Genomic DNA, 139,542 nt, shown 5'->3' on the forward strand with positions numbered 1-139,542 from the left:
AAAGAATGTGGTTCCACTTCCCAAAAAAAAAAGAAGAGAAAATACACTTTCGACCATTGAAGTTTAGGCAGCTAACGATTTGACCCCAAAAATCTTATCCATGAAAGTTTTTAGCACCTGAACATGGACCCTTTGATTGAATCTGCCACTTTGTATATCATCTTTAGCATTGAAGCCGTTACTATCGAGAACACAATTGGGTCTGTTTGAATTGTATTTTTCTAAAAAAAATTTTACCACAGTATGTTTTATGATCTGATATAGGTGTGCTAATTTTTAATACGACCTGAAAATATGATATGAATCTAATACGAAATTAATGGATTTTGGTTGAGATTTTACGGGTTCAGATTAAAATCGGGTCGAACCCAAAAAGAAAATAGATCGAATGTATATCATATACGGGTTGACCCAATAACCCGTTTATGAATTAAAAAGAATTTAATAAATATAAAAATATTTTATCAACAAAACTAAGTTATTCTTTTTTTCCCAAAGGCATTCATCACTTAATCCTAAATGAATTTGTTTAACTTGTATGAAGTTAGAATTATTATGTTTGGACAAATAATGCATTACATTATCTTCTACTTTTATAGTGTTTTAATTTATTTTAGATCTGGTTTGGGATAAAACACTTCTACAATGTTTGAATTTATTTTAGATCTGGTTTGAAATTGTTTTATCGAGATTTTTATTACTTGATTATATTATTAGTCTTTTGCAAAATTGGTTCTATTAGAAATTACATTGATAAATTAGTAAATTGAAATTATGTTTTAGGTTATATCAGGTCAACTCGAAATTGACCCGCCAATTCAAAAATTTTAGGTTCAGGTCAGGTATCTTGACCCATTACGGAATGGGGGGTCATGTTCGAGTCAGCAGGTTTTTTGTTATACTCGGGTCTCAATCCGATCCCCAACCCATTTCTGACCCTATTGCCAGCCCTAATATGATATATACAAGATAAAAAAAAAAAAGGTGATTGCTAGACATGTTTATGAGAAATTTCAGTAATATTCTCCAAGTAATGCTCAAATATTATGCAGGTATTGTAGTTTTTTTGAAGTGTTGAATTTTTATTAAGATTTAAAATTAGATATTGGTCATTCAAAGTGGTGAAAAATGGAAAGTTAGGTGTCAACAGTTGTTAAGGATATTAGGATTTCAAGTATTACGACCATTATGGCTCAAGGGTGTCGGCTGCGAAGTAGCATTTGTGGAAATATTTACTTCACGTTTGATCGATGTGCCGTATAGTCGTGACATTGTACTAAAAGCAAGGATGCAATGCAGAGTATGGATACCAAAATTATCTCAAATAATATTTCGCTTGCATCACAAACACATTTCCCAACCTACCTTTTTATATTTCCAACTACTTTTTATCTCACATACATCACATCACAAAAAGTACTACAGTAATTATTCCAAATAATATTTCAAATAATACAGTATCCAAACAAACCTAAAAATCTCAGGCAAACGCCAAAATGGCAAGTGCATGCAATGTACACTAGATCCCACTTTACCAATTCAATCCTTCACTTTTAAACGCAATTGAAGACCTTTTTCTGTATTTATCTGAGTTGGATCAAAAATGAGAGAACAAGTAGTTTTCATTCACCTTCTTTTCTTGCTTTCCTTTTTCCTTTATAACATTCGGGATCCATATGGAGCCTAACGGGGAAAGGGGATGGACAAATTATCTCCAAATTTTCATCTTTATGAAAAGTTCTTTGACCATTGAACCTCTGTACCTCTGTTTATAACTAATAAACTACACAGACGACGAAATACCAATTCCACATGTAAACAGTAAAGTTCCTCAATATTCTGCTAAGAATCGAAGCGAAAAGCGGGCAGGACTAAAAGATGTAGTATGATCAACATCTCTCTGTCTTTTGCCGTATTTGCATTATTGTATGGGCAAGATGCCACTTTCTTTGATCCGCTCATGACCTATCACTGGGTAAAAAGCACCCACATGAATGCGTACAAACATATGATAATAGTTTTACTCCTTTTTCTTTTTTTCCTTCCTTTTTCACCTCTTTTGGAGCTCGAAAATGTTGTGAGATAATATGATTTGGACTAGTTTGGTTTGTACAAAAACTACGCAGAAACAAAGGACAATTCATCAACTGTGGAATGGAAGTACGCAGTTGTATTATGGCGATAACTACAACTCTAGTAAATTGTCAAAGTTTTGACTTTTACGGAAATGGCCTCATGTTTGATTCAATTGAAGAGGATTTTGAACTAAACAAAAAACGGGCTCATCGTAAAATTGCTATATATATATATACGAGTAAATTCTATATGCACTGACAGTGTATATATTATCATGAGTGTATATATTATCATGATTAGATGCACGATATATATATATAATTTAGAATTCAAATTCAAATTTAGATTATGTGTCATGAATCTAATGATAAAATTGTATACGTTATCAGTATATAAAAGATTATTCCTATATATATATATATCTTTGTACCGACCATTGTCACGTTGGTTGATTCCGAACTGAAAGATTCACAAAACAAAATCGCTATATATCTTTGTCCTAATCATCGTGACGTTGATTCTGAACCGAAAGATTCACAAAACACATCAATTCAAAGCAGTAAACACCCGGATGCTACCCTCCCAAAATATGTTATTGCCTTTGCCAAGTGTATGGAAGAACATTTCACTTCTTCTTCTTCTTTTTTTTTTTAAAAAAAATTTTTAAACTCAAACTTTAGAACAAGGAATCTAGATGTGCGATCACCAAGTTCTGTTCACCTTTATAGGACATCGCATGCAAACAAACAACCTTTGGACAAGATTCTGACTTTCTTTCTTTAATAATAATAGGTGGAACTGAACAAAGAAACAAACCCAATAATAATAGATTCTAGTAATCCTCTAGATCTCTCACACGTGTACACATGAGAATCATACGCTTATGCTTTTTCTAGCATCTGCATAGAAAATATCTAAGGGGGAAGAAGGTAGATTGGAAGCAAAGGAAGGGTAAAGTAGATGATCACTAAATTCCAGCCTTAGCAATCTCATCGATCTTTTTACATTGTGCGCCTTTCAACTTTGATTGATAGCAACCGACTAACTTTTCTATACCTTGAGTCAGAAAGGACAGAAAGCCGACTTTACCTTGCACTTGCCTAAAAATGGGAAAGCCTAGGGTAAAAATCACAAAACCATTTTGGATCACATTTGATTATAGAGTTAATTTCATGAACTTCTCCTGAAATTTATCTTAATATCACCTAGCACCGCTAAAGTTTTCGACATCTCTTATAGGCCGATCTCTTATAATTATGACAATTTGTGTACCCCTTATGTGTAAAAGCAATAGTATTAAAAAATGAAACGCATTGAAGGAGAGAGATTATATTATCTTTTTACTTTTATCCTTGTGCAATTTGATTTATGAATTTTGAAATTTAGAAAAAAAATAAATAAATAAGGTGGAACATTAAACTGAGAGAACACCTCTGCGTGCAAGGATAACTTCTAAAGCTACTTCAACATTTTAAAAAGGACTGAAACTTTGAGAGTTTTTTTTTTTTTTTTTGCAACAACAAGGAAACTAAGAGTATAGATATTGTAGCAAAGAGACACAACAAATGTTGTCCACAAAGAGGGAAATTAAAGCAAAAAATTCAAGAGATCATTTGTAGTATGGAGGAAATTAAGAGCAAAGATTTTTTGCAACAAAGGGAGAGAAAAATATTTTAGATGGCATTCTTGCTATTTAATTATGGATATTTTAGCTTGCAGGAAATTTTTTTTTTCTTTTTCCAGCCTTTTGCTACTTAGAAGATAGGAAAACGTTGGGGGCATGATTGTCATTTCAATGCTTCTAATTGGGACTTTTAGTCACATCATAACTAACAGGGGGAGATATTAAGATAAATCTCCCCGGGGGAGATATCTGAATTTAACCCTCGATTATAAGTGAACCTTCAGCTTTCCAAAAGGCGTAGTCAGTTTGCGAGATGGGTTTCATGCACGACCCTTTGGCATGCATCAAGAACTCCTAGCTTAGATCTAAAACAAAAGTGCCTTCTTCTTCCCAATGCCAAATTACCACTCAGTTTGGTTCCCGTTTTTCATCTTTAACAGTGGCAGCTCTTTCCTTTTAACCTTCTATTGTCTTTTTTTTTTTTTTTCCTTTTGGGGTATCGTCATCATTCCCAATCCAGACGCTTTTGTAGAAATTAATGATAGAATTACTTTTACGTGAGTTTGGACAAAAAGAATCATGCATTAGTTTAATGTTTAAAATTGAAATCCCAAGAATTCGAGATATTGGGTCTTAATCTCTTTGCTCATTTTACACTTTTTAAATCCTACCCTTCTCTGCTAAATAAAATGAAGAATCGTGGCTCTCTCGATTATCAAGCTTCAAGTTATCATTCATCACTAAGATTTTTTATCTTTTTCTCTTCGTTTTGTTCAATACCCTAAGAGATCATAATTAGTTCATAGTAGTACTTTTTTTTTTGTGTGTGTTCCTTTAATTTTTGGAATCAATCCTTGGAACAGAAGCAGACTGGCAATCGCGCCGCCCGTGCTATGCACGGAAAATTTTGCAGCAGAGCATTTGAATCTCAGGCAAGAAAAGAATTGAGATTGCTATAACTTAATTCTACAGATGCTGCAAAGAGAACGATTAACAAATGATGCTATAATAATGGGATTGCAAAGGAAACAGCCTGCAGCGACTGTTTGTTTTACTAGTAAGAGGGTAGCTCCAGCAGGTTGGATCTAAATAGGATTATCAGTGGTTCCGTTTCGGAATGTTTTTGTTTACTTGAGCAAATTGTAGGCCTTTCCTTCAACCATGTAAATCACTGAAAACACAATATAAACTTCACAATATTTTATATATGGACCCAGCACATTGTGCTAAAGGAAAAAGAGGTAAAGTACATGATCTGAAGCTTACATATAAAGTAAATCTTATGTATAGAATTCTGTTACGGTGGTGAATTTTGTTAATTTTAACGAATTCTGTTAGTTTATAATATAGTTCAAAACATGAGATGTCGTTTTATATGTTTTGAAATCACGTGGGACTTTTCTGTGTATTAGATATATTACAGAGGATTTTTTTGTTTCTTCCGAAAAATGCTGCTACTACGACCGTTTCTGTCCCTAATTCATCTAAAACAAAAGGATCCTTTGATTGTAAATAGTTTAAGCACACGTCGTTTTTAAAGCGTGGTCGTACTCATTTTATATTTGAAATACATAATGTAAAGAAGCCTTTTAGTTCATTTTTCTTTTCTCTTGGATGAGAAAGCTGCACCACATATGCGTAAAAATCGCACAAACATCCCTCCTTTCTCTCATAACGAGAAGTTACTCCGTAATTAAATGCCCTTGATTTCGCTTCCTTCACCCAATGAGAGTATAGTGCTGCCTGCTGCGATTGATTAGCGGCAAGATCAGTAGTCAATAATGGTAGCATGCTCGAGTTTTTCCCCTCTTCCCCGGAAGATGAATCCTTTAGCATAATTAATCATCTGGATGATTTAGAACGTGCAAAAAAGCACCATAATAAAATGAGCTTTTTGAGAGTTTTATTATAGAAATATATATTGTAGCAATGTAATGTATGTGAAATTAAAAAAAAATGTGATCGAAAAATGTATCAAGAGAATTTTTTTTTATTAAATTCTTTTAACAAGTGTCCCTGATCACTCAAAAGTACATTCAAATTATACCCAATAAATGGGTAGGGTCATTAGCTTGTGAGGCTCGAGGTTCGACTCTCAATCCCTCTCCTTTCCTCGTTCCCCTTCCAAAGGTTTGAAATCTCGCTTCGAGCTAAAAAAAAATTATGCGTAACTTACTATGTAGATACACACATTTACATTTAATACACCTCATGTATTTGGACATTTTTTCCAAATTAATTTCACTACTGTCAAAAAATTAACACCTGAGACCCGAGTAGACTCTCTTATCGTCCTGAAACACCTGTTAACCAAACCCTTGTTTATTAAGCAATTGATCGAATGGTTGTATTGCTTTTAGAAGCCTAATCATGGTACAAATGGTATAAGTTCTTAAAGATCACGTTCTAACATATTTCAGCGATGTACGTGCACTCTAAATTGATCTAGGAAGATGCAGCTGCATGGCCAAAAGGTAAAGCTAGATGAGTAGTCTATTTTATATTTTTTTTTTTGAGGTTTCAAGCAAAACCCGTTCTATAAGGTTTCTGAGTATTGCAATAATCAATTGAAGTTTGGATTGCTTCATATTTCCCCAATTTTATTTGCTTACATCATCTTTACAATTTTCAATACACCTTTTTATCTTCCCAATATCTTTTTATCTCATATACATCACATCACAAAAAGTGGTACAGTAAAAATATCCCAAATAACTTACAATCCAAACAGACCCTAGTTTGAAAAATTAGAGAAACCTCCCCAGACAATAAGCTTTGGTAATAGTTGATGATGTAAGCACAAAAAAATCAACGAATATCCTATATTGCCTCTATCTAATTTTTAAAATTTCACAGTAGTTATTTGCTAGAAAATTTGATCCATGTTTTAAAGACGCCGTCCAAACCAAACCGGAAAATCGAAAAGCTGGGAAATCCAGCGTACTAGGTACCTGACCCACATGGATATCCTATGGCCTAGGACGGGGGTATCCTATGGCCTAGGACGGTTACGATTCGATATTTTGTTGAATTGTTAGAACTAGGTTGGGTCACAATAATATCATTCCATGGGTCTTGGTACCCGACCCATGAACACCTCTTCTATTAGCTGATCAACTCTTTGTAAAATTGAGCAAAAACTCGATTCAGAGGAATTGAAAATTGAATATAATGTACTATATCATATTACAGTATAACTTTTTGATAAAAAGGTATTAACGAGAAAATGTTTCCTTTTTTATCTTTAAATTCAAATTTTTTATTTAGAATTTGTAAATTTTGTGAAAGCTATTATAGTATTTTCATATAACACCAAAGAAGATAAGTGTAATTTTTTTCAAACTTTAAGGAAGGCGAACGCAATTGTCAAAAACTTCAAATTTATCATAAATAACGTAATTATCCCTAATATCATTTTGAATCGGTAAAGAGAATTGTAACAAATTGTAATTTATCATAAATAACTCGTACAACTTGAGACAATTTTTAGTATTGCTCATAATCAAATAAATGTCAATATATCAATGAGTGTGTCTGGACAAGAGATTATTTATTCAAATATATTTATTTACATCATCATTACAATTTTTAATATATCTTTTTATCTTTTTAATTATTTTTTTATCTCACGTATATTACATCACAAAAAGTATTATCTCAAATAATTTACGATTCAAACACACTCAAATGGACAATTAATCTGGACGACCTTCCATCATTTGAGACGGCCGTCAACTGTTGCAGCCTTGACTTACACGACGAGTTATCACCACCATACAAAATCCGTGGATATGAGGTGCTGATATGCACATTGTCCTGGCCATAATAGCCCTAGGTGAGAGGTGCGACTCAAGTGGCAAAATTGTAGGCCCATATTTGATTTTATCAAAAGCTAGAGTATCCTCAATTCCCTCGAATAGGGATTTTGTGGGATGGCCATGAATTGGCCAAAAAAAAAAAAAAATTTAAGATTTAGATCACAACTTGTGCATTGATTTTAATATCGTGTGTGTGTGTAAGATTCACAAAATTTTGTTCTATAATTACTAGTAGTTAAAAATGAATTAAATCATGAACAAATAAAATTACATCTTGTAAAATTGAAACAAAACTTGTCCAAACAATTTGTCTGGCAACCATTTGGACCCTTGGTCCTTAACTTCTTCAGGTGCTGAGGAGCAGAGTGAACTGTTCCTTCGCCCATTACTGAAGAATATGGTGTGCTCGACAGAACAAGCTGCATACGCCTATTTTTGAAGGGTGCTTTTACTGATCAAAACCCTCTACAAAAAGAAAAGGGAAAAAATAGTGATCAAAGTTAATTTGAAATTACAATTTTTTTTTAATAAAGAAGTGATCACACCTAACCTGAGACATCGAAGGTAAATTTAAAGACTCTGACTCTCATCCAGCTGCAGTCGAGCTGTCGAGGGAACATAACGGCTGATCAATCTTTGTTATGGGAACATAACTGCTAATACTACGTACAACTTTAGACCGATCGATATCTCAATCCCAAGTGCAAATTGGTTGTGGCAATGGATAATGGTCCAAAAGGGGAGCATCACTCAGAGAAGTCCATATCGGTTAGAAGAAGATACTCTCAATAGCCAATGCACCTCAAGTTGGAGCTCCCATTGGCATGATCTGCAAATCGACCCTCAATTTGGATAGTTGTGTGCAGCTCAAGGCAGGACCATGTAATAATTAACCTTAAACTATAGAGAACGAAGACAAGTTAAAGCAAAGATTTTCTCTTGACAGTGGTCGAATGAAAAAGGTTCCCGTGTTTGTTTATGCTCCTGCCGTTGCGTTAATCAAGTTTAACAAATTGATCAGCGAGAAATATATATATACATATGATGTTGCTGCCTATTTTTTCTTCACAAAATATTTGAGGAAAAGAAACATATATAATCTGTAATTTGATGTTCTTTTATGATAGAGCCAGCGTTGCTAATGGTTCAAAAGAATGCTCAATAGGTAGAGGAGTTGAGAAACAATTACCAGTGCCCGAATTGAAGTACAAAGTTCCAAATGAAGTGTACATTATAAATGTATCGTTGTATATTTGTGTGTGTAAAGTCTACATCCCATACACTGCTGCATGCATCGCTGTGAAAGTAGCAAGAAAATTTGGTCCCGCTACTCCTATTTGGAGTTGAATTTTGAAAACCGGGTCGTCGATTGGAAGATCATTCTTCTGTTCTGTACCTTCGCTTTCAATGGAACAACCTGGACTGATAATCGACATTTTCTGCTTTATGGGCTCTTATTATTATTGTTATTTTTTTAATTTAAAGGGCTCTATACAAATGCAAGCTTGCAAGAATAATTGATGTGCTTCTTGAAAGAAGACTCAAAAGAAGTCATAAATAGAGAGTGACGAGATTCCTGCAGAAATTGGGCTTTTGTTTCAATTGTGTACAAAACATCCTCGTAGCTTATCTCAAAAGGCTATGTGAAGTTTTATATGATTAGAGTACCTAGTGATTAATTTCACAGTATTACATAGAATGAGTCCCTGACACAAAAGAGAATTCTCTTTTGTGATGAAAAACCAGATCAAGTTAATACTGCTATTACCATATATAACGTCAAGTACTCAGGTGTATAGTTCAATTGCATAGACTATGCTAATTGCTTGCTGGAGCCAAATGTCGTGACACATCAATTAAAGGGGTTAACTAAACTCGTCCTGTTAAGTAAATATAGCTCCATGGACGTTGCATAATTGGTAAAACCTTCAGGGTCATGATCAGATGCAGTTAGTACATATGGTTTAGCCCTCAAACTTTAAAAAAAAAAAAAAAAAAAAAATCACTGCCGACTTCGTTTTCCAGTTTGGGGCAAGGGAAGGAAGTAATTGTTATTAACGCATGTGTTTGGATTTTTCATTTAAAGCCTTCAAGATGATAGACTCTTTTTCGTGCTTGGTAAGCTTAAATATTGGTATTCTAATTTAACACAATTTCAAGCTATTAATGTTATAAATACAAACTAGTGGAAGGCATTATCGAAAACAAATTTGGGAATTTTAGCTAAACACTTGCTTGGAAATATAGATAAATTAAAGTGCAGTTTGTCAACATTGCGGTGGACAATTTAGTCAAATATCAACATTAAGTCGCTAACACAATAAATGAGTCACCATACAAAATAGAAATGTATAAAAACACAACAAATTTTGCTACTTGCCAAAAGTGGTGTCAACGGAAGGTTAAACACTCGATAGGAAACAGATAAATTAAGGGATACTTTTAAAAACCTCTCTTAAAGTTTCTAACAATTTCACTTGACTCTTCTCGAGTTTAAATATTATGTTTCATGGTATAGTAAAGTACCTATGATGCCCTTCACTTGATAGACAATTCATATCATAAGGCAATAGATTTACAACCTAAAGAACGTTCCAATTTTTCTACCTCATATCTATTTCTACTCCTCTATTTCCTAGTTATTATACTCTTATTTGTTATCTTTGATTTTATGGATATTAGTAAATTGAAATTGCAAAATCAATAGAGGGAACAGATCATGTGTTAAGTACATATGCTATAAATTTCCCAAAAGAGAAACATTAGGAGATTCTAGATTATCCATTCCTTTGTACCTCTATACTCTACTCATTTCAGGCGAGATAAAGAAGCAATACAAATGTAGATCATTTTCAACATAAGTTGACTCAATTAATATATAAGAACGAAACATATTTTTACAAAAATGAAATATTATTGAAACTTATATGTGACCCTCGCATGGATAGGCAATTTCCTACAAGTGACCTTTACTTCTGAAACATATGTCCTAACCGGTGATGTTCGGATCCGAAGCACCTACCTTTTTCCTACCCAAAAAATGTGGATCATGATCGTGCAAATTGGTGAAAAGACTTTTAGGTTTGTTGATTATGGTGAGAAAGTGTACGAAGAGGTAATAATGGCCATCCATGATAGTGATGCAGCGCGGTCTATCTGTACGGACATCTCATCGTCCACATAATATGAAAGAAAAGAAAAAGAAAAAGAAAAGCCACACCCACCACAGGCTAGGCACAGCTCCCCGGTCCTCATTATTTCTGTATAAACAAAAAAAAAAAAAAAAAGATAATTGTATTCTAGTTGTAACAGGAATATTTCTTCATTAAACTAAAACTCACGTTCATCCTTCAGAACCAAACTTAGGATATCCACAGAAAAAGAAAACAAAAGAAGACACACATTCTCCAGTCTCTCTGTCTCTCTCTCTCACACACACACAAATAGTCTACATTTAGGCCGCTCAGATTTTTTTCCTCTCCTCTTAGGTTTAGGCAAATGTGGAAAACTGAGGATAAAAGAAGGATTGGTTTTGCTATAAAAGGGAAAGTGGACTTTCCTTTCTTGACATGGGGCTTCTGTTGCCAATTCTTCCCTCCCTCTCTCTAATTGGTGGCTTCTTTTGATATTTTCGTTTCCATATAGGATATATTTTTTTCTTGTTTGGAAGCTGGTGTTGTGTGTGAGGAGTTGAGCTCAACAGTGGTGTTAAGCTAAGAGTACAACTGTTTCTTACTCAGCGCACGAAACAAAGAACATCTCCTGCAGCTCCTCACCCTCTCACTCCAGTACCCAATAAGGTAAACAGTACCGATCCCCCCATCCCCCTCAATATCCTTGCACACCCCATCTCCCACTCCCCAGCTTGCATGTTAATGAACATCAATTGGTGGGCTTTTCTGGGTTTTTTCGCTCAGATCTGTACTTGTATTCTTTTCTTTAGGGTTGCTTTTTGCTCACTTAATCCTCCTCCTGATTTCTTTGGAAAAAAATTGCACCTGCCGGCGACCACACCGAGCACTTTTTGCGCCTCTTTCTTGTGCCCGTTTCTATTTAATACTCTCTTTTCCCATTGCTGCATAAAATTATTTGCCAAACCCATCTGCTCGTGGTACCACACTACTATTGCAACATCTTTGATGTTCTTTTCCCTCTGGGTGTAATTATCAAGGCGATCGAAAAGAAAAAATGGCGAGAGAGAAGATCAAAATCAAGAAAATCGATAACATCACGGCGAGGCAGGTGACCTTCTCCAAGAGGAGACGAGGGCTTTTCAAGAAAGCTGAAGAGCTTGCTGTTTTGTGCGATGCTGATGTTGCCCTCATAATCTTCTCAGCCACTGGCAAGCTCTTCGAGTTCGCTAGCTCAAGGTAAATCTAACCCTACCCTATATATAATCATATGGTATACTAATAACTTTTTAATGCAAAGATGAGAGCTGGGGTGGCTTCATTATCATGTTCATATATATATATATACATACATATATATATATATATACACACACAAACAGAGAGTCAGTATTAGATGTGTCTCATTCTCCATCTCTCTACCCTCTTTCCTTCCGTCTCTCTTTCTAGATATAGGCAGGGTCTGAGAAGATGATGTCAGCAACATTTTGTTGGGAAGATCGGCTCTTCTTAATTCAGGTGACTAGACGAAAGGGAATCAAGACTGTGACCACTGACATGAGAAGTGTTTAGCTCAGCTCCAAATATATTTTGACCCAAAACCAAACAACAGAATAGTAATTTACAACAAAGGTTCTGGTCTCCTTCGTTACCCCTTACCCGTACTCCTTTTATCTTAAGTCTTAAATATTTACCGATAGTAGTAACATTTAAGAATTGCTAAAATTAGAAACCCTAGTAAAGATTCTTTTCAATCTTCAAAGTTTTCTTTACTTTACTTGAACCCCACAACTTCTTTTTTTTGGCTTCTTTTTACTCAGTTTCTTATCGACCCAGCTCTCGGTTTTCCGTTCAGTAAGTTATACTCCTCCTAACTTACTTGATCACAGTAAATAGGTCTCACTTGTTCAATGGATTTCACATTTTCTTTCCAAGAATGTCTCTCCGATTTTAAAGGGTACTAGACTATTTCATCACACTAGTAAATCGCTCTCACTTGGGTTTCGCAGTTTCTTTCCAAAATTTTCACCAGCTCCCACGTTCAGAAGTAGCTTAATTATTATTTGATCATAGCAGGAAACTCTTCTCCATCTTATATATCAATCTGAAACGGTACAATTCCATGGACCATTCTTTTTGATTGACTTGCTAGAAAGGAGCATTTGAGCTGCACAATTCCATTAGTCTCTTCACGAAATGGAGGCCGAATCTCAAAATGTTCAGTTTAATTTTCTCCAGGATGTTTACTTGCATCAGAAATTAAGCGGAGTAGATTTCATGTTTTCAAATTCTTGATTTTTAATTTCACTCATAGCATTAGCATTTGAGAGATGCTAAAGGGAAGAATATGGAGTAGTGAAACTTCTTTTTCATGCAATTAGAAGCTGCTAAGTTACGATCATAGAATAATGATTAATTTGAAAGTCTATCTTAACTGAGTTAACTGGTTCCTAATTAATGGTTCTAAAATAAAGAAACGAACCAGTCATTTAAGATCACCAACTGATTTAATTGGTTCGTAATTAATGGTCATAAAATAAAGAAACGAAGCAGTCATTTGAGATCACCGGTCAAATCAATCTTATCATTTTCTTCACCTATTAACCTGCCAAAACTTTATATTAATTGGACGATACCAAATAAATCTAAAAACCGATTATACACTTTTGTAAGTGTAAGCTATATACACTGCGCGATCTTTAGTTGCACGGTGTATATTATTCGTTGGGACAATAAAACAGTAAAAAATGAAAACCTTTTTGCAAAAGAAAAACTTCATATTAAGATACTTAAAATTCTGCCTGGTTATATACATGCCAACGGTTGTCTTACTTCTTTTGAAACATCTAATATACTGTGGCATGATCTTGTGTTTAGCTCACTCCGAAGGATGTCAGAACAAATCATTGTAGCTAGATTTCAGCAATGAAAGTGTTTTCCTGTCATGTTTCAGTGGCTGCATGTGAACTGTCTTTCTAACGGTGTAGCTATTAGAAATTAATGTTTGCTCACAAAATCAACTTTCATCCTCGTGTGCAGCCACTGATTAACTTAGCGTCATTTTGGTTCAACTTCCTATATAGTACCTTGTCTTGCAGCTTATTCAAAAGTTGCTTGAATTAAAAAAATTGCTTGCCATATCGCTAAAATATGTCTCAGTTGGTAGTTTCGTTGGATCATTGCATAACATGGCTCCACGCTAACAGACGACCACAAGAAAACACTAAAAATGGTCACTTGGACCAAATTCTGTCTAGTTTCTAGGAGCCTGTATCCAGTCCACTTTGGATTCTTTCTTACATGAGTTCCCTTTTTTGTGGTTTGTCTACTATCTAAATTCAAACGCATATTTTGCACATACCTAGATAAGGCATGCATATGTCTGTTTTGTGGGGTCTAACCAGTAGATTCGTGATAAAGAGGTAAGAGAAATTCCATTGTATTTCCCTAGTCTCTGATATGATATCAAAACTTCACTCAGGTGTGCCTCTTGTCAGTTTTTGTACTTGCTTCGGGTCATATGTGTAAGTTCTGGATACAGGAAGGAATTTCTGTAAGAGTAATAGTATTCGTAAAATGATTTCTAGTCTAGGTCTGATAATGGGCGAGTCATGGCTTCTAGGTTTGAGTATTACTTGACCGCATTTTTGTGTACTCTTCTGGCCTTTCCTTAAAAGAATTTCACATATGCTTGTGCACAAGGCTGGAAATCACCATTTGAATTTCTCTTCTCTCCTTTATGCTTTAATCAGTGGTAGGATTTATTTTTGGTTGGGCTGATAACTCAATGGTTGACTGCATAGTCCATGATATGATAGGTTTGCAATTAGACTTGAGATGGCAAAAAAATAAAAGACTCAAGCAAGCATTTTTACTAGCCAAAGATAAAAAGATTAAATTCACTTTGAAGAAATATAACTCAAGGTCACCTACTTTTAATTACTTATGTAATTGTATTGTAACCTATCAATGACAAGGTGAATTTTCTGTACTTGTAATTTTGTTTTTCTTTAAACAGATCTTTACATGTATTTCATTTTATATCATACTTCTGATAATGTTTATCTCTTGGTGTAATGAACATGTTTTGTGTTTCTTTCTGACAAAAAACTGAAAAAAAGAAAGAAAAAATTTACAATTGAAAATGATTGCATGTTGTAGAATGGATGAAAGAGATCTATAGTCAACTAAATGTTAGGAAGAGGAATGTGCCTATGGAACACTTGCATGATTGATGTCATAAACTACCGGTTCAAGTAATGATAACATAACTTTCCTTCTATTTGCACTGATTTTTTTTTAACCATAAATTTCTAAGCATAAATGCCTCAGCACATGTTGCATCCCCGAGGATTGCACTTTTTGGAATCCTTGAGCTTCTTGCTTAAATACTTACTCTATATTAGTCCTCCAGATTTTGAATGGACCTGTGAATTTGGGTGGAATGGTTTAGGTTGTAGCTTGTATTTGCTTAATACATATCCTATATATTAGACATGTCCAAGATGGTTTGAAACTTCGACTTTAACTTTGAAAAGGCGTTGGATCAATGGTGAATAGCTAACTACGCTATTCGAACGTAAATGTTTTGAGTTTGAATATCACTTTCCAATCTCAAAGAATCTCCTTCTACTCAAAATTGAGAAATATCGTAAAGGTGTCTCACACGTTCTCGCGAGGCAAATCGAGTCTTTGATTTACTTTAATGCTAACTGGCAAACTTTGCAAATAACTGATGGTTGTGCTGACTTTCTATTCATTTGTCATGCTTGTTATATGATAACTATGGCTTTGCGATATGTAGGGCACTGTATTTTTGTCCTGTCATCATGAATTATAAACTAACAGGTCAACTAAGTGACTGTTTGATAAAATTGAAATCTGAATTGTGAAAATTAAATATTGGCCCCTTTTGACAAGTGAGTTTTTTGAATATTTGTCTAAAACTTTACTATAATTTACTGTAAAAGTTTTTAAAAAATTTTGAAAGTGTGTAAATTTTTGAATATTTTAAAGTGTATAGTTTAAAATTTTTGAAATTACTGTAGTTAAACTTGGGAAAAAGTTGCCTGCCAAACAAGGCCATTAAAAGTGTTGAGTTGCTAAATTATTTAAGTTGTATCGTTTGATAATTAACTAAATTATAATACTGAATTCAAATATCACAAATATTTTGTTGACAATTTTTAAAAAAATTGCCCTTATTTGTATATTTGGAAAAAAAGAAAAATGTGCGTATGTGTGAGAGAGAAAAAATAATGAAGTAATTTTGAGGTGGTATTTAAGTATGTGCATTTGCATGTAAGAGGGTGTGTCTGCATGCTTGTGTATCTGTGTGTGTTGAATATAAAGGAAATAAATGTGTACCAAGTGCTAGAATACTATGAGTGTGTTTGTGTTACTTAAAATTTTATACCCAAATTAAGGTGTGCTTAATAAATTAAGTGGTAAGGTATTTCTGTTATCAAACATGCTGAATTCAAAAACTCTGAATGAATTAATTTTCAACATTAAGTGGAATTATCAAACAGACTAATAGAACTTAAAACTGAACAGATTATTGCATTTTTATATTCTAGGGAATCTATTTTAAATATTGTATAGTAGAAACTATAAAAATAGGATTTAGAAATTAGAGGTCCTAGGTTCAAATCCTATCGAATTGTCAATCTCTCCTGATTTTAAGTTAGTATATGTCCTACTAAATGTGAGGATTAGTTGTAATATCATGTATTGGCTCCAAAGTCGTGAGTTACATGTAATTTTATTAAAAACAAATGCTCTTTTCCTTTTCATCAATCAAATATAACTTGAGATAATAAGCATAGCAATTTGTTAATCACAGTTGTAATCTATAGCAGAAACTTGAGGTGTTTTCAAAAATAGAGGTAATGTTATCTTCAATCAAATTCTTTTGTAAATATCTAATGCCTATATTACTTTTGGTGTAATAAGTTGTGTACTAAAATAGGATTTTGGAAAATGAATTATAATATGTTAACTCAAAGTAAATTTACTTCACTTTCCTTCATATGTAAAAGTAAAGGAACTCTTATTAAAATAAAAATGTCAAATGCTCTCCATAACAAAAATTGTCTTTTAGCTGTTTGTATTTTCTACTTTTACTTGGGCTTTAAAATTTGTGGTGGATGAGTTTAGTATGGGAACATGGTATCATCTGACCATGAGTGGCTCTTTTCACGATCCTTACCTTTTAAATGCTTTACAGAGAAGGATTTTTATTTTTATTTCTCTTTTTTTGTGGTAATGTTTCTTCAAAGTAGCGTCGGTTGAAGTTCTCTGACATATTGTGATGAGAGAACATCACAAGTAACTCAAGTCTCCTGCATTTTTGTGCAGCATGAGTGATATCCTTGGAAAGTACAAGTTACATTCAAGTAACCTCGAGAAGATTGAGCAACCATCGCTTGAGCTTCAGGTATTACAACATGGCGTTGCATCTGTGTTATCTTTCTTCTAGAGATCCAGTCAACATCACGGGCTTTATCTTGTTAACGCTTTTCATGGTTTCCTCTATACTCTTGGCTGTACTGATCTCATTACCAACATTGCCCAACTGATGATTGGCAAAACTGTTGTTTCATCCTTGAATACATTGGGAATATGTCTCATTTGTTCTGACCTTGCATTTCATCTAAAGATTTCGAGAAGGATATTACCAAGTGCATTGGAAATTTTGAATAATAAGTGGTCCTGTTTTCGGTATGTAGAGGAATATTTTACGATTTCTCTTTGGTTGTAAAGTGACTAGGTGAACTTTGTTTCGTCTAGGGTGCTTGCGAAATGACAAGATGAAATTTGACTAAATATTTTTGAGTCGAAAATATCGACTCTCTTTAATACCTACTTTTAAGATTCTTTTTAACAAGCTTGTTGATTTTGATATGCTGTGAATGGGTGCTGCTTTCTTCAATCGATGCATTATTCGGTTTTACTTTGCCACACGATTACATTAAACAAAGTCTAATCTGATTTGGATGTTTCATTGCACTACGAGATTAGCTTATGCTCAATTGGGACAAATGAAAATGTACTAAACTTAAATTGTTGTAAAGCAAGATGAACCATTGGGGCTGTCGGTGAAATGTTGAAGATGACTGATGTGTATTGTCCCTAATGAAGTTTCTTCCTTTAGCCTCCTTCCCTTCTCTACGCTAGGATTTGTTAGTACTCAGCCTTATGCATGCATCTGCTGATTAGGGTCAAGCAAATTTATCATCATTCCATACTCCTCTTCTTTCTCTCCCTCCGTCTGTTTTTCTCATGGCTAGCTTTCTCCTCATATATGTCTGTTAAATGTATTTTGCTACTTTACGCCAAAACCAAAGTAAGCCATTCATCTTTTTCTAGTTGTTCCAAGAAGTGCAAGTGCAAGTTTCATCGAGTATTTCCCATTAATTGCTGTGTATGCATAGTGATCCTAATTTTTCTTGCTCATTTTAGCTAGAGAATAGTTGCCATGTTAGATTGAGCAAGGAAGTTGCTGACAGGACTCATCAGCTAAGGTACAAAATAGAAACAGAAAATAAATACTGTTTTCCATAATGGATTTTTAGTTTTATTTGAATCTTAGCAAGATGAAATCATTTGATCCTGTGGATCAGGCAAATGAAGGGTGAGGACCTTCAAGGGTTAAAGATAGAGGAGCTGCAGCAGTTAGAAAAAGTGCTGGAAGCAGGACTAACCCGTGTGCTTCAAACGAAGGTTCCCAGTTCACTTTCACTAGCTTTCATCTAAAATTTAGGAGGGTCGCAAATTTACTAACCTAACTTCTTCATGTTATCTTAATTCTAGGGTGAACGCATCATGAATGAGATCAATGCCCTTCAAAAGAAGGTTAGAGTTGCAGACACAAACTTTTTCCTATTAATGCATTTCAGTAATTCTTTCTTTTGACAACTCTGGTCAGTAGTAATAGGCCTCTATAGTCAACATTTATAAGCATCAGTTCCTATACTAAGCTTATAAGTCGCCTTTTATCTTCTGGCAGGGTGCAGAACTGTTTGAAGAAAATAAGCAACTGAAGCAAAAAGTACGATCTTCTACTTAAGTATAAATAAGTTTTCGCTGACAGGTTATATTAACATTGTAGCTGAAACTTTTGGCCACACAGATGGCAATGCTTTATGAAGGGAAGAGGCCAGTGATTCCTGACTTGGATAAAGATATGCTGATAGAAGAAGGCCAATCTTCAGAGTCCATTACCAATGTTTGCAGCTGCAACAGTGGCCCTCCTCCGGAGGATGACTGCTCAGATACATCACTCAAACTAGGGTAAGTGTCTTTGTACTGCCGGTGCTTCCATGCTTGTCAGTGGACTAATCTCTAACTTCCTCCATAAATACATCTACTGTTTTATAAACAATTGCAAGTTTAGCCCTGGTTATTGAGAATTGAACAATTCGCCAATCTGCCTCTTAAATGCGCTGGTGAGGTTAATTCTCTGTGCTTCAGAGAATTCTCTGTACTTCAGACAATTCTAAAGTTGGATAGCTTTGTACAGTGAGGATTAACTTCATCTTTGCTAGTGATGAATGTTTCTAGAGGAATGTTTAGCTAAAGTACTTCTTGAGACGTGCAATTTAACTGCAAATTTTCTAGCACTAGAATAAATGAAAGTAATAGTTGAATAAGTCTAGAAATTCGAAGTAGTTTCAAATTTATTGTCTTTTTGACTAGCTCAAGTATGTTGAGGTTTGTTAGGAAAAGATTCATGTAGAATTGTTTCTTGCACTCTTTCTCTCTGTCAAAAGAGAGCTGTTTAATGAGAAATCTGAGGTCTTTTTCAGCCTTCAATACCAAGTCTTGATATCCATTTTTATGCTCTATTTTCCAACAGTACTCTACAGACCAATACCTTCTGAGGTTCTTCGTGAGATCTTTCTCTGACTATAGTATATTCACCTATATACATTGGCATTATCCTGAGTACTTTCTCCACGTTCTTGTTATCGTTCTCTATTACTTGTAATACACTCTTTTTTTTTCCTTTCATTACCGTTCTCTTTTACTTGTAATACACCCTTCAATACCAAGTCTTGATATCCATTTTTATGCTCTATTTTCCAAAAGTACTCTACAGACCAATACCTTCTGAGGTTCTTCGTGAGATCTTTCTCTGACTATAGTGTATTCACCTATATACATTGGCATTATCCTGAGTACTTTCTCCACGTTCTTGTTACCGTTCTCTATTACTTGTAATACACTCTTTTTTTTTCCTTTCAGGCTACCCTTTAACTAGCCGACGGTGGACAGCTTATGGGGACCTACCTTTAAAAATTACTAGTAACATGGGATCAAGAAATGGAGCTCTCTCCATCTATATGTCTATATGTTATCCAAGATAGTGGTAAAAGTCTATGGTAGTATTACTCCTGTCATAAAATTAAGAGTCTGCTGTGTATGGCTGGCTCGATTGCCTCCAAAGTCCTAAGGTGCAGTAAAAAAGCTCGTGTTGCTTGCACCTGCTTCAACCAGAACTCAAGATTTGTACTCTCTTGTATGAACTTGCTTCCGGGCTTCAGCTGAAAAGTTAATCCTAATAATATGAAATACTACTGGTTGAACTATTTATCTAGAGATGGCATGAAACAACTACTATAGTGAAAGGTATATTTCCTAGCTTGCCCGGATTCCACCGAACAAGTAATTACGCTAGTCTTTTAAAGACTTGCCTTGTTTGGATTGCCGGTTTCCGTCAAAAAATTACGTCATTTTCCGTGATCACATTTCCCTATTACCTTTTTTCCTCACATACATCAAATCACTACAGTAATTTTTCCATGAAAAATCACGGAAAATGCAATCCAAACACAACCTTTGTTTGTCGATTACCAAGTACAAGCGAGGATGAAGAAATGAAACTCGAAATTATATGAGATGGTTTTGGGCACGAATATCTAGAAATAAGGATTTCTATTCGGTTCAAATTGATTGATATATTCTTTTCTACTTTTAGTATAATTTCAAAACTTTTAATTCATATAACAAAATTGGTGTAAAATTTACGATTATACAAAAACTCTACGAGTTTGTAGCAAAGGTAACAAGAATTATACGAATCAATGTAGGTTGGATATGACTTTAACTTGTAAGACACTTGGATCCTAAATATCCACCTCATTGGATATGACCAGAAGACGAATGAAATTCAAAGCGCTCAAAATGGTCAAAATTCCATAAGCCAAGAGAACTATAAATGCAAAAAATTATCTATTAATATACTTGTTCCATAAAGTATGAATTATGTGTTTTTGGACTGCCAATCATTGTTAGTATAATATAGAACGGGTATAATATAAACTATAATAGTACATATTTATATTATACAGATTTTTCTTCAAATGTATGATTAGAAGTTTGGCACAAAAACACGAGTTCAGCAAAAACTCAGACATGAATAGTACGAATATATTTGAAATTTATGAAGCTAAAATAATTTGTTTGGATAGAGCATTATTCCAAATAATTATTTGCAATAATTACTGTAACGCTTTTTGTGATGTGATGTATGTGAGATAAAAAGGTGGTTGAAAATATAAAAAGGTAAATTGAAAAATGTGTTTATAATACAAGCGAAAAAATTTTTTCGAAAAAATTTGCTATCTAAACATATAATTTTTAAATATTGAAAAAATTTGCTATCTAAACATATAATTTTTAAATATTATGGTACATATACCACTTTTTAACTCTTACTCTTGTATATTAGCCACTGAATTTATTAAGATTTTACCACCCCATCATGTGTGCATGTATAAATATGTAGAAAATAATGACATACATAGATGTCATTCTACATATAACATAACTGAGTAATAATGATATACACAAATTTAAAACTTTTCCAAATATTTGAAGTATAATACGCCAAAAGTTTATTACGTGTTTTGTGAGGTTATATGAAAAGTATAACTATTTCTAAGCCATACAAATTTTTTTTTCTGAATTATACGTACTAACGTATTGTATATCAACAATATCAGTACTCACTAGGACCATGAAGATGTCGAAATTTGCTGTGGAAATCAAGCGTCACAATAATCACTTTTGGGTCCACATGGAATTACTCCTTACTATAGGGGCTAAAGCAATACTAAGGAAACTTTTTGGGGGTTACAAATGGCAATGTCCCATGTTATGTCAGTCTTTACCATAAATAGGCAGAGCTTTTCCCACCCAACTACAAGACGACGCTACCATTCTGCTTTACTTTTGTATCAGTCTTTGGGGAGTGGGAATCCAGTGGGCCCGGTGTTACCTTTTCAGGAATCTCTTGATGCTAGGGATGACAACGAGATGGATTTGGAGTGGGAATCCCTCCCCGTCCCCCACCCCGTTGCCAAAAACTCCCCCCTCCTCCCGTTTTCATTCCCCCCACCCTCTGCCTTGCCTCGCTTTTCCTGCGAATGTCCACGGATGATAATTTGGTTTTTTTTTTTCTAACAGCTTGTATTCAATAGATCAAAACTAAATTCAAAGAATAAAATAAAATATGAAACTGAAAAAAGTGAAAAATTAAAAGTGAAACAAAAAAAGTGTTGAAATAAAACACCAAGAAAATTAAAAAACTTAATTGGATTGTATAGATAACATTTGAGAATACTTATAGAATACGTAATATACTTGTGCTAAATATCAATTAGGAATTTGGATTGAAATGAAATAAAGATTATATTTAGTTGTCAAATATTCTAAATTTATTCCTATTAGATTATATAATATAATATATTTATTTATATTAATAAATTGAAGCGGAGGACGGGGCGGGAGTTGATATTTAAAATGGGGAGAAAAAAATTTTCTCTCGTTCACGCCCCATTACTCCCCTGTAGGGGCATCTGCCCTTGTTAGTTGTTGCATCCCTAATGCTAACCTTATAAAAGTGATGGGTTGGGGTTTGGGCCATTGCCTTGCTAAAGGACGTCCAAATTCTCTTGGGCTGGGCCCTTGTTATAAGGCCTATAAAACATGGTCGACTCCACAACATTCGGAATCTTGAATTTTTTTGTTAACTTTGTCATGATTCAATCGAAACTCTAAACCTTAAAAATTAAAATGTAAAGTGGGAAGATCTGAGAGTTAAACTAATAATTTCATGGTCAACTAGCTAATACTATCACAATCAACTTTTTTTTTTCATTTTTTTTAGCAAGAGAGAAGCGGGAAGGGGACAGAGATTTGAATCTAGAATCTCCGATTCTTAGCCACTAGATCAAAATCTCATCGATAACGTCACAACCAGTCTTTTTTTTTTTTTTTTTACTACATAAAACAAACAGATGAGGGAATGATGTTTCAAAAGTCACCTGTCAGAAAATTTTGAGAATGCAATCTAGTTCAGGAATTTGATTGTGATTGGTATTGGTTGCAAAATAGGGGGCTTTTTTTTTTTTGAGGGATAAAAAAATTAGGGGGCAAAATTTGGGCCAGTAAGATGAGGATTGGAGCCCAAATCTATCTATAATTTATATAGATAGAGGCGGTCCTATAGTTGGGCTAAGCAAAACCGATTGACAGAGGAAATAGCTACCATCATCGTCTTAAGACAAGAGGGGTGTTGCCAAACGTGAGATTTGTCATCGAAGAAGAAGCCAGGATCGTGAAGGGATCCATTGAAATTAACTCGAAGATGAAGAACTCAAGTTAGAGGTTAACATAGAATAGAATTTAATACTAAGATGAACAACAGAAATCAGCAGCAATTGCAATCTCAGACTCGAAGATGGGCTTTGGGAGGAGCGTTTGTGCTGCTACTACCGAATTTGTTTCCCGGCCTCCTCACTCCGCTGGGCCGTGCTTATCCCTCCCTCTTCTCTGTAATGTCCCTGTCTTTTTCTTTCTTTTTGTGGTCATTTTTTATTGCATTTTGGCAGCTTTTTTTTTTTCCTTTGAATTTGAACTCCTGAAGAGTTAGTTGTACAATGGTTTTTTTTTTTCTTTTAGTTTCTGGGATTGTTGAAGTTTGGATTTTGTTTGGCGGGGGTTTTTCTTTTTCATAATTTGCTGATATAGTCGAGATAAGTGCATTTTTCTGTTGTTTGGACTAGTTGTAATTTTTCGTTTGGAGAGTTTTCTTGGGGATGCCAGGAAATTGAGAAGACTGTAGTTTGGTGGTTTATATTATGATGAACTGAGTTTATACAGCCCTGCTGTCTGGATAAATTTGATTGCTACCTTTTCCCTCTGAGCCTAATGCAGATTTTATTTTCGTTTAGCTATAAATCATACGATGATTGGCTATTTGACGTGCTTAAGAGGCTTGGAATGCTCAAACTTTTGTTGCAACTTTCTACTTGCAAATCAGAGCAACTACTCTTTGCCTTTTGATGTTTTATGTCACACAGAGGTATCTTTGCAATTTTAGGAATGGAATGCTCCGAGACCTATGCATTTGGAATTGATGAATGGGGCTTTACAACAACAAACAGTGAGTAGGTGCTAAGTTTATAGCTTTGGTCCAGAAATGATCTTTGGAACTTGGAATTAGTAGTTCTTTTGATCTGTTTTATCGTTCAACTTTCAGTCTGGTGAACAAGAATCAGAACTCTGGTCTCCCTTGCCCGACCAAGAATGGAAACGTTGTGCTGACTCACATGCTAAATCTTGTGAGTCCTTTCAGTTTGCTAATTGTACCTTGTTATCTTGTTGATGTTTCGCCAATTTGGCTCATTAACTTTCTTGGAGAAATGTGGCCCAGTTTCTTTGTCTTCTGATGGTCCAATACAAAACTGTATTTGCTTTTGTAGCTTTGCCCAAAGAGTCCCAGGGCTACATTCAAGTGTTTCTTGATGGAGGACTGAATCAGCAGCGAATGGGGGTAAGGTGGCTTCAGTTGTAGCTTCTGTTGTGTATGATATCTTGAGTTACCTGTGAATTGCTTAAAAGAATTCTAATAATGATATCAATATGTAATGTCTTTTAATACTTACTTAATTTCCCATTTGTCCCTTTTGAAGATTTGTGACGCCGTAGCTGTTGCTAAAATTTTAAATGCTACACTTGTGCTTCCACACTTTGAAGTGAATCCTGTTTGGCAAGATTCAAGGTACTGTATGCTCAAGATATTGCGTATTGGTTCCTAAACATAAACAGACACTTCTGACCTGAAATCCCATTTTCTGAAGTTCATTTACAGATATTTTTGATGCTGACCACTTTATTGATGCCCTGAAAAATGAAGTCTCTGTAGTTAAAGATCTGCCAAGTCAATATTCTTGGAGTACACGAGAGTATTATGCCACGGGCATAAGAGCAACTAGAATCAAAACAGCACCTATGCATGCACCGGCCACTTGGTATCTGGAAAATGTTTTGCCTGTAATGCAGAGGTTTGTGGAAATTAGAGCCCTGCATGCTTGGTGTTATTAGAGTGGTGGCCAAGACGTCACATTTAAGGCTGGTTAAATGCTTATGCTTATCTCTGTTGTGGAATATATGTCACTACCGTTTCTTTTTTTCTTTTAACAATTGCTGTACAATCCTATTACCATTTAATTCTAAACACTAGGTATCTGCTAAAAAGAATCATTGTTTACAAGATATTGATTGACTTAAAACCATTTCAAAGGAAAGAACCAGTATCCCAATTCTTAGCAAGGCTTCTTTTTAAGGCATCAGTTTACTTATGGAAATCCTGGATCATTAAACTCTGTTCACCTGATGTGGATGCCGAATTGAAGATAATAACTTAAAATTCTGTTCTCAGTTCTGATGACTTCTGGGCTTCTATTTCTTTGAATTGACTTCAATAAGGAAAACATGATGGTTGTTTGGGGATTTTCCAATAATTTAGATCAGGTGAATCGAAAGCTGTTGATGTTGCTGTTTTTGGTCCTTGTTATATGGTTCCAATGAAAATTAGTGCTTCCTCATCCACGTAATTTATGTCAATGTTATAGGAGCATAAATATTGTTTATAGACTGAATCAGAAAGATCCCAATCTTTCACTTCTAAGGTTTCACCTATGAGGCGTGTTCTTTCTATCATCATGTCATTGGATATTGTTCTAGAAAATATCTACGCCATCTGGAAGTAAATTCTGGCAATCATAGATGGATCTAGGGAGGGTGGGGCCCCACAGTTTCCTAGAAAAGAACAATTTCTTTCTCTTTAGAAATGGAAAATTTTCAAAATGTGTCCTGTAGAAGTTTAAGATTTTCCTGTCAACATATATTTTCTGCATCCAGCTATGCTGGTACTTGCTCTTCTTCACAACATGTCCATTGTAGAGTAGCCTTCCTTGATTAAATTTTCCTACAAAATTATTGGTTTGATTTGTCCCTTGATTGCTTGTTTAGTTACGGGATTGCAGCTATTGCCCCATTTTCTCACCGATTGGCCTTCGACAACCTGCCTTCAGAGATCCAGCAGCTTCGCTGTAAGGTTAATTTTGAGGCTTTGGTTTTTGTTCCCCATATCCGGATGTTAGCAGAGACCCTCATCAATCGCCTGCGGCATGCACCTAGTGGTGACAGGGCAGTAGGCGTCTCTAACTGGCAGGAAAGATTAGATGATAAGCGAAGAGCTGGAAAGTATGTTGTGTTACACCTGCGGTTTGACAAAGTATGAACCTTTCTGCTTTAAGCCTCTGATAAAGAAATGAGAGAATGCATTGCATGTATGCATATGGCGTTTTTTGGGGGGGGGGGGGGGGGGTTGTTGGGGGAGAGATGTATAGCTAAGATAAGCTCAGTCGTTGGTTTAGCATTGTTTGTGGCTTACCAACTATAAGTAAATATAGATTACATTGTCTTGTGTTGTAATAGTTCCACATATGAAATCTGCTACTGAGAAGTTTTTCCAGATAGTTCCATGGTGCAATTCTCCATATGATTACCTTCTCAGCAACTATTATCTAAAACACATTTCGTTGAAGTTTGAATGCCACATGGCTGGGCTGGATTTTAGAATTGAGGTAGCATTTGTGTCCCTATTGCTCATCATGTCGGTATCTGTTGTGGACAGGATATGGCTGCTCACTCGGCTTGTGACTTTGGTGGGGGTAAAGCTGAGAAATTGGCACTTGGAAAATACCGGCAGGTGCTTTGGCAGGGAAGGGTACTCAATTCTCAGTTCACTGATGAAGAACTACGAATTCAAGGGCGTTGCCCTCTGACTCCGGAAGAAATTGGGCTTCTGCTGGCTGCTCTGGGCTTCAATAACAGTACCAGACTGTATCTGGCATCCCACAAGGTTGATTGTGGAGATTGGAACTTAAGTCATTCTCCACTGTACTCCAAAATGTGAGGCTTCTTGTTTCGAGAAACAAGTTTCTGATGATTCTTTTTTCTTGTGTCATACAGGTTTATGGTGGTGAAGCTAGGATCTCAACTCTGAAAAAGCTGTTCCCTTATATGGAGGATAAAAAAAGCCTTTCTTCTGCCGAGGAACGGGCTAAGGTGGACGGAAAATCTTCTTTATTGGCTGCTGTGGACTATTATGTGGGCATGCAAAGTGACATTTTTGTTTCTGCTTCACCAGGAAACATGCATAATGCACTGGTAAGACTTGGTAAATTAGGTTAATTACTTGAATCTGTGTTCTGTTATCATGAATTGGATTGCTGATGCAACAAGAATGATGCTTGAGTTGGAATCTCTGGAATCCTCAGGTAGGACACCGAACTTACAACAACTTGAAGACCATTAGACCGAACATGGTGCTCTTGGGCAAGCTCTTCCTAAATAAAACCTTGGAATGGTCAGATTTCCAGCAAGCAGTTAAGAATGGGCACAAGAATAGACAAGGGCAACTCAGGTTAAGAAAAGAAAAGCAATCCATCTACACCTATCCTATTCCTGATTGCATGTGTCAAGCATAGTTGATTCTGATCCAAACACAAAACCTTGTTTGGCCCTCTTTCTTCATACTATAATCCAGGCCGGTAGTGGCTAAACATTGATAATGGTAAGTGGAACTCTTTCATCGCTGTCTATGACTTTTAAGAGAAAGCAGAAGACTACTTGGACTTCACCCTTACCGCGATGTGCTGTTTGCCTGCTGATTTAAGAAGTGTGAGTACTCTTCTTGGCTCTGAATTTTACCAGTGCTAATAAGCCAATTAGTCAAGTGCATATTCAGTTCTTCATCGGTAGTTGCTGTCGGTGATCTAATATTTTTGCCTTTCCCACCACGACAGTCTTGGCCTCCTCTGCGTGGAATGGGACTGCCATCCACATGAAAATTGAAGCTTTTCTTGGAGAATGTAGAAGTTTTGGTTATCATTTCTGTTTGCGTAATTTATGCTTAAGTAATCCAAATGAGGTGCATGTAAATCATTACTATGATTCTATGAAGTGCGTGTATGACTAGGTCTGAAATCAGAAGGTTTTATTGTGATCAATTCTATTAGTAGCATAATAAAATATGTGGTATGTACCATCGAATTTCCAGCTCCGTTGCTTGATTTGACACACTGACGTTAACTTGAAAGTTACAGCTCTCAAAACGACTTAATCTAGTCATTGACTCACTTGTGTCTGGATTGTAATTATTTGGTTAAAAATTATTTATTTACATCACAAACATATTTTTGCACCATGTTGCAATAAGTGAAAGTAATACATAATTATTTCAAATAATCTCTTATCAAAACAAATCGGAGTATTTTTAGAATTTAATATTTTATTAGGGTATTACCATTACTACCAATCTATCCTCCTCTCCTTTTCTATCATCCTTCCTCCTTTTCCCTTTTCTTCATCTTTCCCCGGCCCGGCCATCCCCTCTCCCTCCCTCTACCCCAAACCCCCTCCCCCCTCCCCCCTGGCCCTTTGGTCGCGACCTTTCTGGTCATGGGCAGACGGGAGGGTGGTTTGGGGAGGGGCGGGACGGGGAGGAGAAGGAGAGGAAGAGGGAGAGAGAGGAGGAAGGAAGAGGGAGAGAGAGGAGGCGGATGAGCGATGGAGGAAGGGGGTGGTGGCAAGTAAAAAAGAGATAGAGGTGGTAGATTATTTTTTATTTATTTATTTATATTTTTGATTAGTTGTATTTGATATTTGTATAGATTAGATGCTTTTACAATTATATTATTGCAACATTAGATTTGAAAATTTTATTTTTAAAAAAAGCTCAATCCTCATAGATCCACAATTTTAACTACTTTTCTTCACATCATAAAATGTGCAGCTAAAAGTATTGTTCCAAATAATCTCATATCCAAACATACTCAAATTTGTTATCCAATTTACTTGATTTTGTACGGCCGTATGGATTGGCTATCCTGATTAGAGGATTCCGCTTGCTGATGGAAAAAGTTATCTTATGCAATCAAGAGTAAAACCAACTTTTATCTCTTGGGGCTTTCAATACAAACGGTCTTGCAAATTCTGACCCACAATAGATTCCTTCTGATATAAGTTCAAAGAAAAAAAAAAAACTCTTTAACATACTCGCATAAACTTCTAAATTCAATGAATTTTGAATTTCTGAGTTCAATACATTCCCATTTACAGGTGTTATGAAATTCATAACAGTGCAAAACGCAGCTCCAAAAAACACGCTTTATGCATTCTGCACTTTGTTAAAAGATATGCCAGTACTAGACACTGATCACTTTTCTTTTTCCTGCAAATCACGCGGTCCTCCATTTGGAATTTCGCCAATTTCATCCTGCTTATCTTTGCCTACAGTAGCCAACCCATTTCCATTCCAGCAGGCAGCTACGTCCTTGACCTCTGATTGAGTTGGGGCTGGTATCATATCTTCCTCAATTGGAAGTCTCATTTTCGAGCCTTCTAAAGCAACGCCAAGAACAATATTATCTTCCAATGTAGTCTTTGAAGCTGACGCTGATGGTATATGCCTTTCAACATCTGGCATTGCTTGTGAAGCGCTAGAAGATACAGCTGTGCCATCACGGCCAAATTCTTGGACAGATGGACGCTGTATCTCAGGTACCTTTCCTCCAGTATTCAGACTTGTTGCAACAGCTGAAGCCTCTTCAGAAACAGCTCTATCAGCTACCTGCTTCACGGAATTTCTTTGGCCTGGATCAATGGAACCCATATGTGGCAAGGCATCAGAAGTTGAAGTTCTCTCAACTGTTGCCTTTTGATTGTTGTCAGATATCAGTTCTGTGGAGCCCTCATCATCGACTTTGTCATCATCAACAATTGATGTTGGTCCAACTTTAGCATCCACCTTAGTCTCAGATGTTGAGGTTGCTTCAACCTTCTCATCTTTTTCTTCATTAGGTTGTTCTGTACGACCTGTTGTCCTGATTTTATTGTCATTATTAACTTTATAAGAAGGATCAACCAGCAGGAAAGGACGATTAGATGCCGCTCTAGTACGACGGAAAATGGTCTCAGAAAATGGAATGGTTTCCACATCAGTTTCACCATATACTTTCTGCACTGTGCGTATGGGGGTGGCAAGCCGAGCTCGATGGTGACTGATCACTCTAAGGAGATCTTGCAAGATAGACTCCTATATTGAGGGAATTACACTGATTAAAAGGGGCTATATCTTCGAGCCATTGTACATGCTATAAAAATGTATTGAGACAATAAAGATAAATGACAAGATGAACTCTGAGTGCATTAATAGGTAAACAACAACTTGTTGATTGAAAAAAAAAATCTAGAAACTCGAGGAGAGGTACTCAAGACTTGAACCGGTACGTCACGGTTACCTACCGGTGAGCTAGGTCTTAGGGAATGCAGACCTCTCCTGAATGTTTAACACTAAAAGCATGAAACTAGTAAATGCAGCTCAGAACTACTCGCAGAAGCTGCAGCTTCCAGCAGACCTTAATGACGACAAGGGCAGCAACAAAGGCAACACAGAAGATAAATACAATCCATATTACTAAAAAAACCTAATTAAGCATCTGAAATCCCAGTTGCATGTACCATCTAGCTAATCTGATTTACTATTAAGTGTTGCTTACCTTTACACATAGGTACTCTTCAAACCGTGAGGTCTTCACAAAGCAAGAGACCATAATCTGTTATATGATACAGGCCAACAAAAAGTTATTACACTCTTAACAATAGCTACAAGCCATAAAGCTAGATGATAAAAACAATCTAAGGCAAAAAGAATGACAAATTTTTATATCTGGCAACCAAAGCAGAGGAAAGAGTCAGCAAGCAGCTTCATATTGGCCTATTCAGCTAATTTGGTGAATATAATCAGTATTTGTAGCTAATAACAACTGAAGATTAGATGCCCCAGTGTCCTTCTGCATAGATCAACGCATTTTTGTATTTGAATGTAACCTTTCAGCTATGTAAGCTCATTTCATACAAGAACAAACAAAAACTCTTCCACAAATCATCTCTTCTCATCAGATAAAGTAGTAGGACTACTTCACATAAAAACGAGCCAATGATAACAGTTATGAAATGAAAAACTCACCATGAGTGCCTGATTCTCTGTATCTATATAATCTAGAAATACTCGTCTATGCAACTTCTGCTGCTCTATTTGAGGATTTTTAGCCAAAACCTTGCGCATATCAGACACAATATTCTGTTTAAAACAAAAGGTATAAGTGGCGTGAAAATATAGGAACAATGCCAACATCATAGCATTTATAAGAAGGAATATCAAATCTTACATTGATCTTATTGACATCCAAATGACTTATGGCGAGGCTGGATTTAATTCGCCAATGAGTCTTCTGGCTAAGATTCCTAACTACATTCATTGTAAACTTGTGACTTGGAATGTGAACTGCTTCACGGTCATCACCTCTTATAACTGTTGGTGACCACCATCCGACATGCTGAACAACAAATTAAATACATTTTAGATTCTCCAGACAGTATTTCAACACTAAGTCACATGTTCATGCAGTATTTAATGATCCAGTTAACTCTGCAAGGAGTTTAAGATTTATATGCAGAACTTTGTCACCACAAATATCATAAAGATTTTAGGACAATGCAGACAAACCTCAACTGTACCAGAAACTTCATAGCCATCAATCTTTGTCTGAATCCAATCGTTGAGAACAAATGGCCGTGTTGCATGGATCATTACACTTGAAAGGAAATTTGTGAGAATCTGAAGAAAATGGAAGAGAACTATTTAGCCTTAGAAGGAAAGGGAAGCTAAGACAGATGCGGGGAAAGGTATTTACAGTAATTACTTGCACTAATTGCTACAAAAGATACAGGGAGGAAGGAGAACGATTTACCTCACGACCAGCAAGGGTTAATAATACTGTCCCAAGACCCCCAGCAGTTAGCCACTTCTGGGTTGAAAAACCAAGCAATTCCATGAATAATGAAACAGCAGCAACCCATACTGCAGTATATACAGCTTTTCCAGCAAACTCAAAGCCCATCTAAAGGTGCAAATCATCACGAAGTTAGATTATTTACAATACCATTGGCAAACTGACAGATCCATATGACCAAAACCAACCAAATAAACAAAATGCTAGACCTATTTTACAGTCTATCTAAACACATGGATGGAATTCTCAACGAATTAGGATGCATGTTATCCGTAAGAACCTCTAAACAGTATCACGAATACGTGACAGATGTAAACTAAACACCTACCTGTAGGTAGTGTTTGTAGTGCAAAACACGAAATCTTTAGTTAACTCAGAACCAAAAGGCAATACCATAGTAAGCAACAGAGAATGTGCATGCATGACAAGGCAGAAAGACTAGCATCTTAATTACCCATTAGTCATTAATGACTGGCAACATAATGGCCTCTTGCATCAATTAATGGGCCTTTTCTACAAGTGGTTTTAGGTTCACATTAATTTCTAGTATGCACAACATTTGAACGGTTGCACATGTAATGAGAGAATGTAAATCTGTTGCATAGATCTAAAAGTAATCAAAACGTACTGTTCTTGCATCACTAGATTCTTTTGTTTCGACAAAGAACTTCTGAGTCTGATGAATCAAGCTGTCCAAAAAAAAAAAAAAACCAAGATTTGATATCATACTCTAGAATCTATACTAACTCCAACAGAAAGGGCATGACAAGAGAAGCAACAGACTGCAGACAAGGTCCAATTACGGCAAGCACATTTACCCGCTCACATCCATGCGTACAAGTATGTTTGTATCTAAGGGGCACAAAGAAAGGGGAGGGAGGGAGGGAGGGTGGGGAAGAGAGAGAGAGAGTTGCACAGCAGCATAAAGTTGTACAAACAATTAAATGGAAAGCAGAGACTCGTCCTAAGAAGATTGTTGCCACAGCAAAACAACTTATATTTTCAAGGAGGGGCAAACAACATACAGTTACAAGATCATATCTTATGATATAAAGAGGGGGGAGGCTGAAGGGGAGAGAGAGAGAGAGAGCTATGCCTTTAACATCAGCAAAACAACCCACTCCAGTAGAAATAAAACAAATTAAACAACCAATAATGCGAACTTTGAGTTTTCTAAGAGAAATCAATCGTAGAATGACCCTATCCTTTTACTTTAACAGAAAAGAAAACAAAGATAGTAATAGATCAAGTTGTTTGTTGCCTAGCACTAGAGAGTTTTAAAGCAATAAGTTTACCTTGATAAACAGTAGGCAAAGGCAAAAATAGTAGACAGTGATCGTACAAAATACAAAAGCCGTCGCTTGACAGCCTGGCTAGCTACTGAAGTTAGAATCACAGGATCAAGTGCTCTGCAGAAGTTCCATCAAAAAGAAAAATAATCAGATCGTCTAAAGACAAAACAGGTTATAACAAACATTCCAATTTTGTCCCACTAGTACCTGCAAATGAGCATTGCTCCAGTCCAAAACAGCAAAGGTTGAAGATAGGAAGTCACAAGATTATGTATCCCGCTCTTTTTCCAACTACCATCATTCTTCTGCATGAAAAAATTCATGAGGGACATCAGCAAAGTATCAGCTTAAACACCTCATGAAAGAAAAGAAAAACATTGGGGTAATGATAAAGAATGTACACTTAGGAAAAGAATCCTCCCGAAACGCATGAGCGGCCCTAAGCCCCAAGCAGCCAAGGCAATTATACCAATGGCTGGAACCAACTGAAGCACAGGAGGACTTCCATGCAAAGTACCATGTGACCTGCTAAAAAATGTTATGAGTTTATCCAATGTGCTCGTCATCTCATGGTGCAAAAAAAAAACTGTATTTGCAATAAATAAAGACAAGCTTATGGTCCATCCTACCATTTCATGACAACCAACGAGGACAACAAGAGGGAAAGGGGACCCTTATAAGAATCCCACAGAAAGCCTTGAAAGCATTAAATAAAACATGTACCTGGAAATTATTTTTGCAGCTGCTTTCAGAACAGGAATCTCATTTCCTCCACCGGGTTTTAATAGGGATCGGCACATAAAACCATTAAATTTAGCATTATTAGGGCATAGGGGGCCATGTACATTTTTCAAAACGTAGAGACTCCAAGCATCCTGTCGCTACATGATTGACAAAATTAGTGTCCACACATAAGACAACTTCTCTAAAATAAATAAATAAATAAATATATCCCTCACAGATTAGAGAAGTGCTGGTCAAGGACTAGGTAAATTTTTAGAATCCACGAAATTTGACAAGTTCCTGTTAAATTTAACCAAATATATCGAATTTCGCTCATTTCATCATCCACTTGGAAAGTTTCAACTCCCAAACAAAACATGAATCCAAAAAGATAGCAAATAACAAGCTTAAGTAGATAATGGATATGCTAAAAACAAACTTCTTCTTTGGTATCAACAACATTGAGATATTTGGGTTGGTATGCTATTCACGAATTCCAATCAGTTGCTTAGCATGAAAGCATAAAATTCCAGCAGCATAAGAGGAGTAAATGGAAAGCATATGCGCGTTACATACCACTGAATGCGATGAAAGAGACGAGCTAAACGAGTGTAAGCGGGTCTTCTCCATCATGCCCTGGACACGAACAAATGAAAATTAGAATAACTTACTTGAGAAAAAGTTAGCAAAGAGACTGAAGGGTGCAGATCATGTACCGAATGTAGTAAACCTCCATGCACCTTAAACTGGCCATAGTGGCCACAGATTCGCATTTCACAGGGCGAAAGCAAGGAAGTTGCAGCTGCCATTGTCTCAACATATAAAAAGAAACGGCACAATACCGAGTGCACATCAACTGGAACTCCCCCTGGAACCTACCATTCTCATAAGAAATAGATACACAACCAAAAAATCATGTGAAGTCAAACAGGCAGGCAGACATAATTAAATAACATTTATCCCAGAATAATGATCAAGAAAAAAAATAAAGATTCCATTTTTAGCAACCCAAACAATTAATATGCACAACTCTACAATAGTAACATTTTCTTTTCTTTTTTTTTTAACTCTATAATAACAGTTCATCAAAGACAAAAACTAAATTCTCTAATTATAGAAAACACTTTCGCTGGACAACGATTTAGAGCAAATCCATTTTTGTTATAAAGTTACACATAAATTAACAAATAAAAGTATCCAAGTGCATAACATGAAGAATTCTCCCTCGTCCTTAAGCTTTGACAATCTCTCTCTCTCTCTCTCTCTCTTCTTTTTTTTGGGGGGGGGGGGGTGGTGGGGTTCCAAGGGAATAGAAAAAGGTTGCATTATTTACTTATTTAGCAGTATTTTCTTAGCTATCCTCTGCTACATTTAGCTGCCAAATCAAACAAAATAACAGAAAAGGTCATCAAAATAATCTCCATCCTTCGGTGCTTATTATATTCCCAGTTCCTCGTCCTCCAAATTTCAGCTCAACCTTAACTCTACAGCCACAATCCGAACAAAATTTATCACAATTAAAGAACCCCAAGATTCAAAATGCAGAGCATCTTAACTAATTAACCCTGCATATATCAACAAGGACGACGAAATTTTAAATAAAATAAAATAAAAAAAGAAAAAGGAAAAGGAAAACTAATGGCTTCTACCTTAGTTTACCGCAAAATGCAAACAGCAAGAAAAGCGGACCAAAATAAATAAATGAATAAAACTTTGTTCGGAACTGAGAAGGAAGGAAAGAGGAAAAACTTGCGCCGGCCGGCTGCTACTGTTCCGTGGTCAAATGGAACTACTACTATTATTACTTGGGCCTTTTGTAGGGGGGGGATTGTTCATTATTGTTATGGATAAATAGGGACTGCTGACGTGGCGGACTGAGAGCTATGTTTTGTTGCCGCGTACGGCTTTGTCAGTCTATTGCCTGTTGCTTTGCTTTTGCAACTAACCCACGTTTCCCACAAGTTGTTTTGCCTTTTTTTTTTTTTATTGGTACGAAATATAGTACTAGTAAATGCTACCAAAAAGCGTTTAAAAATGGATTCACAGAAATAAATTTTTTTTAAAAAAAAAAATGACCAATTCATACAAGTTCAAAATCTTTTCATTTTTCAACACTTGACTATATGCACTAAAATTATTTTAAATATATGTCACGTGTGTAAAATTTAGAGTTAAATTTCAAAATTAAAATGACATGATATGCATCCAAATTCGTATATTATCAATGTCGATAAAATCTATCTAACCAAAAAAAAAAAAAAAAGCAAAGAGTATCATTTTTCTAGATGTCGGGCGGTCAATTGCAAAAGGATACATATTTCTTGAGGTTGGGTGCCATAAAATAAAATTCCAAGTGGTGTAATTGGATGATCACATATTCCAATTCGATCTCAAATTCAAGCATGGATAATGCTATTTGAATTCAAGCGAGTAACGATACTTGAACTCGAACTCGACTCATGCAAGTAGTATACAAACTTAAACTCCCCTAAAATTAACTTGAAAATCCCGTCAAGTCTTGTCGAGTTCGAACCACCCAAATCCAAGCTTGAAATCGAGCTCAAAGCCTGATTTTTATATTCAATTTCCATTCCTAATTTTCCATTCAACTCAGCTCAAGACGTGCATCAATAGCAACAACTCAGAAATCAGCCCCATCACCTCCAACATATACGTATGTTTTCCTCAACATCAATATCAACTAAAGAAATAACCCAAAAAAAGAAAGAAAAGCTCACAGAATCACCCAAAGTACTGAAAAATCGAGTTCTGCAGTTAGGGCCCTCCGTTCGTGAGATTCTCACGGCTCTAGAATAACTTGAAGTTCCACTATACTTATTGTATACTTTTTTTTTTTTTTTATACTAGCTACAATAAATACTGATAAGTTACAATAAGTTACAATAAATACTTATTGTATACTAGCTATATTATATTTTTTGTTACACTACTCATTAGTCACAACTACTGATGCTGCCCTGAACGTTGAATCTGGCGCGATCCATGAGAATGAATCCCGACGTATTTTGTTAAGGCACGAATTTAGCAAGTTTCATTCCGGCTTTTATCATTTTGCTAGGACCCATGAATAAAGTCCGATCGAGGCACGCTTCGCCCGTGGTTTCGGGGCTTGAGTGATGATATTTTATTCTGGCAAATACGGATGACACGATTGGCCTGCAATTTTGTTTCTAACGACTAAAGTTCATTCTAGCAAAACCGCATCATGAATCCACTAACTTGGAAGGTGCAACTGGGCCGCTTCACCACTGTTGTAACCTCAAACTTCAAAATCTCGGTCCGCCTAATCAATTTGAGCACTTGATGGAACAAACCCACCCCTCCCACTCACCCCACCGTCGCTCACCCAGTCCAACAAAAATTAGGAGTAGCAATCGGATAAAAAACGAATCGGCAGATCGGATTGAGACTCGGATAAAACTAATAACCTGCTGATTCGAACACGATTCGCCAACTCTAAACGGGTCAGATATCTGACCCGAATCTAAAAAATTCGAGTTGGCGGGTCAATCCAAATGACTTGAAATATAATTTCAATTTCCTAATTTACTACCGTGGTTTCTAACAGAACCAATTTCGCATAAGGCTAATTACATAATCAATTAATAAAAATCTCGATAAAACAATCCAAAACCATATATGAAATAAATTAAAACATTGTAAAAATATTTTATCCCAAATTAGATCTAAAATAAATTAAAATACTATAAAAATAGAAAATAATGTAATATATCATTTGTCCAAACATAGTAATTTCAAATTCACACAAGTTAAACAAATTCATTTAGGATTAAGTGGTTAATGCCTTTGGGGAAAAAAAGAATAACTTAGTTTAGTTAAATAAAATATATTTATATTTTTTAAATTATTTTTAATTCATAAACGGATTATCAGGTCAACCCGTGGGTGACATAAATTCGACCTTTTTTTTTTCGGGTTCATCAAGTTCGATCCGATTTTGACCCGAACCCGCGAAATCTCAACCAAAATTCATTAATTTCGTGTTAAATTCGTCGTGTTGAAAAATTACCACCCCTGACAAAAACCAAGAAAGCCATTCCCCATAACAACTATTTTTTGAACTGAACATTTTAGTATAAAAACATAAGGGTGAAAAAAAAAAACTCCCTGTAGTAAACCTAATGTACAAAAAAGTCCCCCGTGGTTTTAAAACTTACAATATAACACCTCATGCTTTGAACTAAATTGTAAATGTGACGGAATCCGTTAAATTTAACGGAAATAGACGAAATGACCAAAATGCCATGATGTAATTAAGCAAAAGACAGCTCAAAAAATCATTTGTTTTATTCATTAGATAGAGAGTATTGAGGGTTAAGGGGTAGAATATGTATATTGGATACAAATTAGGTATAAATTTTTTTTTTTCCAATAAGTCATTTCCGTTAAATTTAACGGATTCCGTTACCTTTACAATTTAGTTCAAAGTATGAAGTGTCATGTTGTACGTTTTGAAATCATGAAGGACTTTTCTGTATATTAGATTTACCACAGGGAATTTTTTTTGTTTTTTACCCGAAAACATAATGAATTGTCTTTTCAAATACAGGCAAATCTGAGTAGTATTGGGAATATTTTATTTTTATTAATTTTTCTGGCAAAGAGGAGTGAAATTTAATAAATGAGAAGAGAGAAGAGAAATTGAAATTTAAGACCCCTAAATCCTCAGACCTCAGCCATAGGCCTCATCAAGTTAAGATTATTCTCTTAATAGTCAAAGAAATCGAATCAACAACTTTACATGTTTCTTAATCGACATTAAAACAAAAACTGCATTAGATTATTGTCACACTTGTATCTATACTATTTGAGGCCACATAAATATAATATAGTCATCTTTTCTTTTGTTTTTTTTTTGGGGCCAACACAGTATGTGAAATATCAAGATTCAAAAGAATCCATTCTTATGCATTCAAAAGAATCATTTTTTTTTTTTTGCTTTTTGTTATTAAATTCGGAAGTAAATACCACAGGAACATTACTCTCATCTCAGTCGACTTGAGAAGTAAATTTTATTATGATAATAAGATAATCTTTAAGAGTATCGGATAATTAACATACTGAGAAAAATCGTTGGTTGGGATGTGAGTTTAAATGATTTACTAGTAATTGTTTGGTTATGATGACATACTGATATAATGATAGTTGTGAGTTGTAACGTTTAAAAACTTCAAGAGCACCTGCAGTCACTTGCATCGCACGTGACCTTCGCCTCATTTGAATTTCGGACTCCAGCGCCTTTTCTTCAATTCACTTTTTTAAAGTTTGGAGTTCGCCCTTTCCTTTTGTTTTCTTCTCTGTCCACCGTCCCTCCCAATTCCCCGTTCAAAATCAATCCAACCCTCAACGGTCACCCCTCCCATCCTCCTCCGTCCCAACCCCTCATTCCCACCTCTTTCTCCCCTCGGGTACAGTTCAAACTATTCAACTACATTTTCCACTCGTCACTATACATTTTGGTTGATTTATAGAATAATGTGGTTAATGAGATCTCGAAGGTCAAGATTAAAATGATGGCCTTAGAGTTGGATTTTTGATTGTGTGTGCAGGCTCAATTGAATCTAGCTAGGGTTTCTGTTGCTTACTTCTTTTCTTCTTTCCTGTCGTAGTGATTCAAAATTTCAAATTGCATTGAGTGGAGATGGACAGTTCTGAAGTTAAAGACACATCTCAGTGTGTGAGGGTTGCAGTCAATGTTCGGCCGCTTGTCACTCATGAGCTTGTTGCTGGATGCACTGATTGCATCACCGTTGTCCCTGGAGAACCACAGGTACTTGGGATGAGTATTCTTTTGTTTAATACTTGGAAACTATATAATTATTACTTTTTTTTTTTTAAAAACACGTGCTCTTTTGATTGAGAATTTTTTTTAATTGTGTGTTTTTGGTCGCGAATTTTTAGTGGAGTATTGAGATTTAGGTGGAAATCGGGAGTTATTGAGGTGTTTGTATGTTCAAACAGGTTCAAATTGGATCACATGCCTTCACATTTGATTATGTGTTTGGGAGTGCTGGGTTATCATCTTCACGGATATTTGATGAGTGTGTGGCTCCATTAGTTGGTGCACTCTTCCACGGCTACAATGGTACTGTTCTTGCGTATGGACAGGTATGGAACCTGTTTCTGATATTACGTTATTTTCTGCAATTTAACGTTCTTTTGTTTGTGTTTCCTTACCTTGTTCAAAATTTGTTTCATGTGAAAGACTGGCTCTGGAAAAACATACACTATGGGAACTAACTATAATGGAGAAGACCATAAAGGAGGAGTTATTCCTAAAGTAATGGAAACCATATTTTCACGAGTAGAGGCTTTCAAAGCCTCTACAGAGTTTCTTATAAGAGTATCTTTTATTGAGGTATGGTAATTTGGTTTTTCGGTGTATTATTACTAAAGTCTCATAGTTCATGTATTGACCGCCTAATTTGGTATCATGTTATTTATTTTATGATTTGCAGATTTTTAAGGAAGAGGTATTTGATTTACTAGATCCAAACCCCCCTGCTATTGCAAAAGGTGATGGGGCATCTATAGCAAAACCTGGCCCAGCAAGAGCTCCCATTCAAATTAGAGAAACTGTCAATGGTGGGATCACACTTGCCGGTGTTACAGAGGCAGAGGTTAGGACAAAAGAAGAGATGGCATCATACCTCTTGCGTGGTTCAGTATCTCGTGCTACGGGGAGCACTAACATGAATAGTCAATCAAGGTGTGTACATTGTTTTAGTGTTATTGATAAAATCTACCTGTATGTCTGTAACTTCTTAGATTTTTGTGCATTGTCTATGATGTTGACTAACGTAGTTAATTTTATATGGAGGTGCTGATTTATGTCTTCAGTTACATGATGATTCTTGTGTGCTCTTTACTGTGTGAGTCATTCTTTTTTGTAAAGAGAGCAGATACCAAAATTACTCAGAATTATGGATCCTCTAAATCATGTTATCTTGTGCTACTCTCTCTCTCTCTATCACTTCTCTGCTTAAATTACTTTTTTCAATCTCCTTCAAAAAGCGTTAGGGCATAAGCCTGTATATAATGTGGATTAACTCTGCAAAACTAGCATTAGTTAAACATTTATGCTTGAGGGATAGAGATTTTGTAGTTTCAGGTTTTGCTTGAAAGCAAAAATTGCTTGTGAAGATGCCAATAATGAGCTGGTCAATCAACATCATCCCCTTCTTTTCTCTTCTGCCTCCCCTTTTTTCTGTTGTAATGTTTCTGTGTCAAGAATTTACTGATATTTCTCTGGATGTCCCTGGGTTTAGAATATATATGACAATTGGAGTTACTTAAACAAAGGTGTTAATGGTGTCTTCAAGTTACTACAGTCATATGGCGCTTACAGTAGCTCTAACTCTTAAAATGAAACTCAATGTATGCTAGTTGGGTGCTGCCTTTGATTGAAGGATACGTAGTGTAAGAGTTAGTTTCTAATGACAATTAGCTTGTTGCAGCTGAGAAATTAAATCAGATCATCACAATCTTCTGAACTAATGTAATAACTTCTCGTTTCTTCATTGTAGCCTGCAATTGTTTTAGGAGAAGTAATTTTCTATTGTTTTTTACCTGTTTAATTTCTTCTTTATCACAGTAAATGTATCGGTCTAGCTGACAGAGTTGTGTTAACAAGAAGTCTCATTAATCCTGGAGCATGTTTCCAATCTTAATACGAATTGTCAGTGCTCTCTTATTAGCACCCTAGTGAAATCTGTAGAGAGCACTCTAGATAGGTTGCATACCTTGAAGAAACCAGCAGATTTAGCTGTTTTCTTGGCCTTTCTGTTAACTTACTCTTTCAGTCATTACAATGAGAATTTTTTAATGTTAGTGTTATATGATTTTCAGTCGTTCGCATGCAATTTTCACAATATCAATGGAACAAAAAAGAACAAGCAGTTGCTCTAGTGGAGACATACATGATGAATTTAGTGACGAAATCTTGGGTGCTAAGCTTCACTTGGTGGACCTAGCAGGTTCTGAAAGAGCAAAGCGAACCGGAGCAGATGGGATGCGTTTGAAAGAAGGTGGAACTATCCTTGATAACTGAAATATATACTCTGGCTACTGGACCTGCTTGATGATGCTTTTTTTTCTTTATTGTTTTTGCTACTTCTCATTTATTTGGCATTCTTTTTAATTGAAAATATGGATTAGGCATTCATATCAACAAAGGGTTGCTGGCTCTTGGCAATGTGATTAGTGCTTTGGGTGATGACAAGAAACGGAAAGAAGGTGGTCATGTTCCTTATCGAGATAGCAAATTAACTCGGCTGTTGCAGGCAAGACATGTTTCTTTCTTTGCTTCCTTATTCATCCTTCCCAAGTTTCTAAACAACCATATATTATAATATGGTGTTCATATGTTAGTATTTCTTACATTTCCGTCTACTTTTCAACCTTAGTCATAATCTTTCTTACGAACAAAATTTTTTCTATTGCTTTATATGGCATTGTGTTAGGACCATGCAGTTAACAAGTAAAAGTACATATCAGAATGAACTCTACGACGTATTGAATGCAAACATAAAAATCAGCTTATTTCAAAGTAGTAATCTGTTCTTGAATCTTCATTCTCATTTTCCTTTTTCCTTTCCAATCAGAAGACATGATCTTTTCTGGTTTTTGTTCTCTGTAAGTTGTTTATATTGTTTGAACTTTTCTAGAGTGGTGGCTCCTATTGATGCTCAGTTCTATTGACAATTTTCTCTCATAAGGATTGCATTGCATGCCTCCATAAATACCATGTGTCCTAACTAATCCTGATTGTGCTTTCATTTTTTTAACATGATTCACTATATTTGTGGTTGTCCTGTCTGGCCAGCTTGATTTTCCTTGCGTGTCCTTGATGTTATATGTAATTTAAGCAAATCTACCATTGCTAACCTTGGGAATATTCTGTTTCAGGATTCTCTTGGAGGGAACAGCAAAACAGTAATGATTGGTAAACTTTTAATTTCGTTTGCCAAGATGCTTTATATCTGTCCTCAGGAACATGATATGCTGTTTTATTATATGATTTTGCTGGGCATTTCATCATTTCTTTAATTAATGTCACTTAACCTCTTCTATCCTTTTGCATTTATGTGGTAGCTTGCATCAGTCCAGCAGATACAAATGCAGAGGAGACACTAAACACTCTGAAGTATGCAAATCGTGCTCGTAATATTCAAAATAAAGCAATTGTAAGTTTAATATTGTTAAGAAAAATCATATTTTTTTTAATTCAATCAGTATACTCACCTACTTTTAATTTCTAGATCAACCGTGATCCACTGGCAACTCAGATGCAAAGAATGAAAAATCAAATTGAACAGTTGCAAGCTGAGCTTCTTTTCTTTCGTGGAGACTGCACTGTTCCTTTTGAGGAACTTCAGGTTTCATTTTTCCTCATAAGTGTCAGTCTGTCAGTTTCTTAGTTGCTGTGATTGGGAGGATGATTAAAATGATTATCATTGTGTTGGGTTGTGCATATAGATTTGAGGTGGTTACTTCTTGGAGCTAATACAAGAGGCTGTATTATCCTTTTAATTAATAACCTCTGTCCATAAGTGTGTCTCGGGTAGAAATTGACTTGTTCCTTCTGCCCTACAGATTCTTAAGCATAAAATTTCTTTGCTTGAAACAAGCAATGCACAACTACAGCAGGAGCTTCAAGAACGTCGAATTACTTGTGATCATTTGACACAACGAGCCCTAGATGCTCAGGTAGTTTTATTTGTGTAATTGCCAATGTTAAAATGATCTATTTACGGCATCCAAGTTAGATGCATTTTTGAAGCCGCTTACATCAAAATAATGTATTAGGTGGAGAGGGATAGGCTTGTCATGAAGATTGAATCAGCTCGAAGTCAAAAATCGTGGAATGAAATAGATTCTGATTCTAATCAGGTAGATAGGATTCCTGGTCAATTTGCCATGTAGTTTGGGAAACTTGGCTAATATAACTTTTCAAATTTCCTACAGGATTTTGATTTGTTAAAACGATATGTATCCAAGATACAAGAATTGGAAGGAGAATTATTGCGGCTACAAAGTGCTAACCATTTAAGGCGGAATGATTTTGTTGACTACGTTAGTTTGGATGATAGCGGGCTTCATTCAAAAGATAACTGTTTTGCAGAGTCCGAAACAAAAGCTGATAATTTAAGTGGTGAGCTACCATAAGCTGTTCCATGATAATTATGTACACTCTTGTTTCTGTGTTTGTTCGGGTGGCTGCTATGCGGTGGATGTTTCTTGTTGTGGCTTTCTAGTATTTTATGTAGCGCATTATCATTGACTCTGCTTGACAAGAGGATTATGTTGCAACAACTTGTACCTGAATGGTCGTGATTTATGTTTGGAATTTGACCAAGTTGATTTCAAGTTGCTGGTAGAATAATGTTCTTTCATATTTGTTAGGTGTGTTTGAGGATGAGCAGAAAGAGCAAGAACATTCTTCTCTTCAAGAAAAATTGGACATGGAGCTCAAAGAATTGGACAAAAGACTTGAACAGAAGGAGGTATGTGGTATCTCTTCAAGTAATTATATTGGTTGGCTTAAATCTAGAAGCAATTGTTACTTTGTAACTTCTGATTTCACCTTGACCTATTATATCTGTTTATAGGCTGAGATGAAGCGGTTTGCAAATCCTGATACCTCAACTCTTAAGCAACATTATGATAAAAAAATTCAGGAGTTAGAACTCGAAAAGAGAGTCCTGCAGGTATGTCTTTGAGTATGATGATTTTAGTTGATAATTTCTTTGTTTCTGAGCTAATTTTCTATTGCAGAAAGAGATCGAGGAACTTAGACATAATCTTGCAAACATATCATCTACTACTGATGATAGTGCTCAGAAGCTGAAGGAAGATTATCTTCAAAAGTTAAATGTCCTTGAAGCTCAGGTATTCCTTCAACTGTTTTTTCCCCCACCAAACTTTATGTCTGGATAATAATTTCGGCCTCTGCAGGTTGTCGAGTTGAAGAAGAAGCAAGATGCTCAAGCCCAGCTTTTGAGACAAAAGCAAAAGAGCGATGAGGCTGCAAAACGACTACAGGATGAGATACAGAGGATAAAAACACAGAAGGTACAGGGTCTTGGTATTTGATACTTGTTTAGATATAGAGAATCCCTTGCTTCTTCTAATGGCATTCTATTGTCTAAAAGGTTCAATTGCAACAAAAGATAAAGCAAGAATCTGAGCAATTCAGGTTATGGAAAGCATCACGTGAAAAAGAGGTCCTTCAGGTACTACAGTTTTTTCACTATTCCATTTGGCTTCTTCTTTTACTACAGATTTTTACCAGAAGATGGAACACCAAACTTAAATAGTGAAATTATGAGTATTAGGCTCTAGTGGTGCCCTGGTGCTATCTCATTGACTCGTGTTACTTTTGTATGGATAGCAAGTTGTTAAATGTGGTAATGTTGCTCATATTTTGCATAAGCTCTGAAATAATGGTAAATGGGAATCTTTGAGCCACAAGACAACATGTGCTTATTTGATTGAAAGATAAGAGTCTGCGAGGGACAAGAAGGCATTCAAGATCCAAGTAGTAGAATTGCAAGTACATAAACAAGTCATTTTAATGGTACTGAAGTAGACAGGCACTAACAAAAGTTTCCTTATACTGGCGAGATTTTTGTCCTATTTAACTAGACTCTAGATGGAATCTTACATTGGATGAACCTTAAAGGTAGCAAGTAGGTTCTATTAACGATTTATCGAGAACCTGTTTCCACTAAGGGAGTTCTCAGCTTTAGCTTGTTTCCTGGATGTGTAGTTTATGTCATGTTTTTAGATGTTGGCAGACAGAGTACAATGTGGAAGTAACTACACGTGATGTCAGCCTTTGTAAATAAACAATTGATTCAAAAATCAACAAACATGTATTAACATTTTTAGTTAGTGCGTTGCTTTCCTAAATTGGAATCATGCTCCATTTCCAGAATGTAAGCCAGTACTTCCTGCTATTGAGAGTTAAGACTTCGGTATTAGCCTGTAGCGAAATATATTTTTTGTCGGTCCCACCACCCCCAGCCCACCTCCCTTTTAGTTTTCTCTGTTAAGGCAATTAGTGCTTTGCAATGAAGGAAGCATTATAATTTCCTTATTCGTATACAATGTGCTCCTGTAGTATGAACTAATTTTCTAAGGAGGCAATTGTATATCTTTTGTATTTCCTTAACAGCTAAAGAAAGAGGGAAGAAGGAACGAATATGAGTTGCATAAGTTATTAGCGCTCAATCAAAGACAAAAGATGGTGAGTCATTCTTTTCTTTTTCCTCGAATTACGAAACTTATCTATTTGTGAAGAACCATTCTTTTCACTCTCAATTGCATGTTAGGTTTTGCAACGAAAGACAGAGGAAGCAGCTCTGGCCACTAAGAGGCTTAAAGAGTTGCTAGAATCTCGGAAAGCTTCACGTGAACTATCTGGTAGGGATATGCTCTATTACACAGTCCTTAGACTAGACATCAATTTACAGTTTATGGTCCACTAACATTTCCTCTATTACTCTTGCATTTTTGTCTAGGTGTTGGAAATAGCAGTGGCCCTGGAATCCAGGTATCTTAAACTAATGTTTACATGCACATGTTCTAGTGTTTGATTGATTAATCATTGTCCTAGTGTTGTATGAATATATGGAATATCTCTTTAAGGGGTTCCCCAGATTGCAGCAGATGTTGGTATTCTATTATGCATCCAACTAATAAGTTTTCTATTCAAAAGGCATTAATGCAGGCAATTGAACATGAACTTGAGGTCACTGTACGTGTACATGAAGTTCGGGCAGAATATGAGCGTCAAATCGAAGAGTGAGTTCTGTTACTTTACAATTACAATCTTTTTTGTTGATCCTTTAATACTTGCTCAAACTTTAGTATCCTATTATAATGTCGCCCTAAAGTTCTAGGCGTAACTGTTCATGTGGTACAATTTCTTATTTGATGGCCTCTGCAGTATAAATTTACTTTTACTTTTGGATTGATGGTTGGATATGAATTACAAAAGGGCGCAAAGTTAGTATCCTCTCAGAATCTTACTAAGATATGCTGTGGATGACACAAAAAAAATATGTAGCAGATCTGCAGCACATATAGGCGGCTGGTAGTGTTTTATTCTTTAGCAATTTGAGAAGATAACAACAGTGTCAAATTCTTTACTTGGTTGAACTATGCCACAGCATACTCTTTGTTGAGGTTTATATTGGGCCAGAGTTTTCCTGATTATGGTCACTGTTATCCATTGCTGACAATCACAAATAGAATATGTAAAAGGTTTCATTGTTCTGATTCAGCTGAAGTTTTTGCCCCAAGAGTATGGATTTAGGTATTCTTACCATTTGGGTGGTGTAGGGTTGCCAAATGAGAATATGGTGAAGTGGGCTATTCCACGGATTCCCTGATCTTAGTAGTACTTATGATGATGCTTCTGTAAACATGAGAATCATTACCTCACTTTTTGATGAATCTACTACTAAATGTTTGTAATTTGTCTTATCATCACTAATTTCATTATGTTAGTGATCCGTTTGACACTTACTAGAATTTACTTTAATACCTGACTTTCTGAGAATTTTCTCTGTAAATACAGGAGAACTAGAATGGCTAGGGAAGTTGCAGAATTAAAGGAAGAGGCACAGATTACGAAACAAGGAAACTTAAGGTTTGACTTTGGGGGCTTTTGTTATCTGGTTCTAATTATTTTGAGATTTTATAATATCATCATTCACCTGAGGGATCATATAAAATTAATACTTTGGCTGTAACGGTTGCAGACACACCATGTCTCCTGGTGCAAGAGATTCAAGAATTTTTGCGCTTGAAAACATGCTTGCCACCTCATCCAGCTCCCTTGTTTCCATGGCATCACACCTGTCAGAAGCAGAAGAGCGTGAACGAGCCTTTAGTGGTAGAGGACGATGGAAACAAGTTCGATCTCTTGCTGAAGCAAAAGATGTCATGAACTTTTTATTTAACTTAGCTTCCTCCTCCAGGTCTGCATTAAAAAATAGATCTCCTTACAGAGTATATGACCTTCTAAAGCTGTGTACTGAAAAGGGTACTTTGGCATTGTTTCTTGAAGATGCCAGCTGATGGATCGTGAAGTTTACTGTAGAGAGAAGGATGCTGAAATTAGAGACCTGAAGGAGAAGGTAGTCAAGTTGGTTAGGCAGATAGAACTACAAAAGGCTGATCTCCTTCGTCAAGAGAAATTTATGGTTAGTGATTCCTGAGTCTACAACTTTTGGCTTATTTTCTCATCTGAATATATTGTGAATTTTCTTGGATATGATGACTTTTGGGTTCAAGTTTTAAGAACTTATTTTCCTTTTGAGAGTTGGTGAATATTTGAGTGCTGCACCTAGTTAGGGGTATAAACAAGTCAATCTGAGGCCCTACAGCCAAGGTGTTCAGCTGGTTTGGTTGCTAACTTGCTTAAATGTCATCTTCAAGTTTGCTAGTTGCTTAAATTAGCTTAAGTAATATGAGCCCAATCAATGGATTACAATTAGCTTGGTTGTCTTCTATGATACTTTTGTGTGTTTTATAGACTCGTGAGCAAGCCTTGAGTTTGTTTCACAAGTCAATCAACTAGAAATGTGGGGTGTTTTCCTATTTGAATTCACAGCAGATGTGAAGCTCTTATTCATAATTGTCTGCTGTTTCCCTCTTGGTGTCTCGCCTTGTTTGTCTTGTAATTATTCCCATCCAGTTCTCTGTAGTTTCTAGCGGTGTTCTAGTTGATTGACCTCTCCAATTCAGGAAGGTTCACAATTAAAACTTCCCGCATAGGCTTCCTTGTCATATTGATTACTTAGTTATTAGCCAATGACTTAATCTTTTGTAGAAGTTGGCTGCCAAGAAACCCAAGGGAGAGGCAAAGAATGGTGAAGATGCATCAAAGGGTGGTGCTGAAGGGCACATATATGATTTGAGGCCCAAGGTAATTCTTTTTAAGCTGCAGATACATAGTTGCAGAGTCCATGAAAATAGATGACTCAATTTCTTTCTTAAAACTTTCAAATAAGAGTAATTACTTCTGGCCACCTTAATTAGTGACAAACAAGTGAAACCTTTGCCTTGTCTTTATCAGGGGATACGACAGTCTGTCATCTTAAATGGCGGCTGGAATAATTTGCAATCTTTGGAAGACATGGATACCTCAGATTCAGAATATTCAGACAATGGCCAAGGGGATGATGACCATGAGTTGGGACATACTGATTTGGATGACCCTGAGTGGTCCCTTACAAATGGAAGAAGAAGGCGTGCCAAGAAAAGGAACTCCAAGAATAGCAGCCATTCTGGCACAGCATCTCATCCCATATCTGCCAGTGATTCTGAAGGTTTGAATACAAAGACATCAGGTGGGGAAGATAGTACCGGGAGTCAGAAATATGAGTCTGCAATCTGCTGCTCCTGCAGTAAGAAGTCTTTGTGCAAGACAATGAAATGTGAATGTCGACTTGCTGACGGCATTTGTGGGACATCTTGTGGCTGTGATCCTGTAAAATGCAGTAATAGAGAATCAGCACTCACCGAAGAGGACCATGGCTTGCCACCATCAGAAATTGTTGGACTGACTAGAACTGCTTCAGAGACTGATGAAGCAGATGGAAGTCACGTCCTTGCTTCTCATGGTGCAATGTTACTCCAGTCCGCACTTTCTGAGAAACCTATGATCACAAATGATGAAGGTGGACCCAGAAGAAAGCCTTTATCTGACATTGGAAATACTCTGGTATGTCTGTTTTACAATCTTTCTTGTTGTCACTGATGTGTGTGTTTCTTTGATGATATCTGTTTCACACACAAGCGGGGAGTGTCTTAAGACTTCTTTAGGCTTTTCTCATTTAGCTATTCAATTACAGGCAAAATCAAATGCTCCAAAACCTAATCAAAGAAAGAAATGGCGGAAATCTACTATTCAACTTGTTCCAGCTCCACCACCTGCCGCTGAACCTGAAAATGTTGAAGGATCTGTAAAGCCTGAAATCAGCTCAAGTGAGAGTGATATTTCCTTGAAATTACCCAGATTTATGCGTTCTGCTTTCGTGCACAATAATCCTTTAAGAGAAAGGAATTCAGATGCACACAGTGATTCTACTGTTATGAAGGAGATTGGAGTTACAGCTTCTAGAAGTCCTCAAGAACAATCGAGAACAACAGATGAGAAAGAAAATAATTATAAGCCATAATTTCCTCTGCTGCAGTTGTTGGTTTGATTAATTTTGTACAAGCTGCTTTTTCTAACATTTTGAAGAGATTGGAGGTTCTTTTGGTGTTCTGTAGTAGGCGATTGGCTCTCGTGTAATTTAAGTAGTGGCTGACCTGTAGAACCGCAATTTGTTTCTCCATTGCTGGTTCCAAAATTGCTGATTGAATCTTCAAAGTGAATCTCAGAGCAAGCTCTTTATGACCCGTAAGGCGGTGCAGTTGTAAAAGCTCTTCTGTTCATCATGCATGTCCATTTTTCTTGCGCTTGTTGATGCTTGGAATTGACTCAATATGTAACGAGTTTATAGCCTGATTAACTACTGGCTGGCAAATGAATACATTCAACCTGGTTGGGCTATGGCGATTGATTGCAAAAGAGGTGAAACTAATTCTAGAGGCTTCTGTTTTCTTCCATATTGTGCGCTAAAATCACGTAAGTTTTTTTCTTTTGGATGGTTTTAGTTCTCGTTATCCTTACAGGTTACAACATGCCTCTGAGATTACAAATTACGTAACAGGAAAATTACCAATTACCTACCAACATAGTCCTCATATTGGCAGCAAAAGTTATAGTCCTATTATCGGCAGCAAAAGTTGAACACGACCTCCTTTTGACAAAAATGTTTCGTCCTTAAATGGAATTAGTGAAGGATAGGAGAATTGGAGGAAATGATCACCGAATGTTATTCCTGCAAAAAGTGCCAGGGAGTCTTCCAGAAAAGCATCTAGAGGTTAATATGACCTCTTCCTAAAATGGCTAATTGTTACTTCAATATATTTTTGTAAAAAGCAGCAAGGCATACAACATGGCGAGTCTAAATTAGGCAACAAAATGAATCACTAGATTTAGTACTCATCCATAAAAATTCCAGATCGGGAATGCTAAATTTGGAACCAGTAATGAAGTAGCATCCGTCATAGCTGGTTTTGACCTTGAGCTGCCTGCTCAGTTCTGGAAGTAATAATTTGGAGATGACTCGTTCTCATATTTTATAGGCATCACAGCTATGTTTCTCGATTTATATCAAGCTTGGCTGCCCAGTAGCCTAGCTGACTAGCAACACAATCCGAACCTGTTGAACCATATGAGCTGAATTTCTTGACGGCATTCTCCACTCCAAGAAACTCATAGACATCCTCGTCAAATGCAGGACTTATATTCTGAAGTTCCCCGATACTCAGGTCCTGAAGTTGACAGTTTCTTGACACACACATGGCAACTGCCCTTCCGACTATATCATGAGAAGTTCTGAAAGGAACGCCCTGCAGACAAATTCCAGATTGTCAAAGGAGAGGAATTTATATTATATAGTCTACCAACTATTAAACAAGAGAATAGATGATTTTCATGAAAACGCTGAGGCTGCTTGCAGAAGCATATGCCGACGCCACTTTAATCATTCTGATTGTTGTCAAAATTCAACTCATCCAAGGGAAAAAGCAAGAAAAGGTAATCATTCTTCAGAAGAGCCTCATTTTTAATACGAGTATAAGAATCCCAATGTCCAGAAAATTGATGCTTAACTAGTCGCATCGACTCTTCAGATGTAGATTCTATGAACCACATACTCAATCAGACATTTCTCAACTTTCCCGCCTCTTTGGTAAATGGTATTAGACATCACAGAAGATATCCCTAAGAGGATAACAGTTACTGAAAATCTTGTACAGTATTTACCTTTTTAACGAGGTAATCTGCTAGAGTGGTGGCATCAAGATGACCTGCTGGTAAAGCTTTTTGTATTTTCTGCTGATTAAAGGTAATATTCTGGGCAAACTCGGTTGATACCTCAAGCATTCCGATTATTGTTTTGACACTGTCAAATACAGGTTCTTTATCTTCCTGTTTGGGGTGACAATCAAATAAAATGCAAGATTATCAAATGATAGGTACATGTTGAAATCAAGGCAAGACAAAATAGGCATCAGCTCTTAAAGAAGTATGTTATGACAAGTAGTCTAATAATAGAAAGCAAGAAGCATGGTATCAAAGGGAGGTGATACAAGTAGACCATTAGCTTGTATAACTGTAGATGAACAAGTTTTACCTGCAAATCGCGATTGTATGCATGTGGGAGTCCTTTGCACAGTACAAGAAGTGAAACCAGATCTCCTATTACTCTAGCAGATTTTCCACGAACAAGTTCCATTGGATCTGGGTTTTTCTTTTGCGGCATTATACTACTTCCAGTAGAAACTGAGTCACTTGGGATGAGAAATCCAAATTCTTCTGATGCCCACAATACCCATTCTTCTCCAAGCCGAGATAGATGAGTGGCCATGATTGAATTTGCAGAAAGGAACTCCAAGACAAAGTCTCTATCAGAAACTGCATCAATGCTATTTCAAATAACCGTGTCACCAGTGGTACGAGTACAGGATATCAGGTCAAGGATTACACAGCAAGCATGAAAATCAACTAAACCTGAGAACAATATAGATTGTGCTCATGGTATAAAAATTAATCAAAATTAAAAGATCAAGAAACTTTTGTCAAATTTGGATTGAAAAGTAATCAATTTTTAAAAATGTTCCTGGAACTTTTTTTTTTTTTTTAAAAATCAGCAATATCAAAATGACTACAATTTAGCTACCCTTCAGTGAAGAAGTAAAACCAGTTCAATAGTTCTTCAGTATTTTAGCATGATAGTAGAAAGAGTTGTTTTTGCCAGTACCAAATCCAGTGGAGTAACAAGCTTTCCAAGAAAAAAAATTGTCCCTTTATATTCATTCAATTAGTTATTTTTTAAAGTCTGTGTCTATCACCAGGATCTTCAATGGATCTAAAAAACATCAATAATTTGTATACTGAATGATTACTTGATGAGAACCTCATAGTTCTATAGCAGCCAGAATCAAAAGCAGATTCAGCTAATACCTGTTTCTCAATGGAGCAGTGAATCCCAAAGCTTCAGAAGTCATAAACCTATCAATGGGAAGACCAGTACCAGCTAATGCACATGCACCCAGAGGGCAGAAATTCATCCTCACTTTACAGTCTAGTAAACGGCCAACATCACGTTCAAACTACAGTTCACCATTGAGTCTTCAGTAAGTTGAAGTACAGTTTGGTTAAACAGTAGAAGTTCTAAGAGATGAATATGAGAGTGTAGTCTCTTTAAGTCACTAATCAAATGAAGGTCATACAAAAAAAACCTAAGAACTGGAACAGCAAATTTAGAACAGCAAAAGCTGAGAAAAAAGGAATGAAGAGTGTGTATACAAAATAACAAGTGTTTTTGGAGGTGGGGGTTGTTAGGAAGGAGGGGAGACACAATAATACTGGCGCATATGTTTTAGAATCCTGATCATGGCATATAACTATTGACAACAGGCTGCCAATCACCTAAAGACAGTTAAATAAAAATTGAAAGATGTGCTATTTAAAGCATCTTAAATTGTAGTCAAAATATCATGACTTTCTAAGTCTAACAATTTCTGTTTTGGTATGATAAAGGAATAGCTAAACATTAAAGTGTTCTTCTTCCTATCAGCTATCATGTGTGCACAACAGTTGAATGGAAGAAGCCATCCTTTTAATAGGTTCAGGATTCTATGTAGATTTTTGTGAAATAATTAAGTCCAGATAATTTTGCAGTTAAATTACTTTTGGAATAAGATTGGTAATAAGTCAGAGAAACTGTCTGGTGGAGGCTTCAGAGGTCTTATAGGAGAAAAACTACTAGAGGCCTTCAGATGAAGCTCCATTTACTAGGGTTCCCAAGGACAAAAGGGGATCAGGATATCTGTTTAATGGAGTTCAAATTCTCATTCATTAATGAAAAGTTCCCAAACGAACGCATCACACAACTGAAAAACCATCAATGATCAATAACTGCAAGTTCATGAAATATATACCTGCTCGACATATGCTAAGAGAAGATGCTGCAAAAGAACAGGTTGAGCCCTTTGCAAATGGGTATATCCAGGAACTATCAATCCGTCATTCTTCATCGCAAGTTTCAGCAGTGAAACCTGCAATATTTGAAGTACAAATTTGACCAATCACGAAGTTGCTTAATTGCAAACTATAAGCTGCACACGAAATCAAAGAGAAAAAGATAACCAAGAAAGTCATGCAACCTGAAGGCGTCTAATGCATGCAACAATAATGTCTATATTGTCACGGCACCATAGGCGAAAGTCAGTTGAGACTTGGTCATTCCTGCTCCTGGCTGTATGGAGCTTCTTTGCAGGTTCACCAACAATATCAGTAAGTGCTGCTTCAATGTTCATGTGCACGTCCTCCCTATCGGTCCTCCACACAAATTCTCCTGCTTCAATTTGCCTCTCTACCTCATCAAGACCTCGTAAAATGCTATCCCTGTCTTTTTCGCTTATCAATCCCTAAATATCAACAATATCCGTCAAAGGACACATTTTTATTCAACATCTCTACAAAAATTGTAACTTAGTTCCCGCAACAACAAAAAAAAAATTGTAAAACTCAAAATCTCAACCTACTGGCAAAGTACTCCTATATATCGCATACCTTTTTTACTTCGCCATTTTTTCTTGTTAAACAAAAAAAGAAAATCATCTAAACATTCTGCAAACGAACACCCGATAGAAAGGGATAACAAACCACGGCATTCAAAAATAAATTAAAAATTTAGGAAAAAAAAAGAAAATTCAAAAGAGGACCTGGTGAGCTAGCATGGAGGCATGAGCGCGACTGCCCATAATGTCATGTTTGTAAAGAGCTTTATCAAATGAGATTGATTCAGTGAAGTTTTCCACTGCATCAGTCACACTCTCTTCGAACCTCCCACCCCATAATTTGATTTCCTTCTTCAATGGGCCGTCGGTGCTGGCGGAAGCGGCGGAGCTGCTCATGTTCTGGGCGGCGCAGGGGGTGGTTCTTCTGTTTAGTTTGGTAAAAGAGAGGTTTTGGGGTTTAAGAAAGATGGGATTTTTATGGAGGTTATGAGAGCGTTGAACTGGGGAAAAACTGGGAATGGAAGCCGAAGATGATGACGAAGAGGAAGAAGAAGGGGAGACCAACAGTGTCTCCATTGTGCGGCGGCCAGTGATTCGCTAGTGTCTGTGCGGGTTTATTGTGAGGGACAAATCTGGGTATTGCATTTAATTAATCAACCAAAAAAAAAAAGAAATTCATTTAATTTTATTTTATGGGAGAAAAGAAGATCTTCTAATTTTACAAAGAGAAAGAGGAAGAAAACAACTCGAGAATTGAATCGAAGTCATTACTGGTAATCATCAGCTCACATATCTGAGATGCATAAATACAATACATTATTGTGAGCGTTTGTAAAACTACTGCTCTTATCGAAATTAAAATCAAGCTAGCTAAGATGCAACTTTGCTTTGGTTCTTTGGGGAAGACATGAAGCCTTCCTTCCAATTATTTGATTAAGAAACTCAAAATACATTTCCAAGTCGTACTCAGTATGGAGGTCATGCAAAAATAAATTAAATCGAGTCGAATTTTGATCTAATCAAATTAAATCTTGATTTAGGTTTATTAATCTTGAATTCGAGTTTAAATTCGACGAACTGTCAATTTAAAATTTGAATTCGAAAAAATAAAAAATAATTATTTTATTTTTTAAAAAATAAATAATAAATTATTAAAAAAATATATATATAATTTTACTATTAAAATAATATATATATATTCGAATTCATAAACTAACGAACTTAATATTTTAAATTTAAGTTCAAATTTGAATTCGATTTGATCATTTTAAACTCGACTTGAACCGCTCGCGTTTGCAGCATTAGTCATATCACATATGACCCACCCAACCTTTTTTGCAGTATAAAAAATAAATCAAAAACTAGTTGCCAGCAGTGGCACATGCATACATGGAGAAAACCCCATGCATGTTTTCTTGTTCTTTTCAAGCCCTAGTTCTCATCCTGATGATGATGAAAATGAAATGAAACCCCACCCCCCCCTCCCAAACACAATATTTTTAGGAGCATTGAACAAGCATAACATGATATTATTGTGGTTATGTTTCGTCATAGTATTAAGAGGACACCGTAATCAAAATAATAAAAAAAAATAAGACAATTCATTAATCAAATAAGTACGTCCAATCTCCCTAAAGCACCAAAATGCCTGACAATTTATTTTTTGTTATTAAATTATAATCCTCATTTTTATTTTTATTCTTTTTTTAGTTCGAATAGATACCCTGATCAAGGGAAAGAATGAATTGAACGATTCAAAATATGAAATATACACGAGAGATCTCAAGTTCATACCCTTTCACTAATACTTTAAAAAAAAACTCTAATCAAGTTTCGAGACTTACAGGCTTTTAAAAAATCGTAATCAACGAAAAGAGTAACATATAGTTCATTAATCAAATAAGCACCTCCAATTTCGCTCAACTGCGATGGGAGTCAAAATCTTTGTTGATTAGGCACAGAAATTCCGTGCAATTTGGTATACTATTATTGTATGCTGTGTAAGCATAATGTATATGAATAAAATATACTATAACGCATATCACTATGGTTGAGATTCCAAGAGGCTTGATATACTATTATACTTGACACGTAGAATAACGGACGGCGTGAAACACAATCGTAATGGCTGTCCGGACGAAGCAGGTTACGGATCTGAACTAGGCTAGGCGTAAGTGTCTGACCATCATTAATACTATAATATTATTTTGAAAATTCTATCCATACTGAAAATTCGGCAAGTTTATAGTAGATTTATTCTCTACTACTGACTACTCTCCTATTGGCTATTAGTCTATTACTACTACTAATGGAGTATTGCGCGGGGAGCTTGCCTGAGGTAGCCTACTACTGATCAGCGTACAAGAAACCACCTCTGGGTTGGTTTGGGTTGGGTTGGAGGTTCTGCCTCTGTCTTCCTTTCTCCTCCTGTCACACGTTTTTATTTCTCTCTCCCCAAGACTACATATTTCTTCGCATCACATCCAAGACTGAAATTTTAAAATTAATCCTCCCCCCCCCCCCTCTCCCGAACCCACCTCAGAAAAACTATTCAGAAGATTTGGGTTTACTACAAGCTTTCATCCCTGTTTTATTTTTCAAGGTACATACTTTACAAGGAGCCCTTTATCTCCATGTACACGGAAGTCTGTATTTATTTATTTTTCTGTCTTTTTGCTTGTCTTGTACCTCTTGGTGCATTGAATCTTTCATCTACATTCGAATTCTGATTGAGAAGGAAAGTATGTGTGTTCTCTCTGACAACCCTCGTCGGGGTTTTGCCAAACCTTCAATTTGTATGGAGTATTTAAATTTCACTGGATTCGTATCTTTTTTTTGCTTGTTCAATTTTTCCTTTTTTGCTTGGTTTAATGCATTATTTATTGATAAAATATTGGATTTTTACCCATTTATAGCGAAATTGTGAGTTCAGGGTGCTTAAAAAAATTTAAGGGATGTGATTTTAAGTCGAGAAAGATTAATGTGCTCAATTCGGGAAAAGATACTTCATGGCCGCTTCGTATGGCTTTTTCATGGTTTTTAGTAAGTAGTTTTTGACGAGGACGTGTAAAAATTGAATTTGTCTTTCTTTTAGCAGTTTTCGAATCTTGTCTGCTACGCAATAAAGTTATTAATACCCTGAATTTTCTGGGTCAAATTTGGTTGTTTATCTCTTGACCCGTATATGGGAATGTTTTTAGCTGTCACGTTTTTACTTTTGTTGCTGTTGAATGTGTGATGACTTATCTGGATTGGTGGAGGATATTTTCGAAATAGAGGAAAAGTGTAAAAACAGTAATATGTACCTTCGTGGAAATTGGTGGCCCTGATTTAGGTTAAACTAAACGAATCAACTCTTATGATCTACGGTCTTCTTCACATTTTAATTGATCTTTAGCTGATGCATCTGTTTTACGTCGTTGCAATTTTGTCTTGGTTGTTTCTTCGAAGGTTGTTGGTGTCAATTCTTTAATGTAACTGTAATTTTTATTGCTACAGGGATAAACAATACTTTGAATATTCTGCCTCGCTGTCCGGATTCTTTGACAATAAAAGTACATTGTATCCACCTGGATTTTCTCTTCTCAATTGATCAGTCTGGACTTTAAGACCTGGTTGGTGTAGGAGGCTTCTTGGATTTGGGGTAGCCATGGCTATAGCATTTACAAATGTGTCATGGTGGTTGTGGAGTGGAAAGCAGCATGAACATGAGGACCCCAAAGTCCCCAATGGAACTTCTGTGAATCCTTCACCTGATCCCGGATTGTGGGAAGCGGATACTGTAAAGTTTCCTCTGGTTCACAGGGGAGGTTTGGGACCTTCTCCTAGACGAGTTAAGAGAAAATGGCATAGTCGGGAGGCGAGGAAGATTGACAAGGAGTATGATGTTGTTCTTGTCCCATCAGATGGTGGATGCCTTTCAGGGTCTGATTCCGATGATTCGGATTGGTCAATCGGATGGCTGGAGCCCCATGGCCCTGCCTTCCGAACCGATGATGATTCAGATGATAGTTTTGCTGTGCTGGTTCCTTGTTATGGACGTGGCCGGGGAGAACTGGAAGAGAATGTGAAGGACAAGATTTTGGACACCATTGGAAACATCCCTGATCTGTATGCTACAGGTAAGGAGCAGTTTCTGGTGAATCTGGTCCCTTGAAATTGTTATTGTGTAACAACACCATAAATTTCTTAGAGAAGTTTTTGCCTCATAGTTCAATTGAAAGTTGAACATTACATATCGTCCCTCTCTTGGACGCAGGATAACATACTAGTGTACAACTTGATTTTGGCCCTTTACTCACAAAAGTTGTGGTGGTGAATAATGTGATTGGCTCTAGAAAGTCATTAGTTATATGATCCAGGGGAATGAATGTGCTATTAAAGTTGCACTGTATGGAGTTAGTTGGATTGCCCATGATTTCAAGCGAGATGTATCAAGAGCTAAATGAAGTATTCCAGGGTGTTTTGTGGAAAGTTTATATGATTGAATACTCGCTGCGTAGAACTCCATGATAGCCTATGAACGCATAAAATGTGGTTGCATGGAAAGTTTTGAAAGGCAATTGCTATTATTATTGTCTTTAATCTTTGTCTGCCTAATTACGGTATAAAAACTTTTCATAGAAAAAAATCCAGGTGCATGAAATTATTTGCTTTCATACTCCTGTAGCTCTGAATGGTATGATGTAAATAGGAGTTGACTTGTTATTTTAGTACTCAGAAGAATTTTTTCTGTTACAAACAGTTTGCTGCATTATTTCGTAGTCTGTCAAATGGATAAGATCTTTTGCAATTATAATCTCTTTCTGCTCTTATTTCCTAGGCATCCTACACTACTTGCAATTTGTCTCCTTCCTTCACTACCCCGGTGATCTTTCAAGGACAATTGACAACATGAGAAACTTTTCACTTTTACTGGTGTTTAATGTAAAGTTGAGAGGACAGTAGCAACATTGAAACTTAGCCAAGCAGATTTACTTGTTTGTATCTCTTTTCATTTATTTTGTTTAGGGGTTTTAGGAGCTCAATTAGTATGATTAGATGCAAAGATGATCCTTTTTTTTTCCTCTGAATACTTCAAGTTAGTCGTTACAGATCTAAATAGATAACCACATTTCTTCAGTTGCACAAATAGTTAACTACCATATCAAGTACTCACATCAATTATTGCATTCTTGGAATTGCAAAATGTTTGATGACCATGTGAAGTGATGACATTGACAATGGTGTACAATGATATATGATTTCCTTTTGGCTTGCTTAAGTTGCAATGTTGTCACTTAAGGCTCCTTAAGTTTCAATTAGCATTTTAGGCCTCATTAATCTGGTCAACTCCTAACTATAAAGTATTTTGTAGCTCTAGAACAGTGTGGGATTTGGAAACCAAATGGTACCAATTCAAGACTGCTTTCTTCTGAAAAGAACGTCATTAATGTTGGTAGAAATGGCAATCTTATTGGTGTGAATAAATTATAAGCTTTTGCTTACTACTAGTCTAGAAGTGCAAATCTACTTACTTTACCAACAAAATTGAGTGTTGAAATTGGGATGAATGCTAGACTTGAATATAGTAACTTAGTCTGTACGAGTCATCTGAAAATGACATGTCAGAACTGGTGATGAAGGATTTATGTTGCAAAGCCCAATAGTAAGAATTCATGATGAAGGATTTATGTAGCAAAGCCCAATAGTATAAGGTTATTTTGTGCATTGATCTGAGCACAAAATGAATGAATTAAGTCATTCTTGTTATGAATGCTGTTCGTTGGTTTGATACAGGTCATGAAGGCACACATTACTGCATGATATGAGGGGAAACCACGTGTCTGTGATTTGCCTGTATTTCCGCAAAAGATCATTTGTTTTGTCAAAATGTTTTCCTCCCTAGAAGTACAGCCCTAATCTGTGCTTGACAAAGTTGAATAAATTTTCTGCATCATTTACCCCGAGATGGAATTATCCTAATTTTGAATTTTTTCTGTTGTTCTGATATGCAGAAAGCAAGAATTATATGGAGCAGTGGCTTTCTTCTCTACAGAACAATTGACATAAACATGCCCTCGTGTGAATCTCCTTATGTTATGCTGCACTTCTGTCCCAGTGGATTAACTTATAATGGGTATTAGCCTAAACATACTAGTACTGAGAAAAACTGGAAAATAGAGAAAAAAAATAGTAAAAAGCTGTAAATTATAGTACAATTAAGTTCGGTGATTTGGTACTTTATTCACATTGGTAGTAGGGGAGGAGGGTTGAACTTATTCTGACCTAGGACAAAAGGAAACGGAAAATAGGGGGATGATGATGTTTCCTTATTTGGGGGATGCTGGTTGCTGAGGAAAGCAAAAAAAGAAGGGGGACAAGGAAGGAAGAGAAACAGAAATTGACTCTTTCTGTCTAGGAGGTGATACGCTTGTGCACTTCCAGGTCCAGGAATTGGCAAGGAACTTTATATTTGTTTCTAAAACGCCTGAGATTATTTTTCAGACACAGACTTGTTTTGAAGGGGAGGGAAGAAATAAGAAAGCTTTGCTTGTGTCATTCTTTGATGTAAATAGTTTTATACATAAGTTTGGCAAGTCGGATGGCTGGACCAGTGATCTTTTGTACATTTGTATATATGTCAGGTTGCAGTTTGAATAAACAAATTCCTGTAAATAATTGTAGCGTTCTTGGTATCATTATTGCAAAAAGTAGCTATTTTTTCATTTGCTAATGTTGTTTTTTCTGCGAGATAGCACTGTAGTTTTGTACCTTGGTGATGGCTTTAAGCACTGCAACAAATCCCCTGTACCATTCTTCATTTTCGTGGTGAATTATTGATGCAGCTCTCCTGATAAAACTTCAGATTGGCTACGGTATGGTTCCTCATGATAGAGAATTTTGGGCTAAAGAAAACCTGTTGTGCAATAGTCTTGCAAGATTCAACAGATCCAGTTACAAGTTTACTCCTCTCTCACAGTGATCGACCCAGAAATAGAGCAGTTAATCCGATACAAACAGTGAAAAGCATTGGCTTCTTGTAGAACCATCAATCTGATACACATATAGAACGTGAGGGACTAATAGTCATTTTAAATAGCTAATGGATTTACCTGTGTCTGTCAAATTGGTCCTTTAGTTTCCGAATGCAGTTACTTTGGTGGCCTTTGATCCGACGGACCAATTATATCAAATCTGAGTACAACTTTACCCAGACTGAAAGTAGATGAGGGTCCAAAACATGGTTCAAAGTCTCAACTTAGATCAAGACGACTCGGCCAAGTCGTCATCGGAACAGATCTCTTCGGTACGATACCGGAACGAAATGGCTCTGAAATACTTGATTCGTTGAGAACTCGGTTGAGTCACCAAAAACTTGATCGAGAAGTCTCCGATACGAATAGTTTCGGTCGAGTTGGTCTGAGTCAATTCGTAAACTTATATTTTATAGATTTTCTTTTGCTAATATTTAAAATATTTTTGTTTAGCATATTTTTGAATATTATTCACAAATTTTAAAATATTAAATACTTCAAAATTTGCATCTCGTCAAGACCGTGATCGATATACCGAAACCAATGTAAAACAGTTCTGGCCGCGATCACGACTGCGATTTTGAACCACGGTCTGAAATAAAACTTAATACTATTAAAGATGAAGAAGCATCAAAGGTGTAATTTACTAAAGAAAGAAAAAGAAAAGGAAAAAAGTCAATGGCTGAAAAAGACATGCACGCCTCATATTCCATTCTAGGACATGCCAAATGTGACAACAAATTAGCTGATGGATTCCTACATTTGTGCTTTCCGCTTATTTTGACGAAGGATGCTCCCCTCCATTTCTGGCCAAGATCAAGCCATATCATTCCCCCAAAAGCCCAAGATTGTCTCATTACTAGTTTTTTCCCATTTTGTATTGATTATATTTCCTCCTAAACAGTGATGGGTCGATTTTCTCTTGCTATATTTTAGGTGAGACAGCAGAGTCAATGCATGTATCAGAGGGATTTCGAAGGGTGAAGAGTCATAGGGAGAAAGAAGAAGAATGTTGCATAGAGCAGCTAGGAATGCATATTCATGGTGGTGGGCTAGCCATGTTAGAACGAAGCAGTCAAAATGGCTGGACCAAAACCTACAAGGTGAACTTTTTCAACTTTCTTAATCGTGTGAACATGTTTTCTGTTCGTATTTCTATACATGTTAACCAGGCTTTTGCTTAGAAGTAAGGGTTTTCCTAAATTTGCATGAACGGCAGCATAGAGTCGTCGATTTGAGCACATGAAACAGTCTTTATTTTTGCCTATTAGCATGGTTCACAATGAGGAAAAACATCAAGGTTGTGTTAAACCCCTTCGGTTCAACTTGCCTATTAGCACTTGAAGGAATTCTGTCTGTAAGATCATTGTGAATTAGACAATGGGTGTCCTTTTCTTGATTAATTAAAACAATTATGAATAAAGATTCCGAATAGTGATTAACCATTGACACTGTGCTGTATGGTACCTTTTGAAACAGTCAAATTTTAGGATTAACAGGTGTATAAAGATGGTTTAGGTGTTGTAAACTAGCACCTACTGTCACAGGGTACATGGATTGCTGTAAAGTTATTCAATTAAACTATTTCGGAAAGGTCTCCAACCAATTCATTTACACTCACTAAATTTGCATAATAGCAGAAGGAATCAGCACATTTCGTAATCTAATGTGTACACCTGCTCAAAGATGGTTAATTTAACTTTTGCACAGTGCCTTTTTATGAATGATCAATTAAAGGTTGAACGGATTCTTTCTACTATTGAAGGGCCTTTAATTCTCAAACTACTTGTTTGCAGATATGGAAGAAAAAGTGGAGTACGTACTTAAAATCATTGAAGAGGAAGCTGACACGTTTAAACAGCGGGCTGAAATGTACTATAGGAAGAGACCAGAGCTCGTAAACTTTGTTGAAGATTCGGTCAGGAGATACAGAGCTTTGGCTGAGAGATATGATCATTTGTCAAGAGAGCTGCAGAATGCCAATAAAACCATTGCCTCTGTCTTCCCTGAAACTGTTGATTTACCGATGGATGACGATGATTTTGATGGACAAAACTTGCCTGTGGCAGCGATGCCTTTTGATAAATTCAACATCCTCTCCAACTCCAAGCATCCACCTCCTGCCCCTGAGATAAGTAAAGCAAAAAATAGCAGTGTTAGAAAGAGAAATGGCAAGATGCCAACTAGACTAATGTCAAGGAAGGGGTTCCTGAAGACTAATGCTGATGATTCAGCAGCTGCCGGTCCGATATCAGGATTGAACAAATCTGAGGCACTTCAAAAAATTGACAAGATTCAAAAGGAAATTTTGGCCCTTCAAACTGAAAAGGAGTTCGTGAAAAGCTCATACGAGTCTGGGCTAGAAAAATATTGGAACATTGAAAACCAGATAAGTGGAATGCAAACAGAGGTCAGCAACTTACAGGATGAGTTTGGGATTTGCAAGGTTATCGATGATAATGAAGCTCGAACCTTGATGACTGCCACAGCCCTGAAGTCATGCCAACAGGCCTTAACCCAATTACAAGAAAAACAAGAAAAATCAGCTGAAGAGGCCCGAGGGGAGAACCGAAAACTTCAAGAAACCCGAGAGAAATTCAAGAGGCTAAAAGAGAAATTTAACAGCAATCAGGCACGTCAGGAAGTGTACTTGGAAGAAGAAAGCAGAACGAGCCACAACGTTGGAGCGTATAAGCAAGATAAAGAAGTAGACAATGCTGAACAGAACATTATTCATGACGTTGAACCACTGCAGAAAAGAATAAAGGAAGAGTTGCAGCTAAACTTAGCAAGTCCTCTGACCATGTCAGAACTTGCAGAGAAAGTTGATGAACTCGTGGATCAGATTATAAATTTGGAAAGTGCTGTATTTTCTCAGACTGCTTATGTAAAGAGATTAACGTCAGAGACATATGAGCTCCAGACACACCTTAGAAGTTTGGAAGAGGAGAAAGACACTCTGATTGAAGGTTCAGACGGCATGAATCGGAAGATAAGAGATCTTGAAGAAGAATTGCAGAGAGTACAAAGACTCAACAAGTGCATTCAAGAAAAGAACAACCGCCTCCAAGATCATTGTGTTGAAGCAAGTTGTAATCTCGATGATCTTTCTGAAAAATTGCTGCATGTGAAGCTAGATGAGGAGACAGAGAAGTTAACTTTATTCAGCAAAGATACCCATGTTCCAGGTGTCAATCCAGGCAAAGATATTCTTCGTAATAAGAAACACGCACAGAATGTTGAAGAAATTTTTCATGTTGTGAACATTCAAGCAGAGAAGCAAGCCAGCAAACCGGAGCAAAATAGATGCAAAATCAAGGAGATAAACTGTCCTGTGCAATCCAGCTCAAGCAACCACCGTGACTGTATCCTGCCATATAGAGAAGTGAAATCCACTACAGATGCCAGTGCAGGATTAGAAGTTCAAGAAATTCCTTCCTGCAGCTCTGTGGTTCTGCAACGTAAGGTAGAGAGTGATGGTATCAAGGGTGACAGCAACTCCACAAGTGCTGAATCAAACGGTTGTCTGCTGTCCAATCAAAGCCAAAACCAATTTACTTCCCTATCTGGAGCTTCTCTTGATGTGAATTCAGAAGAGTGGTTTGGAGAAGCAAGAGATGGGATAGGTCCTGATTATGGCTCAACAATTATGAAGAACAGAGTGAAATTTAATCTTGTGGATACCAGCACTTCTGAAACGGCAAGAGACGAAAGCTTTTTCCAATTAAATCAACAAACTAACAGTGATGATTTTCCCACAGCACAAAAAGTAGCTAGTCCAGGTGCCAATTCACAGAAAAAGTGCAGTCAAGATGAATCTGTGAGTCCACCTGACTATCACATTAAGCCTCTAGAAAATGTGACAATGGAAGAAAAAGTGCTGAAAAAGGATGCTCTGGTGCACAGCAGGTCTTCCATATGTGGAAAGGGTATAATGTATTCAAACCAAGGTGATCACCTTTGTGATAAACCAATAAAAGGTCCAATGAAAGATGTTCATAGCGACAGTTCTGAAAGGAGGTCAGCAGAAGAGGGTTGTGGTACAGCTACTTATCAGTCTTTGTCTATTGAAGGGCACATGAAAGTAGAATCCAGCCCGGATGACTTTTTTCTCTCCAACAGGGATGATTGCATGGATGGTTACTCATTGAAAGATCGAGTGGGAGATCTTCTGGATGCCAATCTAGATAAGTCAGATAACAATAACAACATCCAATCAGCTGCCAAGAACCATCCCAGGTCATTTAAGATAGAAACAGGTGGTGATCTTTCGACACCGAGTGCTTCTGATAACAATAGGGACATGGAGGAGGATTATTGGAATACCGCAAAAGCCAGCAGAAATTCTGGAGAGTCCAGACTCAGTAGCCAGCTTAATGATCTTCCAATGAATAGTCAAGTGAAAAGCATTTCAGAAACCAGTCCATTAAAGGTGCTTGCTGCAAATGAAGATAACAGAGCTCCTGACATCTCACCCACCTCATCAGAATTGGCAACTGTAAAGGACCAAAAGATGTACAGCTTTCCGGATCAAGGTACATTTACCGTATCGAATAGAACCATTTTGGTTCTGTCTGTTTCTAGGCAATAACCTTCAACTATCTTGCAGGCAAGGATCAGGAAGCAAAGCAGCAACAGGTGTTCCAGCCACTTCAACATGATCTCAGCGGGAACCAAGATGAACTTGGTGTAGGGGATGACGATCAGCCTAATTGGAAAGAGCTGTTTTTGAGTGGGTTAGATGACAGAGAGAAGCTTCTATTGCAGGAGTATACATCCATTCTTAGGAATTACAAGGAAGCAAAAAAGAAGCTCAATGAAGTGGAGAAGAAAAAGCGAGCTAGCCTTTTTCAGTATTGCATACAGATAAAAGTCCTCAAGAGTGCTAATGCCTCAAAAGATGCAAAGATTGAATCATTGGAGAAGAAACTGAACTTGCTTGGGAAAAAAAAAGATGCAGCTGTTGATTCAATAGAAAGCAGAGCCTCAGCCAGCTACCATGTCTCAGCTGAACAGAATTTACTAACAGAGCAGAAGACTCTTGCAGATATGGTAGGTGCTCCAACTCCTCAGTCCATGGATACTAGAGTGGAATCGCCTCCACAAGAGCAGCCAAAGATCTCCTTTGTGGAAGAGAATGGAGCCATCAAGGTTATTAACCTAGATGAAACTCAAAATCTTTCGGTTGTCGAAGAAAGAATTCGCACAGACATTGATGAATTGCTGGAGGAAAATATAGGATTCTGGATGAAGTTTAGCACCTCGTTCCATCAAGTACAAAAATTCCAAACAACTGTCCGGGATCTGCAAGCTGAGCTAGCAGAAGTGAAGGCAAACAACAAGCACAGTGGAAGCACAAACCATCAATTACTTGTATCAGAAATTCGTCCAATTTACAGGCACCTGTCAGAAATACAAACTGAGCTAACTCTATGGTTGGACCAAAATGACATGTTGAAAGATGACTTGGATAACAGGTTAGCCTCGCTGTCTGGCATACAAGAAGAGATCTTGTCAAATGCAGGGTCAAGTGCAGAAGAAACTGAGCTGAGTGACTATCAAGCAGCCAAGTTCCAGGGCGAGGTTTTGAATATGAAACAGGAGAACAATAAGCTTGCTGGTGAACTGCACTTGGGTCTGGAACGTGTCAAAGTCATCCTGGTTGAGATTGAAAGGACACTTAGAGACCTGGATACTGAGTTTGGAGTTGCCGCAAGAAAGCAACAACCTAGGAACTCACCGATTCGATCCAAAATTCCGTTGAGGACTTTCTTGTTTGGTGTAAAGTTAAAGAAACAGAAGCCATCATTCTTTGCTTGCATTAGTCCGTCATTGCAGAAGCAGTATAGCGACTTAAAAGCTGTACAGATATAGAGTTGTTGCTTCACCTTCTTTTAGGATTTGATGGTGTACATTAGTATTATAGATTGTTAGCATTCTATGGTTATACCGGACAAACAAAATCACGGGAAGGCCACCTCAATCACCCGTTACTTGCTCGATAGAAAACATTTCTGAATAGCTAATATGATAGCATAATCCTTCTTGTTGAGATATTCTTCAGTTATAACTTCTTACGGGGAAATCCAACTCGCAAGACAAGAGTAGAAGAATATCACTAGCAGAACCATCTAATTGAAAAGTGAAAACGAAATTAATAGGGTACAACTGCAGAAGTCAAAAGAGGCATAGAGTAACTGAGTCAAGCCCAAGCTTGATCTGAGGAAAGGGGAGATCAAACATTTCCTCCAATATAAGAAATTGATGAAACGAAATATACCCTACTTATGTCAGAACGCCTTCAACTTATTTACAAATTAATCAAAGAGGGCTCCACTATTCACAGATGAAAAGATACCAGAAGTCATGAATTCACAAGCCTTTTCTATCTAACCTGACAGTAACTGCTTCCTGCAAAATTACATACAATTCAGAAAGGTGGGGAGAGAGGAATAATAACATCGGCCAACAGTCATTCCACAGGTAATTAATTCAGGCGAGCAAGCTATTTTTCACTTCGCCCCATTCTAAAAGCTTCTCATTGCTTTAAATTTGCTTGTCCATCATTTCCATCCAAATCCATGATTAAGCCCTCTTCTCTCTTTGCCATGTTATTCTCAAACATTTCCTTGACGGGTTTATCACTGATGCATTTAACTGGCATACCCATCACATCATCCTTCCTTACGCTGTCAAATGTGGTTGAGGCCTGGTTGTCAGTTGGACCAAGATGACCATTGCTAGCTGCCATACTAGAGCTTTGTGAATCAATCAGATCTCCTGCTTTTTTGTTAAGAGCATTGGCTGAAGCAGAGACCTCATCACCACTGGCATGCTCTTTCAATATTTCGCCCATAACAGATGCTTGACCTCCCTCAGCCTGATCACTACATAAATTCTCTGAAGCACCCTGATCCTCTTGGACTTGATTTGGTTTAGTATCAACAGAAACAGCAGTCAGATCTCCTTTCATTTGTTCATTGGACCCGTCACATTTGAAACCAGCTTGATTTTCTTTAAGAAGCTCTTTTTCAGAATTGCACATAAAGGTACCAAAATCCTCAACAATTTTTGACTCGAGCCTTGAAACAGGGCCAGGCACGGCAACACTTTTTACTTCAGACGGTGCACTTAATTCTTGAGCAGTGCCAGCTGAGTTGGGTTGATTTAGAGGTATTGCAGGTTTTGAAGATGTGCCTAGGACTTGCTGAGTACCACCATTTTGTGAGGAACTTACTGCAGCTGTTGAGTAAGTGGAAAGTGGTTTTGAAGCCAGGCCAGTGCGGATGAAGTGCACATTGCTGGGCAATGAATTTGCATTGCCTGCCATGGACGATTTGAGCACAGAACCTCCGGGCATGATATGGACAGCATTCTTAGATTGTGCAGCCTTGAGTAGTGTTGCAGCATCTGAAGGGGTAGCAATTCGGGCTCCAGCAGCTACTGCTGCCGCTTTAACCATTGAATCCGAACTAATAGTAGATTTTGTAGAAGGTTTCTTGGTTGTAACTCGAGATTTTGATGATCCAATTTGATGCCCTGCAGTTGACACGGAATCATGTTGCAATGGTGCGACAATGGATGGAGTTTCATTAGAATGAGGTGGTCCAAGTTTGCTGTGTGCAACATTTGCATTCGTCCCTGCCATCCAATTTCAACCAGAAACTAGTGAAAGCTTTGCAAAAGTTGATGAAGACATACTGGGTGTAACTGTGATGATGATCTGTTGAATTTAACTGATTAAAAAGTTCAAAAAAGAAAAGCATAATGCTATTCCTACCATCTTCCAAACCGTTGGGCACCTTTGCAACTGAAAATGTAAGATGCTCAACACATTTCTCATCCAATGGTTTGCTCTTTGTTTGTGTTAAAAGAGTTTTGCAAATATCAAACAAATATGTCAGCAGGCATTTCACCTCCTCTTACTCTATTATTCACATAATGAACCTTGACAACGGTCATCCCCAAACAGCCACTCAACTGACAAGTCAGGTGCAATGGAATATATGTCGTTTGAGTTAAGATACAGAAAAACGGAAGGAGATAGGCTTTAAAATATCAAAGAACCATTAATTGTATCTGTCTAATTTTTGGCAGGTTAAAGCAACTCTATAACCAAATCATAGAAAAGCCTTAGCATTTGCAGAATAGGTTGAAGAGCTCATTTGATCTAAAGGTGTCTTGTTTCCCAAATTATGGGAAGCAAGTATTAGCTAAAGGCTTTTGTGTAACTTCACGCACTGGTTTGAAATTGACCATTAAACATACCACTCACAGTTGACAAACCAATATCATCTTTGATTTACCCCCGTCTCCATCCCATCTACTTTACAGTCAAATCTATACTCATTATTCACCATGAATGTAAGCACAAAAAACATAAACTATCTTTGGATCAAGTTCAAGAAATTTTCTTTTGTCATAATTTTCCACACACGTGCACACACAGATATAACTACCTGATGAAATCGAAGGAGATGATTTCAAGGTATCCCCCATAGGCATATTAAGAGCCAGTGACACAGCACGACGGGCAGCCAGCTGAACCTCTGAAAGCTGTGAGCCTGTTCCTAGAGTCAAATTACCCTGTCGTTTCTTGATAATAGCCCACCTCTGCACATATTCATGACCAAGAAATTAGACTAACTGAATATGTAGACCAGTAACAATGCAGAGAACTAATAGTAAAAGTTGTTTACATGATCAGACACATTTTATTAATTTGCATTAGTTTGGACGATGTGACTAGGTCTTCTCTTCACCGAGCATTCACAAACTGTATTTATGTAATACGAGTGCAAGGTGTATATCCATCCGCACAGTTAAACTTCTAAATACCTATTCCGTTGCCGGGAATTGAACCCGGGAGACCTGGACAAAATCCAGGCATCCTAACCATACTAGATAACAACGAATTCCTTCACTAAAATATCTTAGTGAAACCATGTAATGAAGATGATGCAAGTCAACTGTTGATGCGTCTTGATCATCAAGTTTGCTATGACCTGCTCAGACAAAACTGTAGATTCCTTCATGGGGGCTGAAACGTATCCTACTAGCTTCAATTTATTATCCTGACTGAAATCATTTCCTAAAAAGTTGGCCCTAAACAAAGCAATGTTTGCATCAGAAATTTTGCAAAATCCTCTAACCTGTTTATTCATTTTCTTATACCTTACTTTCCACAGTTTTCATTCTCCACAGGAGTAAAACTCCAAAAGAATACAAAATGTCACCTTACTGAAGGCTTCCTACAAGTTATGTCTTGTATAATTACACTAACAGTCTATTAAAAGGTTTGCCATGCAAATTAAAAATATCTCATATTAAAGCCAAATCCCAACATTCCTGGAAGCCCTGACCAGCCATCATGTAGCAATATGGTAAAAGGAACACCTATCAGGAAACATGAAAAAGGAAAACAAAAAAGAAAAACGGACAAGAACAGATATACGGCAGCAAACAGACCTAGCTGTGTATCTTTATCACCAACCCTCAAAACAACTAACTAGTCTGATAGGGTTTTCCAGAAAATTATACTAGATCCGGTATCTCAAAAATTCTCACACACATGATAAATAAAACATCTGAAAAGTTTCACCAATTTGATTGTCTTCCTGATACAACTCGTGAAAATCCTATGTAAACCATGCTTCATCAGATTTCTGAAAATTCAAATGAATCTTTATACAGAAGGATATTCTTCTTTCGGAATTTTATTAAATAGAGCAGCCACTCTTACTGATTTTTGTCTGTGCATGTATTTAAGTTAATTCCCCAGTAACATCCAGAAATGTCAATTCTCTTAAATGCCCAAAGGAGTGCAGTTAACTGACTCTCTTCTGAACTAAAGGCAGACTTGTCCTTCTGCCTCTGAACGAGTTAAAGCTACTCATAATTTTTAAAGTCAAGCTTAACTATGTCATATAACCCAAACAAGAAAACTTTCATTTTGTTAGTAAGGATTTAAGAACATTTTTTGCATCATTGAAGATAAGCCTTCACCATGCTTACATCCAAGAAGATCTGGCTCATAAGATTAAAACAAATAAAAACATACTTGGACCATCAAGGAAACTTTGCAAATTAGATAAAGAACCTGAGATAGTTGTGAGGCTGTTCTATCACTCTTAAAGTCTCCTTTTAAGATATTTGCCCAATTTCCTTCACCAAACTTTCGCACAGCAGCCATAAGTTCCTGATCCTCAGCATCTGTCCATGCTTTTCTTTTCCTTCGAGGCAAATTTGCATTAGCTGCTCCATTAGAATCCAATGCTTCAGCACTTGCGACAGAAGGCAGTGACGGTTTCTGTACAGAAACTGGAACTGTTATGTTCGTCCCTTGCGCAAACACATTACAATGTGAATTCTCAGGAGCTTTGGATGGCTGGCCTTTCGGAATATTAATAGTTAAGGGAGCTTCAACTGTTAAGCCATTGGGATCGCTTGGTCCAGAAGCAATTAATACCTATGCAGGGCAAATTTTCACCAAAAGTCAATCAGAAATATACAGAATGACACATACGCATTTATGCACAGAGTGTACAATAGAAATGTAGTGAAACAAGTGAATATGTGCATTACAGCTTTGAGTGTATAATCAAAATGTAGTGAAACAAGTGAATACATGCGACACCTTTTCCGAAGCACTAGAAATCAATCATAGAGTGTATCTTAGCAGCAAAAACCCAAGAAAAAAAAAATCCATCTACATAAAAAATATATACATAGGCCATCAACCCAATTTCTCCATTGTATTAGCCAAATAAGAATCCAATCAGCGTAACCAACCAACCAAATCATTCCCTTTGCTATACAGTCTCAACAAAAAAATAGCTAAGCAGTTTAAGCAGCAGTAGGCCAGATCGATAAAACAAATTTGCAACTGTTTTCAAGCTTCAAAAATTTGTACCATCTTAAAAAGCCTAAAAGTGAAGTCCTTCAAGGTACAGTGTTGAAGCACCTTAAAATCATCCCATACAAGATATACGCCACACATTTAATTCTTTGAATCTTACCATTTTGGACATTTATGTCCCAATAATCGTTGTTCTACTAAGTTCCAAATGTAATTAAATCAAGTCAGCTAACAAGCAAAAAGTGAAAAGTAGCTTTTACATTGAAAGCTGCCAAAACTACCAACATAATGGCCACACATTGCGCAAATACTCCATCTAGCTAAATATTCGCCTGGAGTACCATTCAATGCAAGCATACCATTCAGCATAAAACTGTAAAAAAAAATGCAGGTAAAATATTAGACATCAACTTTACCTTCACACAAGCTGCAGCTTCTGCCATAGCTTCATTACTCACCGCGGGAAAAGCTTCCAAGTCACATTCTAAATCACTATCATCATCCTGCCAAGCAAGCATCATCAAATCTTACCACACCCTCACTACCAACACCCCAGTCCATGCACACAAACAGTAAGTACATCTCTCAGGCATACAAAAGAAAAGCACTGCAGGCCTAAAAACTTTTCACTTTTCCCTAAATCACCACAATACACACCTTTTAGAACACGTAACTACGTCTCTACAGATAAACACATACACAAGTGCGTAACTCAACAGAGGTCAAGCAACATCTTCGACTCTATTGACTGAAGTAATATACATATTCCTCGTCACTTTTTTTTTTTTTGTGGGGGGGGGGGGGGGGGGGGGGTGTTGCTAATTTCTTAAGCGCAAGACATCCAGGGCTACGAATTAATTGACCTCAATTAAATCCAAAGCAGCGGTCATTTACCAGAGGTTGAGCAGCAGCATCATCGAGTCTATCAAGCAAAGCGTCGCGATAAGCCAAATGCCGCCAAAGCATCTGGTACTCCCTCGGGTTAGAAATTCCTGTCGTCGACTTTTTCACCAAAACATTCCAATCAATTTTAGAATCCTGCACCTGCGCCACCTCCTGCAGCAGCGTCAGCACCGTCGTCGCCGTATACCTTCATTCACCAATTTCAAACAAGAACACCCGACCCGGGAAAAAAAACCTCAGTAAGGGAAAACCAAATAAAAAAGGGGGGGGAATGATTTTGGGGAAAAAGAATAATGTATAGAGACCTTTGTAAGAGAGTGGAAATGTCTTCTTCGGTGACGAAATTCTTTCTGGGCTTCTTTGATTTCTCCCCCATTTTGGTTATGGCAAAACCCCAGATAGAGAGAGAGTGTTGTGTGAGAGAGGGAAAGGGAGGGTTTAGCAGAGAAATTGTTGGGGGCCCGGGGAAGGGATGGGTTGTAAGGGAGACGAAGACTACTTTGGACGACGACGTTTCTGAGAGGACGGAGCTGAAGAGGAAAGTGAAAGACAGTTGAAGATCGTGGACGACACGCGCATCCGGAATTTACGACACGAGAACGTGGGGGAGAAGGGAGACTGGCTGCAGTCTAGAGGTGGCAAATCAACCCACTTAACTAAATTTACCCATATTCGCCCATGAATAGATGGGTATGGGTATCTTAAATTTTTGTATATGGGTATAAATGGGTTACCCAATAATACCCATTTATGAAATGGGTATTATTGGATAACCCATCAAACCCAATTAACCCATTTAAAATTCTCTTCCCCTAAATCTCTTCTTTTCCCCCACCCATTTTTTTTTCAAATTTTTCATTTTGTCATGATGTTAACTACTTTTGTTTCATTATTATTATTATTTGTTGGTTTTATTTTATTATTTTGTTTTCTCTTAGTTTGTTAACTTGCTCATTTTTCGGCATTACCAATTTATGATAAATTTGAGTCTCTTTTCTTATCTTTCTAAAATGAAATTTTAAATTTATATATGGAAAAAATGTTAGGGGTTAAAAATTTTTGGATTAAATTTTTATATTAACTTTTATAATACTTAGTTCAAATTTTTATATTCTTATTATTCGATTATTAAATAATATGCAAATTTGTGAAATAGAGTATAAATGAAAAAAAATTGGTAATTAGGCTTATTGAACGTTATAAGTAAATATTTAAAACTAATGATGGGTACAAAGAGCGGTAAAAATTGATAACTTAGTTTGCAAAAATGAATTTAAATGAATTTACAAAAAATTAAAATAAATGGGTTATAAATGGGTAATTGGGTTACCCAATTCATTTTTTGACTTACCCATTTATACCCATATAATTAAATGGGTATAAATGGGTTGACTCACTTATACCCATTACCCATTTTACCCAACCCAAACACGTCCAAGTCACCCATTTTGACACCTCTACACTGACGGCGTGCGCGTGAGCGGACAGAAGTTGGGTACTGCTACTCGTCTGCTACTGTACTCGTACCAGCAGTCTAGTAGTGGTAGTAGTGGAATATTAGTACTAGTAGGAGTGTTCGGGGCTCAAGAAATCAAGCTGGTTTCACCAATGCAAACATAGTGTAAACGAGTCGAATTGAATCGAGTATTTCATGTTTGAATTTTGTTCGTTAAGTAATTCAAACAAAGTTCGGGTTCATTCATCAATTTTCAAACTCTAAACCTATGTTCGTGTTTAATTCGTTAAGCAAAATTCATGTTCGAATTCGAGTTCATGTTCAACTCGTTTAACATAAACGAGCCGTTCGCGAACATACTCGAAATGCTCGAATCCAAATTATTTTAAGTTTTAAATATGCCATACAAATCATTAATCATTCTAAAAAACAATTAAAGTACTATAAGTGACTAAATTCTATTATTCATTAACTATATAACTAACATTAACATAAAAATAACAAATAAAACCCTCCAAATATAATAGTCTAGCCATAAAATTAACCCCAAAATTTGTCAAATGATAATTATATCCAAGTTCGCGAACATTCATTAAAACTTGCGAACATGTTCGTGTTCGCAAACGTTGTTCGCGAAATTATTAATCGAACAAAAAAATTCATTCTAACTTAGGTCATTTAAGATTTCGAACGAGTCTTTCACAAACACGAACGTATCGAAACGAATCGAGTTACCGAACAGTTCGATTCGTTTAACAGCTCTATGCAAACATAATCAAAATACTAATGTTGGATACATTCTACTACTACTTTTCAGCTTTTTGGTCTTCTATTAAAACAAATCTTACCTCTAAATACAAAAGTAGAATCAGAATGTCAAATTCCCACCCCCAAAAAAAAATATTTTTTTTTTCTGAATGAGCCTAAACAAGAGCAAGCCTTTTATATTCCACGATGTACATTCTCATTCCGAGCTGCCTGTAATGAAGAGCAAACAAAAGATTATGCATGCACATATCAACTTAGTTGAAGTTGAGCTGCAAACCAAAAGGACCATTTGCGCAATTACCAAACTTGGAGCGATACTCATCAGGAGACATGAACGCATCTCTTCAGACTTTGTTGGAATGCGACCTCTTACCTGCTATACCGTAGACTGTAGCGTGTTCATTATTGTAGCCATTAAAATTAACACCAAATCACCACAATTCAGTTTACTGTTTGCCCAAATCTTGTCCAGCTGTTTCAAGTATAAATTCACGTCCTTCATCTTCTTGGTTTCCTCCAGTCCAACCCGAAATCAAACATGCAAAAATGTGACTTTCTCCAGAACCAGAACCTCCAACCAAAAGTTTCCCATTTCTCGAACGTTACTTCAGTTCAAGAATTGGCATGATCATCAGGTGCTACCAGCAGCAAATCCGCTATTAACTTGTTTTACCACTTCTTGTCGGTCAAATAGGTTAACAAATTGGCAAGTTTATGGTTCGTACACACACACACACACACACACATATACACACGCACGCATAGTTGGCAATTTGCGCTGTATCCTCTCCTAGCCTAAACAAAGTGCAAATTATCAGCTTTATTCTTACTCTTCCTTTGTTTACATAACTAACATTACAAAACCATGCAAAGCAACCCTACTACAACCAACTTGGCCTCCACATGACTTGCTGCTACCTAGTATGATGTTTTTCCGTATCAATGTTGAATTTAACCAAGAGATTACACATATATTATGTATGTCCAATACAAACAGAAAACCCTGCAACCCAGCAGACAAAACTTTCATGTAGCCAGGAATGCACGGCTGCAGTTTAGAGTGTTGGTCCATCACTAGCTTCTGGCACCCAAACCAACCGAGAAAACTGCAAAGAACGAGCTTGTAATATGGAAGAAAAAAGAATTGCGTCCTGCCTATGAAGCAAACAATTGGTACACAAGTAAATATCATCACCAAACGTCCCTGAGATACCTCCCGTCCATTTGTAGTTTCTTCACCATGGCCTCCGCTTCTGTGGAATCGACCTTTTCCTAAAAAAACAGAAAGGCAGTTTACATGTATGCATTCTTAGAGAGATGTACCCAAGTTAAGTTTCCAATGCAAAAGTATATACAAATATTGCAAAGAAATAACTCTGATAGCATTGACATTTTACTTTATCATGTCACTACTAGGAAATTAAAAATCACATGCAACAGAACATCGAAACAGCTTCCTACAAAATAGTCTGTAATGTATATTATACTTAGTGTAGGCAGTATCACAGGGAAATGCCTCAGCCTAAACAACAACCTAATTTACGTTAGACTAGAGAAGCCCAACAATCAACCTTAATCAACAGCAGTTAAAAACTTTCTCATGGGAATTCCCCCCCCCCCTTTTTCTTTTGTGTGTGTTGCCCCACCCCGGGGGGGGGGGGAGAGAGAGAGAGAATTTCGTACCTGCTCCTGAACAATGGTATGCAAAGTGCGATGCACGTCTCTTGCCATCCCCTTTGCATCCCCACATACATAAAGATGCCCCTTCTGGGAGATCAAACTCCAATACTCGGCAGCCTGCCCAATCAAAAAGGTGGTGGTTAGTTAAGTGCAACTTCAACTCATAACCGTAGGCAAACCTGATAAGAATTAACAAACCTTCTCTATCATCTTATGTTGCACATAATCTTTCTGTGGCCCCTCGCGAGAAAATGCAACAATCAGCTTTGATATTACACCTTGGTCGACAAAATTATTTAGCTCATCCTCGTAAATGAAGTCCTGGAAGCAAAGTGTGTTTTAAGGAAGACCTTGAGCAATGGAATAATGTAATTTGTGAGACTGAGAGAATAAATAGAATAGTCATGATTACCATCCTGCGATTTCTGCAGCCAAAGAACAATAAAGCAGGACCAAGCTGAGCGCCCTCTTCTTTCAAGACCAATCTCTCCTGTAATGGACATCTGCACCATAAGATTTCTTTTCATGGGAACAGGAGAAATCCAAAAAAAGGAAGTCATCCTTACTTGTAAAAATCCTCTAAATGGAGCCAAGCCAGTGCCAGGTCCCACCATGATGATTGGAATTGAAGGATCAGCTGGTAACTTGAAATTGGAAGATCTAATAAAAACAGGAGCCTTGCTGCAATCTTGGCTTCTCTCCAATGGAACAGCATTCTGCATCAAGTTTTAAATTAACGTGCCGTCTCCAAGAGCTACAGAAGATATTATAAGCACAAATCACAAATACCAATTATACACCTTAGCTTTTCAACTTACTTTCATCCAGGTTGAACATACTCCTTTGTGAACACGGCCAGTTGGAGTTGGCCCATAAACCAAGGCACAGGTCACATGAACTCTATTGGGAACAAATCTGCAGCAAGTTAATGAAATCAACCAATTGTTAGTCGATTGCAATTCATGCTACACACCATTTTTATTGTCATAGATGATTATTGGGTAAAAATCACCTGGGTGAAGAAGAGATCGAATAGTAACGAGGTGGCAGACGAGGGGCTATTGCTGCAAAAAATACACCAAGTGGAGGTTTCACTGAGGGAAACTCAGCCATTACCTCAAGAAGACTCCTCTGACTCCCCACAACCCATTGGGAGTACTCATCCTGAAATCCAATCACACCATTTAGAAACACAATACTAAGCAGAAGCACTCATCAAGGTAAGGAATTAGTCTATTCAATAAGTAGTTACTAATTTGCTATTTATAGTCAAGCAGGTCAAAAAACAAAAGTATGATAAAGGGAAATAAAGAATGTGAACGAAGCAACAAAGATCAAATGGAGAAGAAACAACATTGGAGGAACTTGTTCACCTTCCCCTGAGGTGATGATAAGAATTTTAGCCTTTCTGCTTCACTAGGTTCACTTGCATGAGCAGCTAATGCGACCAAAGCAGCCTGTAAATTTTCAAAATTTAGAAATTAGGGCCACAGTTAGCAATTATAACTCTCAAAAGTTAAAACAGTAAAATTTTCACAAAATATCTCGGTCTACATTCTACAAAAACTAAAAAAAAAGAAAGAAAAAGAAGCACACCTTTCGAGGAGGATTCAAAAGATCAGCATAGCGAGCAAGGGCAGTACGAAGAAAGCAAGGACCGGGAAAAGGAGGCGGTAATGAGCCTCCAAGGGAGGTTCCATCTTCTTTGTCAGCATGGATAGAAAATCGTACACTTAAAGGTTGGCCCAACAGTTTTGCTGCTTCTTCAACAGTTTCATCACAGTTTTCAGCATAAACCCCCACATGATCTCCAGTTTCATAACTGTAAAAGAAGTAAATGATTAGGAGAACAAGATTGGCCTGTAACAATTACATGATGAATTTAAACATATAGAGAGTACATAAAAGAAAATTAGCAGATAAATGGAAGTATAGGCAGGCTTTTATAGAAGTCAAGGGCAAAATTAAGAATAAGTTCCATGGTCAAGAATCAACTTTGGCTTCTACAATCCACCATCAGCCCAAAAAGCTGTAATCAGGTAATCCATCAGCTAAAAGAAGAGAAAGCTGATTCAAGGAAGTTAAGAAAATAATGATCATTTACAGGAAAACATGCACTAGTATTATTGGGAAAAATGATCAGATCTTCTGAGATAAGATAAGGCGATATAATTTCCTAATTATCTTTCAAGGGAACAGAGATTTCAGGCAGATACCATTCCCTATCTTTTCCATTTCCACATTTAATAAAAAGAAAAACATTAGTACAAGCTTTTCCATTTCTTAAACCCTAATATGAACAGAAAAAAATAGTCGTACTTAGACCCCCCACCCCCCCAAAAAAAAAGAGAGGTTCTTACTTGATGCCAGTGCCAGATATATCAAATTCCAGGTGGATGCATGACCGATCAGATTCGGGTGTATGAAGCTCTCTTTGAACAGCAACATTAACTCTGCAGATTTTAGTGGGGTTTTAGAGTAGGGGCAGTGAGAATGGTCAGTAAGCCACTAGAATGGTCAAAGAGAACGAATCGCAATATTACTAATCACATACATGCAAGGATGATGAATATCATATGAGGTGTTCCCATTAGCCATGCTGAATTGCTTATCCTCGTAAGATGTGTCCTCAGAATCATAAAACACTACTCTATACTCGAGAATTGCAGCAGTATATGGGGTAGACGCAGAGTTTGCATCATCCTCGTTCCTAAGTATCTGATCCAATTCAGGCCAAAGTTGATCTCGCCTAAACATAATGACACTTACAGAGTCAACCCAACTAGAGAAGCTGATAAAATGCTCTTAATAGTCCATTATTCGTACAAAAATCTAGATTCATAGAGGCAACATAAAATGTAGGACACCTATCACTAAAGAACATTTGGAAATCAGAAAAATAAAACATACCAGGCAGCAAAATCATCCTCGATACATTGGTCATCATCTCCAAGACCAAGTGGAACAATCTGTTTCGCACCTGTTCAATCAAAGATATAACTAAATCATCGTGCACTAAACACAAACGTATAAAGAAATATGCAGCATCATGGAAGTGAAGAATCTCCCATTCCCAAACCATAAGCCTTCAAAATGAAAGGGGGTGGTGGGATAAGGGTGATGCAGGAGCATGTTAGATCTTGGATTTTGTTTTTGTTTAGTATATTATTAGTTATGCTTTTTTGCTATATGTTGCAGTAGTTTTGGAAATTGTTGTGCAGCTGGTGCACATGTGCTATGCATATGCCCCATTAAGGTTATTTTGGTGCTTTGTCACTTTAGGGGGCAACAATGTGCTTGGAGCCCTATAAGCACACATCTTATGTACTGCAGCCAGCAGTTTTCATTTTCGATTTAAAATTTGTATCAGCACTCTTTGGCTTTCATACAGCCTAAAAGCTATTCTCTTTCAAACTTTTTCAATCAATCCCTATTACTTAGTGCTGCTACCCATCCTTTTAGGTTCTACACACACACACACACACACATATAGAGAGAGAGAGAGAGTCAGAAAGAGGGAGTGTTTACAGTAAAAGCACAATATTTTCAACATCTCATACCTTCCAGCCATATTGGATCATAATCAACAAGAGGTCCTCTATTAGTGGCAGACCTTTTTATTGCTATTCTGCACTCCTACTTAACTTATGTCACCTCAATCACTTTCCAATGGCTACTGTGGGGCCGCTATATACTTGTCATCTTGTTGTAGAAAAGCTCCTTTCCTAGATTAAGGATGCATCTTTTATTCTTTTACTCCTCTCTCTCTCACTCTCTCTCTCTCTCTCTCTCTGGGTCTCCCATGTTTCTGAAAGGGTTCCTTCTTGAATGAATTTCTTACTACTAAATGTTAACATCGTTGAGAACAAAATGGTCAACTGAAGCACGCAAATCCTGCTCTTGCAATGATCTTAAACTCAAAATAGCGCAGGCAGGTTGAAAGTCAATCCAGGGTTCACATTTTATAAAAAGAATATGAGATGCATTGATGGAAGCCAAGATCTACATAATCGTGTATACAAGAAAAACTTATGGAAGAAGTTCCTTTAACTAACACATTTGGATATTGCTTAGATTGATAATCAAATCACTCTAAAAGTGAGATTACCCTGATAAGAATAATTTTCCAAAATATCAGGAAAGGAGCTTTATTAACAGACCAAATCAGCTAGATCAGAACTTGTGCTAGTGACAAGTTACATAACACAATAATGCATGACCAGACTGTATTCTGGAGACAAGAAACTTCCATCTACCTTGTTCACTTAGTTGTTCATCGATTACCTTGCCGATCTGTCAAAAAATTTACTGTTAATGAATAGAAAACCAATAGCTGAGAAAAGAACATATTTTCAATGTACCTCATTGAAACTCTCATACTGACACTCACCAAGACCATAATTTCTGTTAATAAATGGAAGACCAGTAGATGAGACAAGAATATGTTTTCAATCTACCTTATTGAAATGCTCATACTGACGGTTACCCAGACCAAACACACCATAGGTAAGTTGTTGAAGCCAGGGCTCCCTGTCTTTTAATCCCTAAAAAGAATTATCAAAATGATTCAAAAAGTATTTCACAAGGCAAATACACGAGTTAACATGATCAAAACCAAATCAGTTTGATCTTCCAACCAACCTCACTAAACCATTTGTAAAATCTTGCAGCATTATCAGTCGGCTCTCCATCTCCATAACTAAAAGATCAATGTTAATTATTCAAGCTCATATATTTGCAAACACAACCATACTTTCAGACGCAAAAAATATCTATAGAATCATTTCTTTCAGCTGAAAATACATGGATGATAAATAAAGGAAGTACAGGCAAATATCATACGTTGCAACCATGAAGAATGCCAAGGTCTCTTTCTTCAGCTTTTCCTCATACTGATCATCATCCGCAGCATAATCATCCTATTCCCAGTAACAAAGAACATGATGAATCAATACTCTTTAAATCACAAGCTACCTTCATATAACAGTAGAAAATTTCTCAAGCATACCAAATCAACAACTTTAACAACTGCTTTCTCATATCTTGCCTTGATCTCTTCTCCCAATGCCTATCAAAAAATTCATGAAAATTGTTCAGAGGCAATCAGAGTATTATCTGTTCTACCCAAAAACACAAAAGGGGTAATCAAAAGGAACTAACTTGAAATGTAAATATACTTAGAACAAATTCCTGAACAAGCACAAGGCAAAAAAATGCATGTACTACAAAGTTTATGCAGTTGATAAATCATATGATGGATAATGTGTTCCACATGACATAGCCATGCATCTATTATTTGCGCTCTCTGCTTTACTAGTCAAGCAAGCAGGGTAGTAGGCAAGGCTAACTCATATCGTCACATACATGGTGCAATTACTCTACTCCAAAAGGACAGTATGTGCATAAAGAAAAATAAAAAATAAAAAAGAAGAAGATAGATTTATAAACCTTTTTTTATGTTGCATCCAGTGACTAATAAAATGTTCCAACCTTCCAACGTTTCCGACGATTAGCCAGCAGCAACGAAGTTAAGTAGCCAAAAATTGATATACTATAAATTAGCTAGAAAAAAAAAAAGAAACGAAAAATCCAGCTGGCCTTCAGGTATATAAAACAAGATAGACTCTGTACATCTCCTGATCCAGCGCTTTTGACAATAGTAAACTAAAAATCAACTTTCTCAAACAATAACACTCAAAAGGAAGACATTCATTTTGTTTTTGTCATTCACCAGTAAATGAAACAAAACTAATCTACTTAACGAATAAATGGCTAGAGTAATCTTCACCACAACAAATTCTTTTTTTTTTTTTGGAACCAGCATGCACGATCTCTGCGCTAATTCCTCATTTTATGGCCACAAAACAACAGAAATGAAGGCATAAGCTTGTCACTGATTCCACATTCATATTTAATAATCAAACTCATAAATTCAAAAGCAAACTGCCAAAACTTCACATCCAATTCAAAGTCAATGCTCATTTCAAATCAAAAAACAAAGGAAAAAAATCCAATCTTTGACTATTCTAACAAGACAAAATACTAGTAAAAATCAAAGTAAAGATCTCTACTAGTATACCTTAGCAAAGCCCTCAGCAGTACCAGTCTGAGTACCAAAAAAAATCGTAACTTTAACCTTACTAGGATCCACATCATCCTCTTCCTCCTCCGGGACCGAAGTGTTCAACTTGGTAATCACCAACGGCTTCGTTTCTTTACTTCGATCACTCGATCTCTTCCATAAAAACACTAATAAACCCACGATCGCGGCCAACGACGTGGTTAGGACCAACAGAACTTGGTTTCCATCTTCCCCCAACGACACCCCCAAAGCTGACTCAATTGATCTTATTAGCTCCAATTTTGACTCCATCTTTTATAAGACCTCCGCCGAGCTGACTTTGCAGGATGCAAGGCGCAGTGGTTGTTAGCGGAGGAGGGGTGTGGTGGGGCGGAGATAGGGGTTTGAGGAGACTTTGACCAGACGGTTTATTGGGGCCGGTGAGTTGAGGGGGCAAGAAAAGCCAAAATGAGGGTCTTTTCTTTTGAGGAAGGCTCCTTTTCGAGTGCGGAAAAAAGGTGGAAGAAAAGGAGGGATTTTGGAATTGTTTGAAATATTCGGGGTCAATGTGTGATAAGGGAGAGAGTGGCAACGCAATTTTTGTGTTATAATATCCTACAGCTCTATATCAATGCACTCCACTAAGAAGGATTTTTCACTTAAGAGCCCAGATCTCAAAACTCTCAATTCCTTTTTTTTTTTTTTTGTAGATTTTCTATTTATTTTAGTTCTTAAAATGTAATGAGTTGGATTGATTGTAGACTAACATTCTCATCATTTCAAAATTGTAATTATTTGAATTCCTTTTATTCTATATTTTTTATTTATTTTAATTCCTAAAATGTAATGACTTGATTTCAAAATCTTGATTGTAGACTATATATTCTCATCATTTCAAAATTGAAATTATTTCAAATTATAATAATTTGATGATACATGTGACTTTAATATTTGAGAGGAAAAATGAATTTTCTGGTCCACACATATTTTTGGTTATGTATTACCCTAATTATATTGAATTATTTTTTCTTTATCTCCAAGATCCTTCTTTGGTTTCTATAGGTATTATTTGTGTTCTTTGATTATGAAATTATCTACACTAATGCCTGGAAAAGAGTTTACATATTATCATATGTATCTATATACATCTATAAATTTTCATACAGATTTTATTCTAGACCTTTCAAAAAGGCTCCTAAAACTCCTTTTCTTCAAAAACACACAATCCAAAAATCAATATATATAAAAATTGCAAAATGATTTTTTAGTTAGAAGCCATGTTGAAAATTGTAACTTCATGTACTACTTAATATTTTTAATCCAAATAAACAAATAGAGATTTTGAAATTTAAAATTTTAAAATTATATAAAATGGACCCTTGATAATTATTTTTTTATTATTCTTGAAAGAATCTAATACTGTATGGATTTTATGCCAAAAAGTAATGGATATATTGATTGAGAAATAAATTAACATTTTGGCAAATAGTTTTTGAATTTTCTAAATGTTGGACATGATGGTTGAGCAATTAATTGGCATTTAGCAAATATTATTTGGTTTTAGATCCATTACAATTTAATATGACATGTTCTATGTATTATACTAATTTTTTCTCTTTTTTTTTTTTTTGTAATGCATGTTTGTAATAGGTAGACGGTAGCTAAAAATTATTTTTTTAAAAATTTTTTATGCATTGGAGGGGTGGGATTTGTGAAGTGAGAAGGTGGAAAGAGTAGCTTAAAGTTGTTTGATAATTGGCAGGTTAAACTAATTTATTAAATTTCTATATATTATATATTCCCATAACTATTTATTTCTTTTTCATAATATTCTTTATGACCTTGTGTAGCACGAATTTTTAGACTAGTATTGTAAAATTTAAAAGATATGTAAATGGATGAACAAATTGAATTGCATATTCTTTTCTTTTAGGAATTAATGTTGATGCCCATATTGATTGGGAATTTGGAATCCATAATCAAAATAATTTTTAACAGATAAAGTATTTAACGAATGTGCAAAGAGATTGAGAGGTTATTTGGATTACATTTTCTAAAGAGTTTTTTGAAAAAAATTACTGTAATTCTTTTTAAGGATGTGATGTATATAAAGTGAAAAGGTGATTGAGAAATGTGTCAGCATTCGAAATAAGACCTAAATTAATTTTGTGGTACCAAATAGGTGCATGTCATTTTACCAATGTGGCAGGCAAAATTTATGGCTGTGTCTAATTGCACTTTTGGGTGGCAAAGAACTGGTAGAAGTTTCCAGTAAGTTTTGGTACCATTTTGATTCGACTGAATATCCAAAACGAGTAATTTTTCTTTTTCTTTTTTTTTTTGTGTGATTTATTGTTGACTAGTTCAAAGATTGCTCAAACAAAAATAAATAATGCTTGTTTGGATTCCTATTTTTTAGATTTTTTCTAAAAAATGTACCGTAACAATTTGATGTACATGAGATAAAAGGTTGTTTAAAAAATATGTTAAAGAAAAACTTAAAAATCTTTTGGAGAAAAATTCCAACCCAAACGAGGTTTTAAATCATTGTTTGGATAGTTTTTTTCAAATAAATATTTCACTTATATTGTAAACACATTTTTAAGTCACATTTTTATATTTTTTATCTTATATATATTACATCACAACAAATACTATAATAATTATTTCAAATAATTTTTTAAATAATACTCTTTCCAAACACTGTTTTTCTTGTTAAAAGAATTTGTGTTCGACAATTTCCAAGCCCTTTGGAAGCAGGCAATCAAAACAAAATAAAAAAACAGGATGAAGATTTATCTGACAGTGATTTGACATCATTAATACGGATACACCAATGACACACAATTGAATTAGGTGATTTTTTTGTTTTCTTTTTTTTGTAAATCTACATATAATTTTCTGCCGCAACTTTTAGCCTAATTTGGAAGTTGGGATGGAGATATTTTCCTGCTTCCAATTCAATCTGTCTTCAAAGGAGACAATACTTTTTATGTTTTGAATTATTAGGTTGTTTTTGTCTTTAATGACTGCATTAATGCATTTACTCATCCCTCCCATTTTGATAGTTTTTTTTTTTTTTATCAATCTCAAATTATAGTTTACTTTTCAATTGAAAAATATAATTGACTGGTAACTTTTTCTAATATACCCTTATTTAATGTAGTTTGTTATCAGTGAGTACAACCTATCTTAATCATTAATGATTCATGCTTTGGTGATGCAGCTTTCCATAATATTGTTGTTATAATTAATGTAAAGATATAGTGATTAATCATACTCCTAATATTAATGTAAGTGTATTGTTGTAATTAATGTAAAGATATAGTGATTGATCATACTCCTAATATTAATGTAAGGGTATTTTAAAAAAATATTATGTTAGATTTACTTTTTCAATAATATTAACTAATTTTTTTTAAAATGTGTGAAAAAAGAAAAAGAAAAAGCAAGACTACTAGACTAGGATAGAGAAAGTAACCTTTTTTCCAATTTGATGTAAACCTGTACATACCTTTTGGACTTGACAGTAACGAATGTGTGTTTCATACTGTATTCTTCTTTAGTTTGGAACTTGGAAGTGCAAATCCCTTTTTAAAAGAGAAAATAAAACATTAAACTTCTAATGCAGCGTATAATCCTTTTTGTGCACAAGATGCAGTCTCGTAGTATGAACTTGTTAATTGCGCACCTGTATACTTTTCTTTTCTTTAAAAGTGAGGCATTAAAATTTCAGATTGTATGGTACCTTTCTATAGCTTGCATGTTTTTTGTAGCGTAGTTAATGAAGGTTTTCATTAATTTTTAGAATTAATCTTTCTTACACTGATGGTGTATACACTAACAGCATTGAGAATGATAATTATGCAAAATTTGAATTTGAAATTCAATTTTTACACATATACCATGAATTTAATAATTAGTGATAATATATACATTGTCAATAATGTATATAAGATTGACTCTATTTTTTTATAAAATATTTTGATGTACACATATGGCCACTAAATATGCCAATTGCTATAATAAGAATCAGTTAGTGTAATTGAACTGCATCATGCAGGAAGAATCATTCATATGCTTAGTTTTCTAAGCTACTATAAATTGCAATTTACACTTTTTATGTGTATTTGAATTTGAGTATGTTTTTGCTAGGAAATTACCATCGAGTATGTTTTTATTAGTGTAATTTCATGTCATTACTATGAAATTACCATTGAGTATGTTTTTACTTAGTAGGCAACTGATGATTACGGTATGATGCATTTGCTCTCGCTTAATATTAATTTTTTTTAAGGCCACCTAATACTAAGTAATTGAAATGGAAAATTTCTATTTCATAGTATGAACTTGTTTTTTTGTATGTACAAATACATAATATGTATAAGTTCATCGTATATACCAATACACAATATGTACAAAGCACACAATGTGTATGAATACACATACAAAATTCGATGTATGAACTAGTTCATTGCACATACAAATACAAAGTATGTTCAAGTTGGTGATTTGTCTTAAAAATATTCAATAATTAAAATTGCAACTTTTCATACACATTTTCCCATACTCTATATAAAAGTGAAATGGATCTTAATTTGGTGCAGGAAATTATCATCCCACTTCACTTGGTTTTATTTTTATAAAAGTGCATTATTCTTGTTCTAGTGGCTTAAGAAACTAGTACAAATTAATTATCTTAAACATGGTTGCTACACCATTTTAATCTCAACGGTACTTGTCTTTCTATCCTACTACCTAGAGAACAAATATAGCCTTAAAGAAAAATGTATGTAATAATAATATTTTCGTGTGGCTGATATATACTATATAGAAGCCGAGCAAAATTGTTGATTAAATTCCGGAGGAGATCCTCCGGTAATCGGTATGTATAGGGTGGCCACAGGAACAGGAGTCGTTGTCGAGTGTTGGGACCGGAATTAATAATCGGTGACGCATAAACTTTTCTCTATCGTCATTAAAAGGTGCAACAAACGGACAAGGGACACGGATGGTTGCAGGTGCAACCGTTCCCAACGATTTTGGCCATTTTTAATTGCGCGTAATTTTGATTGTACACGGTGTAATTTTATTTACACAACATGTAACTTTAGTATAAAATTTTGTAGGTCATACACACGGTGTGAAAATCGATGTACAATTTGTGATCTAGACCGTACAATTTGTTGAGGCCAAATCATGGCCATTAACAGCTTAGAAGCGATCGTTCTGATGCCCGCTCCTGCCCCGTTTCCGCAACAAATGCGTACACAAGGAATTAACTCCATACTTTGGTAAGGATGAGTGGAGGTTTTTTGGACGACATCTTTGGTCATAAGTCATCATGAACAAATAAAAAATAAGCATGAATGGATGGACTATGGAGAGGAGACACATGTACTTGTGTTTTCAGTCAAAACTCCAACAGAGTAGAATAATAATTAATCCCATCGGCGCCGCTTCGGTTGATATATAAATACGTGTTATTGTAGTTTCAGGGCAAAAACCCAATTAACTGTGTTTGGATTAGCTGTTTTTTCGAATGTTTTTAAAAAATTTTACTGTAGCAGTGTATATAAATTTTTTTTAAAATATTTGATATATTGTACGAATAAGATATTTTTTGAGTTATAATGTATTACTGTAATATTGTATTTGAAAATCTTGTTTTTGAAAAAATGATCAATCCAAATATTTGAAAAATTAGTTTTTAAAAAATTGAAGGATTCTTTCACTTTATTTACATACATTGATTTGACTTACCTGAATTATCAATATATTTTTTAATCATTTTTTTATTTCACATACGTCACATTAAAAAGAAGTGATACAATATTTTTTTATAAAATTATCTCAAATAATTTACTATCCAGCCATACATGCGTATGCAAACCGTATGCATTTCCGTAAAGACATGAACAACACAAACTTACAAGAAACCGAGAGATGTAACGCGTTCGTTTGACAAATGAATGATCAAATATTCAGCAACTTCCATCTTCAGCCAATCAAGGATTTGTCTAGGTTTTCAGCTAATCAATGTATACCCCACTCGTTTCCAAGTTGATACTTGAGTTCCTCGAGTTGATTTTCGGGCAGAATCAAATTTATTACCCTTCCCCCTTCATCTTCGCCACTCTCAGTCCCAGGAGGAGGTCCCGGCAGCACCAAAACTGCACCTTCATCACCAACCCCACTTACAGAATAACTTGCAAAAACTGGTTGATGATGGCCGCCCATTTTCAGCGCGTAAATATTCATCTTCTCCAAATTTACAAAGGTGAGACGGGCGCCGTATAAAATAAAGTCACGAGACTCTCCATCATCACTGCCCTTCTGATCCATCACTCGTTCAACTAAATGGGTCTCGTCCTCCTGTGTCTGAGCAATCAGCCTGGCCAATTCTGCTAAATCAGCCTGTGCAGGTGGAGCCTCAGCCGCTTCAATTGTGCTAATGATGACTCGAGAATTGCTCGGCAGTTCATTTTCCTTATCCCAAGTGCCAGAGATTAATGTCACAATCTTAGGCTCTTCTGCTTTGCCACTTGTCTTGGCCAAAGACTTCCATATCATTGCTGAGATAACTTCAAAGGGCTTCACCAGTTTAGCTTCTTCGGTCAAACGGTTCAACTGTTTTGGAGTTACGTGGAAGGAGTGGGTTCTCATTTTTCTGTGATTGGAAAGGAGCCAATGGCCACCATCTGGGTCCAGTAGTACCCTCTGGATAGAAAGTGGTACCTTGGCAAGTGGGGAGGGGAACTTTTTTTGGTTTTTGGGGTTGTAGGTGTCAAGATGATGAGGTGGCACTTGACCTGTCAAGATTTGGCCCCACATATTGATGAAGTGTGAAGCTGAGAATGCATCTCCCACAACATGAGCCCAACTTAGTCCAATTGAGATTCCTCCACATTTGAACCATGTGAACTGAGCACAAATCAAGATGGCACATTACATTAAAGAGAAAAAAAGAGAGAAAGTTTATGTTTTCCAATGGATTTCTGCCTTAATTTAAAGTTTAACTTAATAATGCTGTGCAATTTGGACAAAAATGCACAAGTCGCCAATGTTCTTGGAACCGTGCTATTGAGTTGAGAGGATGTGGACACAACGTTTGATTCATAAAACTAATTTCAGACAGCTCCCCCAAATTGTAGGAACTGATTTTTACTTTATCCTTTTTAATTTGTTTTGGGAAACAAAATTGTGGATTCACTAACAATTGGTCAAAGGTCATGATTGCCTTCATTTCTGTCAAATGAAAACTTATTATTTATAAAATATTTCTGTTACTTGAAAGTGCATATATATCAAACTCAAACTACGGGCCTGTTTGGCAAGCATCCAGTTTGTTCGTTATAAGTTTTTTAACAACTTTAGTTACAATAATTTTAAAAAAAATTTCAAAATTTTACACATTTTAAAAATTTTTCTTACAATCTCTACAGTAAACTACAGTAAAATTTCATACAAACATAAAAAAAAAATCATTTGTCAAATGAGGCCCGCGTACTAGTATAAAAGGGTGCTTCCCAAAAAAAAAAAAGAACTACTATGAATAGGGGGCTTCGTGATATATATGTATAATGTATGTATGTATACACACATTTACTACTACTACATGGAAAATTTTTCTCTGTGTTTCCAACACAGAAAAAGGGAAAAGTTCTATAAGTGGTGGTGTCTGCTAGCAAGCTGTATGTGAATACACCCAACATAGACAAAGAATGTGAGAAGTTGTAACTTGTACGTAATATGCTAACCAATTTTGCCTTTTGAGACAGGTGGATGGGTAGTTGGTCATCGTGCATGAGCTCTGTTAAGCGGTAAGTTGAAGACTTGAAGAAAGAAAGGGTAGTTAATGAGTCGGCGTGCATTAAAACTTCAGTCTTTCTCCAAGAAATTAAACTAAGTACCTCACGTCTCTTTTCAATTTATTGGCCACCTCGTTACGATTACTAATTTACTAGACAAAGTTGCATCTCTGGATGGAAGATCTCCTATTGACTTTATTGGCATCCCATCCCCTATTGACTTTTACATTTCAAGCAGTATCATTTAGATTCTGCTTTGTACTCCAAACTCTCTACTTTTGTGCATAGGATGGCTGGCTGGCTATATACATGTCAATCGGGCCTAATGAGCTGGGCTTTCGTAAGTTTAAGTTCAGCTTATTTAATTTGAAATATTTTCATATTTCGGCTATGAGTTTCGGGTTCATAAATGTGAAACTCATACTTAACTCACATAATATTTGGATAGTGAGCCGTAATCGGGTTTGGCACAAACTCACTTATTATTCCTTAATTTTCTTAATATAATCATTATAACTATTAAGTTGTAAAACTAATTTAACATTTACAAGTCTATAATATTAAAACTAAACATGAACAAATAATAGTTCTTAAAAAGTATATAAACCAAAAAATTTTCAACAATATTTATATTTAATTCGTTCAAAATGCATGAAAGATAGCAATAAAACATGCGAACATAAACCAATATATCTTTAAAAGTTGAAACTTTTTTTTTTTTTATAATCTTGTGATTTGAATCCAAACATGCATGATGATTTGTGTTTCTAGACCAAAAAGAAATCAATCAATATTATGCCAATACAAAAATTTACTCAACCAATAAAAAAAGTTAGAGATTCAGTTATGCATTACTAATATTGGCTCTCAAGAAATCTCATGGAAGAGTCTTTAGATGTATTTTCGTATTTTGTAATTTATATATATTTAGTATTTAATAATAATATATTTGGATATATAATTATACATAATATCAAAATATAAATATTATATATATAGGTAATTAAAGGGTCGGGCTTATATTGGTTTTGAGCTTAATAGGGCACAAATTCAGCTTATATTTAATTCGAGCATACTTTTTAGGTTCAAACTCAGATCGACTCACTAAAAAGTCGGGTTCATCGGACTTTTTTTGTCGGGTCGAACGAAGTCGAGTTCGAGCTGGCCCAGACCCATTGACGGTCCTAGCTGGCTGCATATGGTGGAATTTTTACAGGTTTATTGTGTTGGTTTGATTGGTTCTGATCTTTTCTTGTATTGGATGGATGAGGGGTACCGTCCAGTCGTATATTGCTTCATTTCCGAAAGAAACCATTAAACAAAAAAAAAAAAAAAAAGAAAAACACAAACTTTTGTATATCAATTATTGAGGATGTGATTGATGTAGCTTGATAACCACAATGGGACATGGAATTTAATTAGGGACCAAATTAAATTAAACTCCTCCCTGCCCCCCAACAGCAACTTGCCATTCGATTGATGTTCATATAATTCTAGTATTCTAACATAGCTAGTCATTTTGTGATTGGTTCCTGCTTGGCAACGTTGCCTGCTGTATTTTTCTTCAGGACAAATGGCAGTCTGCTATCTTCAAGAGCAATCTAGGTTAAATAAATGAAGTATAAGACACCATCTAATTCCCATCAGATTTCCAGATTAATTTGTCCACTTACTTCCTGGTTTTATGCTAATCTACTAGCAGTAGTATAATTCTATCTTGAAAGGGAAGCCAGAGGGAAAGATGAACTAAAGATTGTGTAGGTCAATATCTCATTCCGTAGCTAGCATTATAAATCAATTGTGTTTCTAAAGATAAAACAACACTAAAGATTGCACCAATACATCAAATGCTCATGATATATGTATGTATGTATGTATGTGTACACACACGAAGATGCATCACAAAATACCAGTATTAGTTTAAGGTCGTACTAATACCGATAATCAACCCCAGAAGGATAAAAAATAATTATATATTATCCAAATTCTTGAGGCTAGGACCATATTTGATGAATCCTGGTCCGTGAAGTTAAAACTTGAACAAGGTGGTACTTTACAGCCAAATTATAGCACATCAATAATACCCTCAAGGTTCATTTGCTATTTTATCTCAAGAACTTAAATGCACCATACATATGGTTGCAGTTTATTTTTTGGGTCAACGTGTATTACATCTAGTATTTTTTTTCCATAGACAGAATAAACACACGCACACTTAATTTAATACGAACGCAGAGGTAACACCGAACACACCGTCCAAACGAACAATCTAAATGAGACCCACAGAGAAACATTCGTCCAGCCAATTGGTGTGTATTACATCTAGTATGCAAGCCAACAACCATACACTTGCGAAGTTTCTTTGTGGTTTCGCAGAATTTACCTTTTTTTTTTTTTTTTTTGGGTTCAAGGCAAACTCTGGGCCTTACAAAGAGAGGTCACTTGATTACAAGGATGTCAAGGTCACTTAATTAAATATCCTTACCAGTTGACCTGGTTTTTGGAGACAATTTTTTTTAAAAAAAAAAATTTGGAAAAATAAGTACTCGCAATAGCTGACCAAAATGAACAGTCTTAGTAATTTTGTCAATAGATTATTTAAGTTTTGAAGATTTTAATGCATAATCCTGGTACAAATGAAGTATGCACTTCCAAAATAAGAAGAAGAAGAAGAAGGAGGAGAAAGGAGAAGTGAGTTGGTACTAATTACCTGGACAAAAACAAGAGGAGTGAATCCGGCATCAGGAGCAAGGAACTGGCTGTAAATTAGCTGATCGTTAAGAGAATCATCGTTGAAAGCCAGCCATTCATCCAAAGTTTTACTGCACTTTGCCTCGGCAATACGAACACCACTATCATTGCATTTGATGAATGGTCTTCCATCTTCGGACTTTCTAACTCTCCCCGATAAAGTGGAGTAGAGGGCTAAGCATTCAAACATTGGTTTTTTCAGGTCATTTATGGTTAACCCTCGTGCTGCTCCGCTTCTAAAGAAGTATATTCCCTTGACATAATGCAGCTTCAGCATCAAGTCCATGTTGCTGAGTTCATGGACCTTATCCTCTCCGGTGATGCTCGCCGGGACCACCGACGACAGCCTTACGTCGTAAACGGCGGCGTTTTCGCCCGCTGTCGATACCATATCTTGATATATGATCAGACAAGGAAGTGCAGAGAAGATGAGATCTTAAAGGAAAAAGGAAATTGGTGCCAAGCTAGCTAGAAATGGACTAAAGGAGAAGTGTAGACTTTTCATTTAGAAAAGAATGTGATTTGATTATATGAAGGGGAAGAGGGGCACTATAAATAAATATGAAGGGGTAGAGGGGTACTCTTTTATCTTTGTGTTTGGACCATTTATTTAATTTAATAAGTTTACTAATGGAGGGGGGAATTGACGCACAAAGACTACACGGTTAGGCGTCAAGGATCAATCAGATCTGATGGGAGTTGAAAGTTGTGGCATCTTGCAAATTAATACTTATTAGATTCAATTTTGGAGTTGGATATTATTGGCTATAAAACTTGGACTACATATTCCTTTTCTCGAGGGTCTTCTTCAAACGAATTGCCCACAACCACCCGATAGTCTTGTTTATCTGGCAATTTAAGGGCCAACAAGAGGCAAAATTTTATGAAAGCTGATTTAGTGCTTTGTTTTAGAGAGAATTGTAGTTTTGGTCTTAAATGCTTTGGGTTTAACTGTTTTTAGTCCCTAAAGTTTGGATGAAAGCAAATAGAGTTCTATATTTTTATGCACATTTAGTCCTAATGACTGATTTTGACCAATTACTATCGGAATCTGGTCATGTGCCAGCAACTAATTTTTGGAAATAACTAATTATAATAAAAAAATAACTAATTACTCATATGCTAGTAACGCGAATAATTAGTTTTTTACCTATTTTTTCTATCAACTAAATTTTTGTATTTCTAAACTAAAGACTAGAGCTGAATCGAGTAGAATACTTTGTGTTTAGACTCTATTCATATATTATATGAATATACGAACAGGGTTTGAGTTCGACTCGAATATCAAAAGAACTATAAGTATTGCTTGAATTCAATTCGTTTATTCGTATAAGTATTCGAGTTCAAATTCGAGCTCGCCTTGTTAAACTAAAAGAGCCGAATTTGAGCTCAAACTCGAGTTCAAATTAGAGTATGGAGATGATTTAATTATATTTGAATAAAAAATACATTATTTAGAATGAGTTTGATTGTAGTATTTCTTGGTTTTTAAAAAAAATAATAGTTTTTGTATAATTAATTTTTTTTAGTAAAATACGATATATATTTAATAATATTAAATATTTTTATTTTTATTTTTATAATTATATATGTATTCATGAACTTTTAGAATAGTTTGCGAACGGGTTCACGTTCGGCTCAATTATTAAATGAGCCTAATGTTGTGTTCGAATTTGATTTTTTTAATAAACCAGTAAACTTTTTTTTGAACTCGAACGAATCGAACACGAACGTGTTCGTTCGTGAAGTGCTCGATTCATTAGAAGCTCTACTAGAAACTAATGACTCAGGTGATTGGCTTGAGAGTAATTAGTCATATTTTACTACAAATTATGATCAACAATAGTTATTTCAAGTTTTTTTTTTTTTTAAATATATCAATTGCCATACGTGATTGCATGTGATCGGATTCTAATAGCAATCGGTGAAAATTAGTCAATAGGACTAAATGAGTTTAGAGATTGAATAACATTTGGGCCTAACATTTACTTTCTTTCAAACTTTATGGACTCGTGCTCTCAAATAATTGGGATCAACACTGTAATTCTCTTTTTATTTAACACTTCCGACCCATGCAGCTGCACCTGCATCTCTTGACGTCCGAAGTGCAAATAACTAAATAGTATTATATGAATGAATTCAGAGGGATGAGAGGACCAGTGAACAGCAAGCCGCAATAATTGCATTTTGAGTAAACTTGTGGAGTTACCTTAGATTCTGAGTGTGTGTGTTTATTATCTATTGTTGAAAACAAGCTGCAGTAATTAATTGGCACCTTAAGGTTTCAATTTGCCTATTTAGGTGCGTCGAAAAAATTTACATTAGTTAGTTAAGCCAATGTCCCAATAAAATCTCATGCATAAATGTCCACCCAGAAAAACGCAGCTCAATTTCTCCAAAAGTAAGGTGTTATACTTCTCTATTTCTAAAACAATTATTTGTTAGATTTACTGGTCATTGAGGTAAAATTCTTCTACAATGTGGGTGCTAGAAAATGAATAAATAAAATTATCAACCCAAACTGTCTTTTTATGGCATAATAAATCTCATGCAGATTATTAAAAAGAAAAAAAGACACTGTAAATGTTACCTACAAATAACTATATATGATGATTTTCTAGGAATCTACAGGACCAATTGATCTGTACACGAATGGTTGGGAAATAGTACACTATTTTTTAGTTAGGGCATGCAGATGCCGGTGGAAAGAGCTAACCTCCATCTAATGCATCAAACGTTCTTCAGATTTACTGGACTTTTCCATTGAATTTAAGATTGTGAAAATTACGGGAAACCTGTCCTTGTCAAACTCACGGGTACCTCACTACCTTGAAGAAATCAACATTTCTCGGCAGCAAACAGAGCCACACAAATCCCACATTACAACGGTGCCTTTGGATTCGAATTAACTATATATATATATATATGCAATGCCTGTGCCGTCCCAGACACTGGAACTAATTACGATGAATACTTTCTGATGACTTACTCACACTCGGTACTTAGCGGTCCATTATCCCTTAGTTTGACTAAGAATCCTGTTATGTGCTTAATTAATGAAAATGAGGCACGTTTTAAGAGTAGAAAATTAATGAAATTATAGGTGAAGAATATGTTACAGACGAAAAAAAAAAAGAAAAGAGGTTGGGGTTGATGGTTATCTTTAAAGAGGTAAATTCCAACGGCCATCTTTGGTAATTGATGATCAAAGGTTAGGGAAATCAGAACGTTAATTATGAAAGTTAACTATTCTCAGACATTAGCCTGTTTAAACATGCAAGCCCCACTTCACTGGACTCATGCGAGGCATATACCCTTGATGCTAGAATCTAGGGGTGGCAATCGGGTTTAAATCGGGTTGACGGGTCGGGTTGAGACTCGGGTATAACAGAAAATCCGTTGACTCGAATCTGACCCGCCAACCCGAAACAGGTCAAGATACTTTATCCGAACCCAAAAATTTCGGGTTGGCGGGTTGACTTGAAATGACTCGAAACTTAATCATAAACATATTTTCCAATATATTTTCAACTAATTTTTTTTTATCTTACATATATCACATCACAAAAAGTACTACAGTAATTATTTCAAATAATACTCCATCCAAACACTGCGATTAATATTATTTGAAATGAGAAAAATCTTCTTGCTTGCTTACCAAATTGGGTTCTGGCTTTAGTTAGGTTTAGATAAAAGAATGATTTGCCCACCAATCACCAACTGGAGAAATTAATACATAGTCGGGTTTGTTAATTTTAGAAAAAAACTTTTAAATGATTAAAAAGAAAAAAAACGAATTAACCAAAGTACTGCTAAAGAAGATTACTCTAAATTGATGATTGAAAAGGATTAAATCTTACGTAATTTCTAGACGATCAAGGCATGCACGTACTTGCACTAGAAAGTAGAAAACCTGAAACCTTTTAAGGCACGGTTGCGGACAGGATTATTTATTAATCAGCTAATAACTACCCATGCATGCTAACCAACGTTTATTTTATTTATGAGGACAGTTAATAGGTGTAACCTGACAGTTAATAAATAATAATTATCATATAAATTCGAGAAGAGGACTATGACCTCTTACTTACACGCCTCGCTCCTGAGGTGTTTCGTATTTGTGGGTTGGTGTCGCGCCCATTCCACGAATGTTTCGACATAGGTGCGAATAAGCACGTTCATCATATTAATTAAGATGCGAAGAAGAAGAGGGAAATCCAAGATCCACAGGTACGATGGCTAATTAGATTAGATTAGTGATGAATAATTCGTTAGAGTTTGGTATTGATGAAAAGTTACTGACGAGTAATTCAATAGGATTTAGTAAGAGAATTCTAAAATTTCCAATACCCAATATATATATATATATATATATATATGCAATACCATGTTGAAAAATGTGGGATACTTGTCTTTGTCATGTTTTATTATATATAAATGTGAGATAGTCGTTCGAATCTTCTTTTTTTTTGGAAGGTTGTTAAATTTACCCTTCATAAAATGTTGAGTTTTTCTACAACTCTACCCAAGTTTAAATTTAATATAACCTATTGATTTAACATGATATGCATTTATTTTTGTTTTTTTAAATGCTAATTTCTTTTTTTCTTAAACTATTTAGATTAACGAGTAGAATGTATCTAATGGATAATTCGAACCCGAAACGAGAAGATTTGGTGATAAGAGTTAAAATCCTTAGGGTTATCCGATTGGGTTTCGCAAAAGATTTAAATATGTGAATTAGGATTGCATAAGAGAGATTTTTGAGGGTATCCGATTCACTACTATCCCTTTTATTTATGAGAAAAAAAAGAGAAGAAGATCATGCCTTGCTGCTTTGCCATTAGATATATCAAATCATATCCAATTTTTGTTGACCTCTAAATTTACCCAAATAAGATTACAGCCTAGATGGGATCTTGGATTAGACCACCCAACCTAATCTAGGACCCATTCCCTTAAGGGCACCGTCAACAGAGCCCTGCATTTATTTATTTTGGTGCAAGGAAAATCCTATGCTTTATCAAAGGAAGGGAAAAAGGAGAGGATTAAAGGAGAGGATTTGAGAGATCCATCATTCAGCTATCATCACCCAAACAACATCGTTCCTACCGATTAGGTTACAACTTGGAAACAAAGTCCCGTTACTCGGGAGGATGTCCTCCTAATTTGCGGTTTCAATCATATATTACCAGTAGTATAATTAAGGTTTTTTATACCATCTGTTTATCAACAAAAAAAAAAAAAAAGTCGTATAACCATTGGTTTGGTGGTGACATTCATTCTTACACCGCAATATTGAAGTTAAGTTGTGCAAGATGTTGAAATGTGGTGTACGAATATCGTACCCTTTATTTATTGACAGCCTTTAAGAGCGTACAATTTGTGTATGAGGCTGTACGTGATGGGAACTAATGCGCATTGATTATAATTTGGGCCCAAGGCGGTGGGGGTCCCCTTCAAATCTAGGGCTTTGTTTGCGAGGGTGTCTAGGCCTAACTGGTCCCCAATCTCAGGAGGAATCCCAATTCCGGGACACTTGCTCTTGTTTACCACCGGAGTACCAGACCAGAGAATTAATGGTTGCTAATTACTTAGGAGGAACTTAACAGTAGTTGATACCCTTAGCAAGGAGAGGGGGCCAGTATAATTAGGCATGCTATACAATTGGCACTATAGTTGTACCTTTTTCACAAGGCATGGTACATTTAAAATTACGATTGTATTAAATTATTGAGTTGGTGTACAATAAAGAGACGTGCATATACACCGAATCATCGCCCCTCCTGGGCAGCTCATCTGGCAGCGCACGCCTCCTTAGGAGCGCTTGCCAGGGGTTCGAGTCGTGCAGGGTTACCGTGCTTGGGGGGATGGGGCCTCTCCTCCCGGGCCGCTGGGGATTAGTCGGGCCGCCTTCGGGTCTTGACCCGGACACCCCAGTGTCGAAAAAAAAAAAAAAAAAAAAATATACACCGAATCATCTAAAATGTACAACAATCGCATGCTTGATGCTTGTAGGAATATCCCAATTGTATTGAACCCTTTTAATTTTTGGTCTTGTGAATTGAGAAAACAATTTTGAAAAAGCTATCTTACATTGGGATTGTCTTATAGTTATACTGGTCGAATTGTTCAAGAAGGCCTAATCTTTTTTTTTTTTTTTTGTTCAGAGACGATAGCAAATATATAATCTATTCTATCTTAGATTAAAGGGGAGGCGGAGTCAAAAGAGACTTGTGTTAAGGGTTCGTAGATACATAGATTTTACTAGATCAAAGAGGTGCTTTAGCACCATTCTTAAATTTTTTTCGCTACAGATGAAATTTGAACCCCCACTTACAGCTCAAAGTGGGACTTAAGACCCTTCTTGACCAAGGTCAGTGGTTGAATTGTTCAAGGCCTAATCAGGACACCAAAAGAAAAGAACAAAAAAAAAAAAAAGAAATCAGACGGGAGGGAGGCGAAAAAAAGTAAGTCCGTGGGAGGGTGAAAGTAAACCACGCCAAGGCTAGCTAAAACCCCAAAACCCAATGCATCCAGCTATCCCTCCATACGATGCATACATAGAGGGCTCAGCCTCAGAGGACTGAGGAGTGAGGGGCTTTTCGTTTACTGCACCGTAGTAGTTAGAAAACGGAGCCTCTTTTTGTCATCATTCATCATCATCGTCATCAGCAGCTATTCATTCATTCTGAGCTCACGCCAAGCATTCTATAGTCTAAACAAACAAATGCAATCAATGCCACTCTTTCTTTACTCCCTAGAACAACTAGAACCCTTTTCTTTTTCTTGTTCCCTCCTCCTCCTCCCTGCCCCTCTCTCTTTTGTGCTTCTAGTCTAGAGGTATACAAAGTTCCTAACTTCATATGCGATTTTTTATTTATCATGTTGTAATTTTGATATCTACATTGTCGGGTTTATCTTTTTTCTTTTTTTGAATGCAGTATACGACCAATGAGGAAACCAGAGAGTAAAAGGGTCGATTCTATGGCATCGGGTAACTCCTATGACCTTTTTCCTTTTCTGGGTTTTGCCTATATTTGATACAACAAGTCTTAGTTTTCTTGCTGTTGCTTTTTCCGATTGTACGGTTTGGCGTTTGATCGTTTGTCTTTTTGGCTTCTATAATTCCATGGTGCATTTAGTGCTTTTCTTAGAGACAATGCAGGTCATAGGGTGACTAGTTATATGCATTAGTTTGTTGACAGTCTTTTTTGTTTCTTGGGAAAATAATTTTTAGGAAAATGTTTCACAAGATAATTGGGGTGACAAAACGAGATGAATACATCTTTGGACCTCAAGGTTGCTGAACCCTTTTTTTTTTTCTTCTTTTTCCCTCTTTCCTTTTCTTTTTTGGGGGCAGCTTTAAGCAGGCGTTGTTCAATCCCTATATTTGGGAAGTAATTAAATTTTTTTTTTTGATGATCTAGAGGCCATGCATTTTTCTTTTTGGCTCGTTTTGCTCAATTTTCAGCTTCCATTTTTTTTCTTGACAAACAAAGGTTTTCGCCAGAATCTTTTAGTTTCAGACTTTTGTTTATAAACCGTCTCTATTCATGCTACATTTGCTTCACTACATGCATGTGCATTCTGCTTGAATGCATGCATGTAGATTTTATTCCCTTCTAATGACATGGTGATTAGATTTATTATCAGAAGTGGTAAAAGCCTTCTTTAGTACCCCATTTGTTTTTCCTTTTATTTTAAATGAAAATTATGTAGGCTAAATAGTTAAAGACCTGGGGGTCAATGAAGTGCACAATAGAGGTATGATTATTTGGAATTTGGAATAGGTGGACATGATCCTAAGACACAATCTTCACATCTCTCATGGTGTTATTAAGAAGATATTAGCAGCTGGATTGCAAAATGCAATAATGACGGTCACTCTTAATTGTTTCTGTCGCCTTCTATATAATTTGGGCTCATGCATCTAAAGATGAGGCTTAGTTATTTTAGGAAAAAGAACAGAAGAAAGAATGAAGCAACACCTTGCCTCGGCGTAAGATCTTGATATAGAAGTATAACTTTCTTAAGATCTGGGACTTGATAGCATGTGGAGATCCATTGAGGTATTGATCTTCCAGAGGATAATCTTAAATCAAATTGGTCAGATCAACAAGGCTTCGCAAGCCTGATATAGCAAAAACTTTTGTGCTGCAATAATATGACCTGAACGACAATCTTGGCTTTCTTTTCAATACTGGATAATAGGACTTTATTAGATCATCTCATTCTGGTTACTGATCCTTGCTTCTCTTTCTCAGTTTGCCAGCTTTTTCAGTTGAAACTTTATTTCATTTATGGAATTGAAGTCATAGCTGGGTAAATTTGGTGTTCATCTTGTTTTATTTGTAAAACTGCTTTTCTCATCTCCAGGTTTTGTATGTCGCTCTGAAAAGACTTCTTGGTCAAGCTTGGAAGAGAAGAGGCAATTAGTCCACGAAATTGCTCAGTGCTTAGACGATGCTCCAGCAGTCCTGAACTCATTTACACGGAAAGAACTTCTTGAAATAATATGTGCTGAAGTAGGCAAAGAGTGCAAGTGCTCTGGATTCACAAAGCCTAAAATGATAGAGTACCTTTTAGAGTTGGTAACCAGGAAGTGCAACAAGGAAACCATTAAAAACTTGGCTCCTCCTTCCCCCTCACAAGATGAAAAGAAATTCAATAAGCAACGGAAGAACAAATATCTATCCCAACTAACCACTGAATCTGATCAATCTTACGCGGAAATCATGGTCGAAGACCAAAAATTACTACTATGTGGCAACCTTGCATGCAGAGCTGCTCTGAGCACAGATGATGCATTTTGCAAAAGATGTTCTTGCTGTATATGTCACCAATATGATGAAAACAAGGATCCTAGTCTGTGGTTAACCTGTGATTATAATTACCCTGAGGAAGGTGAACTTTGTGGAATATCATGCCATCTGAAATGTGTCCTTGAGCATGAGCCTATGGGGATGAAGAATCAAGATTCTTCTGCAAATCTAGATGGGTATTTCTGCTGTGTTTCTTGTCGAAAATCTAATGAAGTGATGAGGTAAATAATGTTTCTAGAACTTATATACCTTTATTTGAGAATGTAATGACCATTGAGCAGGCTCAAAGCAGTACTTGAACGGTGAAGCAAGTCCTTGGGGACTTAGATGACCTATCTGAACCAATATTTTCTATGTGTTTAGAGTTGGTATAGCAATAGCATTTATTTCAATTGTACCTTGCATGTGCAGCATGATCCGAGTTCAAGCCCTTAAACTATTTTCCTTCAATTTTGATCATTGAAAGTAACAAGGATAGAAAATCAGACCTGATATAGTACCGAAATGAAACAATTTTGTTACCAAAATTACCTAATTTTGCCTGTTGGTAACTTAAGTAAGATTGCAATCCTGTGCTTTGTTCTAGTCATTAGAATGCGAGTGTCAGCATCAAAAGCAGGAAGACTGCCATTACTCTTTCATGGGTGATAACTTTGTTGAAAGTGCTTGACGCATGCTGTCACACTCTCAACTCAACTTAATCAGTGCTAAACACTTTCAGAACCTGGAGAAAACAATTGGTTGTAGCCAAAGAGGCAAGGAGAGTGGATGTCCTCTGTCTACGGCTCTCCCTAAGCTATAAGATTCTGGTAGGAACCAACAAGTACAAGGAACTACTGAAAATCGTTGAATCTGCTGTGACAGTCCTGGAAAATGAAGTCGGGCCTCTACATCGGGCATCAGCAACTATGGACCGGAGAATTGTTAATAGACTCTCTTGTGGTGCTCAAGTTCAGAAGTTGTGTGCCTCTGCAGTAGAAGCTTTTGATCGCATGATGGCCAGCAAATGCTTTGATCATGTAAATGAGATGGAATCACCAGGTATTGTCCCCAACTTCATATTAATATTTCTTGTGACGAACTCCACCTTGAGCCTTTAGCATACAGAGTATAGGTTGAAGGGACTTGATTCCTGTATGTTTACCTAGATAACAATGCATACATTTGACGTCTCATGTCTTGTACATAATAATACTGACAGCAATCAAAATACACTTTGAAGCATCCTCTCCAGCAAAAGTAACCATTGTCTTGGAGTATGAAGATTGTATCTTGAAGGATATTCTAGGCTGCAGGCTTTGGTATCGAAGATATGACAGGGATTATCCACAGGAACCAACTTATGCTGTATTAGCGCCAGTGGAGAGACTTGAATTGTATGACCTAGATCCTTCAACCCAATATTTCTGCAAGATTTCAGTCGATGGTGAAACTAGAACCCCTCTGGGAGTTTGTGAAGCTAACTGGATAACACCTGCACAAGCGGCAGGAGAACACACTAACGAACATAACTCCCAGATGCGGACAGAGTCAATGAATTCCAGTGACGGCAAAGTTGCTTTAAGTGATGATCACTCGAAGGAACTGTCGTTTAGTGAGTACGGAAACAAGAGTGATGGGTCTCCTACATTACCTTCTCCCATGAAGAATGTCTCTCTAGCAAGTCCCAGCTCAAATGCTCCATCAACGCCTTGTAAATCTGATGGAACTACGGGGATGCCACAGCTGGTTAGCAAGAGGCAGGTGAAGGAAACTGACTATGAGTATGCAGTAAGGGTTATCAGAAAATTGGAGCACGAAGGGCACCTAGGATCAGATTTCAGGGTGAAGTTTCTCGCCTGGTTTAGCTTGAAAGCCACAGTGCAAGAGAAAAGGGTAGTCAGCGTTTTCGTGGACACCTTTGTCGATGATCCTTCAAGCTTGGCCGGGCAGCTACTTGATACCTTCGAAGATGAGATTTGCAGTGAGGAGAAATTGGCTTCTTCACACAGATTCTGCACTAGATTGTGGCATTAGCTTCATTTTTATTTTTTTTTGTGGAAAGAAAGAGTGGTAGTTGTTGTTGCATAGGTCCTTTTGAACCTGTACAAGACAATCTTTTGCAATTTTGGGCTCGGAGAATTGCTGGTTGTTTCCTTGCTAACTTGTAATTTTGATATCTCTCAGTCAAATAGAAAGAAGAAAGTGCCCTCAAACTTCGAAGTTTGTACAATTGTTCATAGCCTCATGTAATGTAATACATCTTGCGTGCAGGCTGCAGAAACTAATTTACTTCCCAAGAAAAACAGCAAAACATGATGCTAGAGGAAGGTCATTAATTTAGAGTCTTTAGTTTAGTTTTCTAACTCTCTCTTTTCCTTTTTGGTCCAAAACAAGAAATGGAAAAAAAGGGTTCTATACTCAAAAAATTGTTAGTACTATGGACAAAAGGCAATTTGTTACAAATAGATCAAAAAGTTCCTGCACCGGTCAAACCTCGGCCATTTTAATAAGTTAAAAAGCCATTGATGAATAATAGAGTCAAAATATTTGATTGGGCTTAGGCAAAATATTAATTTTGAAGTTTGGGTTGGATTAATCGGATTTCGGCTTCTGGTTGGGTTGGGAGAAAAAATCCAGTTCTTTCTTAGACGGGTTGAATTTCTAGGGTCTATTGCACAAACCCCATTGAACTATTAGGGAAGTTACACTCCTCCCCCCCCCCCCTCCTCTCTCATTTAATATATTACCTTTTGCGCTATATTTATTGGATTAATCTTTTACATTAACAGAATATACACTATTAGCATTGGATGAATGATATGTATACAAAATTTAAATTTAAAATTCAACTTTTACACATATATTATGGATTTAACGTTGATAGTGTATACACTGTCAGTGTATATAAAATTTGCTCTTATTTATTTTTTTTTTGCAAAGGAATTCCACCAAAACTAGGATCATCCTCATTGTAGGTGGAAGCTTTATTCTACTTAATAGTACAAAGTTGAATCTTACCTCTGTATAATATGCCTACCACTCATTCAAGTACCCATGACAAATGCATATATCCTATGAAACTATAGAGAGTACAATCTCAAGGCTAATAAACTTAGGGAAAGCACCTAACTTTAGATTTCTTTTAGAGCCAACTCCAATACTAGATTTTCAATAGCTCCAACTCTCTATTCAAGAGACTTTCATTCTTAGTACAAATCATATTCCTTTCCCAACTTGACATGTCATATATCAAACAATAGAACCAAACGAAATTCCCATAAAGTTTAAGTTTTTTTCCTTCCTCTCCTCAATACTAATTTTGGATTGCATTGCGCCCTGTTTTTGGAAAGAAAGTGAAATCCATGGATTAAAGCAATGTAAATGAGATTAAGCCAATGGGAAATAAGAACAATTTTAGATCCTAGATTTGATTTAGTTGATCATAGTGCTCAAATAACGTTTTCAATGGAGCTTTACAAAATTTTCCACAAATCATACGCATTTACTCGAATGAAATATAAATAAATATCTATATCATATATAAAGGAAGAAAGGATTTTCGGTATAAACAAAATTTTGTCACTTTATATTCTTTTTAAATTCATCTTGATAAGCGCCCACGACCAATGTGTCATCCTACTAAGTAACATATTTTTTATTATTTTATTTTTCAACTTATTTAATAAATCTTAGTTCTTATCAGCAACTATCAATTATGGTTATGGATTACTACCAAATAACTATCCATTTATACTTTTTTCTTTTGATGAATTTTTTTGCATATTTATTGTCACAATATAAAGCCAATTTTTCCGAAAATGATCTTAACAAATATACTCAACAAATTTTATAAATAATTTTTTTCATTACTTGCACACAAATTGGCGGGTGTCTTGAACACTAGTATAAATAATTTTTTTTTCGCAACCTCAGAAATAATTGCTATAAAAACTTGACGCGGTAAATAGAAGTTCAAAGAATCATAAGGACTAAGATGGTAAATTTGCTAACCAAAATAACGAGAAAACACCACTTGTAAATATGATATTCTGACAAAAACCGAAAGTACAAGAAACCTACTGATCACTTAAAACTCGAACAAGTAAAAACAGCAAACCCTTCTTCCCACCGAACCCAGAAAGAAGGAGAATCGAGCGATTACTCGTCGTTTGTTCTCTGATTCTTTCTATTCATCAGCAACACTCCACCAAATGCCCACCACCGACGCCTTCCAAGGTATTTTGCTGATAATATCACCATTTTTTTTTTCTTTTTGAGTGCTGCTAGTAATTTAGTTTTGGGGTGAAAGATTGAATGTCATCTGGGAAAAATTTATTTATTGGGATTGTTTGTTTTCCTTTTTTTCGTTTGGTTTTTTGTTTTTACGCTTGTCAGGTTTTTTTTTCCTCTTATATTATTGTTATTATATAGTAGAGTAGAGTAGTTCTTTAGCTGAGGATACCTTTTTCCACAGGAATAAAAAATATACAGTTTTTTATATAATGGGACTAGATTGAGAAAGAAACACAGAAAGATGAAAACTTTTATTTATTTAGGTTAAGTTCTTGGTGCAAATGGAAATTCTGTTTGCCTTTTTAGCAATGGGTGGACAGAATTATGCCTTTTTAACAATTTATGCAACTGAAAATGAAGCATATAGTTCTTCCATTAGTTTTGCTGGTTATACTTTATATAATCTTTTTGTCTTTTGTTTTTTGAAAACAAAAAATACAGTGCGCCTTTTCTCTGATCAATGCTGCTTAGTCTTTTGTTGAGGATAGTGTCTCCAATTCATTCATAGTATTCACAAATTTAGAACATACCTCGATCTGCCAGGCTAATTGCTACCTTAAATAATCAGGTGGTGGGTTTGTTGATGTAGGATGGTTGCAGTCCGAAGGGAGTTGGGTATTAGGCTTCATTATATTCTATGTAGAGGAAGTGCTAGTTTTCTTATCAATACCTAATAATTTCTTTTTACCTGCCAGTATGCTGAAACTGCTCATAGAAATTTCTCTTATTGGAATAGAGATTTCATGTCCATATATCACTCTGGGATATTACATACATTCACATAGTTATCAATGATTGCAGGTGTATCAAACTGTTACGTTTTCAAGAGCCGCTTGCAAGAATTCGCTCAGAAAGTAGGACTGCCTACGCCTGTTTATGACACTATAAAGGAAGGTCCTTCTCATGAACCTACATTTAGGTCAACAGTAATTGTAAATAACGTTAGATATGATTCTCTCCCCGGATTTTATAATCGGAAGGCTGCAGAGCAATCAGCAGCAGAAGTTGCTCTTTTGCAGCTCTCAAGTTCAGAAGCCAGGGTAGATTGCATTTCTCAACCAGTGGTAACGACCCCTACCTTCCATTGAGCAATCTTTTTTCTTCTTCTTCTTTAATCTATTGACTTTGGAGATATATGTATTCAATATGCACATATAGAAAAAATGTCTGTATACAGACATGGTATGACATGGAATATGGCATACACATACCTCCTCGATGGTGTTAATATGTTGTTATACCTTTCTTCACTCCTTTACCTCTTTATTAATATTTCCTTCCTCCTGGAAATTATTTTTCCATTTTTTGAGGGGTGGGGGACTGGGGATGTAGGGGGGAAAGGGGGAGGTGGGTAGCGTACGATGCCTTCTATGGTGTATTTTTTGTGATTTCTAGAGTTAATGCAAAGTGAAACATTTTAGTATTTCAGCAAGCACACAAACATTTTGCTATGGCATGGTGAGCAGGGTGCTATAAAAGTAACTTTGCTAATTTATCAAGGTTCTTTCTTGAGATTTTTAAGCTTTAGTATATATTTTTTATTTTTAGCTCGAAGGTTTTTGTTCTTAGTTGGACATATGAAGACCTATTAGCCTAGGCTGGCATAGGAGTCATTTTCACGTTATCAACAAGGATGAAACTAAAGGACCAAGTGCTTTTACTGAAGCTGCTCAATGAAGAAAATCTTTCTGCTGGGATAATTGTTTGACCTTTTCTGATAGCCAATGGGATGGGATACCCAATTGTTTATTCAAGTTGCAGTATCTGATCCTTAGCATTCTTTTCCCACTTTATGGTGGTTTCATGAATCGTATACCAGTTTTCAGTGATTTGCTATGAAATAGCAACTTGGATCATAGCTTCAAAAGAAGCAAACTTTCATGTAAATTACGAAGTAGTCCAATGTGCTAAGGGGGTTGCATGCTATTTATATTGACCTTATGGTCAAATGTTATTTAATACTCACTTTCATGGCTTCTTTCTAAGGGTAGCAGACAACAGTAAAGATGATGGTTCTGTAAGACACACACACACACACACTAACAACACCTCCTTTACGAAGTAATCCACATTGTCATTTAGTAATGATAGAGTGTGAAGTTAAGTTCGGTTTCTCAATTGCTTGGTGCATAGCTCTAAGTTCTTCAGAATGTTTCACATTGGCACTGAACTTGCTTAAGGAAATAGCAAGCCAAAGTAGTAATGTAGATTTACTTATTCTCTGAGTTATCTGGTATTCATGGTATCAGCCATCTTTCTTCTGCAAGTGTATCACCCTACTTCCTGTCTTCTAAAATCTGGTTTGTACAATCAATTTGAGATGGGATGACAGACTGGCATTAAACTGCAAAGTAGAATTGTTTATCTTGTAGTGTGTCATGGCTCTCTGTGTGAGGAAATTCGCATCGATGGTACTTGGAAAATGCACTTTTTTTTATATTGAACTTGAGCTGCCAAGGGGGAAGACTAAATGGCACAACAGTTTTTGTTGCACGTGTCTCTAACATTAATTATCTCAGATAACACTGTATTGAATCACTCGATTTTGGTTTTTGTTTCAGCATGAAACAGGTTTGTGCAAAAATTTATTGCAAGAATATGCTCAAAAGATGAATTATGCAATTCCAATGTACGAGTGTAGCAAGGATGAGACTCCTGGCAGAGCGCCCTTGTTTTCATGTACTGTTGATATTGGAGGAATCAAATACATTGGAGCAGCAGCAAGAACAAAGAAAGAAGCAGAAATCAAAGCTGCCCGAACTGCTTTGCTAGCCATCCAGGCTAATGCGTCTGGTTCTGATTTTAATGGCAGCTCGATACATACTGTTGTTCCACATAAGAAGAAAATGGCAGATTTGGGAATCAATTCCCAGGAGACTCCAGCTGCACTAAAACCGAAGAAAAGGCGTTTCAAAAAGAAATCCAAGAAGAAGAAGCATGCTACAGGTGAAGGTAACCCTGTCCCAAACCAGAGCATAGCCAGCTCGGTGGTTCATACGGATGATCAGCTGGGACAGGGTAGAGCTGATTCTACTGTCAGCAAAGTGGCTGACTTTGGAGTTTCAACAGATGAAGCATGTTACAGTGAAGTTGTGGGAACTGCTTCAGTCCCTCACGCAAATGGGGATTCTAAACCAGAATTTAATCTTCTCAACGATGGAGATGGTTTGAATGGCTTGGTTAAGGAAGCAAATGAAACTTCTGAAATTGTGCAGTTGAATTCAACCAGTAAATAGCTGTGTGTAGGCTTGGAACCAGCTTGAAGCATCAGATTTTCGCTTTAGGGATATGTGGAATCATGGAGGAGACATGCAAGCGAGTATTCTTCTTGGATTGTTGTTTGAGCTTGATAATAACATATGACAAGGGGATAGGGAAGTGAAGATTTATGGTTCCATTTTGGGGTTCATGAATTTAGTGAACCTTGGTTTAAATAGTTAGGCTCGCCTTGATGAATTGTCAGATAAACATCATTATTGTGAGAATTGTACCTTTACATGAAAACATCCTTTTGAGTCCTGGATGAAGTGATGAATGAAGTAATGACACTCAGACTTTCGTATCTTTAAGTATTCTATCGTTCTTCCTTCGGGAGCTTCTCTTCCTTCACAATATCAGTATCTATCAGAATGAAGACTAATTATCGTGCAAGTTTTGCTTACATAATATTCGAACTGTTGAAAATATTGTGTAGGCCAGAAAAAATATTTAAACAACGTTTTATAGTATTTGAGCAAATTTTCTAAATAGTCCTTCAGCTTTTTAATCAATCCATGTTTGGTCCTCGATTTTAAAAGTGGAACAGATTGGTCCTTCAATAAAAATTTTTTGAACCAAATTGGTTTCTATATGGGGGAGCAGTCAAGGAAAAAATTGGACCAAAGTGGTGATGAGATTTGAATTTTCTTGGCTATTAGTCACATAAGGACGAATTTGGCCCAAAAAATTTTATTGAATGATTATTATGTCCTATTCTTAAAATTGAGGAGTAAACGTGAATTAATAAAAAGGTTGAAGGCCTATTTTGGGAATTTGATCTACTTGTGTTTTGTTTTCTTGCCAAAGTTGAGTCTTACAATTTTTTTTTGAACTTTTACTTGTAAAAACATTAGAAGAAATGAGAAAAACTAGTACTTGCAACATTTTACATTGTTGTTTTTTTATCTGAAGGACGTAATTGAACGGAGCTACTTGCAAGCAGTTCACGAGTAACTCGGTTAAGAACTCAATTCGTACTCAACTTTGATTGAGTGCGAGTCAAGCTCAAGTGGCTCGATAGTATTTTGATCCGAGTTTAAGTATTATTTTTTTGGGTTTGAAAGCTCGTCGAACCTTATCGAGCACCAAGTAATAAATTAAACTGATATATTTAGTTATTACATATTTATTCTTTTAGGTTTGAGAGTTGTATAAATTACCAGAATATTGGTTATGACTTTAAAATATTTATAGATCATATAGTCATTTTGCATGGAGATATGTAAAAAATAAAATTATGCATTTTCGAAATTGGACAAGGATCTTGACCTCAAGTACTTAACTTGAGCTTGATCATACTTGCAAAAAAATCGAGCATAATTGAGTCAATCTCGAATTTTCTAACAATTTTTTAAGCTCGAGTTTGAGCTCCATTTTTGCTATTTACTCGAATTCGAGTTTGAGCTCGAATAGTGCCTCCCTAGTGTCGAGTCGAGCTCGAGTTCAACTCGATTAGATTACATCCTTACTTTACCTCCCTTTATCAAAAGATAAAGATATTTACCATTGACACTAATTGTTAGATAGATCAAAATTGAGAGCCTAATACTAAAGTGGTAAAAAAAAGTTAGTAAAATTGAGGGGACTATATTCACAGCCTTCCAGACGTAAGGGGTTAGCATTGCAATTTGACAAAATTAAGATTTGTTTCTTCCATGCTAAGTTGTCCGACTCCTACGTCACTAAAACGATCCAAAGCCCCGTCCTCACCATCACCGCTCCCTCCCTCCTCCTCCCCAGCGCCACCTCCACCGCCACTGCCGTGTCACGGGATCCAATCTCGACTCCACCATTACGAGAGAAAGGGAAAAAAATGCACGGAAGGCCGCGAAAAGCCCCAACTGAAGAAGAGCAAGAAGCTTCGGTGGTTAAAGGCGCAAAACTCCGTTCTATCCAGGCTAAGTTCTTCCAATTTCATCACACTAATACGTAATTCAGCTTTAACTTCCTCCTTAACCAAAAGAATTAAGTCAAAAGACAGTCTTTTCTTTTCTTTTTTTCCTATTTACTTATTGTTTTATTTTATTTTATTTTTGGAACTGGGTGATTGGGGAACTTTTAGGTATACGAAAGAAGCCCTAGAGGTCAATGCGAAACTACTGGAAATGAATCCGGAATTTATTACTGGTTGGAATTACCGAAAGCTTGCTGTTCAATATCATCTCGAGGCTGCCCAATCCGACGAGGACTCGATTAAGTCCATTTTAGACGAAGAATTGAAAGTTGTAAGTCATAGTACTGTATGAAATCTTATTATTTATTAGTGATCCTGGAATCTTGTATATATGTTTTTTTTTAATTTTTTTAAATCAAATATTTAAGGACTCCATTGTGTATTTCTGATTTGGAATCAGTTACTTGGAATTGAATAAAGGAAACTAAATGGAACGTTTCTGGATCGACCAAAACTACGTCTTGAACTAACTGCACTTTATTTTAATCTAGAATCAAGGGGATAAAAAAAACAGAATTTGAATACTGATTTTGACTGAAGAAAGTCGGAACAATAGGTGAAGTTGAGTTTCTAGTGTTTTCTTTTGTTTGAGTTTTGGTTATGCAAAACATTAGTAGAGATTTAGCTACAGAGAAAATAAACCAATGTTCTTTTTTTTTTCTTTCATGTAATTTGTTGTTAAGCCTGCATTTTTCCTTATCTAGGTGGAGAGCGCATTGATGACAAACTTCAAGTCATATGGAGCTTGGCATCATAGGAAATGGGTGCTAAACATGGGGCATTCTTCTACAGACCGTGAAATGTTTCTCCTGAAAAAGTTTCAGAAGTTAGACGCACGAAATTTCCATGCGTGGAATTACCGAAGGTGTAGAGATTGATATGTAGAGAACCTGTATTGTGTTCTAACACAACTTCATTTTCTGGAATAACCTAGTTTGACTTTACTTGTTAGATTTGTGACAGCGTTGAAGAATATACCTGATGAGGAGGAGCTGCAATATACAACAGATATGATATATGAAAACTTCAGCAACTATTCTGCTTGGCATAACCGTAGGTACATTTTAATGCAAATTGATACTCTTACAAGTGTTATGAACTATTATATTGTACGTGGAAATACTTTCATTCTGGTACATGCCACATATCTATTATATAAAGAAATGGGCCTTCTTGACCAATTAAGTCCTTGAGCAAATTATTTGTCCAGAAAAAGAAAAATAAAGAGGATAAAGATTTTGTTTTATTTTTGTTCCCCCGGGGAGGGGGGGGATTGGAAGGCTGGCACCCTAGAAGTTTGGTATTTGTCGTTATTGTGGACTAATCACTGCAGTTGAAATCTAGGCATGCTATTTGCATATCTGAAGCGATCAGTAAAAGACATGAAGAATGGCTGGATTTATAATATGATGAATGTTACCACATTTTTGGGCCCATTAGGTTGTAGATTTTCTGTTCTGTGTATGCCATTTACAAATTTTTGAGGGGAGGTGAGAACTTTTGATATTCAATTTATGGACCTGCAAATTTTGTAGGTTATGTTTACAATTTTATTATTAATTGTAGTATTTATATCATTGAAATGGTGGCCAAGTTTCTTTACTTGAGTTGCTGCACATTGTGTACCAATTGCATTGGATGAATTTTTGTAATAGTTTTACATTCTTATTTTGGTTCATCTTTTTATTTATTTCTTTTTGCTGCATTTGCTCACTTCACATTCTTGTCTCCATATATTTCAAATGCTGTTCTATGCATATCTGTCTGACGAGTGAACTTGTGTGCAGTGTGCTTCTTTCTCGTTTGCTAAAGGAGGAGGTAGAAGGATACTACCCAAAAGAGAAGGTTTTGACAGAGGAGTTTGAGTTTGTTCGCAATGCGCTTTTCACAGATCCGGATGATCAAAGTGGCTGGTTTTATCATCTTTGGCTTTTGGATCAGACAGTTAAACTCGAGCATTTACCGGTTTCTTCTTGGCCACCTAATGGTTCCAATGTTAATGTATCAGACTATTGTGCTTTGTCACCTAGTTTATCATCAATATCTAGAACACTTCCACTTATTCTTTGTTTTAGTGAAGCAGTTGGAGGTATTAATTCTTCTACAGTAAGTGTAGTATGTGAAAGCAATATGGATAGCAATCTCATTTGGACACCGATTTCAGTAGATAAATCAGGGTTAGCCAGAACATGGTTGACATACCTAACTTTTTCCTCTGAGCCAATGCATCCTTCCAGGAATTATCTAGTGAAGGTTAGCATCGCCAATTCTGAGGGCATAGTTTCTTCAGCTGGTTTTTGCTGTAGCAATCCTTCTCATATGGCATTCACAATTTGTCTACCATCAAGTAACACAGAATTTGATGAAGGGCCTGATATAGAGAGGATAGATTGGTCCGAGGAAAACTTCTCTTCCAATCAATTGCATTCTGAGAATTTAGGCTTGATTAACTCATTTAATGAGCTGACAATCAGTGGGGGTAACAAGAAAACATATGAAACGAATGCCAAGATCATAGCTGATGAGATTGCTTATTGTCGTGAATTGCTGTCAGAAATGGACTGGTATGCTTGAATGTTTTTGAGATAACTTAGAAACTTCATAGAACCTTTACATTATCAAGTCTGTTTGACGAACTCTTCTTCTTTGTTGTAGTAAAATTGGAAAGCTTACACTTGCAAGACTGTTATTGGCATATGATGCATTGTCATCAGCATCTCGTGGTGTACAGGATCAAAACATGTTCCAGTACAAAGAAATTCTTGAACTTTACCACGATTTGATGAAGCTGGACCCGCCACATTTTCAATACTACAAGGATCAATACAGTTTGGTGTTTTTAAAGCAGGTGAAACTCTGCTACTTTGTTCTTGGGCTTGTAAAGCGCAACAGAATCTTGTGATTGTATCTCTGGTTACTTTTGCCAAAAAAAAAGGGTTCTGGCTATTACCCCCGTCTGTGGAATCTTTTCAAACATAAGAATGAACTTCCAATTATTCATTGAGTTACTAAATTTTCATCCTTTCTGAGGTTTGCTATTTTTTTATTTTTTTTTGGGCTGCTAATGAGAAGGTTTGCTTTTCCTTTGGGCTACAGGAGCTTGCGAATGAGGAGTCATTGCTGAAATACTGTTATCAATATAGAGATTCAACTTCTTTGAGTAATAATTCTTTATGTCTATGCCTGCGCGGTCTTTCACTGTCGCAAATAGGGTGTATAGAGCGACTGCTGTGGGTACAAATGCTTGATCTTAGCAATAATGGAATTCGTTCAATTGAAGGTACCTATAATTAGATGAACTGTTGTTTGTAGCCATGCTTTCAGGATTATGATGCTTCTTGACTGGAATTTCTTGTACATTTGAACTACTATTATCTGCTACTTTTTGGAATTAGTTTTTTTTATCTGTTATATCACTAAAAAGGTCTTGATCTTCAAACTAGCCAACGTTCAACTAGATATCAGAGTTTCTCTGTCTCACATTACCTCTTGTTATTTTGCACAGGTTTGGAGTCCTTGCAGCTTCTTTGCTGCTTAAATCTTAGTAACAATAAAATTTGCAGTTTTTCTGCTCTAGAGCCTTTGAGACTGCTGAAGTCATTAAAAGTGTTAGATATCTCACACAATGAAATTGGAGCACATCCTATTGACACAAGAAGATATTTGTGTGCGTCTCCACTGTCCCATGCAAGTGATTGGAAGAGAGAGGAATTTGTGGTTAGTGGTCCCGAGATGACAATTTATTGGGATGCTTTTTCGATTTTTAGTGGCTTGAACTTGAGACAGTTAAGTGTTACCGGAAATCCAATTGCTGACAAAAAGTTTAAGTTGTTTTTATGTAAGCTATTGCCAGCAATGAAGTGGCTTGATGATGAAAAATTGAGATGATTACTGGATCTCTGAATTAGTCGGGTTTCATTTCTTCTGCAATTTTTAGAATTACATATATGAGAGGGCATGCTATTTCTGTCTCTAAAACATACCAAAGCATGTGATTTCTCCAGTCCCGAATTATTTGTAGTGCCCTGACACTTGGGAATATCTTTCGTTTATTTTTTCACTCAAATTTGTGTCTTGAATAGAATGACTCGTACATTTGTTTTGGACCTTAGACTTGCAGCATTTAGAAATATTTTTGCTCTTGCTTTGGATGATGCTATACTATTACTGCAAATCATGGCAGACGATTCTGGGGACAGCCAACAAATTTCCAGCTACAGCATCTGTTATTATTCCCTAGTTTATATAAGCAGTGAAGTAAGTGTTCACATCATCATAGTGAGTAGGGAATTTGATGTTAACTTCCAAGCTGGTTTCTTCATGAATTTCTTTTTGGTGGGGATTATTTATGAAGAGTGAAATCTGAAGAATAGAGTAACAATGTCGAGATTACTGCAGCTTCGTTGTTCATGTCCGTTTAAAGTGATTTCTTCCTTTGCAATAACCATGGCTGCAAACGCTCCACAGAGAATAATATCACGCAGAGAGTTTTCCAGTTACCAACATTATTGCTTCTCTTCAACTGCATTTTGTTCAAACATCAAAACCGTGCAAACCTTAGGCCTCATCCTTATTTCCTTTGCTTATTTCTCTTGCCTTTTCCTCTATCTTTCTTTCCCTGGTTGATGGCGGTTGGTTGATTTTTAGATGATCATCAGTTACAAAATCATCCAAAAAGCATGGAAAACTTCCTGGGAAAATCAATTTGGCCCTCTTTTGGATTTGAGAGAAAAAGAGACACAGAGAACCAAATTAATGCTTCTTTGGTGTAAAATAAGTAGTCGTGTGGCCCTTGTGAGTTTTAAGAACCAGAGGCCGCAAGATAATGAAGCTGAACAAAGTAAAAGCAAGCGGACTTATTGGCAATGTTTACTGGTTAGACGTATGGAACTACTACATGTTATTTCTTTTCTTTTAAGTTTGCACGTATATATAATAATATAGGATTAATTTTGGGTATATATATATTGGGTTTTGGTGCTAATTGGAATAAAATAGGCAACCTGAATATGTACTACTGACCGTTACAGTCCTGCTCAGTGCAAACCCCCCGCCCCCCCTCCTTTTTTGTCAAAATCAAGAAATGACTTTTGATAACTTTACAAACCTTAATCTAGCAGGAAACCACAAAAGTCGGTAACTTTTATGGTTCCTGCAGGAGAGCCTACCCCAAATCCCCCCCTCTTCCCGGGCTGCCCCAAATGAAAAAAAAATTCCCTTCTGCCTTTATTCTCTGCAGCACGTGTGGTAAATTTTAATGTAATTTTTGGAGATTTTCTATTTACAATTTTTTTTATTGTGCCATCTAATCCAACTCTCCGTCATATGACTTCTTCCTTTTTTTCTTTTTTTTTTAACCGCCGTCATATGACTGAAACTGCAATTATTTTTTTTTAACAAGATTTGGGCTTAAATTAGGCTATACAGCCTTTGCCGACCTCGACTTAGGAACAAAGCTTTCCGGTTTTAAAAGAAGATGCCCTCCCTAAATTACCCTACTCTTCCCGCGCCCTCCTCTGGTTCCATCGGTTGGTCTCTCTCTCTCTCTCTCTTTTAGCCTTCCCGCAGGAAGTCTCCAATCTCTCAAAGTCCAATCGGCCACCGGCCGTTTCTCTTCCCTCCTGTACTCTCCTCTTCTTTCTGCTACTCCTGGCGTACCACCAAAACACCAAGTTTTCAGCTGCGATATTGGGCTGATCTAGGTTGTGTTTGTTACCAAATTTAGCATCCATTTCTTACTTAATTCAGGTAATTTACCATGAGCTGCTTATTAACTTGGACAACTTCCAGATTAGCAGATTGTTATTGAATTTATTGGGCTACTATCTCTCACTTATTTGCTGTCTAGTTGCATTTGTTGTTTTTTTTTCCTTCTTTTTTGAGTGGATTAAGCCTGTAACTTCATTTACCTGTTTGGGTTTTCTGTATATTTATTACTATTCAAGAAAGTTGATTCCTTTACTTAATTTTCTAGAACCCCACTTGCATTTAGTAAATTTGAGTCACCATTTCCAAGCATTGCACGCTAATTTGATCAAAGCTTGCATTTTGGTGAAGTTTTTTTAAAAAAAAATGGGACAAGTGTAATACGCATTTTGAACTCAAATTTTGCCCTTGTAATTGTTGTACAATGTGATTTTCAAAATAAAGAAAGAAAAATAATCTTTTCCCGAAGAAGAAATTCGTCACTTAAGTGGCTGATAGATCCATTTTAATGCATTTTCCTCTTGTTTTCTTCTTCCGCCCCATTTCTTTCAGCTGTATACATGTCGGCACTTGCAGTCACAGAAAGACTGCAGATGGAGATGGTGCCAGATACCGAAGCATTTATGAAGTTTGCATTCCACCAAGCAAAGCTTGCTTTAGATAGCCTTGAAGTTCCTGTTGGCTGTGTCATTGTGGATGAAGGGAATAATAATGTTATTGCCTCTGGAAGAAATCGAACCACTGAGAGCCGAAATGCTACGAGGCATGCAGAGATGGAAGCCATTGATGTGCTTCTGGACCAGTGGCGAGAAACTGGACTTTCAAAGGCTCAAGTTGCTGAGAAGTTTTCAAACTGCACTCTTTATGTCACATGCGAGCCGTGCATTATGTGTGCTGCAGCCTTATCAATGCTTGGTATAAAACAGGTGTATTATGGCTGTGCAAATGATAAATTTGGAGGCTGTGGATCCATATTGTCACTGCATTCTGGAGATCATTCGAGGAAGGGTTTCAAGTGCCAAGGAGGAATATTGGCACCAGAGGCAGTCTCTCTTCTACAGGCTTTCTATGAGCAGGGAAATCCCAATGCTCCTAGGCCTCATAGACCACCCAGTCAGTTGGTTTAGGACTCTGTAGATTCTTTGATTTAGGTCAATAAAAGTGACCGACCCTTTGTTGCTCCTACAATGATACCTCTGTAATCATTCATTACTAAGAGATTTGTTAGTGAAATAAGTATTGCATCAGTAAGCTTCGAAGTAAGGCCATATCTATCTTCCCCACAAATTTTTAATTGCCTTCTTCTAAATCTGTCTTTTGAAGTTTTGGTTCGACATTTGTAACTAAGTTGTTTCGCAGCTAAAAAACCTATGATCCAGATTCCGACATATAATGAGTCGTACAATTATAGTAGACTTTGTGACAGGTAAGGGAAGAAGCTCCAAACTGGGGCGATTGACTCTGCCAAGAACCAAAAAAATTGCGCCAAAAATGAACAAATATGTGTTATTGGTTCATTCTATTTCCCCCTTTTCGTTAAATGCACTAAGCCCTCCTTAAATTTATACCTAAATGATGTTTAGTATTCTTTAGGCACTTAACTTTATACCTAAATGTTCCCTCAAAAAAAAAAAAACTTTATACCTAAATGAGATATATACATACATATATATATATATTTGATCAAATGTACCGTTGTTATGTTAATTACCTTTATCCCCTTTGTTTACTTTTAATTTCTTTTCTTTCTATCTCCCTTCTCTCATGCTACTTTTTGTATTATCTGCTAACAATTGTACATTTTAGTGTGGAGGTCAATACTTAATACTACATTATATTTGCAATGCCCTCTTCATTTTATTAATTAGAAATATTTTACTAATAAATAAGCCTCCTATGACCATTGATTGGCAGCCACCTCCGTTTGAATTAGCTAATTTTTCGAATATTTTTGAAAAATTCATTATAACAGTGTATATGAAAAATTTTTATTATAAATATTTTTTGAAATATTTGATATATTATATATATGAAATATTTTTTAAATTATTTTTATTTATGTATTACTGTAATATTATATTTAAAAAACTTGTCTGTAAAAAAAGGTCAATCCAAATGGAGCATTTGGAAAATATTTTCCCTTTCCTTTTCTCCATTTTCTGATTTCTTTCTTCTTTTCCCTTTTAAAAACTGTTTAAAGGACTCTACTAAAAGCTTCAGCAACCTCTAACTGCTCCCATCTGAACCCTGATTCCCCGACCTCTCCAGCCTCCTCGTCGCTGTCAATCCGACATTTCCTCCTGCAAGTCGCCGTGAATGACCTAAGGCCTCCACATCGCCTGCTCTTGGTTCTGTTTTGTCCTGGCTCAGGTTTGTTTCTTAATTTTTTGTTCATCAAAATTAAAGCTTTTTATGTAAATTGAAATAGTCAGGGCTTTGTTACAGTTTCTTGCCTGTTGATTTCTTTAGCACATGGAGTCAGGGATTAGCTTTCTTGCTTTTGTTATGAATTTGCCATGAAATCTTGCTGAAACTTTCCTTTGAACTTGCTGTGTGATATTTGCAGCTTATTTATGTATGTCCTGTGGAGCTATTTTTATATAATATTGCTGTTTTTAATTCCAAACAGCGAAAAATCGATACTTTTATCTGATTTACATGAGAATATGAATGGGTTTCTTAAAAATCGACTTCAAAGTGGATTTCCAAGAAATGGACTTCTTCTCCTTTTTTTCCCCTCCCCTCTTTGCTTTTCTGCTCCTTCTTTTGCGATTCACCCGACTCCCTCAGAGAGGCAGTCAATGTCACACAGGGCCTTCGTTTTGGTTCACCACAAATCCACCATAACTGATCCCAATAATTGAGTAATTATTGACACCATCTTTTCCGACAAATTTCCAACATATAAATTTTGGAAAAGCTGGGATCTTTCATTGGACAGGAGTGTATGCTAAATTCATGGGCAAAGCACTATATGCCCCCTTGAAGATTGTAGGCACCATATTCATACATCAGTTGGCCATGAATTGGGACTAAAGAGGTTTTATAGGTGGAAAGGTTTCAGTTTGGACGCCGAAGTTGTATTGTGACCTGATTGTGTTGTTTACTGTTCTTGGAGGTAGTATTTACTACTCAACATGCTTGATTAAGGAGAGTATATAGTCACATTATCAAAACTAGGGAAAATTGTGCTAAAAGCCTTCAATATTTAAAACTAACTTTCTTCTCAGTGCAGACCTTATTCTTGGAAAATAGTCTTCGTAAAGATTAATTTTTTTTTCTTTTTTTGGTTGGTCTTAAAGGCTCTTGTTTAGTCTTTGTGATTGCTTGCTTCAAAAAGGACTTTATCCCTTCTCTCTTTTTTTTTTTATTTGATGCATGCTTTTTATGCAAAGTTGAAGATTCCTGAGGTACCTTTTGTGTTGCAACATGGTTTGTAGCTTGATGATTACTGTTAGTTTCTGCATTGAAGATACGGTTGTGTAAGTGAATCAAGACAATCAGTCAAATGGCCTTAACCAACTTCATACTCACGGTGGCGGGTGTCAGTGCTGTGATTCTGCTGCTTAGGAGTGATGTCAAGCAATCTGCCACCATCTTCAGACGCAACGTCCGACAGATACGCCATTGGCTTGAGGAAGAGTCTGCTTCTGCTGCAAAGTATGCCTTCCTTATTTATCCCTGATATTCGCTTGTACTCATTGGCCTTTTGTTTTAATACCCAACTCAACAAAGAGATTAAATCAAAAAATTTTACTTCTCTCATTTGAAATATCAATTTTTTTTAATCCATTTCTGACGCCAATGCTGTTGCTATTTAGCCTTTTTAGACCACATGCTTCCTAATTGAAAATCTGGATAACTAGTCATTCTTTTTCCCTTCTGTGGAATAGGTTTTGTCATAATATGAGGAAAATAGTTTATTTGGTTTTACTCTTTTGACGTTTCCACATTTTAACAGCTTAAACTTGGTTGTGGAAGAAACTTAATTCAGAAGTGGAAGTGTTTGTTTCTTGAACTTAGACAACAAATATTTCATCCGAGTTGCATGTTCAATTATGCTCGAGTCAAAAGGCGCGAAAAGTTCCAAAAAACTTTGCTGAAATGTCATTCTCGATGACTGATTTGTTGTGTAGACCAAGTCGAACCTAATTTGGTCGCTAGTGGTAGCTAAATTATGATGATTTATTCTTGTTGGGCAGATTTCTTTTGCTGGGGCTATATAGTTTTTGGGCGTTAAGTTTTGCTCGTAATATAGTATTTGGGCATTAAGTTTTGCTTGTAGTTAAGCATTTCAGATTAGCATGTGACTGCCTGATGTTTCCATGGAAGGAATAAAAGTTTTTTGTCAGATGCTCGTGTCATTAGCATTTCTTTTAAACCGAGAAACTATTCTATTGTTCTTGCATTGCACTTGGAGACCTGAAGAACACAGTGAAAGCACTTGCTTACTTATACATGTTAAAAAGAACAAAATGGTGATCGAAGGTTGGCCCAAATATTTTGGATGAGATAGGAACTCCATGTGAGCAGGGGAACGCTTACTCGGCTGTGTCGCCCAAATAATTCTTACTTATTATGTATTTAGTGGGAAGAGCAACTGAATTTGAACTGACGGTGATATCTGATGCAGCTGCATATGTCCTTGTTTGGCTACATTGATATCTTTGGTTTTCTTAAATTTACGTTTTTGAAGGAGCCTGTTATCTCATTTTAACATTAAGCAACCGTATAATGGCATGCTTGGTTCCATTTAGGGAGATGGAGAAGGCAAAGCCGAAGGAGATACCTGGAAAGGATACACCCAAGGAGGAAAAGGGTCCTTGAAGCCTGGTTTATGTAGGAAACTGTACATTTTAGCAACCTTTCTTTGGCATCTGGTCCGTCTTGTATAAATCTGAGAGCGTGGAGAGAGAGTTTTTGGTCTTGATTAGATATTGTTGTTTTTCTGAAGCACATACTTAGGTACTTCGGATTCAATAATGCTTGGCTTCTATGCTTTTTGTGAAATGTTTTGCTTGAAACCCTTTGGGGGGAAAAAGAAATAAAAAGTCTTAACAAGTTCAAAGGTGGAAGATTAAAACTGGAAAGTAAATCCTTTGCACGGGCAAATTTGCATCAATCATAGGAGTACTATACTGCACATCTTTGGTTTCTTCCCCTTTTTTATAGTCTTTGTTGAGACCTGGGAAAAGAGAGCAACACAACCAAATTTAAATGGATCTTGCAGCTTTATATATTGTGCGTATTTGTGTAATATCGATATTAGGAAGATAATTGTAGTGTGTCAAATTTTCCTATTGAAATGGAATTTACTTTGTGCTATTGAGCATGGTTCCGTAGATGGCATAGAATTAGTAGTGTTAGATTTTTTTTTTTTTTTTTTACTCGCTAATGCTGATGGGATCTTGAGATTAACATAATGGATCACAAATCTAAGCGAAATTTGGCTTGAAGGACACATTTTACCCATGCTTTAGTCACACCATCATGAAAATAAAGTTCTTTCTAGCCTTAATAAAGAAGAAACTTTAAAATGATTATTGTCAAAAGAAGCTTTTAAATGTTCAAAACCGACAAAAAATCCATACAGAAGGGTAAAATATTTCTTCGGTGAATAATTTAGAGGAAAGAATTTTATTTTCCTCACATTTGTTTTGTGCCTAATTTTTAAAACCTGAGGGGAGCTCTTTGCAGTTATTAAAAATCTTAGGGGAGGTTTGTGAAATTATCCCTTTTATCTTTGGAAAAGGTTTAAGAAGTTCTCTGAAACGGTCTTATTCAATGCTACTACTTTTGGTACATTATTATTCAATAAGATAAGATCATAACTAGTGCCATCCACATCATAGAGTCGAGTGCTTTATATATATATATATATATATATATATATCTGGCTCTGTGTGTGTATGTATGTATATGTGTGTGTACATATATGTATACATGTGTCTATATGTGTGACTGTGTGTCTGTATATATATACATATATGTGTGTGTGCATATACGTAACACTTACACATAATTATTTCTATAGTAAAACAATAACTAACATTTAAGATAAAAATCTGTAGAATATCTTTCTTATTGAACAAAAGCTCATTCGCCACCTCATGTAAATTGGAGTGGAGATTTTTTCCAACCCATCTTTTTATATTTTCAATCACCTTTTTATCTCACATACATCATATCACAAAAAGTGCTACAGTAATTATTCCAAATAATATTTCAAATAATACTCTATCCAAACAAATACTAGAACAAGCATGCACAAAAACCACGTACCTAACTCGATCATCTTTGACTCGGAAAATTTGGTCTTGAACTCGTTGAAACAAAACGTTCTTTCTCTATCGGATGAATCATCGAGTAGCCATTCAACATAGCAGAGAGACTCTTGAAATCATTAATGAGCGAATTTATGAAACAACATGCAACAAAACTATAAATACTATCCCATCCATCCATTACTCGGTGCTATAAATAGTTTTCTCCATCAGGAGATTTGTTATATTAATGAAAAGTAACGAACAGCCTGTCAAAATTGAAAATTCAAGAATAGCCTTTCAAAATTGAAACGTAGAAAGAACCCTTTATCATGGCGTAAGGAATTGATACATGCAATTTATCATTATCTAGCACGACAAGGAGCTGGAGTTGGAGTCAATTTAGAAAAAGCTGTTCGTTGGTGACAGTAATTAAAGAACAGCCCGCCAGTAGCAGTAGTGTATTCTTGCTTCACGCAAAGCACAATTTGCACATGATGGGATGATATGAATACGATTTCCCACCAACACGTCACACTTTTTTCTTTTTTTTTTGCGTCTCCACACAGCTAAGGTTGGTTTTCTCTCCAATCTTCGTCACAATTTCCTCTTCAATAAGGTTGCAAACGAATCGAGCCGCTCGAGAGTGGTTCGAGTCAAACTCGAACTCAGAATATTAAGCTCGACTCGCGAGTTTGAGTATATATATATATATATTTTTTTTTTATTTTTATTTAATAATAAAATTACTTATATTATATATATTTATTTTTTTATTTTCATAATAAAATTACGTATATATCCTTAATATTTTATTATTTATTAAGAAAAAAATATTATTTGATTCATTTTTTTAAAATAAAAATAATTATTTTTTATTTTTTTCGAGCTCGAGTTCAGCTCGACTTGATTCGAGTCGAGCTCGAGCTTGAAATTGCCGGCTCGTCGAGTTCGAACTTAGTAAAATTCAATCGAGACTCGACTCGACTCGATTAGCTCAAAACTCGACTCGACTCGGCTCGTTTGCAGCTCTACTCTTCAACCATACCATAGGCTCTTGCAATTGGTTCCCGCAGAGTCTAATAGTTATCAGCAGGTTTTGTGATTGATCCTCATGTATTACCTCCCTCGCTGTGTATTATTAGGACAAAACTCTAGATGAGTTTAGGGAATTAGTTCAAGCGAAAATTTGGAATACCTTTAAGTTAAAAAAAAAAACATATTACAGGCAACTTTTATTTTCTGCCTTTTCTATTTTTTTCTTTCTAATAAAAAGATCAATTTATTGGTCAGTCAAAGAACGATCAAGAAGAGTAGAATTGTTAGTTGTTACATCAATCGTCCTTTTTATTATTTTACATCGCATGGTGGCTGTCCCTTTTAATTGTTTGTTTTGTATAGAATTGTTATTATGTCTTACCTCCGATTGGTCTAATCTTTTTTGTTTCAATACAAATGTTTTTAAACCATATACATATACATCCACTTTATCTCTTGACCCGTATTATGTATCGCTTTTTTTTTCTACTATTATCCTTTTTCCAACTATGTACTCCTATGTTTCCTGCTTGTTCCTTTAAATTTTAAAATCTGACGTGGAAAATAGAAAAATGACATGGCACGAGTAGTCTGGAGAAACGCGTCCAAACGGCGCAAGTGAGTCGCGGGCGGGAACGTGCATGGATGCAGCCCAGTCATGCCGTGCCACGTCGGACTCTCCCCCCCCCCCCCCCCCCCAGCCTATTTACAGTTAGTTACCCAAAGCCGCCACCATAAATATATAACCACAGAACCTGAATCCTAAGAAACAACGGAGACAGAGGAATCCTTGCCATTCTCTTCTTCTTCTTTCTCTCTGTCTCTGTTCAATTCATTCTCGGGTTATTTCTCTTGTCACGAATTTATTCTTGATCAAATATACACGCTTATCTATTTATATATACATATCAGCATGGCATCCATGCCTTTGCGGGCTAAATCTGTACATAATTTAGAAGATTTACGAAGCTGTTGCTTCGGCAATACTCAATCTTTGATGCCTAACAAGGGTTTTGTGAATTTTTATAGCCGGAGCAGGGATCATCAAAATCAGATTTGCCAAGCACCCCGGCTTAGTATTAGTTCTGCTGCTGCCTCTGCTTCGGTTGTAAATAATAATACTAACGATTGTAGTTGCAGCAGCAGTACTCATTTATCTGTATTTAATCCTCATTCAGCTTCAATTTATAACAATGCTTGTATTTCTTCCAAAAATAAGAAAAGGGTGTTTGATAAGGAGGAAGGTGATGTTTCTGGGAATCTTGATCGCTGGGTTAAAGAATCCGTTGCCGAGGTAAATTTTCCTCAATTTCTTTCTTTTTATTTTAAAACTTTTTTCCATTAATTTTTGGATCCTTGTTCTTTTTCTTGCTTTCTACTTATTGGTTTTTTTTTTTTATGTGTGTTGGAAATTTTCAACGTTTGCATTTTTGTTAGGCAGATGACAGTTACGTTATTACGCGTATATGCGGCGACCATGTCCTGTTGTACTCAGTCTACAAATAACTCTCTGCGATAATTGATGTTGGACTGGTTATTGTGACGAGTACTTAAATAAGTTTGCATATCCTAGTCACAAAATTACCATGTAGATATGGGAAATACTCTTTTCATTTCCATGTTTTGTAAGAGTGAAACTGGACTTAATTTTCTCTGGATCCTTTCGCTAAAACTGGGTTCATAATGGATGATGGTCTTGATCTTCAACCATCAGTCATATAATAGTCTTTAGCACATATTAGGGATTCCTTTTGTTTGCAGTATTCAACAGTTTTGCTGTTGAATTGCATCATCCATCATTCCTTGTCAACTTTCCAGGAAGTTGTATTTGTACTGAAAATAGTTAACCCAGTGAAAGCTTGCCTATTTGTACTAAAGATTTTGAAGATTTGTCTTGGTATTGTTTGTTCATGGCCCGGTTGTTATTTTGTTCAGATATTGAATAACCTTGATGAAGCACCTTTTCTTGTGCACATCTACTCTGATGGCGAAGAGGCATCTGTATCCACAAGCAACACCAGATTAGTGAAAGAGAAGGCAGATGCACAGAGCTGGCCCCGTATCAAAGGAAGATGGGGTGGAGGTCGCCCCTCTCCGAGTGGCATTATCTTGGTCGAAGAAATGAGCACTGAAGACGCTCTTAGCTCTGATGGTGAATGCCTTGGAAGTTCGGGAATGGATTATGATTCGGGTTCTTCTTCAACCAAAGTATGGGGTATACTGATTCAAGGCAAAGGTTCAACTTGCCCTGCTTGTTACATCCTGAAAACTTGCCGAGTGAGGTCTATTGCAGGGTTCTGCACTCACTTTTGTTTGGTTAGAGTGAAGTGCTTCTTTGAAAGTGTAGATATACAGCTCAAGAAATTGTGGCTGGTGTAAACATCTTATTCTTAATATTCTATTTATTGAATCAAATATACAGCTCAAGAAATTGTGGCTGGTGTAAACATCTTATTCTCAGTGTTCAATTTATTGAATCAAATCTAACAACCCTATCAGAGGCCATTCAAAAGAATGACTATTTATTACTGCCAACTTCATTCTCAATGGTTCGTTCATCAGTCTATTGCCTTTAGACACAAATTTTCATATTCCTTGCCATTTCACTAGTCATGAACCAACTCCACCTGTATATATTGATCTGATCAGCCTTCTGCATCTTGAAAGTGGTATGGTAGGTTTGTCGTCTTTTGATCACCTATCAGAAATGAGAACAGGAGATAATAATGGTCCGCAACAAAACAAGCAGACATGCTTTCTTTCAATGAAGTCTATTATTGCTTTTAACAACTTATTCCACCTCTAAATTGCTGAGCTTACGTCAATCATTAACTATGAAAAGCATAAATACATCTTTCTAGAACAAGCACTTATTGGAATGCCAGTTTTCCAGCTAGACCTGGCCATGGCATTATTTCAGAAAGGATTAAAAAGAAAAAAAAAAAGAGGCCTGCATAGTGACAGGATGTTAAAATTTATTTACAGGCGGGTAACGGAGAGCCACACAAACAATCATTCCCAGAGAATGCGGATGCTGGAAACTTGGTCTTGGGGAGCTGACCGCACAAGTGATTATGGCTAACGTTCAGTTTTTGAAGCCCTGCAACTGCATTAGGCACCTTCCCACTTATTAAATTCCGCGATAAATCCAGGTCCTTCAAAGTCTTGGGAAGTTTCAAGGTCTCCAGTTTAAAGTTCAACTTGTTCCCCGAAGCGTAGAACCCCTTGAGATATTCCGTTCTGTTCAACAATTTGAACGGGCTCCCGGTAATTTGATTCTCAGAAAGATCGATGTAATCGTAGAAGTACGTTTGTGCGGGATTCCAGTCGTCCAATTTCAGATTGATCCCACATTTTGCCAGCTTCAGAGAATAGATAATTGGGGAAGAAGTCACCCAGGCTGGGATGTTGACCAGATGGAACTGGTTATAGGACAAGTCTAAGGATTCAATGCCTTTAACCTGCATTGCTGGAAATGGATCCACTAGGTAATTATGGGAGAGGTCAAGGTTAAATATCTTAGTAAGATTCGAGAAAGTTTTCGGGACGAGTCCTGAATATTGGTTCCAAGACAGGTCTAGTGTGTCCAGGGCCCGAAACTTTCCAAGGAAATCTGGGATTTGTCCTGAGAGAGAATTGTGGCCGAGCTCGAGGTACCTGAGATTTGGTGCCAGAGATGAAATGCTTGGTGGGATGTTTCCGGTTAGTTTATTGTTTGCCAGGTTTAGATTATAGAGGGTGGGGAACGATGCAAAAATATCCGGTATGGTGCCGGTGAGTTGGTTCCCATCCAGGGTCAAAGAAGTTAAGTTTTTGAGGTTCTGGATTCCCAGGGGTATGGTGCCCGTAAGAAGGTTGCCACCGAGTCTGAGCTGAGATAGCTGAGTGAGTTGGGAGATTGAAGTGGGAATGCGGCCTGAGAACCGGTTTCCTTGAAGACTGAATGCTTGGAGTTTGGCCAGACTGCCAATGTTTTCAGGTATCGGACCCGACAATCTATTGTTTTCAATGTAAATAAAGATGAGCCTGGGGAGGCTGAAGAGGAAATTTGGAAAAGGACCGGATAATTTTCGGAGATTTAAGAAGTAAACGCCATCCAAGAACTGAAGTTTCGAAAGAGATGGTGAGATAGTACCGGATAAAACCTGGGTGGAGTTCTGAGGCTGTCCGGAGAGGGCGAGGGCCGTGACCCGGGTGCCTTGTAGGCATGTTATGCCGTTCCAGGAGCAGCAGTCTGTTCCGGGCTTCCAAGACTGAAGCATGCCGGAAGGGTCAGCTGTGATGCCGGACTTGAATGCGAGTAAGCCGGCTTCATCGTCTGGGTGGCATTTTGCTGCTTCGGCTGTGAGGTAGCGGAGATTGAGAAGAGTGAATAGGAGGAGGAAAGCAAAATGGAGACGGGAGAAGAAGAGAGATTGCATTGTATGAAGATTGAAATGCCAGTTGCCAGCCCCAATCAATCGTACATGCACATATATAGACAGATACATATATATATCAGCAGTCAGTTCCAAGGTCAAGTATGGGATCTTAAAAATTTATAGTATTATGTACTTCCTATCTATCTATTTTAAGTAAGTTTACAAGTAGAAAAATTTTTTGTTTGTCAACTAGAAAACAAAACCAGATTGTTGTGATTTTGTGTATGGTCGGTCAAGGGAGGGAAAACTTTGTGGAGGAAAAGTGACCGGTGACTAATGATGAGTGGAGCTGCAACTTGGTAGGGCTGCTATTTTATTACCATTAAATGTTCGAACTTTAATGTGAAGGGCCACAAATACCAGCACATATCACCGTGCCGGGAGACTTTAGGATCCTATGTAGCACTCACTCTGAAGATAGGATCAAGGAACCACCGAGCTTTTGGTTCCGTAATTATCAAAAAAATGTTTTAGTCCTTTTTTTTTATTGTAAATTGGGAGTTCGAACTCCATTTGTCGTGAAATAAATTCAAAGAAAGTGTCAGATCATTTCTTTGAGCTTTGGTTTAGTAGGTGTCAAAAAAGAATTTAGTGTGTTTTCAGATTATAAATCGGGAGTTCGAATTCCATTTGTCGTGAAAAAAATTCAAAGAAAGTGTCAGACCAATTTTTTGATTTAGTCAGGTTTTTATATATACTGGTCCCTTGTACACGGTCTTTTTAGCCTCCCATCTTTATATAGATTAGAATGGATTAGATTAAGAAACTTTATGAAAAAAAAAAAAAGATAAGATCAAGGACTCTGTATAATTGAATTGTTAATTGTATGTAAAAATATAACATTATTTTTTTATCTTTTAAAATTTGTGTCTAAAAATTGATGTGTTAGTGTCTAAATTATATACTACTATACAGCTATTTATCACAATCAATTGTGGAGACTCCGGGAGCTATAGTCCATTGACCATGACCCCCAATAAACACACAATTGCAAATTGCAAAGAGACGAGGAGAGTCGGATACGCGCTTTTAAGATGGCCTAGATTAAAACGGATTTGGGGCAGGGACGGTCATCAGTATGACCGTCCCTGCACGGTTAAAAATTTGTGCGGCTGAAAATTGGCCCTCAAAATTTTGTGCGGCTGAAATAACACCATGTAACTCGAAATCCGCGTCAAGTGTGGGGCCCACCACTATCTGTTGTGAAAATACATCCTGTGAAAAAAAAGTTACGCGCAGTTGAACCAATGTTACGCGCAGTTGAAATGAGCTAAAATTGGCAGGGACGGTTGCATTTGACCGTCCCTGCCCCGAGTCCGATTAAAACGGTGCATTTGACCGTCCGCAGTCAGCGGAGTGGTAGCAATTTGGGATCTCGACGCTGAATATTGATGACTAATGACGGTCAAGTACGTCGGCGGCCAGGTAAGGCTAAGCAGACTAAAGACTTCAAAAACGTCATGCCGGCACCGGCAGGCACAGGCACATGCACCGCAGCCGTATCTTGCTGGATCCCACTAGCGTCTACTTCCTGTACAACAATCTCCAAATTGCAAAGCCAAATGAGAATTAATGACGAAAAGCAAGGTTCACATAACATCAATAATACCCATTCCAACCATATATATATTGACAATTCCAATTATGCAACCATATGCTTATTCCCCTTCTCCTCTCATCTAATTCCATCCTACTTCCCCTGTGTTTGCATAATCCCACAACAAATCTTGTATTACTGTGTCTGGATAATAAATTATTTCAAATATTATTTCACTTGTATCGTAAAAATATTTTTTAATCCACTTTTTAATAATATTCTTAATCATTTTTTTATCTCATATACATCACATCACAAAAAATACTACTACTATAGTAATTATTTTAAATAATACTCTATTCAAACACAATAATAAAAATGAAAAATGAATGTAGCATCAATTAAACGTGTGGTAGTACCCACTAGCTAAGAAGGATGTCTTAAAGACACAAGTACAATGCGGTGCACTGACTAAGAAGGTGGCATTGGTAAGGAATGGCTTGCTCCCCGCCTTCCTTCTTAATTTAATTCTCCTGTTGAAATCCTACCGTTGAATCTTCTGAAGTTGAATTGTCTTGTACAGTTGTACCAGGTCAAAGGCTTGAACAATTTTTACTCCTGTAAACGATCTTGTCACTAACATTTCAGCTTTTCTTAGGCTGCTCTATATTTGGTTATTACCATTAAATGCCTTGCTACAGTTTTCGTGTTTCGCATTCTGTGATCTATTCACTGGCATTTTTATGTTGCATGCAATAACTAATTACTCTGATTTTTATTAGAAATTTGTAGGGGAAAATAACAATAATATATATTAACACTCTATTAGGTTGACTAAGGCCCGTTTGATAATCTAATTCAACACTTAAATTTAATGAGATCAGATCTGAACATATTCAGATCGTTTGATAACAAAAAATTGAACATCTGAATTAATTAAGTAGCACTGAATTTCGTAGATAAAACTTATTCTCAAAATTAAGTGATAAACTATTCACTTATCACTGAATGTGATATGCACTCAAATGTATTAGATTTAATAATTAACAATTTAATATTTAATACATTTAAACTCCAGATTTTTTATTTCAAATTCCAGTTTTATCCGTCGCACCCCAGCCGCCCAACTCCAATAATTGATGAGTGTACTCGATGAGGAGGTAGTACAAAATTTTAAGCTATTATGCTGTAGCTGCATATGCCTCCATCAAGAATGTCCCATGTGAGGCACGTTGGCCTATACGAATGGTGCCAGATTTTTTCATTTTAATGTAATTTTTTCCTTTTTTCTTTTGGATTTTTCTTTCACGATATCTTGCTACCACCTCACAACTTTTTATGTTTGCATTTGCAGAGTTGTCAGGGGTGTTTGTTGAGTTTGAGAGTGTGAATTACTATATTTTATATACATATATATTTATTGCCAAGATTAATATATCTATAGATGATTTGATGGCTGTCGATTTCAGTAAATAATTGTTATCCAAAGCTATTATGACTCTTTTTGGCAAATATAAATCTTTTTCTTTTTCCTTTTTAAATTTTAGTAAAAGAGCAAAGTGTTGATACAAAGACTTTCGGGGCAAATGTGAAGCTCTGACCAGAATATAGGGAGGTTTAGAACAACTTTGTTTGTTCTTAGGGTAAAATTAAAAGTTTTACAAAACTTAAGGGCTCAATAAAGGATTTTATTTCTTTGGAGGGCTATTTGGCCATTAAACCAACAACTATATAAATGCGGTTTAAATTTGGAGCAACGTTATTGGTCTCTTCTTCTCCCTCCCTGGTTCCTTCTTCTGTAACTTTGTAACTTAGGGTACCACAATTTCTCCAAATCAACTGCATTCCACCGTTAATTTGTCTACAAGATTGGATCTTTCGAGTTTATCAATATCATGTATGGGTTTGTCGATTGGAGCTCGTAGCAGCAGTAGGGATCATATTTCTAGTGCTCCATTTTCACTTGTGGGCTGCTGGTCAGTCACTCACCAATGGTGCTAGGACCGTTCAGAGAAAATTGTTGAACAAGAGAAAAAGAACCGAAGAGAACGGAAGATAAATAGGGGGAAAGAAAAAGCGAAAATGGGATAAGAAAAAGTGCATTCAACAAAAAAAACTAAAGGGCAATTTGGATTACGAAATATAGCGCGCCAAAGTATTTATGAAATGACAAGCATTTAAAGCTTTGGTGTCGGCAAAAGGGACTTCTACTTCGACCCGCATACGACATACTGGGGTTAGCCAAATTTTATTTTATTTTTGTTTGTATAGAAGGTGACATGAAAAAGAATTATATGGGCAAAATTGAGACTTTCAACATGATTTTGGAGGGCCAATTGGCCAGACGACCAGAAGAAAATGGGCTCTAAATTAAATTCGGAGCTGGGCTACACCTCTTCTCTGCTTCTTTATGGCTCCTTCTCCTGTTCTCCTGCATGAGTAAAACTTAAGGTAAGGTACCACATTTTGCTGCAGAAATTTTGGGTAAAAATTGGATCTTGGAGTTTTATGATGTATGGGTTTGTCCATTAAAGGCCGCAGCAGCAAAAGGGGCCATTTAGTAGTTATCAATTTGCAGTTATGGACTATTCAACGTAGCAAAATGGGTTCTTGTCATTTATTTCATTGAAAGTACAGCTAAAAGTGGTTGTGGCTGAGAAGTTCCTTATTCGATAGTAGTAGTATTTTTCTTTGGCCATTTTGTTTTTGACTTCTTGAAAGTTGGAGTAAGATGCAACTTTTGTAAATAAATTAATGGTTCTCCTTCGATCTTTGTTGTACATGTTGTTTGTTAATTAACACTGTTGAGGCCATTTGCCTCCTCAGTTTAGGCTTCTTTCTTAGTTTCTATATACTTTGTGTGCACATGTATTTTGAAGCAGTAATAAATAGATCGTTTGAAAGTTATGAATGATTTGCAATTCGTAAAGCACCGCTACAAGAAGATCTGTCATGGAATCCACTAATGGCCGTTTAGCCAAACAGTGGTTTACTATATATGTGATTGGTGTACGCTACAGTTTTGCTTTATGCTCAAAAGCTTTCACTGTACCAGACATTAGGGCCACGTCTTTTGGTTTTGCTTCTGAACCTCTGTTAAGATTCACTTTAGCATTTCATTGACCGGTTACATATCACGAATTTCTCATCGCAGAGAGACACTTTTTTACTGCAAAATGGAAATAAAGTGTTATGAGAAATGGTTATGGTTATACTGTGAGGCAGTTAGATGGCTGATCAAAATGCTTATGAATTTATTCTCATGTCTGAGCTGGAAGAGAAACAAATATGTGCTGTTATCCCAACACAGAGTAATTACTTCTGCAGGCCATTAGCAATAGATTTTATACCAATACCTATGGAATTTTAATACATTCACTAAGGGATCGACGCATGGATCGATGCACTCGAGGAGCTGGGAGATGTATACCAGTAGATCAAGGGCAGTCAGTACAAGGAGGCATATTGTGAAACCTGTGTCCCTCCCGTTGCTCCTTCCTCAAGCTGTCGGCTAGTGAAAGGAAACTTCTGCTTGGAAAATCTGCTGCTGCTGCATTGTGTGTGTGTGTTTTTGGGGTACGCATTGTTTACAGTAGACACATTCCGCCCATTCATCGTGTGATGTACCTCAAAGGTTGTCAGCCAATCAGAGAATTCTGTATATGTATGTGAAGCTTCATGCAAGATGCAACATAAAGCTTGGGGCGCGGGGGGGGGAAGGGTTTTGGTATTCTTATTATGGTGGTTTGATCGGTAGCCCTGGTCGTAATTCAGAGTTATTATATCATATTCAGTGGTATTCAATACGTTGGGTAGCCTATCCATGAACCTGCAAATAAATATTCAAGATGTTGTACATAAAATTTCCCCTTCCAAGTTAGCATATTTCAGGAAAAATAATAATGTATGCAACTTTTCAATATTTTTAGCACAGAAATGTTGTTTCTGTTTTTAAAAAATTTGCTATATAGAATTGTTTTATGGCCAAATTTTGGATTGTTAATGAGTACCATATATTCTAAATAATAGGGCTGATGCTGGATCGAGTAGCTTGACTCGAGATCGCAAGTTACTTGGTCAGCAGCTTGGCTCGAGCTTGTTTTGACTTTTGACCGAACTCGAGCTGCTTGATAGAAGCAGCGAGTTGAGCTCGAATTTCAATATTTTGCACTCGAAAGCTCGACGAACCTAATCGAGCTTTTTTATAATATATATTTTATTTTTTATATTTATTATTATGAAATGTCAATAATATCATTTATTTAAAATTATATGTAAAATATTAATTTTTATTACGTGAGTTTGATTAGACTTAATTGAGTTCGAATAGGTTCGATGGAGTTTGATTTGAATTGATTACATTTAATTAAATTCGAACTTGAGTTCGATCTCGAGTAACGTAAATTGAAGTGAAGTACGAGTTCGAGCTCGAATTCTAAAAGCTCGATAAGATCGAACTTAATTATTTTATCTCGAATCGAACTCGAATAGTGCACTTCTTGAACTCGACTCGACTCGACTCCAAATAGAACTTCAAATAATCTTTCTATCCAATCACACTTGTAAACGTCACAAAAGCTTCCAAACACCAAGCTTCCAAATAGAGATTTGTTTTTGCAGTAAGAACCGCTAGTGTAATTTGGACAAATTTTAGGGAGCTTATTTTTAATTTAGTCAAAATGTAATTGCAAACATGCAAATTGAGAAAATAACGGGCTTGAAGGCATCACACATCACTGACATCAGCGACCGACAAAGGTACACCTCATGGGAAACCAGCACCGCAGCACGATTGAATTAAATAAATTTAAAAATAAAATATCCAGAAAATTAGAAAAATTCCAAGCTGGCATCTCCTCCACTCCCATAGACTTGTTCTGGTTCATCATCATCATCATCTTCTTCTTCTTCTTCATTCTACCAGGCGAAGACGACGTCGTCGTCGTCGTCGTTTAGGTGTGGGATCCGAATCTGATCACCTCTTGTTTCAGTAATTTGTACTAATTCGATCCACTTTCAATTCCACCCCACGGCAGACGTCCAATTACAGCATCATTTATCTCAGAATTGCCCCTCTAGATTTCTCATAGTTTTCAATCATGTCCCTGAATATGAAAACCCTCACTCAGGCCTTCGCCAAGGCCTCAGCAGCGATCGAGAAAACGGTCCAAACCACGGTCCAGGAAGTCACTGGCCTGCCCAAGCCCTTACAGGACTACGACTTGCTCGACCAGATCGGGTCCGCCGGCCCGGGACTCGCCTGGAAGCTATATTCTGCTAAGTCCCGTGACGGCCGCGCGGTGTATCCCAATGTTTGTGTGTGGCTGCTTGACAAGAAGGCGCTGTCGGAGGCGAGGCAGCGGGCCGGGCTTTCCAAGGCTGCGGAGGATGCGTTTTTGGAGGTTCTCAGAGCTGATGCTTCCCGGTTGGTCAGGCTGAGGCATCCTGGGGTTGTGCATGTGGTCCACGCGCTTGATGAGAGTAAGAACGCAATGGCTATGGTTACCGAGCCTTTGTTTGCATCGGCCGCAAATGCTTTGGGGAATTTGGAGAATCTTGAGAAAGTGCCCAAGGAGCTCAAAGGAATGGTAATTGTTTGCTTTTGATGTAAATATTTTATTAGCATCATTAGGTGGATTCTCTTATGACTTGAGAATCCTCGTAGTGGAAGCAACTTATGCTGACGTGAGGATTTGATGTCTATTTCTACACTCCGTGGAAGCTAAATTTCAGTAATTTTCCACAATATATGGCCCGAAGGCGATCTGATTTACCAACAATATGTATGTGTCGACATTTTAATGGTGGTATGATTCATGAGCAGTGATATGATATGCTGAAAAAATGATAATAATGTATAGCAGTCCACTCATAGGCCATCTTGTGTCTTGCCAAGTTGCTTTGAACATAGTGCCACGGCAAATGGTCTCGCATTCTGTCTGGAATCAAAAATTTTTTTTCCCCTTTAAGTACATTATGTTCTAGGGATGAAGTTTTTCAGGAGTTGTAGAATTGGCGCTGCCTTGAAATGAGTTATGTGAAAATATGCTAGACGAATTGTTTCTTTTCTTATTAGATGAGGTGGTTTAAGTTATTTGGGTGACAAGATGGTATTTTTAGGTACAAGACTGAGCTCAAAAAGAGTATACTCTGAGGTCAGCTATGGGTGGGGAATCTGAGTTCTCTATTAATATAGTTACTACATGATGTTGAGAAGGAGAGACTGTGAAAATTAGGAATGAGATGAAAATGAAAACTGATCCAAGAATGTCAGATGAACTACGTTTTAGATACTTGGTTTGAAGATCATTATTGCCCTTTGAGAGTCTATAAGGCGACTAATTTATTTTGGTATTTAATTGGAAGGAAACCATTTTAAATGCTAATCGTAACATCATTCTGATTGAGTTCTATAATAATTACATTAGTAAGTTGTAATAGAGGTGGACTAAAGATTTAATTGTGCAGAGAACTTGGTTGACTTGTCGATTTGTTAAAATGCACTATTTTTTTTTTTGCAGGTATGGCCACTCTTGATTAGTAGACTTTGTCTTCCATATGTTTATCTGCGGCCTATAAGCTTATTGAAACCCCTCAACTAGACCATAAAGTGTAGGCATTCTTCTGGAGTTGTTTAGGAAAAATTTGTAATCTTGGCATAGATTTTGGCAGAACATGGAATTATATTTGTTAATAGCTTAACAAAGATGGCAAATTTCTCGTCGGTTTATATGATAGTTCAGTACTGCTTGGATCTTGAAGTCAGTCAAGCGTCCTTACATGAATGGACATTAGTTCATTATATGCAGCTAAGTGTATATTATCCCAGATGATACACCAATCTTGCCTTGGTTTGTACTCTGGAAATAGTGTTGGATAACATGCAATACACCAACATAGTAAGAGGAATGAACTACAATGCTCTTTATTTGTTTTTAAGTATTTCTAGAAGTTAAAAAGAAGCCAATTACCGGTGAATGATAGTAATGGCAATGATATGGGACACCTCACAGAGAAGATGTGGTTTACATGTGAATGAACCGTTGTACTAACAAAAGAACTAAAGGAGGCACAAAGGAAAAGTGCTGATTTCAAAAACTTTATACAATGCACATTAATGTGTTATCTTGTTTAATATTTCTTCTCGAGTAAATTTGACAACTACCAGGTGTTTCCCTCTGGCCCTTTGTTTTTCTTTGGCAGACGGAGGAGGTGCATGCAATCTCCCTTTGCCTATTGCTGTGACTGATATAATGAGTTTACCTACTAGATTGCTAGATTATACAAAAGTCCGACTTCAATTCTGGATTCAAGATCTGGTTTTGTTTGGATTCATTCTGGAAAAAGGGAGATTAGAGTGCCTGACTCATATATGACTGATTTGTATGCTACAATCTTCTTGAAGTAGATAATGTATCAAGCCATGCTACTGAATTTCTTCACTTTATCCAGTAATATATGGCTGCAAATAATTATGATTTATGCAGTTTTCTGATAATCTCCTTATGTGCAGGAAATGAGATTATTGGAGGTGAAGCATGGTCTCCTACAAATTGCAGAAACTTTGGATTTTCTCCACAACAATGCTCGTCTTATACATCGGTCTATAGCACCTGAGGTAATTTTTTCTTCTTTCCATATTGTCTTTTTCAGTCAATATCATACTTGGCATTTTGCATTTCTTTTTGTCCTTTCTAAAAGAGCCTTTTTTTGTTTTTGGGGGGTTGGAGGACGACGCATCCTCTTTTCTGTTCCCTTATTTGGAGGAATAATGGGAAAAGATATGTATCCTTTCTAAATATTTGCTCATTCTGAGTTGGCACTTCTTTTTTTTTTTTTTTCCTGTTTTCCCATGAAGTTTTAAAGAGAGTTTTGTGGTTTATCTAATTCTCTTATTCATTTTAGTTGGTATTTTAGAGCCTTGAGCAGTAGTTTACATACAAAATGATAATTAAGCAGTAGTTAATCTAAAAATGTTTGTTTGTCCAATGCTTGGTGTCTAGTAGTGAGAAGCTAAATTGTGTAGTTCAGATTTTTCTGCTCCAATTGGTAGATAGCACCATGCGAGTCTGCAGAAGATGGGGCTTGTTACTGTGTTTCTCTTTTAATTCCTGGTTTCTCATCCTTCTAAAAATTTCCAGAGGAATCTTTTTCATGCTTACTCGTGTGCTAACCTCCTGCTTCTCTGCTTCTCTTGGTTTTGAGCCAAGTGAAAAATCTGCTGATATCCATTGCTAGTGGCTACTTGACTCAATCTTAATAGCTTTCTAAGCACTGATATCTCTTAAAACTTCAAAAAATTTTCTTTTTGAGTCAGGAAGGTTGGGCGAGGATTGTTTTTGGTGTTTTTGAGGCAAGCATTAACTATCGCAAACATATTGTCTTATC

At 36.4% G+C, this 139,542-nt stretch overlaps 18 protein-coding genes and 1 long non-coding RNA gene across 22 annotated transcripts in view; 12 read left to right on the forward strand and 7 right to left on the reverse strand.

Annotated features, from left to right (window-relative positions):
- The first annotated feature begins 10,900 nt into the window (after positions 1-10,900).
- On the forward strand, positions 10,901-20,246 carry LOC113748734 (MADS-box protein SVP-like). The gene is made up of 9 exons (XM_027292281.1): positions 10,901-11,318; positions 11,690-11,888; positions 17,010-17,088; positions 18,114-18,175; positions 18,275-18,374; positions 18,465-18,506; positions 18,661-18,702; positions 18,784-18,944; positions 19,899-20,246. Exons 2-9 carry the CDS (start codon positions 11,707-11,709, stop codon positions 19,912-19,914), a joined length of 684 nt encoding a protein of 227 aa, XP_027148082.1. The 5' UTR covers positions 10,901-11,318; positions 11,690-11,706; the 3' UTR covers positions 19,915-20,246.
- Positions 20,174-20,572, reverse strand: LOC113748735. Its single transcript, XR_003464453.1, has 2 exons — positions 20,491-20,572; positions 20,174-20,342 (listed from the first exon to the last, which is right to left on the reverse strand). It is a non-coding gene; the product is annotated as an uncharacterized LOC113748735 (long non-coding RNA).
- Positions 20,573-23,200: 2,628 nt separating this feature from the next.
- On the forward strand, positions 23,201-28,067 carry LOC113750248 (O-fucosyltransferase 31). Its single transcript, XM_027294243.1, has 10 exons — positions 23,201-23,491; positions 24,040-24,102; positions 24,199-24,280; positions 24,422-24,492; positions 24,632-24,720; positions 24,800-25,003; positions 25,974-26,238; positions 26,641-26,868; positions 26,979-27,176; positions 27,287-28,067. Exons 1-10 carry the CDS (start codon positions 23,354-23,356, stop codon positions 27,494-27,496), a joined length of 1,548 nt encoding a protein of 515 aa, XP_027150044.1. The 5' UTR covers positions 23,201-23,353; the 3' UTR covers positions 27,497-28,067.
- Positions 28,068-28,951: 884 nt separating this feature from the next.
- Positions 28,952-35,654, reverse strand: LOC113748918 (mechanosensitive ion channel protein 3, chloroplastic-like). 2 transcript variants are annotated; one of them, XM_027292518.1, is made up of 14 exons: positions 35,529-35,654; positions 34,596-34,762; positions 34,456-34,515; positions 33,880-34,037; positions 33,558-33,681; positions 33,364-33,461; positions 33,160-33,273; positions 32,493-32,553; positions 31,823-31,972; positions 31,579-31,689; positions 31,241-31,408; positions 31,039-31,152; positions 30,569-30,625; positions 28,952-30,105 (listed from the first exon to the last, which is right to left on the reverse strand). In XM_027292518.1, exons 2-14 carry the CDS (start codon positions 34,686-34,688, stop codon positions 29,227-29,229), a joined length of 2,187 nt encoding a protein of 728 aa, XP_027148319.1. In that variant the 5' UTR covers positions 34,689-34,762; positions 35,529-35,654; the 3' UTR covers positions 28,952-29,226. The 2 variants fall into 2 exon arrangements, with proteins under 2 accessions (XP_027148319.1, XP_027148318.1); XM_027292517.1 differs by having other exon boundaries at positions 33,558-33,684.
- Positions 35,655-39,239: 3,585 nt separating this feature from the next.
- LOC113748628 (kinesin-like protein KIN-4C) lies at positions 39,240-50,338 on the forward strand. Its single transcript, XM_027292119.1, has 28 exons — positions 39,240-39,329; positions 39,531-39,691; positions 39,883-40,029; positions 40,127-40,279; positions 40,380-40,630; positions 41,770-41,948; positions 42,079-42,203; positions 42,829-42,865; positions 43,015-43,106; positions 43,182-43,298; positions 43,516-43,629; positions 43,729-43,812; positions 43,888-44,074; positions 44,326-44,426; positions 44,532-44,630; positions 44,698-44,811; positions 44,878-44,994; positions 45,075-45,155; positions 46,100-46,171; positions 46,257-46,347; positions 46,446-46,477; positions 46,643-46,728; positions 47,507-47,578; positions 47,691-47,909; positions 47,999-48,134; positions 48,764-48,859; positions 49,010-49,657; positions 49,788-50,338. The coding sequence occupies exons 2-28, from the start codon at positions 39,563-39,565 to the stop codon at positions 50,112-50,114; spliced, it is 3,906 nt and encodes a 1,301-aa protein (XP_027147920.1). The 5' UTR covers positions 39,240-39,329; positions 39,531-39,562; the 3' UTR covers positions 50,115-50,338.
- Positions 50,339-50,793: 455 nt separating this feature from the next.
- Positions 50,794-55,192, reverse strand: LOC113749552 (argininosuccinate lyase, chloroplastic). The gene is made up of 7 exons (XM_027293331.1): positions 54,778-55,192; positions 54,217-54,480; positions 53,992-54,108; positions 53,012-53,160; positions 52,182-52,473; positions 51,812-51,976; positions 50,794-51,396 (listed from the first exon to the last, which is right to left on the reverse strand). Exons 1-7 carry the CDS (start codon positions 55,147-55,149, stop codon positions 51,139-51,141), a joined length of 1,617 nt encoding a protein of 538 aa, XP_027149132.1. The 5' UTR covers positions 55,150-55,192; the 3' UTR covers positions 50,794-51,138.
- A 1,714-nt stretch (positions 55,193-56,906) lies between these two features.
- On the forward strand, positions 56,907-61,342 carry LOC113749667. Its single transcript, XM_027293491.1, has 3 exons — positions 56,907-57,175; positions 58,072-58,694; positions 60,570-61,342. The coding sequence occupies exons 2-3, from the start codon at positions 58,223-58,225 to the stop codon at positions 60,617-60,619; spliced, it is 522 nt and encodes a 173-aa protein (XP_027149292.1). The 5' UTR covers positions 56,907-57,175; positions 58,072-58,222; the 3' UTR covers positions 60,620-61,342.
- Positions 61,343-63,387: 2,045 nt separating this feature from the next.
- On the forward strand, positions 63,388-67,547 carry LOC113750715 (protein NETWORKED 2A-like). The gene is made up of 2 exons (XM_027294662.1): positions 63,388-66,124; positions 66,199-67,547. The coding sequence occupies exons 1-2, from the start codon at positions 63,388-63,390 to the stop codon at positions 67,461-67,463; spliced, it is 4,002 nt and encodes a 1,333-aa protein (XP_027150463.1). The 3' UTR covers positions 67,464-67,547.
- Positions 67,548-67,809: 262 nt separating this feature from the next.
- Positions 67,810-73,971, reverse strand: LOC113750131. Its single transcript, XM_027294073.1, has 6 exons — positions 73,656-73,971; positions 73,342-73,537; positions 72,864-72,950; positions 71,689-72,057; positions 70,049-70,202; positions 67,810-69,230 (listed from the first exon to the last, which is right to left on the reverse strand). The coding sequence occupies exons 1-6, from the start codon at positions 73,724-73,726 to the stop codon at positions 68,128-68,130; spliced, it is 1,980 nt and encodes a 659-aa protein (XP_027149874.1). The 5' UTR covers positions 73,727-73,971; the 3' UTR covers positions 67,810-68,127.
- A 2,399-nt stretch (positions 73,972-76,370) lies between these two features.
- On the reverse strand, positions 76,371-83,808 carry LOC113748853 (NADPH--cytochrome P450 reductase). The gene is made up of 18 exons (XM_027292434.1): positions 83,334-83,808; positions 82,263-82,322; positions 82,097-82,173; positions 81,896-81,953; positions 81,712-81,798; positions 81,511-81,547; positions 80,165-80,234; positions 79,809-80,003; positions 79,615-79,707; positions 78,851-79,076; positions 78,628-78,711; positions 78,267-78,418; positions 78,073-78,169; positions 77,821-77,970; positions 77,667-77,744; positions 77,453-77,575; positions 77,258-77,371; positions 76,371-76,846 (listed from the first exon to the last, which is right to left on the reverse strand). Exons 1-18 carry the CDS (start codon positions 83,625-83,627, stop codon positions 76,766-76,768), a joined length of 2,076 nt encoding a protein of 691 aa, XP_027148235.1. The 5' UTR covers positions 83,628-83,808; the 3' UTR covers positions 76,371-76,765.
- A 5,316-nt stretch (positions 83,809-89,124) lies between these two features.
- LOC113748796 (protein ECERIFERUM 2-like) lies at positions 89,125-94,417 on the reverse strand. The gene is made up of 2 exons (XM_027292345.1): positions 93,837-94,417; positions 89,125-90,239 (listed from the first exon to the last, which is right to left on the reverse strand). Exons 1-2 carry the CDS (start codon positions 94,266-94,268, stop codon positions 89,352-89,354), a joined length of 1,320 nt encoding a protein of 439 aa, XP_027148146.1. The 5' UTR covers positions 94,269-94,417; the 3' UTR covers positions 89,125-89,351.
- A 6,095-nt stretch (positions 94,418-100,512) lies between these two features.
- Positions 100,513-104,899, forward strand: LOC113749874 (VIN3-like protein 2). Its single transcript, XM_027293747.1, has 5 exons — positions 100,513-100,720; positions 100,822-100,874; positions 102,257-102,923; positions 103,424-103,743; positions 103,904-104,899. The coding sequence occupies exons 2-5, from the start codon at positions 100,832-100,834 to the stop codon at positions 104,716-104,718; spliced, it is 1,845 nt and encodes a 614-aa protein (XP_027149548.1). The 5' UTR covers positions 100,513-100,720; positions 100,822-100,831; the 3' UTR covers positions 104,719-104,899.
- A 1,867-nt stretch (positions 104,900-106,766) lies between these two features.
- LOC113749128 (double-stranded RNA-binding protein 1-like) lies at positions 106,767-110,539 on the forward strand. The gene is made up of 3 exons (XM_027292795.1): positions 106,767-106,920; positions 107,779-108,041; positions 109,539-110,539. Exons 1-3 carry the CDS (start codon positions 106,896-106,898, stop codon positions 110,211-110,213), a joined length of 963 nt encoding a protein of 320 aa, XP_027148596.1. The 5' UTR covers positions 106,767-106,895; the 3' UTR covers positions 110,214-110,539.
- Positions 110,540-111,934: 1,395 nt separating this feature from the next.
- On the forward strand, positions 111,935-116,300 carry LOC113749952 (geranylgeranyl transferase type-2 subunit alpha 1). The gene is made up of 8 exons (XM_027293841.1): positions 111,935-112,164; positions 112,298-112,460; positions 112,894-113,054; positions 113,142-113,246; positions 113,977-114,753; positions 114,845-115,037; positions 115,286-115,469; positions 115,695-116,300. Exons 1-8 carry the CDS (start codon positions 112,049-112,051, stop codon positions 116,075-116,077), a joined length of 2,082 nt encoding a protein of 693 aa, XP_027149642.1. The 5' UTR covers positions 111,935-112,048; the 3' UTR covers positions 116,078-116,300.
- A 1,405-nt stretch (positions 116,301-117,705) lies between these two features.
- On the forward strand, positions 117,706-119,110 carry LOC113750043 (tRNA-specific adenosine deaminase TAD2-like). The gene is made up of 2 exons (XM_027293959.1): positions 117,706-117,937; positions 118,448-119,110. The coding sequence occupies exon 2, from the start codon at positions 118,456-118,458 to the stop codon at positions 119,020-119,022; it is 567 nt and encodes a 188-aa protein (XP_027149760.1). The 5' UTR covers positions 117,706-117,937; positions 118,448-118,455; the 3' UTR covers positions 119,023-119,110.
- A 988-nt stretch (positions 119,111-120,098) lies between these two features.
- On the forward strand, positions 120,099-122,905 carry LOC113749583. Of its 2 annotated transcripts, none has more exons than XM_027293372.1 (3): positions 120,099-120,265; positions 121,368-121,555; positions 122,653-122,905. In XM_027293372.1, exons 2-3 carry the CDS (start codon positions 121,404-121,406, stop codon positions 122,720-122,722), a joined length of 222 nt encoding a protein of 73 aa, XP_027149173.1. In that variant the 5' UTR covers positions 120,099-120,265; positions 121,368-121,403; the 3' UTR covers positions 122,723-122,905. The 2 variants fall into 2 exon arrangements, with proteins under 2 accessions (XP_027149173.1, XP_027149172.1); XM_027293371.1 differs by having other exon boundaries at positions 120,100-120,265; positions 121,336-121,555.
- Positions 122,906-125,949: 3,044 nt separating this feature from the next.
- LOC113748850 lies at positions 125,950-127,711 on the forward strand. Of its 2 annotated transcripts, none has more exons than XM_027292428.1 (3): positions 125,950-126,490; positions 127,132-127,577; positions 127,645-127,711. In XM_027292428.1, exons 1-2 carry the CDS (start codon positions 126,110-126,112, stop codon positions 127,573-127,575), a joined length of 825 nt encoding a protein of 274 aa, XP_027148229.1. In that variant the 5' UTR covers positions 125,950-126,109; the 3' UTR covers positions 127,576-127,577; positions 127,645-127,711. The 2 variants fall into 2 exon arrangements, with proteins under 2 accessions (XP_027148229.1, XP_027148230.1); XM_027292429.1 differs by having other exon boundaries at positions 127,132-127,569; positions 127,637-127,711.
- Positions 127,712-128,066: 355 nt separating this feature from the next.
- On the reverse strand, positions 128,067-129,702 carry LOC113748849 (DNA damage-repair/toleration protein DRT100-like). The gene has a single exon (XM_027292427.1). It carries the CDS (start codon positions 129,684-129,686, stop codon positions 128,172-128,174), a length of 1,515 nt encoding a protein of 504 aa, XP_027148228.1. The 5' UTR covers positions 129,687-129,702; the 3' UTR covers positions 128,067-128,171.
- A 6,306-nt stretch (positions 129,703-136,008) lies between these two features.
- LOC113749016 (SCY1-like protein 2) overlaps positions 136,009-139,542 on the forward strand; it is a 13,634-nt gene continuing 10,100 nt past the window's right edge. The window contains exons 1-2 of the mRNA XM_027292642.1: positions 136,009-136,742; positions 138,668-138,772. Coding sequence (XP_027148443.1) covers positions 136,254-136,742; positions 138,668-138,772 — 594 coding nt within the window. The 5' untranslated portion in view covers positions 136,009-136,253. The remainder of the gene's footprint in view (positions 136,743-138,667; positions 138,773-139,542) is intronic.

The sequence above is a fragment of the Coffea eugenioides genome, chromosome 10 (assembly GCF_003713205.1).
Source record: "Coffea eugenioides isolate CCC68of chromosome 10, Ceug_1.0, whole genome shotgun sequence".
NCBI classification, from domain to species: Eukaryota; Viridiplantae; Streptophyta; class Magnoliopsida; order Gentianales; family Rubiaceae; genus Coffea; species Coffea eugenioides.

Bases quoted from the DNA above. Each gene is read 5' to 3' on its own strand.
- LOC113749874 (XM_027293747.1), top strand. From the start codon at position 100,832: ATGAGGAAACCAGAGAGTAAAAGGGTCGATTCTATGGCATCGG. The intron at 100,875-102,256 runs GTAACTCCTATG...TCTCATCTCCAG, and splicing joins GGTCGATTCTATGGCATCGG to GTTTTGTATGTCGCTCTGAA. The intron at 103,744-103,903 runs GTATTGTCCCCA...TAATACTGACAG, and splicing joins AAATGAGATGGAATCACCAG to CAATCAAAATACACTTTGAA.
- LOC113750715 (XM_027294662.1), top strand. From the start codon at position 63,388: ATGGAAGAAAAAGTGGAGTACGTACTTAAAATCATTGAAGAGGAAGCT. The intron at 66,125-66,198 runs GTACATTTACCG...ACTATCTTGCAG, and splicing joins GTACAGCTTTCCGGATCAAG to GCAAGGATCAGGAAGCAAAG.
- LOC113748796 (XM_027292345.1), bottom strand. From the start codon at position 94,268: ATGGTATCGACAGCGGGCGAAAACGCCGCCGTTTACGACGTAAGGCTG. The intron at 90,240-93,836 runs GTAATTAGTACC...ATTTGTGCTCAG, and splicing joins CTCCTCTTGTTTTTGTCCAG to TTCACATGGTTCAAATGTGG.
- LOC113749667 (XM_027293491.1), top strand. From the start codon at position 58,223: ATGGCTATAGCATTTACAAATGTGTCATGGTGGTTGTGGAGTGGAAAG. The intron at 58,695-60,569 runs GTAAGGAGCAGT...TCTGATATGCAG, and splicing joins CCCTGATCTGTATGCTACAG to AAAGCAAGAATTATATGGAG.
- LOC113748850 (XM_027292428.1), top strand. From the start codon at position 126,110: ATGGCATCCATGCCTTTGCGGGCTAAATCTGTACATAATTTAGAAGAT. The intron at 126,491-127,131 runs GTAAATTTTCCT...TATTTTGTTCAG, and splicing joins TTAAAGAATCCGTTGCCGAG to ATATTGAATAACCTTGATGA.
- LOC113750131 (XM_027294073.1), bottom strand. From the start codon at position 73,726: ATGGGGGAGAAATCAAAGAAGCCCAGAAAGAATTTCGTCACCGAAGAA. The intron at 72,951-73,341 runs GTAAATGACCGC...CTTGCTTGGCAG, and splicing joins ATGCTGCTGCTCAACCTCTG to GATGATGATAGTGATTTAGA. The intron at 70,203-71,688 runs GTTCTTTATCTA...GAATATGTGCAG, and splicing joins CAGCCTCACAACTATCTCAG to AGGTGGGCTATTATCAAGAA.
- LOC113749583 (XM_027293372.1), top strand. From the start codon at position 121,404: ATGGCCTTAACCAACTTCATACTCACGGTGGCGGGTGTCAGTGCTGTG. The intron at 121,556-122,652 runs GTATGCCTTCCT...GGTTCCATTTAG, and splicing joins GAGTCTGCTTCTGCTGCAAA to GGAGATGGAGAAGGCAAAGC.
- LOC113748734 (XM_027292281.1), top strand. From the start codon at position 11,707: ATGGCGAGAGAGAAGATCAAAATCAAGAAAATCGATAACATCACGGCG. The intron at 18,176-18,274 runs GTACAAAATAGA...CCTGTGGATCAG, and splicing joins GACAGGACTCATCAGCTAAG to GCAAATGAAGGGTGAGGACC. The intron at 18,507-18,660 runs GTTAGAGTTGCA...ATCTTCTGGCAG, and splicing joins TCAATGCCCTTCAAAAGAAG to GGTGCAGAACTGTTTGAAGA.
- LOC113749128 (XM_027292795.1), top strand. From the start codon at position 106,896: ATGCCCACCACCGACGCCTTCCAAG. The intron at 106,921-107,778 runs GTATTTTGCTGA...CAATGATTGCAG, and splicing joins CACCACCGACGCCTTCCAAG to GTGTATCAAACTGTTACGTT. The intron at 108,042-109,538 runs GTAACGACCCCT...TTTTTGTTTCAG, and splicing joins ATTGCATTTCTCAACCAGTG to CATGAAACAGGTTTGTGCAA.
- LOC113748628 (XM_027292119.1), top strand. From the start codon at position 39,563: ATGGACAGTTCTGAAGTTAAAGACACATCTCAGTGTGTGAGGGTTGCA. The intron at 45,156-46,099 runs GTACTACAGTTT...TTTCCTTAACAG, and splicing joins GTGAAAAAGAGGTCCTTCAG to CTAAAGAAAGAGGGAAGAAG. The intron at 46,172-46,256 runs GTGAGTCATTCT...ATTGCATGTTAG, and splicing joins TCAATCAAAGACAAAAGATG to GTTTTGCAACGAAAGACAGA.
- LOC113749552 (XM_027293331.1), bottom strand. From the start codon at position 55,149: ATGGAGACACTGTTGGTCTCCCCTTCTTCTTCCTCTTCGTCATCATCT. The intron at 51,977-52,181 runs GTAAAACTTGTT...CACCCCAAACAG, and splicing joins CATACAATCGCGATTTGCAG to GAAGATAAAGAACCTGTATT. The intron at 51,397-51,811 runs GTAAATACTGTA...ATTTGTCTGCAG, and splicing joins CAGATTACCTCGTTAAAAAG to GGCGTTCCTTTCAGAACTTC.
- LOC113750043 (XM_027293959.1), top strand. From the start codon at position 118,456: ATGTCGGCACTTGCAGTCACAGAAAGACTGCAGATGGAGATGGTGCCA.
- LOC113748849 (XM_027292427.1), bottom strand. From the start codon at position 129,686: ATGTATCTGTCTATATATGTGCATGTACGATTGATTGGGGCTGGCAAC.
- LOC113748853 (XM_027292434.1), bottom strand. From the start codon at position 83,627: ATGGAGTCAAAATTGGAGCTAATAAGATCAATTGAGTCAGCTTTGGGG. The intron at 82,174-82,262 runs GTATGCTTGAGA...TACTGGGAATAG, and splicing joins TTGTTAAAGTTGTTGATTTG to GATGATTATGCTGCGGATGA. The intron at 78,419-78,627 runs GTGAACAAGTTC...ATTGGATTTCAG, and splicing joins TATCATCACCTCAGGGGAAG to GATGAGTACTCCCAATGGGT.
- LOC113750248 (XM_027294243.1), top strand. From the start codon at position 23,354: ATGAACAACAGAAATCAGCAGCAATTGCAATCTCAGACTCGAAGATGG. The intron at 24,493-24,631 runs GTAAGGTGGCTT...TCCCTTTTGAAG, and splicing joins TGAATCAGCAGCGAATGGGG to ATTTGTGACGCCGTAGCTGT. The intron at 25,004-25,973 runs GTTTGTGGAAAT...TTGCTTGTTTAG, and splicing joins GTTTTGCCTGTAATGCAGAG to TTACGGGATTGCAGCTATTG.
- LOC113748918 (XM_027292517.1), bottom strand. From the start codon at position 34,688: ATGGCAGCTGCAACTTCCTTGCTTTCGCCCTGTGAAATGCGAATCTGT. The intron at 30,626-31,038 runs GTGAGTTTTTCA...ATCATATAACAG, and splicing joins CAGAGAATCAGGCACTCATG to ATTATGGTCTCTTGCTTTGT. The intron at 30,106-30,568 runs GTAAGCAACACT...CCCTCAATATAG, and splicing joins AAGAGTACCTATGTGTAAAG to GAGTCTATCTTGCAAGATCT.
- LOC113749952 (XM_027293841.1), top strand. From the start codon at position 112,049: ATGCACGGAAGGCCGCGAAAAGCCCCAACTGAAGAAGAGCAAGAAGCT. The intron at 113,055-113,141 runs GTGTAGAGATTG...TTTACTTGTTAG, and splicing joins CATGCGTGGAATTACCGAAG to ATTTGTGACAGCGTTGAAGA. The intron at 115,470-115,694 runs GTACCTATAATT...TATTTTGCACAG, and splicing joins TGGAATTCGTTCAATTGAAG to GTTTGGAGTCCTTGCAGCTT.